Source organism: Lycium barbarum, chromosome 6 (genome assembly GCF_019175385.1).
Source record: "Lycium barbarum isolate Lr01 chromosome 6, ASM1917538v2, whole genome shotgun sequence".
In the NCBI taxonomy this organism is placed as follows: Eukaryota; Viridiplantae; Streptophyta; class Magnoliopsida; order Solanales; family Solanaceae; genus Lycium; species Lycium barbarum.
In genome coordinates, this window is record NC_083342.1 from 122183152 (window position 1) to 122311697 (window position 128546).

Below are 128546 nucleotides of genomic sequence, written 5' to 3' on the forward strand. Positions count from 1 at the left end.
GAGTATGTCGTCTATTGTGACAGTCAAAGTGCAATAGACTTGAGCAAGAATTCCATGTACCATGCAAGGATGAAACACATCGACGTGAGATATCACTGGATTCGGGAAAAGATAGAGGACGGATCTATGCAGGTCAAAAAGATCCCTATATCTGAGAATCCTTCGGATATGCTGACCAAGGTGGTACTAAGAGACAAGTTCGAGCTATGCAAGGAACTTGTCGGGATGCACTCAAACTAGAAGCCTGGTGTTACCTCCTTCCGGTGAATGGGTCCGGATGGGGAGATTGATGAGGTCCACACCCATTCAATTGATGAAGAGGAAAAGTGAAGTCTGGACATGAGTTTGTCTCTAACAAGTTGGCCACTTGAAGACTATGTGATGACATCTTGCACTTGAAGACTATGTCACGACATCTTGCACTTGAAGACTATGTCACGACATCTTGCAATTGAAGACTATGTCACGACATCTTGCACTTGAAGACTATGTCACGACATCTTGCAATTGAAGACTATGTCACGACATCTTGCACTTGAAGACTATGTCACGACATCTTGCAATTGAAGACTATGTCGCGACATTTACAATTGTTTCCTTCATTATGATTGGTTAAGAAGAAGCCAACTTTTCCTATATATAGAAGCCTTCAGGCTTCTCATTCTACACACCAATGAAAAGAGAGAAAGAGTGAGGCATCACAGACAGGGTTAGAAATTGTCTGTGAGAAAAAATAGAGAGTGTGAGCGATATTGTAGTGAGGTGTGAAAATCTTAAAAGAGGGTTATTTCTTTTGAGTGTGTAGTGGTCTTTGGAGAATTTTACTTAGACCTACAAAGTGTAAAATCCTTGCTATAGTGATATCAGTTGCTCCTCTCGGCCCGTGGTTTTTCCCTTTTGGGTTTCCACGTAAAAATCTTGGTGTCATTATCGCTCTTTTTATTCTTGTTGATTAATCGTATCGCGTTGCTACTTTATTATTTTGTTGTTAATACCATGAATATTATTTCTGCGGCGGGTTTATTCCCAACAAAATTGTCGTTTTTAATTTTTGGAAAAGAGATGAGAAAGTCTCTTCCTAACGCAGGGTTTGGACTTTGGAGAAAAGATTTTGGCCAAAAAAGTGGGTCTTCATTAATTTGCAAACACACATGATGTACATATAACACAAAAAGTGTTAAAATTATAGCCAATATTGAAAAAATTGTTAGCTTTAGGGTTAGGACTAAATGCATCTATCTCTCACATATATCAGGGTATATATTGGTCAAGGGTGATATATGAGGCACCGAAATAAAGTTTGGTAATTTCTTCGCACAAAGATAGTGGAACTCACTTAACACAATTATCTTTTTTCATGAAAATTACCAACTGTATAAGAGGGGTCTATTTTCTATTATTATGATTATATATTATGAGGAAGAGAATGTTAGGCATCATTTTTGAATTTTTTGTGGGGTTTAAATATTTTTAAGCATCAATTAAGAAAAGACAAAATGGGGACTTATTAGAAGGCCTTTTTAATTACATCTTTTTCTTTCTTAACAAAAAAAATATCATTGAATGAGGACTCGAACACTGGAAAATACCTTGTTTTTCTGAATTCCAACTTTTCTCAAGTTGTATTTTTTTTCTAACAAAAAAAAAAAAAAACTATAACTACTTTGAGCTTACTGAAAAGTTTAGTTCGCCTACGCTTAAAAATAAATAAAAGAGCTGATGAAATTTTAGTAATCTAGTTGATTGATTATTTTAGTTTCGTCATGTCAATGAACATCGATTAAAAACAACAACAATATATCCCGTGTAATCCCACGAGATTCTTCACCTTATGATCCCTTTCCTATGTATATTTAAGAAAAAGCTGATGGCAAGGAAATGGACTCCATGGCCCAACAATATATTGGATAATCTGTCGAGATGCATTTTGGACTAAATTGATAGTATTCAAACGAAAAAAAAATGGATCCAAATCCAATAACCACTTTGAGTAAGGCTCTAGCCACATCATGTGCCTGCCTTTATTTTTCTTAAAAAGTTTCGTCAATTGTTTGGTATACATGTTTCTCTAATTGATTATAGTTAAATGCATAACAAATTCTTGCAAAATATATAGAAATGCGAGCCGGGCATCTCAAGGAGAGTATATTAGTGATCGGGCCATACTAAACTTAAGCAAGAATCATGGGCAGAACCTCACGTCACATCCCCGTGTTGGGGTGAAAAGTCTTGTTTTGATTTCTATATAGGTAGCTTATCATGTAAGCTAACGTATCTTCATCTCATCTTTTGTAACCTATCACTTACTTTTTCTCTCAAAAAATATACATCCGGGCACGTTGATTATTTTCGAATACATATTTATCTTGCTTGATTTTATCATTTCTTAGGATCGGTTCTTTCAATCTAACTCTTATAATCACGAATATAAACCCGAAAGGAGAGTTTCCGAGATTGGATATGACCCATTTGTCTTTAAACCCTTGAAATAAAAATCTCTAACTGATTATCCGTTTTCACCGGAAAACAAAATGACCATAGATAAACATTATGGAATTGGAAAATGAAATGAGAAAAGTTAATACTTAATGGATTGTAAAAGCTTGGTACCGCAAATCTTCTTGAGAAATAAATTCACTCACTTCCTTAATTATAAGTAGGCGTTTGGACATGCGATTTCATGTCATGAGATGAAATAATCGTTTGGACATGCGATTTCATCTCATAAGATGAAATCCCAAATCATCCAAAAAGGCATGATTTGGGATTTCAAATCATGATTTCAAAATTGTTAAATGTAAAACTTGACTCGTAAGTTTATATTTTGTAAAAAAAGACCCATAAGTTGGTAGTTATTTTTAACAATTACTCCCACCAATCATTTACTAACCTCATTAACTTTTACCGACTGTTATTTATATTCGTACCATGTGGGAGGGTTATATTAAAGAGTGATTACATTATTATTCATGTTAATTTCCTTTTTATTGAACTAAAGTTTGATCAATTGATATTTTATTTTTTTGAAAGGCCTTCTAATATTGTATTAATTTTGTTATGAACTATGACTTGCTCATTTAGTAAGATTGTATAAGAATTGAGAAAGTTTTGATAGTTTTCACCACTTGTAGGATTTTTATGTCTATAAGAAAAAAATAAAACTTAAAAAATTTAAATTGCATATCCAAATATAATTTCATCTCATAATTTCAAATCATGTCCAAACGGATCGTAAGTTTACATTCTTGACTCTCTTTTTTTTTTGGGGGGGTTTGTTAATTGTCATTTGACGTAGGAACTATTTTTCGTACATCTCTACAAATATCCCAAATATTCTACCAATCTCTATCCCACCTGTTGGCCACGTAGTCAGTGGAAGAAAAAAGATGATGTGCTTGGGAATAGCATCCTATGAAAAGGAGGAGACAACGCAAAATTCTGGAAGTTTGGGGAATGTTTTAGACGTTAAGGAAACTTAGCTGGCTTTTTTAGCGGCTCAATTAGCGCAATTAACGATTTTAGAATCAAGAGTCAAGACCACTCATAAAGTTGTCTTTTTTCTAGTTTCTGCTAGACACTTTGACAGTGCTCCATACTGTTAGCATTTTGAAGTTATTTTCCCGCTATAAGTTATCCAAGTCCAATCTTTAAAAAATAATTTTAAGATAGGTTTTCGCGGTAAAGGAGGAAAATAATTACTATGTTAATTTGAGAAGATTTTAATGTCTCTAATCTTTTTTGCTAGTAAAACAAGGGAAGTGAAGGAGATTTGAAGAAGAGAAATTATGTGAAATCGATTAAAGAACATAAGAAGATCGTCTGGCACTTTTTATGTAACTTATACGTTTTCCCCATAATAAAGTTAGCCCCCGTTTGGCCATAAGCATTATTCATTTTATTCCGGATTTTTTTTTTTTACTTTTTTTTGGAATCAGCGTTTGGCCATGAGAATTTCGAATACAACTTGAAGTTGTATTCCGGAATACCAAAAACTCAAAAAAATTATTTTTCAAATTTTTCACTTTTTTACAACTACATTTCACCAAAATCTACAATTTCAAAAATTATGGCCAAACACAACTCCAACTCCAAAATTTCAAAAAAAAAGTGAAATTTTTTTCGGTATCTATGAACAAACTGAGCCTAAGTAAAATTTTAATGTATAATGGCAGTATGGTACACATTTATTTTGAGTACTCTATCAAATAAATGTGTATGGACATACTAGAAAGGAAAAAAAATGAAAGGAAGAAAAAACAGTTGCAAAAAGTAAGGGGAGAAATGGATTTTTGGTCCTTTACAAACTCTTTTAGTTTTATGATCTTTTAACAAAAGATTTTTAATTTTTTCACATAAAAGATCTGAAAAAAACATATAAAAGATTTGAAAAAAAATATTTTCTTTTATTCAAATTGTAAAAGGCCAAGAGATCTTAGTTCCTATTGTTCTTCATTAAAATAAACAACAAGGTGGAACTAGTCAACACGCTTATAAAAATTTAAAATTTATATACACTATACTAGACAGTAATATAGGTAGACTCTAAGTCATTTTTGCTACTTTATGGGAATACATCATAAATAAACTATGTGGTACATTACATATAGTAGCTAGTGTCTGTCACTTACATCCACTTATGTTTTCTCACATTTCTTTCCGAAAAAATACTTTATTTTATAATAATAGTATTTGTATTAATTTATGCACACTTCTACTAATTTAAGAAAGTATCTGCTAATGTTTTCTCACATTTCTTCCCGAAAATACTATTGTCTGAACCCCCAAACAAAAAGGAAAACATAAAGCAATTTCTGGAGATCACACAACAGACACAAAGGAGGAATAGTGTTTGAACTTTGTTCATTAGTTAGAATAAACGAGAATCAGAGTTACTAGTATTATATTTCGAATGGTGAATTGAGTGATCTATTTTGTTTAATTGAATAGTTAATTGATAAATGTAACTTTAGCCTTTGGATTACCTTTTTCTAATAAACTACTATTATCACTTTAGAGGTTCAAAACACACACCGTGTGGCGTAGCTCGAACATAAATTGTTTATAAACACATATTTGTTGTCTGAAAATCAAAGATAAAAAATGGAGTAAGAAATTGCATGCTTCATTTTGAAGAAATTACTAATAAGTTAGAGAGTCGTCACATTTATAAACGCTGCCTGATTTAATGAACTCACTTTAACTCGTCAAATCAATCAAATTAGACCTTGAAAAACTTACACTTGAAGGACTTCTGGTTATAGATTCGTTGAGAAATGGCTTCATCTCATTTGCTTTTCAATGGAAAAACAAAACTCTCTACTTTATTTTCAAATGATTGAGAATTCCGTTTGGAGCTAATTTTTAGAACAACCCAACTCTTCGAAACTTGAGGATAATGTGCACCATTTTTTTTACCTTTCTCCACTTAAATACAACAAATTATATACACATCCAACAACTTATATACAAATAGCAAAAGGTACTAGAGACTAAAACATCTAAGTCTAAATAAAGGGTAAAAAAAGGACCTGCAGTTCACTATTATTATGAGTTCCGTACTAGCTTCACTAAAAAAGTGAAAAAGAGAAAAATTAAAAAAAGTTGAGTACCCCAGGCAGGTAAATTGACAAAATTACCCTCAGCCATAGAGCAGTCCACCAGTCAAAGGCACTCTCCACGTGCTGGGTACAGTCATCATCTTTCTAAAACTAAACTATACTGGCGTCCAATATCCGGTCACCGGCCGACTAACTTCCGGCTATCCCGCTGTAGAAACCTCTCTTAGATAAAGTATCAGAGAGTACATCCACAGAAAACGAAGAAGAAACAGAGAAAGGAGACGAGAGCAACAGATTCAACGGCAGAGATGATAGACCAAACAATAGAATCAACGATGGAGAAAGGCAAGTCAAGGTCCGGCCATGACCACGACCACGACCACTGCCTAGGTGAGAAAGCAAAGCTGATACTATCCCATGGAAAATAGGACGCCGAAACGACACCGTTCTGACCTCTCGGACTACTCCAATACGAAGTAAACAGCCTTGGCCACCTCATAAACGACGTCGGAACTGAGAAACTAACTCTTAGCCACCTGAATGCTGACGTGGACGACGCCATCTCTCTTGACAGATATCTTTATTTTATTTGGCCAAAAGGATTTCTCCTATATATTCTTTGTCACGAGGGGATTCTAGCAAGTCGTAAAGTTTGGGCTTACACATATAGAAAAATTCTCAAACTATTTATTCTGTCTGGTTTGAACGAATAGAGAAATGAAATTTGAATTTAGTTGAATAAGGAGCGTTTGAATATGATTTGAAATAAATTATGATTTCACATACATGCAATTTGAATTTCTTAAGTTAGTATTTTTTTTTTATAGATATAAAAACCTTTATAAGTTGTGAAAATTATCAAAGTATTCTTAATTTTTATACAATCTTACCAAATGAGCAAGTTATAGTTCATAATAAAATTAATACGCTACCAGAATTCTTTTTTTAAAAAATATTTACAACATCAATTGATCAAACTTTAGTTTCATAAAAAAGAAAATTTAACATGAATAGTAATGTAACTACTCTTTAATATAATCCTCCCACATGGTAAACATAAATAAAGGTTAGTAAATGGATGATGAGAGTAATTATTAAAAATATGTACCAACTTATGGTCTTTTTTTACAAAATATAAACTTATGAGTTAAATTTTATATTTAAAATTTTTGAAATCATAGTTTGAAATTCCAAATTGTACATTTCTGAATTATTTGAGATTTCAAACCAAAATTTGAAACCATGAGATTTCAAATCGCATGTGCAAACGCCTACTGAGAATACTTCTAAATAACTTTTGTCCAAATCAGTTCTTACAATTACGGCCCCTAGTTTTAATAGTGTCTGAATAAGAACAAAGTTTAATTATAACCAAACGACAGATTTTTATTTAGAAGGAAAAAATAATGTTGCCTAAAAGATTTTTTCTCGAAACTGCTTCAAACATCCAACTTTCACCAAAAAATTATTTTCCCTAAATTAAACCAAAACAATACCCAAACAATCACTTAAGTATTTGTTATATCTCTTTTTATTATTGGCATTTTCTCACTTCAGAAATTATCTGTCATGTAGAATAAATTTAGTAGTACCCTTTAATTATATTTATCATAGCATTTTATTGCAACCATCTAAAATAAATGCTTGTTTGGCATCGAGTTAGAGTAAGTATTTTGAATTTCAATTATTAAGGCTAAATTGATGGAGTATTGTTTTCGGTGATTATTCTGAATTTCTGATTGTGATGTTGAGATTTAGAGGATACAAATGGTGTAATTTGCAACTCTATCCACAAAAGCCATTTGAGTTGGATAATGACGGGGACAACTTGAGAGAACGTAGCCTTCAATAAAGTTAAACAGAATTACTGTCCGTAATTAGAACCTAAACTAAAACACATGAAACACAAGTCAGTAATGTTGGACCACAACATAATGTCTTTGTTAATAATACAAAATTAAATTTATAACATAAAGTTTGTCACATGCTATATAAGTTTTGCACCATAGAACACACGTTTATGGGTTTCGAAAGGTAATACTGAAAAGTGTAAGAGGGGAAGTGCTAATTCTCTATTTAATTATATTGCACCTTAGAACACACGTTTAGATAAATTTATTGTTTTACAGATCTAATCTTTCTTATTTATATGACTTCTCATGTGTGTGTTGAGCTTTTAACTATAGTAAAAAGAAATACTCCTAAGAGAGTACAGTTAGGGGTCGTTTGGTTGATTATGTGGGGTATTCGATTATATAGTATAACTAATGCCAGCATAAACTTTCGCATCAAATGATTAACATTTGGTTGGTCATATTAGAAAATATATTAGAATTACATTACGTATTGCGGTATATAATAGGCGATATCATACAATACCTGGATTAAGTTATACGGGAATTATTTTATGCGAAATACAATGTGAAACAAATCAAATACGTGTACTAAACAATACTAGAATTATATCATTTAAAATACAGAAAATACACTGAGAGTAAGTAAATTCTTTTATAGCAACTTTTTGTATAATAGCTTCTTCATTATAATATAACAGTTTATTCATTACTAGCTGTGTCCATTTTTACTTGTCTATGTTTGATTTGCCATATTTCAAAGTAATTAATAAAATGATAAGTTTACTATATTACCATTTGAATACATAAATCCAATGTTTTGAGAAATGCAATAAAAATTATTATAGTTAATAAGTTAAATTAGGAACTACTCCTTCAGTCTCAAATTATTTATCGTTTTTTTGTTTTATACGCCCCTTAAGAAATACTCCCTCTGGATCAAAATAGTGTCCACTTAGCCATTTGCACACCCTTAAGAAAATACTAACTTCTAGACAAAAATATGTAATTTGACTAAACTATCCCTAATTAAATAGGCATTGAAATTTGATGACATAACATTTAATAGGGGCAAATCCGGAAAAATAAAGGTTAATTCTTTCTTGATTTGATAAGTGGACACTCTTTTTGATCCGTAGGGAATATTAATTGGGAGATGTTTTTGATTACTTTACCCTTATTTATATCTAAATTATATAGTCTCTCTCCATTTTATGTTTACTCTATTTATGTGTCATCTTCATTAACGATAAAATTCTACCAAGGGCAAAATAGGAAAAAAATAATTGATTTGGCCTTGAACTTATAAAATGACAAATAATTTGAGACAACTATTTTTGATAACCACAATGGATAATTTGATACGGAGAGAGTAAAAAATAAATTATCTCTTGATTATTTCAATCTGAACAAGTAAAAGTAGACATTTATTTTTAGTATACTAACTAAAAATGGACGAGGGGAGTATTAATCACTGTACGATAATATGTGAACAAAACGACCCCTAATATTTCATGGTCCGCCTTACAAGACAGTTGTTTTAGAAGGTTTTCTTTTCTAAACTATTTTAACAAAATGCCATATTATATATATTGCCTTAAAAAGGTCATTATAATTGAGTCCTTAGGGTGAATATGAGTCTTTTCTCAGGAAATTTGTCTTATTAATGCTCGTGAGTCGTGTCCTTCCAATTTTCAGTAATTATACTAACTTCCAAAACAAAAAAAAGTTAGTATTTCACATTCTGTTGAGATATTTCCCATAAACATGTCCATTTGGCATCTCTCTTTTCCCTGCAAGTTCCTTTCTGATTTAATTTCCAATTTGCCTCCAAATTTTCACATTTTCATTCGAAAAAATATCAACACATGTTTTAATAATATTTATGTGATTGCCACATCAAAATCTTTCTTATCTTTCGATGTTTCCACGTTAGTATTTGCAGTTGCATTTTGTCTTATAAAAGAATTTGGGAAAATCTCCAAATATACACATAACATTTGCAGTTGTCTTATATACGTCTTATGACACCATTCATGGGAGCTTCTATTGTTATCTTTCATTTCAAATATATTCTTCTATCAATAGCTTTACACTGTGACAAAATTAGTTAAGTCATGTAGGAATATAAATACTTGAGTATTTTAATTTTAATTGTTCAGAAGTATATTTGAATCTTTTCAATCTTTATATATAAAACAATTTAATAGTTTATGGGTAAACTTGAATCTTTTGTTTATCTACATGGTTCCACTGTGACAAGTATCAAAACCAAGCTGGACAACCATTAGAGGAAGGGACAAATATGGAATCGGAGCATAAATATAAAATAAATCGAATACTTCAGGAATAAATTTACAAATTTAAAAAAACTTCAATATTCACAAGTCAAACATACAACTATATATACAATCTACAATAAATGGACATTATGTCGCTGTATGGGGATGAAGAGTCCTTATTTATAAGACTCAATTTGTTTCCAATTTCAAATTCTTGGCTGTAGATGAAAACTACGTATGTTCAAAGTACATTTTGATATGATTGTTGTTAAGAAGGCAGAATGGGTCATGCTATTTCCTTCCCAAATCAAGGGAGAAGGCTAACTCATACATAATGGGGCGACCTTTAATTGATTGTCCTCCACTTAGCTCCACTCCAATTAAAGATCCAGATGATGATAATGACTTCCACAGTGCATGGACATATATGTCATTTAATTCTGTCGGCAGGAATAGTAAATTAAATCAACTTTGATTTTTTTTTTCAATAATTAAATGATACTATTTTAGCACAGTTAGGATTTAAGCTATTTACTCGAGTGTCTATATACATAATGAATAAATGATATATGTATTCTCACTTTAATTTTTAACTTCTAAGTTAGATTACTTGATTTGATGTGAACACAATGTGAGGATAAATATTTACCTTTTTACTATATGCAATGGCAGTTGATTATAAAAATTTACATAGGATTGCTTTTTAAGTAACCTATTAATAATATTATTTCTTATACTGTCACCAAGTAAAGCTTTAGGTATAATAGTAAGCATAAACTTTAAACGGAGTAATTAGAATGCCGGTGTGGTTAATAATGTCCAATATTCCTTGAAATATAGGTAAAGTAAGAAAAAGTTCTTTGAAACAAAATTCGACTTCCAAACATTTACTTGATTTAGCTATCTAAAATACATAAAACTAAGGACAAAAGAATCATAATCTAAGCCTAGTATATGTGTTCACAAATGGTCTCTAAGTAATTTGAACATTGAAAAGTCAATGGATGCATCGCCGTGTCAATTTTTTTTTTTTTTTTGGTACACATGTGAGTATTGTTTATGCATAACATTTAAATAGCTTCTATGCCAGTTCTTTGTCTTTCCTTTCTTCTTTTTAAAAAATACTAACAACAAACTTTCTACACAACATTTATTATCTTCCCCTTTTATCCGAGCAATTTATTTGAACAATAAATTCTTATGTTCATACTGAACTACCAAAACTTATTCAGGAAGAAAAAGACGTACGATGTTGTGAACTATGTATTATATTAGATTAAATGAGTGATGCGTGCCACGTGCTGTAGACGTTACAATCTACATAATTTAATGATGTATGCATTTTCAATTTCATATTGATATATGTGGACGTCAAGCATTGAAGATATTAAAAGCCTACGTACTCTCCTCCCACCCAACTTCTGGTCTTCCTCCAGCTCAGTTCCATCGTAACAATAAATCTACATCAAATATTTACTAACATAGCTAACTCAATAGTTGCTAATAACCAGAGTGTCATTAGTTAGTTCTGTAATAATTTGTATTTTTTTTTTTGTTTTGTTAAAGTAATGAGTATTGTGGAAATTATTTCAGTTGTCTTCGATTGAGCTTCTATGAAATTTAATTTCTGCTAAACGTGCTAAACGAATATAGATCCCCTTTGAGAGGAACCCCATATGGTGTATTACTTCATATTTTAATGTAAGAGCGTTAGATCATGGCAATTAAAGTCATGTATTAAGGGCACGGCAAGGTTGTGATAGATACTTATATGATTTGTTTGTAGAAATAGACAACATAAAATCGGACAAAACTTACATAAATGGTGAAACCGTGAAAGATAATTGACCAAAAACATCTACGACCAATTTGAGTATATGTCACAGTCTCAATCAATTAACAAACAAATCGAACAAGATTTTTTGGGACAATTTTCTGGTTTATTTCGAATTGAAAGCAAAATTACAATTACAAGAAATAACTGAATTGAAAGACTAATAAATTGATATATGGAGCTTGATCTAATGAGCTTCTATGGTTGGGTTCAGATCTGTAACAAGGAAGAAGAAGAGATTGGATGAGAAGAGAAAAGAAAGGAGGTGAGAAATCAGAATAGAGAGGAGAGAATTTGAAATTACCCGTACTGTTCAATGATGAATGCCCAGACGAGTTTGTTGAGACTTATCTAGCTGTCATGATATGGTCCATTGGTTCTCATTAATTGAGATTCAATCTCGACCGTTGGATTGTGATAGTTATTCCCCGTTTCTCTTCGTGGCTTTGAACCTCTACAACTACACTTCCTTTATTCTATATTTATACTCTAACCAGTGAATGTATCCGCGCTTCGCGCGGTCATAAAAGTAAATATTGTTAAATTATGTTGTATTAGGCTAGTAGATAGTCTCATTATCCTGTCTTATTAGTAGTCGCATTATCGTAGTATAATTTCTTGTGTTCTAATTTATGCTATTATCTGTTATTTCCTGTGCTTTGATTATTCTATGTTATCTGTATCACTTGCGTTACTTCATTTCCATATCGCTTTGAATCTCTTAGCCTTATCTGACCTCTTTTTATGTTTTTTATTGAGCCGAGGGTCTTTCGGAAACAGCCGTCCTATCTTGGTAGGAGTAAGGTCTGCGTACACTCTACCCTCCCCAGACCCCACGTTGTGGGATTTCACTGGGTTGTTATTGTTGTATGTTGTATTAGGAATTTCGGGATAGAGAAAAAACTATTAGTAATTATATATGTAGTTTGGAAACAACATTATTAGGTATTGCAAATAATAATATTTATTACTAATTATATTTAGAGACTTTTGGAATATACTAATGAAAAAGATTACTAATTTTATATAGAAGTAATTGTCGCCTTGTCTTGTTCGAATCCAACCAAGTATTGATTTCATAAATAAAATTAAACAACATAAAAATGTGAGTATCATTACTTATATTTAGATGGACTTTAATAAGAAAAGAAAAAAAAATAGAAGGCTTTGGTCTAAGAAGTGCCACTTCAACTCTCCAGAATGAATAAATTCCATCGTGAAAAACAAATTTAAAAAAATATTTTTACTTTTCCTAAAAGCACAATCACTAAATTTTAGTACATAAAGTAATCTTTTGACATCCAATTTCCATTTCTTACCCTTATTTGTATCTTCAATTTTAAAAGAGAACTTCAATAGGCAAATTGGTTAGCGAGTTTATAATTCAAATTTCTTATTACGATTTTTAATATGGGACTCGTTAATATCATTATTACAACTTTCTTAATTTTCTTTTAGCTTCAGTTGAACTTTTTTGGAGAGCATGATTAGTATCCCCCCCCCCCCCCCCCCCCCCCCTTTTTTTTTTTAAACCTTGGTTAAGCACTCCAAGAAAAAAAAAAACCTTAGGAAGCATATATATTTTTGCCAATTATCAGGCTGATCCCCTTCATCTAGGGATTTCTTAAAATGCAATAATAAACTCAAAATTAGAAAAAATGAACAAAAAGATAATGCAACATATTTTGCTAGCAAATAACTGCAATTTCAATAATGCTAATATAAAATGAAAAAGCATAATCTTGTTCATGTAAGAGACCTGCTTACTACTTCACATGTGGATTCAAAACCTATGCATCTAATTTCTCTATCTCGATTGATAATACTCTGTAATATCAGTAATATAACCTGTAAAGTTGAAATTTTGGTTATGCGACCGATCTTCAATCTTTTGGAACACTTCTAATATATAGTTACACAATAGTTTTTGTTGTAGCGCGGGCGCCTTAGAGCAAAGAGAGTTGATCATCATTTGGTAAAATACCAAACATACGAAAGAATTATTTGGATAAACCCAAATTATTTGTTGATTCTTTATTTCTTGCAACAGCTTTATTTAGCATCAAAGACTTTTATCTTCATCCCAATAAAGTTGGAAAAGAACCCACAAAACTCACTCAAAGAGAAAAAGAAAAATAGAAAGATTAACACAAAAGAGGGATCGAGGAGTCACCCAAATCCAAGAGAGGTAGAGCGTCTGAAATTGTTTATTTTTTTGTCTCTTTGTAGTCCAATTCATCAGCCCGCTTTCATAGGCATTGTTATTATCCATATGTCTTCTTGTTTCGCCTGTGATTAAAGATGAGAATTTTGTGAAGAGGAAGAAGTACACAAGCAATAAAAAACGCTAGAAAAAAAAAAAAACATGTAGATACAACAAAAGATAAGGGAAAAATTATCGACATCCCATTATGAACTATAGATCAACCATTTTATTCATCGTTGACACGTAACTATATGAAGGTTATCTTGATCCAAGCAATTAGTCATGTCTTCGTATGAAAAAATGTTGGGCGAAAAGGACATTTAGTCTACTGGTATTGGTGAAAAGTGAAAACATAGGCATGGAGAAGAAAAGATGAGAAAGAACCTAATAGTATATATTAATCCATTAATCCTCCACTATCACATTATTGACATTGATTAACAGTAAATAAAGCTTCAATATATCATCAGTTATCAGTTCTTATGCATTCTCTTACTAATAGTTATTGATCTTTCATTTCCTAAACGTTTTTTTGCATTTACTTTAGTAATTGAGGAGATTATCTTTGAGAATTATTTAATGATATAAATATAAAATAGTATACATTTACAATTATGACGTAGAGGACTAAATGTGCTCCTCATTTAGTTATGCAATTATCTCTTCCTCATTTAATAATATAATTATTTAGCCACTTTTAGATTTTTAAAAATAATTTAAATAAAAGTATTTGGGAAAAAAGGTAAAAAGATCACAAAAAAGATAAATAGCAATGATGGTCATAGAGAGGTGTCATATCATCTTGTCTATGCCTAGCTTTATTATATATATATATATATATATATATATATATATATATATATATAGATTCTCTAAGACATGACGTACCCTTCCTCTTTAAATAATCCTTGTCCTCAAGGATTAGCATCGAAATCTGGAAACTTGGCCTTGATGAAATCATAATCCTCTCATGTAGCATCTTTAGGAGGTAAATTAGACCAATGAATGAGTACCTTAACAGCAGCAACATTGCCCCTTCTCACAAGTTGTCTTTGTAATATAGCAACTGGTTTCACTAGAAATTGGCCTTCTGCGCCGATCATATGCAGAACTGACTGTACAACTGCTCTAGTGCCAACTTTCTTCTTTAATAATGAAACATGAAAAACAGGATAGACCTTGGAAGCGGGGGGTAACAACAACTTATAAGCAACTGATCCCACTCCATTGAGGACCTGATAAGGCCCATAGTATTTAGAGCTAAGTTTCAAATTTTTTCTGAGGGCAATGGAAGTTTGTCTATAGGGTTAGAGCTTTAAGTATACCATGTCACCAGCTTGAACTCTCTTTCTGTTCTCGTGAGATCAGCATACAATTTCATCCTCTCCTGAGCTTTGAGTAGATTGTCTTTGAGTAGTTGCTGCATTTGTTGCCTTTGCATAAGCACATCAATAGCAGCTGGGAAGGTGGACTCCAAAAAGGGACCCATGGATAGTTGTGGAGGAGCAAAACCATACAATGCTTCAAATAGGCTGCACTTCAAGCTGCTGTGAAAATTAGTGTTGTACCACCATTCTGCATAATGCAACCAATTTTTCCGTTGGTTGGGTTTGTGAATAGCCATACGCCTCAAGTAGTTTTCAATGCATCTGTTCACCCTCTCAGTCTGACCATCAGTCTGAGGGTGATTAGCTAAACTATAGAGTAGTTCAGTCCCATTGAGCTTAAACAATGCCTGCCAAAAATTGCTGAGAAAAATTCTGTCTCTGTCTGAGCCAATGGACTCAGGAGTATCATGTAAGGTGTGAACTCCCTTCCAAAATTTATTAGCTATATCTACAGCAGTGAAGGGATGAGTATATGCCATGAAATGAGCAGCCTTAGTAATTCTGTCCACTATCACAAAAATGACCTCTTTACATTTAGACTTAGGTAATCCTTCAATGAAATCTATGGAGATGTGTCTCAAAGCTTGATCAGGGATGGGAAGTGGTTGCTACAGTCCAGGATATGAGACATTCTCATCTTTACTCTTCTGGAAAATATCACACTCAGCCACTTATTGGATGACCATCTGTTTCATAAGAGGCTAATAAAACAATTGAGCTATCCTCAGATTGCCTGACTCAGGTATGGCATGCATCACAATTTTATTGCCCTTTCTCCCAATTGTAATGCACCTCTTCTCATGATCAAATTTGATTAGATTATATTTCTTCATCCAATCATTGCCCAACACCATATCACATCCTCCCAACTGAATAATCCTCAAGTCTTCCTGAAATAACTTATTTTGCATTTTCTAGCTGAAACCTGCACAACTGACATTGCACATGACATAATTTCTATCAGCAACAGTCACCCTCATGGGTGGACTATAAACTGGCACATAACCAGTTTCTTTCATTGCTTGTTCATCAATGAAACTATGGGTGTTGCCAGAATCTATAAATACTGCTAGACTTTTGTTCTTGCTTTTGCCTATGATTTCAGTTACATGAGGATTCCTGTTTGGATCTCAGGCTGATCCACTACAGCTTCAGGACTGTCATCAGTCTCTCCAACCAAGCAATTAAGTTGCTTATTCTTACATTGATGTCCAGGTGCATACTTCTCCCCACATCTGAAACATAAGTGATTAGCTTTTCTGTACTCATAAATTTCGGGACTTAGTCTATAAGTTTCAGTTCTCTTATATAGCATGGGTGAAACTCTTTGAGCTGCTATCACCCTAGTGTTAGAGTAAGGTTTCGCGGGTGTTTTATCCCTCTAACTTGCAGCTTCAATGACCTTCTCTTGCATTCTAGCTTGTTCTATTGCACTACTCAAGGTGGTTGGTTTTAACAGCTTGACACCAAACTTAATCTCTTACTTGAGAGCACCCACAAAACTAGACAAGAAATGTGCCTTTTTCTAAAACAGGATTTCTGATGAGCATGTGGGCTTTGAGATCCTAAAATTTGCCTAGAAATTTATCTACTGGTCTAGTCTGTTCAGGTTTGTTAAACTCTTCTACAACATCCTCCATTAATTTTTCACCAAACCTATTACACAGTTCCTCTTTAAATTCAGCCCAAGTCATAACTTCCTAATTAAGGTTAAGGAATTGAACCACACCTCAACCAATCATTCAAATAAAGAGCAGCAGCTTCAACCTTAGATTCTTCGGCAGTTCTATACAAGTTGAATTACCTCTCATATTTTCGAAGCCATACCTTAAGTTCCTTACCTTCGAAACCAAGTAGTTCCCACTTAGGAGGTGGAGTTGGGAATCCTGCTTACCTATTTGGTCTTGCATTAGCTGCTGGAATAGGAAGCAACCATCCTCCTCCATTTGGATTTGGTGGTGGTCGTTCTAAGGCAGTCAATCGATTCAAAATTAGTTCTAAGGTTCCTTGAATACCTAACTGTGTTTGCTGTAAGGTTTGTTGCCCAGCATTTAACTCAGCTAGCATCTCATCATGTCTATTAAGCCTTGCGTCCATAGTTTGCACTCTAGTGCCATCCGCCATTGTTAAAGCCACAGGTTGCAGGTTCGTGAGTTCTGATACCAATTGTCACAGTCTCAATCAATTAACAAACAAATCAAACAAGTTTTTTCGGACAATTTTCTAGTTTATTTCAAATTGAAAGCAAAATTGTAATTACAACTAATAACTGAATTGAAAGACTAATAAACTGATATATGGAGCTTGTTCTAACGAGCTTCTATGGTTGGGTTCAGATATGTAACAAGGAAGAAAAGGAGATTGGATGAGAAGAGAAAAGAAAGGAGACAAGAAATCACAATAAAGAGGAGAGAATAGGGAATTGCCTATGTTGTTGAGTTTATAACAAACTTGTCCAGCTGGCATGATCTGGTCCATTGGTTCTCTTTAATTGAGATTCAATCTCCACTGTTGGATTGTGATAGTTATTCCATGTTTCTCTTCGCAGCTTCGAACCTCTATAGCTACACTTCATTTATTGTATATTTATACTATAATTCTCCAAGGCATGATAGTATATGATAATTTTCCTTCTTGTTAGAGTCCATAGGACAATAGTCTGTAAAAGATGGCGTAAAAAAAAAAAAAAAAAAAAAGGCGAAGACGAAGAAGATGATGAATTAGTAAATGTCGGGGTTGACAAGGGGCGTCAAAATGAAACTGGCTAAATCTCTCTCAATCATCTTGGTCAGAACTTGTATGCAAAACTCATTCGAAGTGCTAAAGGATTTGCAACTTTTTTCTCATCTAGAACACCAATAACCAATATTCTGTAATCAAGAAAACAGGTTTTGTTGATTTCCAGACCCATTAAGCTTTGAGTTCGGTTTCAAAACCAAACACCACTCTTAAGTATATACTAACATTCATGCCATCATAGTCTGGTACCACAAATACTGACTATGATCTTAACACTAGATTACGTGGTGGTAAACAGCTAATCTTGGGCAACATTAACCACATACCATGAATTCAACCATAAAAATATCCTGTACTTCACACAAAAAGCCAACCAAAAAGAACACTCCTTTGTAACACGATGTTGAAAGTTCAAATGAAAATTAAGAAAAACAAACTAAACCATTACACTTTCAGACAATTCAAAAAGCCTTTGTGCCAGACCAAAAACCCTGACCCTTGGCAACAAGTAAATCCAATTACATAGTCTAATATTGTGATCCACGAATGAAGAGACCTATAAAACAAAACAGACTCGCTATAATCTTCTAACCAAACTTGAATCCACCTGCAGGAACATTAGGCTGGCTGTTTCCGAATTGGAAACCTTGCTGATTCCCGTCAACACCATCAGGGAGATTTTGCTCTTCATCTTCTTCAGCCCAGTATTTCTCCAAGATCTTTACAGCTTTCTCATAAATCTCGTTGTTGTCGTGAGTTTGGAGATTCTCAATCTTATCCAATCCATCACATTCATCTATCATTTGTGCATACAGATTGACTCCACCATTCACGCCGGCTTCTTTGTCCACCTCGCCCACCTTCAGTATATTCTCGAGCCCCTCCAAGCATACTGTAACGATTCTGGGATCGGGGCAAATTAGGAGATCACATAGTGGCTTAATGCAACCTTGACTTGCCAAGAATCTGCAATAGGATAAACAACAGATCCATTTACAAAAACTGAAATGTTCACCATCTTTCCACAGTTGCACAGTACTTCACAATTGCTCATTCAAAAACCTAAGAGCTATTCCCTTAAAAGGTTTAAAAGCTCTTTCCAGAAGTATTGGAAATCCTCCAGCATGTCAAGATGATAAGTAGACCAGCACTCATTAATTATCAGTTTATGTTTCAAAACCAAGAGCTTTACCTATTTTATCATAAGATAACACTCCAATAGAATGTCTATAAGAGTGTCTGATCATTTATCAAATAAGAAGAAAATCTGCTGTTAGTTTTGCTCAAGCTTCAAGAATAGTTATTTACTAACTACCTCATTAAAAATCATATCGGTTCGGTTACAAGAAGAGTATGACCCGATCATAAGAGATATCAGACAAACAGCAGAATTAAAGGACTCAGAGAGATTATACAGCCAAAGAACAAACCTAATCTGGTCATTGGATCCTCCAGAGGTAGCATTTGAGATAGCCCATGCTGCCTCCTTCTTAATGTCAAATTCTGCATTTTGCAATAGGTGTACCAAGGGAAGAATAATATTCGCCTCAATAACAGCCTGTTTAAAAGAAAATAAACAAGTGCAAGTGCATTAGTAGCAAGAGTAATAAAGGAAAAGAATATTTTGAAATTCCTGAATCAATTCATTTCATCGTTGAAAGGGAAAATGGAAAGCAAAAAAATCGGCAAAAAAGTTGACAAAAAGGAAGCGAGCTTCTCTTGAAATAACTTCGTAGTACAAAAATATCTTCCCATCGCATAACACTCCGGTGGCACTTTTTCATTTCAACAATCATATTCTAATCATGTGCTACATTTTCATTTATCATATCATTCTCTGGAAAGTCAAGCCTAAATATCTACTTGTGTATATTTATGTAGCACAATCCTGTTTAGTCTCACCCAGTTTCACTCTTTTTATGATACCTAAACTTGCAGCGCAGATATTGCTTCTTCTTATCCAAATACCTTATTGTCTAACGTGCTTCTTAGTAGTTTAAGCTTTTTGGTTGATACTCCCACTATACTACGAGACCTCATCCTGTGTACTGTTAGTTAGCTCATTCATATTTAGGATAAACAAAGACAGGTCCACTGCGGATCCTTGGTGTAAAGCCATTATTGCGGAAACTTTTGTTGTATATCCTACGATTATTCTAACGCTTGTAATAGTTCCCTCATACGTATCCTCTCTTTTTTTCACAAGGAAAATTAGTTCCTTTGTACATATCCTTAAATAATAATTACCTTGTCCAAATAATTATTATTTATGCTTATGTTTAGTTTTCTCGCATTACATATATTTTTTTTAACTCTCAAGAAACGCATCATGATCATAATATGCCTATTTACTATAGTTTAAAAACCTTTCTTCTCTTCTCTCTCCTCTCCCCCTCTACCCTCAACGGTAACATTGCCTCTCCCCCCCCCCCCCCCACCCCACCTGCCACCACGTCCGGCGACCAGGTAACTCCGGCGATCAGGTAACGCTGGCCACTTTTCCGGCCAAGTTTACTTTTTCTCCTTCCCTTTTCTTCATCTCCTATTCTTCTTCTCTTCTCCTTTTTTTCCCCTTTTCTCTCCTTTTTTCTTTCCTAGCTGCTGTTGGCGCTGCAAGAACTCAGTCGCGCCATCGCCGGAGAATTTTCCGGCAGCCCCCTCTTTTTCCCTACTGTTTTTTTTTTTTTCTTTTCCTGTTCATTTTTTTTTTCTTTCGCCCCCCTCTTCTCTTCTCCTGTTCCAGCCAGGTATTTGGGAACAGTAATTCAACAGTGAACAGTAACTCGGACGTTGAACAGTGTTTTCCGGCGGCGACCAGGTTCAGTTCAACTGGAGTTGGTACCTCCGGTTGCTATATCCATTATTTGTCCATACATTCGTAGTAACATTTTGCTAACTTTAGACTTTTGAATTTATTAGTTCATACTCTTTCTTGTGGCTTTGCTTAGTGATGGTAGACTAGGGTCATGTTCTCGTTCGGGGACGGGGGCGAGGGTTAGGAGGGGTAAGTGGGTTAAAGGAGCGTCTAGGTTGAGAGTAGGTTCTTGGAACATTGGGGCGTTAACGGGAAAGTCCATAGAGCTAGTTAAGAAGCTAGTTAAGATTCTTAAGAAGAGGAACATTAATATAGCTTGTATCCAAGAGACCAAATGGGTAGGTCCTAAAGCTAAGGAGGTAGACGGGTATAAGCTATGGTTCTCTGGTAGGTCGAAGTATAGAAATGGGGTGGGCATTTTAGTGGATAGTGAATTAAGGGATTATTAGTGCATATGCGCCGCAAGCGGGCTTAGGCGAGGAGGAGAAGAGGCGCTTTTGGGAGGATTTGGACGAGTTAGTGGGAGGCATACCGCCTACTGAGAAGCTATTCGTGGGAGGCGATTTCAATGGACACATCGGGCCTATTTCGGGAGGTTATGATGATGTGCATGGAGGCTTTGGCTTCGGGGACAGAAATGGAGGAGGAGTCTCACTTTTGGATTTTGCAAGAGCTTTTGGGTTGGTGATAGCCAATTCGAGTTTTCCAAAGAAGGAGGAACACTTGGTAACCTTCCGTAGTTCGGTGGCTAAAACTCAGATAGACTTTTTACTCCTTCGGAAGGATGATAAAGGTCTGTGCAAAGATTGTAAGGTCATTCCGAGCGACTATCTTACAACCCGACATAAGCTCTTGGTGATGAATTTAGGGATCAAGAGGACGAGGAAGAAGAGGGTCGTGGACGACCGACCTAGGATCAGATGGGGTAGTTTGACCACGATTAGTGCACTGGAGATGGGAGAGAAATTGAAGGATATGGGGGCCTGGGATAGTAGTGGGGATGCGATCAGTATGTGGGACAAGACGGCTAGTTACATTAGGGTGGTAGCAAGGGAAGTGTTTGGGGTCTCGACACTCCACCCTCCCCAGACCCCACGATGTGGGATTTCACTGGGTTGTTGTTGTTGTTGTCTCAAGAAACGCATCATACGGTGAGCCTATTTGCATCAAAGAGAGCAAGATAAAATAAAGGAAATTGCAATAACTACAAACAGGAGCTCCCTGTGTCCAGGCAAAACCTAGAAAAGAAAGGAAAAAGTGCATGCACATTGAAGCCGTTAACCTGTTTCCCGTGAAAATAACATCAGTATTCAGTAAAAATCAAAACTAAGCTGCAGGTGTACAAGAAAAGCACGCAATGACGGAAAAAATTCACAGAAATACCATATGTTGTAGTAATTAAGGACTCTCTTCTTTCTTCTGTGCCTTTATAACAGTGGTACATTAAATTCATCATAAATAAATGTGTTATATTAAATATTATGCTAATATGTGACCCCCATTAAATCACCACGAGAAGAGGAAAGTGCAATAACAAAACCACCCCAACTCAATGCCCTACAGACCCTCAGAAAAGGTAAGGGACAAACACAGGTGTAAAGCATAGTCTGTAAACTACTTCTGGAAGGTCCTTGAATAAAAATATGGAACTATATTTTAAACAAAACAGAACTACCTGACAGAGCAAAAACTCACGACTATGTCTAGCATCTACAAGACGATAACGCGGAGCTTGAAAGCCAGGGTGGAAACAAGAGAGGATGAGCAAGGCAATAGTTAGCATTATCAGAGTACTTTCTCAATCCCAAAAGATTTTAGGTACTTAGCTTCTGTTCAAACAGCTTAAAAACAGCATTTGATGTAGTATTGCTATGTATAGACCTTATTTCCACTTTAGATAACAAAACAGTAGTTTATGGGATTTAATGAGCCAAAAAAGTGCAAACTACTCCATGTAGAAATATGACCTGGCAGCAGACTAATAAAATCAGAAGCACTTAAGTGGAATGGAGATATACCTGTATTTGGGCTCTGTTTCCAGCAGTGATGTTAGAGATAGTCCAACATGCTTCCTTCTTGATGCTTTTCTTGTGATTTTGAGTTAACAATTGATACAGACATGGCAAGACTTGGTTGTCAATCACATACTGAAATATGAATACCAGTAAGTCATGTGAAAATAGAGCAAAAGTAAGCAAAGAGAAGAACACTTAAATCCATATCCATGTAGCAGCAGAGGTGATATTAGCAGAATTTTCCAATCTTTCTGATTATAAAGATTATATACACAAGTTTATCCTGAAAGACAAAGTGCATAATAAATTTCTTGCGATACGTTACTTAGAACTTTTGTTTTGCTCAATAAACAAATTCGCATGATGTTAAACATGGATAACATAATAACTGCATAACAATTTTCATATCATTTTGATTTTTGATGTGGAGATAGAGTGACCTGAAAGGCAAAGTGCAAAGATAACTTGAACACTATAAAGGTAATACTACAGCATTGATTCGGACAGAGGATGACGTCGCAGTACCTGTGTTTGAGCATCATCACCAGTAACAATATTTCCCGCGGTACGGAGAGCAGGTATGAGAACAGTAGGCGATGGATGACTTCATAGGACGAGGAGGGGAAAAGGCAAGGTTAGCATCAAATCAGCTGGATTTTTATAAAAATTCCAAGTATAAAGTTGGATGTCAAGAGCAATCTCCAACCCCCTAGACGCATAGATGCTGACTAATTTAAAGCAAAACAATGATTGTAGAAATATTTGGAACTTACAGAAGAAGCTCCACTAGTCGTGGACAGACACCTGCCTCGATTACAGCCTGAATCTTATCATTTGGGCCATCAGATAAATAAGAAAGAGCCCAGCAAGCATCTGTCAAGACTTCTTCATCATTCGTGTGGATAAGTTGTTGAAGAACGGGCAATGCAGGTTTGACCTATAACATAAACTGTCAGCCAATTATTTCTGAAATAAATCTTTAACTATCTAGACAGATTCGGAAACAGCACAATAAATAAGACACAAAAATGTGCTCATTAAAAAGGAAGCATAATTTAAGCCCACTTACTGCCTCAAATGGTGTTGGTGGTTTGCCTCGACAAAAGTTAGAAAGAGTCCATGTTGCATTTCTTAGCATTGAAAGCTTTGACTGTTCATTCAACTGAGCTAGCAATGGCATCAACGCACCCTGATTTAGAACAAGATCTCTACAACTTGGGGAATCACCAGCAACATTGCCCAAAGCCCAGACTGCCTGTTTGGTAAATTGGTGTCAAGACAGAATTGTTGTCAGAATTTTTAGAAAGAACCAACAATTATTAAAAACAACTGTTTACTTTGTTAAAGGGACATGCACTTTTTTTAGAATTTGGACACAAAATTCTTTGAAGAAAACACAGGATCACCAACACAAATAGCAGAAGCAAAATCTGGAAAACTTTCAGACCTCCTATACCGCTAGGCTCTCACTTAATATTAAACTCCCCGACAATGGCACTATACAACTCATTAATCCCTTAACAAAGTGCAAAATGCATCCCGCAGTTATCTACTTGGAAATTTAAACTTAGTTAGCCAAATTATTATCTTTTGTTTCACATTTTCATTGCTTTTTCGTCTCTACATCCAATTGCACATCAAGAAAAAAAATGTTATTCCTTTAATTATTTCTACATGATTCTGCTATTTTAAGCAAAATCAAATTTTAACTTATGGAATAATTGTTTTCCTTATCAAGGTTTCTTGACGTATATTGACTTTAATTTAAAGCTCACGAACACTGCATTATGTTTTAGGTTACGTAGCAAATTGCAAAGTCGTTCCTATTCCACATACCGAAGATATTTGTGCAACAGGTGACATAGTTTAAACTCTAACACTCACTAGGAAACTATTGAAATTCACGTCCAACAATCGGGTGCATAAATAAAAATAAATTCAAATAATGAAACAAGATTACCTGTTCACGGACATCATCACTGGCTGAGCTAAGAAGTTGTACAAACATAGGAACAGCTCCATGGTCAATCACAACACGAGTATGTTCTGATGTCCCAGATGCAACATTTGTCAACGCCCAGGCAGCTTCAAACTTCAGACATAGTAAAGATCAAGGCCAATTCAGGATGGTTGCTGCATCTTGAGTAAAGGCAACCTAACAGGAAAAGAAGGAAGAATAGGTAACACTCACTTGAAGCTGAGGTAGGTCATGCCGACCAAGGAATTCTACGAATCGAGGGATAACTCCAGCTTTAATTACCTCATCAATTGGAGGGCTGCGCTCTACAGTAAACAAAACTATAGTCAGCAGAAAATAATTTAAGAAAGCTAGATCCGAAAATGACGGAACAAATGAATACCAATCGACAAAAGCTTCCTAAAATGTGTAGTTGCTTCGATTTGCACTGCGGGATCTTCTGACCATACTCCTTGGACCATAACAGGAATACTTTCCAGCTGTTAGAAAACACAAAAAGATATTAGAAGTGGCCCTTAATTATAGTAAAAGTTTTGGCAAAGGAAAGGATTAGAGTGTCATCTTTAATCTCTCAAATAAACTCCCACTTGTCCTTATTCTAAATGTTTGACAGTTCCATAATAAATAAATAAATCTGTAAACCTTTGCCGTGTTCAAGAATCCACGTCCGTCAAGTATTTTTTTGGAAAATGAAATCCACGTCCGTCAAGCATTCATAGCATGATATGATATTTCCTTCTAAACTAATTCTACCTTCACAGAAGGAGGAAAAGGTTAAACGCTTTAACCTCTTCGCAATAGTACGGAGCGGAGGAACTTACTTATTTCCGTTCTTCTTAATTTCAAGAAGAAAACTTGTTAAATTTTACATTTGTGTTTGTGCTTATGCTAGCATCATTCATATTTTGTTCTCATGTCTTTCTACAATTCCTCAGTTCTGTTTCCTCATTATGCGACTATTACTGAAATTTGAAGCCAAGTTTCTATTGAAATTCATGTCTGTAACGATATTATGTGACTCTATTAATATTATGCTGAAAATTGAAGCTAATATTCTACACTAATTCTTAGTGTTTCTACCATATTGTATGTTCAGATTGTAAGTCCTTGACCTTTCTTAAGTTAAAAACGGTATTTTAAAGCGAAAAGCACCAAAAACGACAAGGTTCACGAGGCTGGAAGCAAAAAGCAAAAAGTATAGTGCACCCTTCTTTGAAGTGACGTGTACAATTCAGAAAAAGTTAAAAAAAAAGACCAAACCGTAAATTTAGTAGTATAATAATCAAATTGCAAATGAAATAATTAATTTCAGCATCCATTGTACAATAGAACACATATTAATCCAACTCCTCAAAGTTGAGATTCAAAGAACCGACTGCCTATAGTTTGGAACTCTTTGCTCGTCATTGTTTGAAAGGTACACTTCTCTGAAGCGCAATAACCTCTCGCTTTGTATCACTTTAAGCAGCGAAGGCATGGCTTTTAACAAAAATGTAATCACTTGGTCAAGTTTAATGAATTTCTGAATATAAAGAGTATCTTAATTCTGTTACAAAAACTTTCACATTTTCTAACCCAGATGACATTTATTTTGAAGAAGCATGCACCTCGTTTGAAGTGTGCGCTTCATTTCTCATCAAAGACAATAATATTATCAAACTGAGTTTTGCTTTTCGGTTTTCATCACACGAGCACGATTATCAAAACATTTCATTCCAGAAAGAATAGGTTACTGATGATATGTTACCAAATGGACACTCTCGTTGCATGGAGCCTCATAAGGTAAGAGTTCCTTTTGGGTCTTGACATAAGTCCAGCTAATTATTTCCCCAGATCAATTATGGTTCATTAAATAATTAAAGATATATAAACCTGATATAAATAATGACAGACACATTAATCCATGATTTCAACTTGTCTTTTTCACACTTGTTAAAAATGCCATATACACAGAAAGATGTGAAAGAAAGGGCTAAAAACAAGAACTCAATTGGACAAACGAAGTTAGCTGACTTAGCTCTAATTATGATTATCTGAGATTACAAAGGACTTACTGAGTAATTTTGTTGATTTGTTTAAAATTGCCGTGGCACGCCATTTGTAAAGTATGGGTTTCCTTTTTAACTCTTTCTAAATTCTAAGTCTTCCCAGTGCTCCATTCCAACCTCACCGCTACTAATTAACCTACTCGGTCAACCACTCCCTCAATTTGATCAGCATATTGAAATTTGGCAAATAGTTTAATATTTCTATAGCTTATCAATTGGTATTTTTCTCAAATTTGAATTGGAATGAAGTTCAAACTTCTTAACATTTTAATATTTAAAATGAGAAATTTTATAGTTACTGCTCCTGCTAGCATAGCTTATTCCAATAGTGGTTTCTTCCCCCTATTTTTGTTGATGATTATTAGCTCTACTTATGATTATCAAGTTTTTCTTATATTGGACCTTATATTTGTGTTGAATGAAATTATGACATAATAAAAGAATCTTAATCAATGATATTGTCTCTAATTCAATTTGTTTTGTTATTCTTTATTTATCGTAGTCAAACGCGCACTGCGGCCACTAATACTAGTTTCTAATAAATCAAGAGATAATTTCATTGATTTCATACTAGGATGGTGCATAACTATGTACAAGCGATCGAGTGTGGTATCCACCATATATCACTGTCCTAATAACCTATACATACAAGCATTCTCTCTTTACACCAAAAAGAATCAAGCTTTTCATTTATATAAATTAGCCAAATTTGTTAAGTATAAGATTATAAGGAGTTCATTTGTTGATCCCACTGGTAATCAATGGCTGCACAGCTTTAAAAAAGTATCGTAACGGAGCAAATCCGTACATTATTCTCTGCAGTGCCAAAAAAGATATAATCAAAGTCCAAATATCTGGCGTTTCTCACTTGTTGCTAAAACATATACAAGCAATTAATCACGATCTCAATAAGAACGCACAAATAAAAGGTAGACTATTAAGTGTAGTCAACTTCAGCAACAACAAAATAAATAAAAAATCAGAGTTCCATTAATTCACCTCGATCAGTAAATTCAAATACCCAATCCGTAAATAGTCGAAAGATAAAAGCAAAAGTACAAACTTTTTGTCCAGTTTCAAAGAAATCGACCAATCAAATCAATAATCAATCACCTATCGCTAATCTCTAAGATAAAAACTTTTAGACACTCCGCGCTATCCACCATATAACAGTCCAAATAACTTATATATATACTAGCATTCTATCTTTACACCAAAAAGAATCAAGTTTTTCATTTATATTAGTAATTAGTCAAATTTGTTAAGTATAAGATTTTAAGAGTTCATTTGTTGATCCCAGTTGTAATCAAGGGCTGCACAGCTTTAAAAAGGTATTGTGATGGAGCAAATCCGCACATAATTCTCTGCCACACCAAAAAAATATATATTCAAAGTCCAAATATTTGGCGTTTCTTGCTTATAGCTAAAATATTTCCAAGCAATTAATCACGATCTCAATAATAACACATAAATTAAAGGTGGACTATTAAGTGGAGTCAACTTCAGCAACAACAGAATAAAAAATCCAGGTTCCATTATATTCAAAATACCCAACCCCTAAATAGCCGAAAAATAAAATAAAAGCAAAAAGACACAAACTTTTTGTCCAATTTCAAAGTAATTGACCAATCAAATCAATAATCAACCACCCATCGCTAATCGCTAAAATCATAACTTTTAGACACTCTGTGGCATCCACCATATAACACTGTCCTAATAACCTATACATACTAGCATTCTCTCTTTGCACCAAAAAGAATCAAGATTTTCATTTATATTAGCAATTAGTCAAATTTGTTAAGTATAAGATTATAAGAAGTTCATTTGTTGATCCCACAGGAATCAAGGGATGCACGGCTTTAAAAAAGTATCATATGGGAGCAAATCCGCACATAATTCTCTGCCGCGCCAAAAAAGATATAATCAAAGTCTAAATATCTAGCGTCTCTTACTTATCGCTAAAATATTTCCAAGCAATTAATCAGGATCTCAATAATAACACATCTAGTAAGTGGATTCAACTTAAGCAACATCAAAATAAAAAAAAAAATCAGAATTCCATTAATTCACCTCAATCAGTAAATTCAAAATACCCAACCCTTAATTAGTCAAAATATAAACACAAAAGTACAAACTTTTTATCCAGAAAGTAATCAACCAATCAAATCAAGAATCACCCCATCACTAAAGATCAAAACTTTACCTACTCGGTGGCATCAATAACAAGATCAGTTAAACATAAAACACAAAAGGGTGTATAAAAATCATTATCAAGACTTCAAAAATTACAAAGAATTATACCCTTTTTTCAATAGCAGCAGGTGTTTGAGCAGCATCAGGTAATTGTTGAGACTGAAGAAGAAGACCTTCTCTACGCTTCTTAAGTAGATTATCCTCACGTTTATTCTTTCTGATCTCAACCAAATTGTCTTCTCTTCTTCTACGGGCTTCATCTGCATCAACCCCAATTTTGTAAGATTTCTTACGAACTTCAGTGCGAGTGTTGGGTCTAAGCGACATTTTGTGAAAATTGAGGGGTGAGATTGAAGAATGTCTCTTCTCTCTCTCACACAAAGTGTAGAAGAAAATTAAGGAAACTGGAGACTGAGATTGAGAGAAGAGGAATTTTTTTTTTGAGGGGTGAGATTTGAAGAATAAAAAAGGAGGAAGGGAAAGTAGGGGGGGGGGGGGGGGGGGGGGGGGGGGGGGCCAGTAGGAATGGGCTGTGAGTTTTCTCACTCTTGTTTTTGCTTTTAAGACACGTTATGGAAAATAATACAAAGGGGTCTTTTTGTTAAAGACTTATGACTCACTAGTTTTCTATTATATTAAAAATCAGGAAAAACAAGAAATTGTGGTTATAGTGAAGGGGAAATGAGGGAAGTAAAATGTGAATAGATTGAAGTGTGTCATACGAATACATTCTGCAAAGCAAAATATTTGTATTTGCATGCATGAATGGTATGTTCGGTTAAGGAGGAAAACAATTTTTAGTTGATGTTTTTTAATTATCTCATGTTTGGTGGGTTAAATTTTTTAAAAAATATTATTTTTCCTTAAAACTGAAAAAAATAGATCCAATGGAAATAGGAAAAACGAGTCTACAAGCAACATTTCATATTAATTGTCTCTTCCCTACCCTCGAACTCACACCACTCTCCACACCCACCCCACGACCCCATTGGCGGGTTGCTTTCTTTTGAAAAGATTTCACCCTTTCCGGCTTCTCCTACATGCTTCAATTGCCGATGCCCTGATTCTGAGTCTTCATCGAGTTATAAGAAAGGGAACCCTTTTAGACAATGGATATAGACCTATCCACCCACCACCCACTACCCCTACCCTCCAACCCACCACCCACCACCCCTTACCCCTTCACCTGACTACCCATCACCCACAACTAGGGCTGGGCGTTCGGTATTCGGTTCGGTAATTGAAAGTATATACCAAATACCGAACTTTCAAACTTCGGTTCAATAATTCGGGAATCGGTAAATCAAATTTCTGTTCGGTACGGTATTCGGTAATACCATTTTTTTGCAGCAAAGTGCATTGGCAACCAAATAAGATCCGCTTAAATAAGACTGCGAAGTGAAGATTGGACATCAAATTGATTTAAGGCTTCAACAGTCCATAAACCAACAATAGCTTCAACATTATTTCTAGCTTTCTTTCCGCAAGATTGGACATCAAATTGATTTAAGGCTGAAACAATATGATCAATGATAAATATTTGACACATAGAAGGTATTGTAGAAGTGAAATGAAATGACAATATACTATGCAGTTTATAAAGAATTCACAGAATATGAAAAGATTGTGAAACGAATGGACTTGAAATGTTTGGGCTGCTGGACTTGAAATGTTTGGGCTGGACTACTGGACCTGAAATGTTTTAGCCCTTTACTCCTTTAGGCTGTACACATATTGGTATTAATTTCGGTATTCGGTATTTACCGAATTACCGAACTGTATAATTATAAATACCGAATACCGAAATCGAAATATTAAATTTTATATTTTAGTACCGAATACCGAAATAGCCGATTCGGTTTGGTAATTCGGTTTTCGGTATTTTATGCCCAGCCCTACCCACAACCCCTCACCCCATCATCCACTAAGAATATTTTTTTTCTATTTTTTATAATTTTTTTATAAAAGTAAAATAAAATATAGTATAAAATAGAAATTTGGGGGTGTGAGGGTTGGTATGAGTTTGGGTAGAGGTGGGGATGCTTGGCAGTAGATATTTTTTGAAAAATGTTTTTCACTAACCAACCGAAAATGAGAAAATAAATTCACTTATTTTTTCAAAAACACATTTTTCATGAAAAACATTTTCCTCAATACCAAACACACCCAAAATATGTTTCAAAAAAAAAAAAAAGAGTTTAGTGAAGATAGCTTTTGGTCTATGGTTATGGGGATATTAGTTATGTTAAAAAGAAAAATTGAATCAACCAATCAAACGAATATTTTATAAGTTATATACGCCGTTTATCAGGGTAAATCCGGAACCAAACATCTCCCAAGATCTGCAAATGCTACAACAAAATAGAGGGGGCTAATTCGCAATAAACCAAAGAAGAAGGACCTTAAGGGGACGATCACGAACCACAAAGGGTTTAAGCAAATCACGAGAAGCGAGACTGAAAGCATCAATGGCGAATCAAGAAAACCAAGAAGAAGATTACGGGGTGTTGTTATACTACAAGTACACTAGTATTCTTGACCTTGAACAACTATTCAACTTCTATGAATCAAACTGCAACTCTCTTTCCCTTTTGGGTCGTGTTCGCCTCTCTCCCAATGGCGTCAACGTCACTGTAACTTCTCTCTTTCCCTCATTTAAATGGAACATGAAAACCCCATTCGATCAAAACTGTGAATTTGTTGCATATCATTTGCATTGCATAAAAGACTTATGCTCCAATTTGTTTGACAGTGTTTAATATCTGGAGAGTTGAACAATTTTTTCTTTGAGCTGAATTTATCAGACATCTCTAAATTTTTAAGTATTGTGAGGTATGGAGTATCTTTTAATCAGTCTGGTTCAATTTGTTTGTCTTACGCAACTCTTTAATTTCTACTTTCCACGTGACATGTTTAAGAGCACGAAATTAAGGGGCATTTTGGTATATTCTACTCATCTTTAATTTTAAGATCACAAGAGTCAAAAGTTTCTTATTTTCTTAAACTCCGTGCCATGTCAAAATCGACAAACAAATTGAAACGAACGTAGTATATAGTTTTTAAAGGAATACATTTTATATCAGTAGGAATCACTGTTCCTATTCGTATTCTCTCATAATTAGATATGATTTCGAACGTCACATTTCTTTTTGAATGGAAGGAGTATTATATAACCGGTAACATCTGTACGTGCACTCATGTGTTTTGCTTAACAAATAGTGTATAACGAAAGTACAAAGTTTTCACATTTCAGTGTTATGAATGTCCTAGTGTGATGATTATGAAATATTAGGTGGTTTTCTGCAGGTCGGGGGCAAGTTATCAGCTTTGGAGGAGCACATTGCTGCAATGAAGTTGAATTCTTTGTTTGAAGGGACAGACTTCAAGCTTGCTTCTTGCCATGAACCATCAAATGATAGGGTTGCCAAGGAATGTGGATTTACCTCCCTCTCCATACGTATAGTTAAGGTTGGATTACTAATTTCCTATTGTTTTCTTTTTTCTGTGTTCATTTTGCAGAAATCTGGTTAGTTGTCTGAGCAGGTCATATTTATGGAAGTTTGTGTTGCATTAGTTGCAAAATAGTAAGTAAATTGAATGAAAACTTGCCCATGTTTTGACTTTTTCTATAAAAAGTAGTGTGGGTGCTACTTTCAGTATGATGGAATCAAAGCGACATGAATGTGTGGGATTTAATTGGAATTTCTTGATCCAAAAAAAAAAAAAAAAATAGTGTGGGCAATCGGCATGATCTTGCTCAGCAATTGGAAATTGGGAGATTTCATGTAAATTGCTATTCACTCTTCCTGACTTGCACCCTCACGGTTGCATTTCACAAATTTAATAACTTAAATGACCATTCAGTGAAGTCCACCTTTCGGTAGAAGTTCCTATCAGACTATGGATATACTACAACGTACAAGCTCCCAAGTCATTTGGAGTATTTTGAAGGTGAACTTGCATTTGTTTCTAATTTAGCAGTTAGAAATTTGAACTATAGGGAAGATTGATGTGCCCAAAAAGAAAATAAATATCTGCAATGAATATGTAAATTGTATGTATTCATCGACCTATTAGTCTTGACACATCTGTTGATTTTTTTCCCAATCCATAAAAGTTGCTAAGGAATATAGGATCACAAGAAGCTATAGCGATCTCCGCCAAAGCCTTAGATGATTCTTCTTTGTGAAGACAACCTATTGGACCAATGTTCCGGAGAAATTGCACGTGGACTTTGCGAGGTATTGAGTTTGAAACACTGGGGAGTATGGCCTGCCCTTCTACCGCAGTCCAACTTAAATATCAGATTTTTGTTCGTGGCAGGATTCGAACACGTGACGTGCACCTAATCCATACATGACGAACTGCATCTTTACCTTTGACCAATGCCCTTTGGGCATACCATTGTAACAATGTAGAAGTAGGCTATTGTAATACTACTCTTTCCTGGTCCTAGCTTTGCTTAAATGCCATCGTGGGTCTTGTTATTCGATTAGCATCTTCTACATACTCATGATATTGCTGATATTTCGAACCAAAAGGAAAAACAATTAGGGTGTGCCTAACATTGGTTTGCTAAAGAAAGCGAAATGCTGCTAGCTTCGGCTATCCATTTAACATGGCAAGCAAAGCTTGGACATGATGGAGTGGACTTCTGTATGGACTATGGAGTGAAATTGACTATAATCAGGATGTTGAACTTGGTCTACTCTAATAAAGAGACAGATAGATTTTGAATAAAAAGCAATTGTGTAAGCATCTACTAATAACAGGAAATGTGTTAGATTTTCTTCTACGAAGAGGAATATGGCTAGTGTTTGTTGAGTAATTGACTTGTGGTGAAGTTTGTTTGTCTTTATCGTTTTCTAGATTGCTTTCTTTCCAAGTGATGCTAACCTCACCTTCTCACTCAGGAATTGGTAACTTTAAGTTCCTGTCCCCTGCCAAGGTCACCTGAAATTTCAAATGCGGGGAAGCATCTCTCTGCAGCTGAATTCCACTCTGTCCTTCACAATGTTGGTTTGTACTCCACCTCTCTGATGAAGCTTAATCCATGCGCCTATAAGTTAACTATGATGGTTCTGATGTTCTCGCATTGAGATTTGTAGGAGGAATCTGCATATTTCTCTAGCAGCTGTTTAATTCTCAGTTTCTTTTATTAGGGAATTCTCAAGACAAACTGATTCCAAGCAGTAATAAAGGAACAGTCCTGATTGATGCAAGGAATTTATATGAGACTAGAATCGGGAAGTTCTATCCTCCAAATGTGGAGACTTTGGATCCAGAAATCCGGCAATACAGTGACCTTCCTTCCTGGATAGATAATAACTCCGAGAAGTTGCGAGGGAACAATGTTCTTATGTAAGTGTTGTTTGACAACATTGTATCATTGTCGGGTGGTTAATAATTCTGATCAACTGCATGGAATATTTCTCTTATGTTCATTCTTGTGATTTTGTGATATTCCATTTTTATTCAATGGTATCTTGTGTATCTACATTGTGAAGAAACTGTATAGGGCTTACTTATGCTCAGTTAAAGCGTTGCTGTTTTCCTGCTTCACTATTTTGTTCCCTTTAAAATTTTCAATCTCCCATTGGCTTTATGTTACATTGCAGGCGATGATTTATTCTAAACTTCGAATCTGTGGCACTTTGCCTGCATGTTATTATACAGTAGTGAAGTAAAACCTTTGTTTCTTTTGTTGATAATATATTAATATGTACAACTTCAACTATGAAGTGTTGGACATAGTGTCTGCTGTCTAGTTGCAACAACTTCCATGCTTCATTCCTCTTGCTATGTATTTTCTTAAACATTGCTTTCTTCTTCTGTTTTCTTGGATATGGCTAAAATGGTACATTACAATCAGTAGGTTTTGGTGCATGGAAAAGTTTCATTAGGAGGAAAAAATGGATGTAATTTCCAACGGATAGTGCAAAATGCATTTAATTCAGAATTAAGATGTAAAATAGCATTATGTTGATTCTTAACTATAAGAATATACTTGCATGCATTGTAATATGTTGGTAATCTAGATAATTTCTTTAGGAATATTAGGATTTGGGAGGAAAAAAATGGACGAGACATCACAGAGGATATTGTGTTAAATGCATGACTCAGACTTAAAGATGTAAAATAGCAGCACATAGACTGTTAATTATCAGATTTAACACTGTATGAATAGCATGCATTCTAGTAGTGATCTACACTCCACTGTTGTCTGACCATCTGGGTTTCTTATCACTCGTTGATGTTTTTCAGGTATTGTACTGGAGGAATTAGATGCGAGATGGCATCAGCCTATATTAGGTCTAAAGGTGATGGCTTTGAAAATGTTTTCCAGGTAAACTTTTATAAGAATCAGATCCTCTTAGTGCACTTGCTTGACATTGTTGGGCCTTTTCTGGCATTGCAAAGTTAAATTAAAATACGATCAATATTTTAATAAGTGCTATTCTGTGGAATTTGGAATGTGAAATCTTATGTCAATGGTTAACTTAATAAAATTTTGTTTTGAAACCATGAAGTTGATCTTTTAAGCTTTGCCTGTTTGCCATGGTAAGACTGAGATTTCATAATGCCTAGATGGCTGTGTTTTGAAATATCCATGTTTTGCTTTCTAAAGAATTTCTTATGGGGAACAATCAGATTCATTTTAAATTCCGTCTTTAAGAAATTCCATTTCAAGATCATCGGTATCTTTGTACTGTGCGTAAATTATGGTTTACGGACTAAATAATGTTGAATATTGACTCAAAGTATTTACTTTCCACAGCTTTATGGTGGGATCCAACGTTATCTGGAGCAATTTCCTGATGGTGGATTTTTCAGAGGAAAGAATTTTGTCTTTGACCACAGGTATGGTCCTGTACTTCCATGCTTCTTAGTAAAGCCCTACTTGAATTCTTGGTTTCACTGATCCAGCATTCTTACTGATGTGATGACAACCTCATCAGTAATCTTTATCCAAAATGTGTGTATCCAGGGGCCGAGCTAGCATGCCTATTACAGGTTTGCCAAAACACAGTAACTTTGATGCGGATTCTGTATTTGTGTTTAAAAATCCACTTAATGTATATAATTTGTTTTTTATCAAGAACCCGTAGCATTCTCTTTTTAAGATCTAGAACCCATAAACTCCAAATCCAGCTCCACGTCTGTGTGTATCTGCACTTATTCTCACAGGAAATAACCACAAAATAACAAATAATGCTGGCTCTCCATTTTGGCACATTAAGCATATGTAGATCTTTAACTCGATTTGAGCTGTGTGTATATATATATATATATATATATATATATATATATTTCCAATGGATGCATATTACCAGATTCTTTTTTACTGTGTCAGTATCCATGCCATAATACTCATTTAGTAATGCTGTGCTGGGTGTTAGTTTACTTCCTTTGTAGAGTATCCATAGGAGGCCTTCTAAATGTTTTGCCCTACATCTTTCTGGTTTTGGCAGGGTTTCAGTTGGAAGCTCAGATTCAAGAATTTTGGGTACTTGTCTTCTCTGTAGTTCTCCTTTTGATGATTACTCGTCACGGAGCCGGTGCACGTACTGTAGGATGCTTGTATTAGTCTGTGATAATTGCAGGGTGAGTATCACTAGGAATATTGATCTTGCAACCCTCTTGATTGCATTAGATTAATTGGGTACCTAAAACTATTTGTTGGCTCAGAAATTCAATGCATTCCTTATCTTGTGAACAAATTTGAGAAAGAACTTTCAATTGTATTTGCTTAGACTCTCGTATGACCACTTCACCAAGTTTGAAGATTTTCAGGGCATGCACACCTAGTAAATATTTTTGGGTTGATTCTCCTAAGTAATTGATGACTAAGGGCCTATCTTCACTTCTACGTTTGTTTGGACTTCCAGCGAACTACCAGATATCTGCCTTTCAGTTAGAAGTACCTGATCTGTGGTGTGGGCTAACTAGTACTGCAGTTACCTCCCCATCCAAGTCTCGTTTAGTTTCATCTGCTTTATACTTTTATTATATGTCCCACAAAGAATGACCTGTTCCTTTAATAGAAATCAATTTAGAAAAAAATCGAATTAATATAATAATATAAAGCTATATTGCTTTATATTATTTGGATTGATGTAACATCTATATACCCTTCTCAAATATTCAAAGTACCAAATTACATCATTAACATAATGGTCTTGTCTCAACCAATCTTGGAAGTCAACTCTGTCTGGTCAATTTGGGACCTAAGGAGTATTTCCTTTTCTATTGTTTTGTCATCTTTTCTTCACCTCTCTCTTCCTTATGTAAATGTTTATCCTGTCTTGCCCTGTCTTGCAGGAGAAGGATTCTTCTTATGTTTGTGAACTGTGCCAGAAAAACAGCCAGTGTATTCAGCCAATTTCAACAACAGAGTTTGACAGCTCAGTGGAAATATCAGAAATCAGGGAGCTTGAAGCTGTCTCTACCTTGGATAGACTAGCACTACCTCCCTTGGTTTCAGGTAATAGTATGGTTCTACTTTCTAGTATTGATTTTTGAGTTGCAGGTTTCTCCTCTTTTTGGTATACCTCTTTTTGACAATCCAAGATGGCCTTGTTAATATCAATGAAACTTTTTACTTGATCAAAAAAAGTATTGACTTTCAAGTTCAGCTTTTCTTGCACTCTTTGAACTTTGATCTAAGAGAGGCCGTGTGACTATAAAAAATAGTAGAGTGGATATCCACCCTATCAATTTTGATTTAAGCAATGCTGTTTGACAATCCAAAAATTCTATAGTAAACCATCTGACATTGTCCTGTTTCCTTTATTCCTCGTGGCTCAGTGTTTGGGATTGTTTCTCGAGTCCCATACTTTGTTGCAAGCATAAACATTTACAGGAAAATTAATTCAGAGATATGCTTTTAAAATACTTCTTTTCTCCTGCTTGGTGTTTCAAGGCACTCTTGACATTATGTTGAGGAATACACTGCAGGACCCAAGACATTACGAAAATTGAGAATTCTCTGCCTCCATGGTTTTCGCCAGAATGCTTCTGGTTTCAAAGGTAGAACTGCATCTTTAGCCAAGAAACTCAAGAGCATTGCTGAGCTTGTTTTTGTGGATGCACCCCATGAATTGTCTTTCATTTATCAAATTCGTCGAAACTGCGATTCTGCATCAGAAATGGAAAATAACCATCCACCAGTGGAGAGTTGCAATAAAAAGTTCTCATGGTTAGTTGCACCTGATCACGAGGGGGAGAACGATTCTGATTGGAAGATAGCTGATGGTCCATTTGATCCTCTTCAGTACCAGAAACAAACTGAAGGTTTCGACAAATCAATTGCATATCTAAAAGCATTATATTCTAAAGCAGGCCCATTTGATGGGATATTGGGTTTTTCACAAGGAGCTGCAATGGCTGCTTTAGTTTGCCTGCATCAACAGAAGCTAAAAGGAGAGATGGAATTCAGATTTGCAATCCTCTGCTCCGGATTTCCTGTCAATATGAACAATTGTCAGCAGGGATCGATCAATGTTCCTTCGCTTCACATATTTGGCAACGACAAGGGTAAAGATAGGCAGATAGAGAACCAAGCTAGTAGACACCTTGCTTCTGTGTTTGAGAATGGCTGCTCTGTTGTTATTGAACATGACTTTGGTCATATAATTCCAACAAGACCTCCATATATAGATCAGATAAAAGATTTCCTCCAGCGTTTTCTGTAAGTTAGCTTTGCCTAAGGTAACTCGGGCTTCTTGATATAGACCATCTTTTGCTGTAAAAGATGGGGGATTTTATGCTTAGCTTGTACCCTATGTTATAATTTGTAAACTATTAATCAGAGTCCCTTTTCCAAAGGTGCGTAATTTTGTTCTCAAGATCACATCATTCATCTACTAAGCAAAGTTGTAGTAGTTTATAAAAATGTTTCTTTTTTGTTAATTTAATGAGATTGGATAATGGGCCTGCCCCTTTATCATTCTCCACTGGAGTGTACCAGACTTTTGTCGGTTCAAAACTTGTGACATGTGCTTAACTCACACATCATGTGTTGCGCTCTTACCATTAGACCAAAGTCTTAGTATACCATTACATTGCCGTCAAGATCATATCGTCCTTTGATTTTTGCATCCTTAACCAAGTTTTTAGTTTGAAAGAAAAAGATTGTTACTTCAAAAATACGTATAGAAGCAACCGCGATTCATAGTAAATAGCTCGAATGCTTTTCTAGAATTTTGTGAAAAATGTATGAAAATTCTTTTCCTTCTTTCTTTCAATGACTTGATATGACAATAATAGTTTATATCTAGAAGTGAAAACTGATTTGTACTAAAATTACGAAGCAAAAGACAGTTAAGTCATATTTAAAACGGAAAAGGTCCAAAAATACCCTTAAACTATTGAAAAAGGCTCATAAATACCCTCCTTCCATCTTTTGGTTTAAAAATACCCTTCCATCCACCTTTTAGGTCTAAATATACCCTTAAGGTTTGTTTTTGGTTCAAATATACCCTTTAAACTAACAGAATATGTTTTTTTATTTTTTTTTATCGGAAAAGGTCCAAAAATACCCTTAATCTATTGAAAAAGGCTCATAAATACCCCCTTCCACCTTTTGGTCTAAAAAAATATGAACGAAATAAGTTTTTTTTTTGGGTTTTTTTTTGCATTTCATGAATAAAAAAACGAAATAGGAAATTATAATTTTTTTTTTGCATTTCGTGTATTAAAAAACAAAATAGGAAATTATATTTTTTTTTTTGCATTTCGTGTATTAAAAAAAAATAGGATAAAAAAAAAATCGTTCATATAAAAACGAAATTGGAATATATATATATATATATATATATATATATATATATATATATATATATATATTTTTATTTCGTTGGTATATATATTTTCCAAGTTCGTTTTTATATGAACGAAATTATTTTTTTTTATCCTATTCGTTTTTTAATACACGAAATGAAAAAAAAAATTATAATTTCCTATTTTGTTTTTTAATACACGAAATGTAAAAAAAAAAATTATAATTTCCTATTTCATTTTTTTATTCATGAAATGCAAAAAAAACCCAAAAAAAAAAAACATATTTCGTTCATATTTTTTTAGACCAAAAAGTGGAAGGAGGGTATTTATGAGCCTTTTTCAATAGATTAAGGGTATTTTTGGACCTTTTCCGAAAAAAAAAAAACAAAAAAACATATTCTGTTAGTTTAAAGGGTATATTTGAGCCAAAAACAAACCTTAAGGGTATATTTAGACCTAAAAGGTGGATGGAAGGGTATTTTTAGACCAAAAGATAGAAGGAGGGTATTTATGAGCCTTTTTCAATAGTTTAAGGGTATTTTTGGACCTTTTCCGTATTTAAAATACCCTCCCCCAAAAGAAAAAGAAAGAAAAGGAAAAAGGGGGTTGTGGATGTGGGGGAACAAATCTGAAATAGCAAAATTATTAGGACGACATACATAATAAGTGGGTGGGTGCTGCAAATATAAGAACTCATAGGGACCTTAAACCCCAAAGGCAGAAAAGTCAAGAAACAAGAACCCCAAGTTCAGTTCTGTACCTAAGACGAACACGAACCAAAGAGTAAAGGCAACAAGCAACAGCATGCAGGTTTTCAGAAGAAACCCACTTAACAGAATCTCCTCAAGATTCCTTAATCAGGTTCGTTATCTTTTCTCTTCCTCTGAACCTTGTCTGTTTCAGTTCCAAAATTAGAGCGAGCTTCTCAATTGTTGTTTATATTTTCATTTATCTTAGCAGTGTAATATATATTGTGGGATATTGCATATGTCTTGAGGTTCACTGCAAGCTTGTTGTATTTCTAAAATGGGGTTGAACATGTGGTCCAATACTGTTCATAAGGACTTATATGAGGGCATTGAATTACTGCAGATATTCAAAACTTTCACCCCATTTTCCTCCTGTTTTGTAATTTCTTTTCCAAGTACGTTAGTTGTGGTGATTGAGTGGAATCTTTCCCATTTCTTAGGTCAAACTATCATTTTTTTTTTAAGTTTAAAGTTGATTTGTGATGTCTAAATTTAGTAAGTCTTTTTTTTCTAATTCAATTTATTTTGGTTTGCTGCTGATATCTTATGAATTGGATATGATAGGTAATCAAAAGCAATGCATATTCTACCAAGAAAATTTATGATGCTGGACAGCCGACTCCTGCCACTCACCCTCAGGTACTTCTACACTGCATATATAGCATTAGTATTTGGTAACATGAAAGTAGGGCTGTACGTAAGAATTGAATAAAATATAAAATCTTGTTTTGGTGGGGTTCTTTTATTGTATGAGATATGCCCGCCTTTCTAGGGAACCCTGTTAGGAATTGTATGTAAAATTTTATGTCATTTCATGCAGTTAATGAAGGAAGGGGATATTACTCCTGGCATTACCAGTGAAGAATATATGCAGAGAAGGAAGAAATTATTGGAGTTTCTTCCGGAAAATAGTTTAGCTATTGTTGCAGCGGCTCCCACAAAAATGATGACTGATGTTGTACCTTACAATTTTAGGCAGGATGCTGACTATTTATACATCACCGGATGCCAACAACCTGGTGGTATCGCAGTTCTAGGGCATGACTGTGGTTTATGCATGTTCATGCCAGAACCAACCCTCCAGGTACTTCAGGAACCATTCACTTGCTTCGTTCTTGTTGACAGAAGCTGTTAATACGTGAAAAGCTTTGTCCTATTTATAGAACAAATTATCTCAATTTAGTGACATTTTCTTTAGTTTCAGCTGTTACTATGGTATTATGGTTAGTATACATTGTAGCAAGTTAAAGATTGCTTCCATTCTAAAAGTTAAAAGTATTCTTAGGATGTTCTTTGGCAAGGAGAAGTGGCTGGAGTTGATGCAGCTCTACAGATATTCAAGGCTGACCTTGCTTACCCTATTAGCAGATTGCCTGAGGTAATTTTTCTAAAGATCATATCTCCAACTGCAAATAAGTTTGAGATTCTTGTTAGAAGAAAATGCCTCTCGCGCTGATAAGTATAACGGCATAGGTAACATCCCTTCTGTTAGTCCTTTCAATAGGACAATAGGGTACTTTATCAAAGGGAATGGAAACCCTATTGTTACCTTTCTGAAACCAAAAAAATTAAGGTAATGGAAACCCTATTTATCTTCTTTCCTCTGGATTATAGTTAGAGTATCGACCTAAGAAAAATGGCTTATAGATTCCTTTTTTTTTGAGAAAGTAACAGTTGTATGTATTTGACTAAATCAGTACATAGGTTGTACTGAAAACCATATTTACATCATAGCAAAAATCAGGAAACTAGTCCATAAAGAAATGGCTCAGAATTGCATCAATAGTCAAAGAGAATCAATAGTCAATAGATTCTCTTTGACTATTGATGCAATTCTGAGAATCACCTCCTTCAAAACACCCTCTTTTTCTCTTCTCTTGCCTGGAAAAGAAATATTTTTCCTCCTTTAATATGTGTAAAAGGTATAGAGGGAACAAAATGGACAGGCATGTCAAAGTGTTCACATATATAGGAGTCAGGCTTGCCTTATTACTATAACTTCATGTTTGATAGGACCTATCACTGGATGTAGCTTTTCCCCATAATATTGGAAATCAAGCAGGCATCATGTTAGGATGCGTTGAGAACAGACACGAATCTAGGATTTCTGGAGCATGGGTTCACCACTAAAAAAAAAAAAAAAAAAAGAAGAAAAAAATGTATTAAGCGGGAATTGATCCCTAGTCCCCTAGGTAAATAACTTAACTTTCAACCAAGTGCACCATTTAGTCTTTTGTAGTATGTGTTCCGGTAGGTAGTATTATACTAATTTTAGAAAACCTATACATAAAATACCTAGTTTTACGGGGAGACCATGTGTTCACGTGCTCCAAAAATAGAGCCTAAAATCGCCCCTGGTTGAAAATATAATATTATGAGCATGAAATTGAAGAGTGAAGGTTAACACTTTGCGCCAATGAAGTGGGCACTATTTTCCAAATGGAACTAGGATGATTTAGGCAGAGGGAATAGTTGTTGGTTGGCTGTATTTAGCTGTCAGGTTAACCGCTTAGACTACATAATGACAGTTAATATTTAAATTGACAACACAGAGTACAGCGAAGGAGATATATATATATATAACTGAGTGTTATTTGTAGAGAACCATATTATGGTGTAGGTTCTCTACTTATTGTATACCACATGCATATGAGAGCTTAAATCCAGAAAAATCGATAAATTCTTACCTTATAAAAAAGACCAGGAAATGAAGATGTGATGCCCGTATCATCATTATCTCTATGTCGGCAAGGAAAGTCTGTCAACTATTTCCTTCTAAGCTGTCTTTCCTGTACATGGCTTCAGTGTAGTGACTTTATTTCACTTGCTCCATGTTACAATTTCTCTGTTCTCTAATTTTTGCGGGACTTGTCAGATGCTCTCCAGGATGATAGAAAGTTCTTCCACTGTGTTCCATAATGTGAAGACGAGGATTTCATCTTACATGGAATTAGAGGCCTACAAAAAAGCAGTCAACAATTGCAAAGTGAAAGATTTCTCTGTTTACACTCATGAAGCCCGATTGGTGAAGTCTCCTGCAGAGCTTAAATTGATGAGAGATTCTGCATCAATGGCCTGTCAGGTAATGGTAATTCTTTCATTTTTGTCAGGTTTTTGGGTGAGAGTGGTAGTTCTTTCTCACGGAGGTTCATTTTCTGATTGGACACGGAAAAGTAGTCTCTGAGTGTACAGCTGACTTTACTTTTGTATGTATTTGTCTTCTTTTGAAGTTGATACTCTTCACACAGTTAACAGGTGACTAAGGTATTGAGATATGACCGAGCTTTTTTCAAAATTATAAAAAGCATTGTTTGCATATCAGCTGATAGCATCATAACTGAAATGTTTGTCATTTTGTTGTATGACAAATTTTCTTTAAAGGTAAAATAGGTGTTTGCATTTCCCTTTATTTCCTCTTCTTTCATGTCAAGGGTGGTGTCTTCAGGTTGAAGATACTACATTCCGAAGATCCAGAAGCTATTCACAAAAGGAAAAAGGGTACAGATAAAAGGATAGATCACCAGTCTAAAATAAGACGGTTCTTGATATTCCAAAAAATTGGAGTCTGTACTTGCTTATTTGCATCAACATATTTTTTCTCTAATTGTGAAGGAACTGTTCTTGCATGTACAATCCTTTCTTTGATAATGTGCTTCTGTGTTAAGTGGGTCAGAAGCTCTAGACATGCTGAAAGAAAAGATGTGTGTATACTACCCATTCGTCTAATTTCTCAATCATGATTTGCATGTTTACTTATGAGAGACTGGTCTGGAAAATGTTTCTTCCTATTCCTGAAATTTGTATGCAGTTGTCTAGCCATATAGTTGGGAGTTATATGGGAGTGTAGATATTTTCCTTTCACTAGTTCAGTCCTTATTTATACTGTATAAAAGATAAGTTTTTGTTTCTTGATGTTCTAATGTATATGTTTTTGGTAGGCGCTTATCCAGACCATGTTATACTCAAAGTTGTTTCCTGATGAAGGGATGCTGTCAGCCAAATTCGAATATGAATGCAGAGTTAGAGGTGCCCAAAGAATGGCGTAAGTTTTTTCTTGTATTATCTTTGGAATTTTGTATGTGGAGAGGGGAGCGACTCGCAATTTTTAAGTATTTTAATCAAACATGGGCTGCAGCAGAGTGAATCAAAATGCCTTTAAAGCCTCATGTCTAAACCTGCAATTGATTTTCTTTTTCCTATGTTCTCTGAGTTTCTGATAGTTTCATTGTTTTTTCCTGACTGTTTTCCTTTTTGGTCATACTTCTGGCGGAGATCATTTCAAGGATTATTCATTTTTCTTTTCTTGTTCCACAGGTTTAACCCTGTCGTTGGTGGCGGACCTAATGGCAGTGTCATTCATTATTCTCGTAATGACCAGAAAGTAAGTTTAGTATCTTCAAGCGCAGTTAGATTTGAATATCAAGCATATTAAATACTAGTATCTAATTTGTTGTTTTAACAGATTGAAGATGGGGACTTTGTTGTTTTAACAGATTGAAGATGGTAACCTTGTCTTGATGGATGTTGGATGCGAGCTCCACGGCTATGTCAGTGATTTTACTCGTACTTGGCCACCCTTTGGCAAATTTTCTCCTGTTCATGTAAGTATAAAATCCACGATTATCTTCAGTTTTTTCCCCTTGCAAACTTAGACTGTTGACATCTCCAAATGTTTTCAAGATTATGGTTATCAAGTACTTTACTACTAGGGCAATATATGATAGTCCCTGGTAAAGTGAAAAATTGAATGCGACTCTCTACTTGTTAACTTCTTTCATCAAATTTCGTAGTCAATGGAAAAAAATCACAGCTTAAACCATAACAGACACGTTCCAGATATTTTTAACCGTTCTATTATTTTTACTAGTTAAGCTCTCTAACCCTCGAGTTATCTTGCTGATAAATATTAAGAGCTTCTGATAATGGTTCTTTAACTGGCTTCATGTTTTACTAACAATTATAACCAACCTTTTTTTTTTTTCTCATTGTGGAGAGATGTCCATGAATTTTCGAAAGATTTTCTTTTCATCCGTTTCACACTATGTGAAGATGCTGAAATTGTTTAGATCAAGGGTAGTAATGAAGAGGAGCTTATGCAGGTAAATCTATAAATGGCTCTGCGTACCACCCATTGCTTCAATCCTGAGCTCTGAGTTTAGTGAAGTCCACCCAGAATAACTAGGTATATCTTCTCAGTCTGGATCCTGAGATTCTGCTTTCTATATGTAGTAGATGTATCCATGGACCCCTTTTCACTCTTAGCGCCGGTACTAACCTAGCACCCCGCAAGCAAACTTCTTACCTGGTCTGAATGTCCAGCTAGAGTGTTTTGCTTAAGTGTAGGCTTGCTCCAAATTTGTAACATCTATGTCTATCACCAATTCTGAAGTGTGAAGCACCATTACTCTAGGAGAGAAAAAATCTGTCCAGGTTGTGTTCCTCTCATGAGAATTTGTCCATCATATGTCCATTGACAGCCAGTGAATTTTGGGCACTTAGGATGCAATGTTTGGGCGCCAAGACTTATCCACCTTGATTCAAATATGTTGGAACCCTTGCTGCACATTGAAGGCTTTCAAAAGCTAGATATTGATTTCCAGCACTTCGATTGGTGGTATCAATTCTGAATCTAAATTCCAGATCCTAAATGGCCTTGCTGATCTGGATGTGAAGAATGAGAATGATAATAAAATTCATCTTATTGAAAAACAAAATCTTGATTTTACTTCTTCGCTACAGATTGGTCACTACCCAGTGTAATCCCACAATAGTGGGGTCTGGGGAGGGTAAGATGTACGCAGCCTTACCCCTACCTGGGTAGGGAGGCTGTTTCCGATTGACCCTCGGCAACCCTCCTCCTTTATCCGGGCTTGGGACCGGCAATGTGAGCGAGCTCACACAGGTTATGTTTGAGAAATAAACTCTTCCCTTGATACGGTTTTCGATTGCTAGTTTTCTGTAATATAATCTCTATACACATTTGTTGTTTCTGGAACTTGGTGATAAGCTCCAAGACTTGATCTGTTCCTTTCAGGAGGAACTTTATGATCTTATTTTGGAGACAAACAAGGAATGCGTGGAGATGTGCAGACCTGGCACAAGCATCCGAGAAATACACCACTACTCGGTACTATTTTAGTTAATCCATCTCGTAATTTCTTTTGGTTTATAATCCTGGGGTAGGTGGGACCAGGAATTTAATTTATCCTCTTTTCTTGCCTTTCAACTTTCACAGTCTTAGACCCAGTTATATTGCCAAGTTACATTGGTATTCCAGTCTCAGTATTTTGGGTACAGTTTTTGAGACCATAATTTTTTTCGTGTTTTGCATAATTGTCTAGTTACACTGACTTCCACCTCCTGTTGCGAATAGCAATGAAGCTTCGAGGTTTTCATTTGCATGAGCTGAGGGAAATGAGGCTTGATGATATTTTCGAAGTTATGGGCAAAGATTTAATTCCTTTTAAGACTTTGAGTTTAGTGATGTTGGGGAGAGACAGATGCCTTTTGGTTGCCTCTCACTTGATCTGAAAATAGTATTTGTTCGCCCATTTCTTCATATATGATGAACGGTAATGCTATGGTAAAGATAAGCCTGTGCTTAGAGGTGTCTAATTAATGTAGTGTGCTTTGTTAACTGATTCTCTATGAAGGGTAGCATTACTTGGATAATGCAAATAATGGTTTAACTTTATCACAGAAGGGTCATTCTTTGCGTTTGTTGTTAGGGAAGCTGTTATAGGTCTTATTACTGTTCAAGATATGGGGGTATATGATATACATTCTGTAGTGAGTAATTGCCCCATACCAGCATACTCCTTTCTTTAGATACTTTAAGGAGTGCCAAGGTCTCATTCTTGTTTTTCTTTTATGATGTGGGATAGGTAGAAAAGCTGCGAAGAGGATACAAGGAGATTGGGATACTAAAAAATGATCGGCGTGGGAGATATGAAATGTTAAATCCTACGAATATAGGTTATTCCTTTTACCCCTTACTCTTCCGCTGCAGATATAAGACAATGCATGTGCAATAGAAACAGAAACTTGCTCCCTTTTAATTGGCCTCTCAATTGCTATTCCTATTGTGTTATTTGCTGAAAAGATAAATGATTTCTTGTTCCACTGCAAGTCTGCGACCATCTCTGAGTGAATTTGGTTTGTCAATATATTTCCAGGTCACTTTCTAGGAATGGACGTTCATGATTCTTCTACAATTGGATATGATCGACCTCTGAAACCTGGTGTAGTAAGTTTCCTCCCTTACTGATGATTGCTTTGATTTCTGAAAATAATTAGGGAACCGCAAGGTGTGCTGAAGAAATTGGTTGTCATTCTTTTGAAATCCTCCTCGCAATGAGCATCAGTGACTTGTTCATTCGAAAACAAATGAGATTTGCTATAATGCATCATTCTCTTTCAGCAATTCACGATGAGTTTTTCCCCAACGAATAGTTCAAACATTCTCTCCTTGCTTCTTGACTGAATTAAAATATAAACCAAGTAACCATGCTTATGCTTTTAGAGCCATATGGTCAAATTTCCCTTTTCCTTCCCTTTCTCAGTTTTATAGAAATGCCAAGGATTAAAATAGAAAATTGCTTGATGATAAGTATGCATATTTTCTTTACTGATTTTGTCATATGATCCTCTTTGGTCCTATTGCGTCTAATTTCATCACAGATAAAGTGAATTTCAGAAATGAAGTTGGTAGAAGGTTGTTTACGTCAGGGTAGGATGCATTTGCATAATAATGATTTTTGAAATCTCTGACGGTCTAATTAAGCAGAAAGATCAAAATATCTTTTGCTTTTCTCTCTAGGTTTGTTTTCTTTCTTGTATATCTTGTCAGTCTGAGTTGCAGGGAATGTTTATTTCTGCGAAACATGTAATGTTATATGCAATTGCAGTAAAAAAGATTTAGTAGCTCGTCCATCTTGATTTCATGTTGGTAGTACAAACTGTTCTTATATTTCATGTCATTTCATGACAAGTACCTCACTCCTGTGAAAGGTACTTAAGTCCAACACACTTGCTTCCATGTAGGAAAAAATAGTAGTTATCCCATTGTTTTCCTTTTCCCTCATTCATCGAATCATAGTAAAGTGTAATATGCTCCCAACCTGTCTGATATGACGAGAAAAACATACACAATATATATCATGCTATGTGCAAAACTACTGAATGTAACTGTAATGATAAACTAATTGGTGTAGGTGGTAGATTTAAGTTACGGAAAAGGGTCAAATATACCCCTCGTTATACTTTGGGTTCAAATATACCCCTACCGTTATACTTTGGGCACAAATATACCCCTCCACCGTTAAAATTGACCAAGGTGGAGCCCAATCCCACATGGCATTAATATTATAATGCCACCTCACTAACCAAACCTAATTTTAACACCCCCCCCCCCCCCCCCCCCCCAAAAAAAAAAAAACCAAAAGAAAACCCCCCATATCAATTTCACCATTAGCTGGTCAGTCTGTTAAATTCTCTGATGTTTCCATTCTGCATTGCCTCAAAATTCTATAAGCAAGAAAAAAAGTTACTCTGACTCCCTGTTTAGGCAAAGCACAGATTGTATCATCCCATTATTGAAAGTTGATTGTGCTGTTGTTTGATGAGTCTTTGGTTGATCATTTATTTTGCTGCAAAAAGCAGGCACAAAAATAAGATACGGTTCTGAATAACAAGAATAGGAACTAGTAATGACATCCTAGTTCCAGCTGTTTGACGCCACATATGCAATCAGAGTTCGGGCAGATTTCAATCAATAAGTCATATGAGAAAGAGTAGGCCTACAACATATAGCTTAAATTGCTTAAAAACTTATTAATGCACTGTAAGAATTCATTTTTGTTAATATGGTACAATGCCTTGTTCATCTGATGCTACATGGCTACATAATTAATAATTGGAGGGAGGGTTTCAGGTACCATCTGTTAAAATAGAAGAAGCAATCCAATTATAGTTTTCTTTTAGGACAAATACTGATCCACGCATCAGCGGTTCGAAAGACTTCTGTAATGGTTAAATTGATGTGGAGAGGGGGTGGGGTGGGGTTTAAATTTGGGCTTGGTTAGTGATGTGGCACGCCACATGGTATTTATTTTATTAAATATTAATGTCATGTTGAATTGGGCTCCACCTTAGTCAACTTTAACGGTAGAGGGGTATATTTGTACCGAAAGTATAACTGTAGGGGTATATTTGGGCCCAAAGTATAACGAGGGGTATATTTGGGCCTTTTCCGTTTAAGTTATTTATGCTTTAACTGAGGTCTATATTGCCAGTGATATCTGCATCTATGCAGGTGTTTTTAGTCCAATTGTGAAACATGCTTTACACTTTTCTAAAAAATGATGACGGAGACGCATATACCTCAGAATGATCAGATGAAATTAGACAAAGCTAATAGTCTTGGATGAAATAGCCTGGTCATTATTTAGACATTTGTTGTAAGCTCGTGCTCCATCTGGTGGTTTCTACATTTAACCTTGATGAAGCGGTGATTGATAAGAGGAATTCCTGGCCACAAAAAAAGACGAGTCCTTTTGATGTTAGCTTCTAATTACTTGTGATTTCTGCAAGAGCCAATCATTGACTTTTATATGTAGGTCATCACAATTGAACCAGGAGTATACATCCCTTCGTGCTTTGATTGTCCAGAAAGGTATACTTGTTACTTCATCAAACTAATGTTCCTTTTGACATGCATTCAGATTACTGTATCTTTGATCATCCTCGAGCTCCTTAGAGATTCTCGTTTTATTAAACTGGTTCTATCTGCCAAATTATGTTCTGATGGATGGACGAAGAGTTGCTCTTTTATGTACAAAAGATAGAGAGAACCGTATAACAATGTCTTTTCTAGGTTGGTCCTCAAAAGAAATATTCCATATAGAAATGGCACTTTCAGGTTGTCCCATTCAAGGGGAAGTGGTTGCTTTTGTCATAAATATTGGGGAGAAAGGATAATTGCTCAGTTGAACTAAGTAGCTGTCAAATCTACATTTCTATTGTCTGGCGATTCATCTGTAGTTAAGGAGCTACATTATTCTCTTACCCCCATTAAGGAAAAAAAGGCGCACTTGTTTCTTTAGAATTCTTTATTTTATACTTACTTCTATATGCTTAATCTCATCGTCTATAATCACTTCTGTCATTCAGGTTCCGAGGCATTGGGATTAGGATTGAAGATGAAGTCCTTATTACAGAATCAGGTTATGAGGTATGTTTACAGAAATCGCTCAATTGGTTTTAGTACCAGTCCATATTACTTCTGACCCTATGATCATGTCCGAAACTTATTAGCACTCAACTACCTAATTAAGTTGGTTTTATAGCATTGCAAGCAGAGGTCAGATACTCAAATGAATCTTTAGCCATAGGTCTGACCATTATGCCAATTTTCTACCTCACTGGATACAGGTACTTACTGCTTCCATACCAAAGGAAACTAAACACCTTGAGTCCTTGTTGAACAACTTTGGCAGTGGAAGGGGAACAGAAACTAGAGCTGCTCTCAGTTAGTTTTGAAATCTCCGAGCTTCGACACCATCAATCAAATAACAGCTCCGGAATCCGAGCTTCTATATCGTAGGCTGTCTACATCACACCCCTTGGGGTGCGGCCCTTCCCCGAACCCTACTAACACAGGATGCTTTGTGGACCGGACTGCCGTTTTAATCTGAGCGATTATCATGCTTGTCTTCTTCAGAACTTTATGTGCGCTCCTTATTCTTTTCAGAGCCTCTACTCTAATAGCTAGAACGTGTTGAAATTTGATGTTTTTAGTGTTGAATAATAATTTATGTTATTAGTTATGATTTTCTAATGAGAACAGTTGCATTGAATTATACTCCTAGAGAGTAAGTAGCATAAGTTGAAGGGTCATTTGGAAGCATTTCTTTGTCATACAGTTGTCGTTTTGTAGTCCAATATTTTCAAAATATTACTAACCAAGGGCTTTTGTAGTCCTCACAAAAATTTCCAAATTAATGTTGAATTTTTCAATTAATTACTTTTAGGTCCAATTTTTTTTTTTTTTTAAAAAGTCAAATTTACTTCTTTTTTTAAAAATAAAATAAAATTATTACATAGAGGTAGGGGAAGGGGAAATGTGGGAGGGATTACAACATGTGATTAAAACCCTCACCAATAATGTGAAAGTTCAAGTAGTCAACCAACTGAGCTACTAGATCCCTACGTCAACTTTGTTTTTGTTCTTATAGTCTACTTTTTAAAAGCCATCGAACACCTACCTTATTTCTTCTTTCACTTTCTTCTATTGATCTTATATATTACCCTAAAAAATAATCATTTCTTCGTTAGATATTCGTGCTTCTTGTCGCTCTCTCGTTTTTTCTTTTTCATTTGTTGCTTATTATCCTCCAAAAAAAATATATGTAAAAAAATATATAGGTTAACCCTTTCCAACTACTCGACTACATATGGATGGTTGCTAGGAGCCTAGGAGTAATGGTTACTCCTTCCAACTGCATTTTTAATTCTGCATTTAATGTATACAACCCCCGACATTTTAATATTCAATTTTTAGCACACCCTTCCATCCAATTCCCATATTGTAGGACCATTCTCTTTCAATGCTCTGATCACCTTTTTCGAATCTTTGGTGGACTACCAAGTTAATTGCCTTCACACAATTTGGGAAAAAAGATAAAGAAGTACTCCCTCCGGATAAAAAAAAAATTCACTTAGCTATTTGCATACCCCTTAAGAAACTATTCACTCCAAAAAAACTATATGTAAATTAACTAAACTACCCCAAATTAAATAGGCATTAAAATTTGATTACATAACACTTAATAGGGATAAATCTGAAAAGATAAGGTTAATAGTTTCTTGGTTTAATAAGTGAACACTTTTTTTGACCCAAGAAAAAAAATCTAAGTGGACACTTTTTTTTTTACCGGAGGGAGTATTTGTTAAACTGTAGTACTCAATAATTAAACACACATTTTCAGATTCTAAACTCTGACGTGTCATTTTATCTATCAAAATAAAATATTAATTATTACTCTAATTGTTTTTTCTACGTATGTGCTTATTAAAATTGTATTTCATAAAAAGATCGGGACAAAAATACGCTTTGTATATATAGATATATATACTGGCATATATAAAGATAAGTGTTTAATTAGATGATTATTAAATTAATTATCGATTATTTTACCTAAATAATTTTCTCATACTGTACATACACTGGGTTTGTTTGAACGTCAAAATTGTTTCTAGTCGTCCCTTAATAGAATTGAGCCTTTCAGTTGGACGGTGGTTGAATAGTCGTGTAAAATTAACAACCATTGGTGTATTATATGCACAAGTTCATACATTTTTCATGTTTAATGAGAGTACCAAGTTTTTGATGTACTCTTAACAAATTGAAAAAATTTCACACCAAATAAAAAGTCTTGTTTAATCTTGATCATAATGGCATTTGAGAAATTTGACCCAAACCCAAGGGTCAACTCTCATATTCCCATCTATATATTAGAAGCCCTTTTACCGATCCATCTCATGCTAAACTTTCTCAATTCTCCTGTAGGATTCTTTGTAAAGTGTTAATAACTAGTAACTGATATGTTCAAGGAGATAAAACTGGAGTTGTAACTAATTTGGACAAATATAGGCTTTCTCAAGTGTGGTGCAAAAATCTTGAAAGATAGGTAATTAATATTGGACCGGAGGTAGTAGTATTTCAGAGTCCGGCGCCAAAATGGCTTGTTTGTGAAGTTAATAGACAAAAATAGGATGTGTTTTTTTTTAATACCAAAATGGGTATTTCGTTGGTTATCCAACGAAATACCTACACTCAATACTGTTCTGGTTCGGATTGTTGCATTTCGCTATACTTGTAGCGAAATGTAACAAATAATTTTTTTTTTGCATTTCGTTTGTATTCCAACGAAATAGGATTTTTTTTTTCATATATTTCGTTTATAAAAAAACGAACTATGAATTTTTTTTTTATTTCGTTCATATAAAAACGAAATAGGAAAATATAATTTTTTTTTTTGTATTTCGTTGGTATATGGACGAAATAGGATAAAATTTTTTTTGTATTTTGTTTATAAAAAAATGAAATAATTTTTTTTTATTTCGTTTATATAAAAACGAAATAGGAAAATATAATTTTTTTTTTTGTATTTCGTTGGTATATGAACGAAATAGGATTTTTTTTTTTTTTTGTATTTCGTTTATATAAAACCGAAATAGGATTTTTTTTTTTTTTTTTTGCATTTCTTTTATATTCCAACGAAATAGGATTTTTTTTTTTTATTTCGTTCATATACCCTTTTTCTGCTCTCCACTTTTACCCTAAATTATTTTACCTTATCCTCTTCATTCTCCATTCTCCGTTCTTCCTCTACCTCCATTCTTCCTCTTCTTCCGTTCTTCATTCTTTTCTTCTTTTTCTACTAATCCTATTACAAAGATTCCTCAACTTTTGCTCCATAATCTTCTTCAAATTGAGGTAGTTTATTAATTTTATAAGTTTTTACATATATTTTTTTATTTAGTCATTATAAATTAGTTCACATTTATTTTTTTGATTTATTTATATCTTATACTTAGTGTAGTAGACTATAATAAAGAAAACAAAAGTTACAAGTTTAATTAATCAATAGTTGGTAATTTCAGTCGTTGCTTCAATTAAAAAAACTTTAAAAATGTTAGTAGATTTTATTGGTCAACAAACTACAATTAAAATACTAAAAAGATCGTCGAAGCTACTGATTAAAAAGGTATAAATTTATATTATAAAATGTTCTTTTAGTTAGTCATTTTCATAGAACAACAGTTAAAAAAAAGATGAAGAAATTGTGAGGAAAGTAAGATTGTTAAATATAGCATAAAGATATTTGTATCATTTGTTGGGTCATTTTCTATGTTCAAATTGTGACTAGTCATTGGAGTTTATTTTCTGTTGATAAGCATTAAGAATTTTTACTTTTCAAATTAAAAGTATAAGATCAAGAAACTGTGAGGAAGTTGGACTTGGTTTTGAAGCTAATAGATAATTTTTTTTTTTAATACCAAAATGGGTATTTCGTTGGATAACTAACGAAATACTGTTCCGATCCGGTAAAAAAAAATATTAACTTTCCTTGCATCCCCTCTCCAGTCATATGGTTTGTTTTAAATAGAAAAGAAGTAGTTATATGTAAGATGAATACTACTATGACAATTAATTATGAGCTTAACCAAAAGTTTAATTACATTTCGTTGACCACATAGGGAACTGCAATTATTTTTTTATAGTTGTACTCTTATTATTTTTTTTTCTTTTCTCACGTGATAATATATCTTATAGTTTGACCTTTGTTGACTTTCCTATTGAATATATAGTAAATAATTGTGTAATGTGTTGTAAATTATTCTAACAGCAGTGGCTTGGTGTTGCAATGTTATAGTTATGGATCGCCTCAAAGTCACTGTACATCCAGGTCTAGAAAACTATGATTTATTAATACTCCAGCAACAGCATCGATCTCAGGCTATGTGGGATGGAAAATTGACTGGACAGAACGCGTGTTTAACTATACGTCGTGCGAATCATGAATTCTGGAATCACGTGAGGCAATACCCTTTACATAATCGCATCCTTAATTACTTTGAGAGGTGTGGATTTAGGGGAGTTTTAGCAGTAGGTAATGTGCAGTATGATGAAGGAATCATCACTGTACTTATTGAAAGATGGCGTCCAGAGACGCATACATTTCATATGCGGACTGGCGAATGTGCCATCACACTGCAGGATGTCGAGGTGTTATATGACATTCCCGTGGATGGCCACCCATTGGTGCAGAGAAATGTTAAAAATATAACTAAATCAACGTGGCGGGAATTGATGTACGACCTTACTGGTTGGTTGCCCGGAGAAGAAGCAATTATAGGTAATAGCTTGTTGGTAATAACACAATTATCTAATCATTTGGAAACCTTGATTGCCAAGAATGATATTATTGATGAACACACTAATGAGGCTGAGGTGCAAAAGAGGGTCAGGTTGTACCTGCTTTGGTTGATTGGTGGCACTATGTTCCCTGATAATACTGGTTCAAAGCTTAGTTTACACTTTTTGCTTGACATAATTCCTCATGCCGCTTGCAAATAACCTTCCAAAATGTACCTTTGGCTTGATCTGTTTTAAATTGTTTTTTGTGGGCTATATTATAGAGTCTCACTGCACCTTTCATTTGCTTCTTGCTGTGAAATAACATACCTATTTGCATGTACAAGAAAAAATATCAACTCCTAATTACACCAATTAAAATCACAGAATTCAAAAATAATATATTATTAAAAAAATTAGTCGCACCAAACTAACCTGATTTGATAACTTTAGGATTACTGGAATTCCAAAGTGCAGCCCGAACAGACCCGTTATCTCTCATGTATGCAAAATCTTCCGGTTCTACTTCTTCTGTATTATCCAAATATGGGATCAAATTTGAATGATAATTAACACTAACATTACTGGGGGCCGCAACATCTTCATCAGAATCGTCACCGTCGGTAGACGATTGATCACCGTCCGTCCCTTCATGATCTAATGGACTATCGCTATCCGACTCATTTATTATATCATTAGCTAAATCGTTATTGCTCACAATTTGTGTGAGTTGAGTCAATGTGGGGTTATCTTCAAAATCGTTATGCCTATAAATAAGAAAAATTCATAGAATTTACAAGTCAAACACAATTATACAATCCATGAATAAAGTGAATAAAATATGATTATATTTACGTATCACTGTCCAATTCACTTGGACCAAGATATGAAGCGTGTCGTACATTACAATTCAAATTATGCAACTGCGTAGTAGCATTACTTGGTCCACCCGTCTCACGATTCTATCCACTCCAATCAAAGTTATGATAGTGCGTTGAAGCCATACGACCATACTGTGTACCATAATTAGTTGTATCATTTGACTAACTACCAAATGCTACAATTGTTTGTTGTTGAACTACACCCCTTGAAAAACCAATATTCAAACTTGGGAGATAGGTAGTACCTCCAAAATCGAACTCATTGTCGGTCGGTACTTCGACCTCGGTAGAGCGTTGAACTGTAGCATACATGTCAAGCGCCGCTATGCATATGTGATTTTTAAAAATCTCAGGACAACGAAGAAGTGACGATAAAGATTCATCGTCTGTAATTGGCATCTCACCATAAATTGGTGAACCATCGGCTGTAAATGAACTTGGACATCGTCCGGTTATAACCACCGATGGTTCAGGATCATTTTCGAACATTTTACTCCTTAAGACGTATTGCAGACGATCATATTTTAGGGAAATTGGAAACCTTTGCCCTATTTCAGGACCACGGCTGTATCTAACCGAACCTGCTTCATACACAACTTCACCACCCCAAAATAAATACACTTTAACATGAGTTTCCGTCATCTTTTATGAAATATATGAGAGAAAAAATAAAAGTTGAAGGATATGAAACAGATAAGAGAAAAACAATAAATGAAAGATATGAGATGGATAAAAGAAAATTGAAAGACGAAGGATATACCATAGGTAAAGATAGGACAATATTTATAAATGGAGAAAAGTAAAAAAATTCGCAAATTAAGTCACCAAATGTAAAAGATATTATTTTGACAGCTATTCAATGCTCGTCTGAAACTGATTGAACCAACAGAAATGAACAAAAAAAAAAAAAATTAAAACCATAGCGATATGGAGAGCAGAAAAACAGTAAAAAAAAAGGGTTTTTCGTTATATACGTTGTGAAATGGAACAAAACATTTCGTTGGTATATAAACGGGAAAAAAATATTTTCCTATTTCGTTTTTATATAAATGAAATACAAAAAAAAAAAATATTTATCCTATTTCATTGGTATATGAATGAAATACAAAAAAAAAAATATTTATCCTATTTCGTTTTTATATAAACGAAATAAAAAAAATATTTTCCTATTTCGTTTTTATATAAACGAAATACAAAAAAAATATTATCCTATTTCGTTCATATACCAACGAAATACAAAAAAAATATATATATTTTCCTATTTCGTTTTTTTATAAACGAAATACAAAAAAAAAATTATCCTATTTCGTTCATATACCAACGAAATACAAAAAATAATAATTATATTTTCCTATTTCGTTTTTATATGAACGAAATTAAAAAAATATTTTCATATTTCATTTTTTTATAAACGAAATACAAAAAAAAAAAAACCTTATTTCGTTGGAATACAAACGAAATGCAAAAATAAATAAAAAATTATTTGTTACATTTCGCTACAAGTGTAGCGAAATGCAACAATCTGGACCGGAACAGTGTTGATTGTGGGTATTTCGTTGGATAACCAACGAAATACCCATTTTGGTATAAAAAAACGTATCCGTCTCTCCTGGGCCCCTCTTGCATGCCGTGTAAATTAAAGACCACCGCTTAATTTATCTTTTGTATGCTTTGTTAAAATAGCAAAAACGTGCTTGTTATATAGTATTTCTTTTCTAGGATAAGTGTTTGAAGGTTGATTTATTCTTTAAAGTGGTTTTAATTGAATTATAAGGTTGGAAACTATTTGTATACGCTAAAAATCGGATTTATGCTAGACCGGTGAGACCGGGAATCGAGGAAGAAAGAAACAAGCACGAGCATGAAGACTTTCTTTCGGACCGGAGGTATTGCACTAGAAGTGGTTGATCAGAAGAAAGCGGAGGAAATCGTTTGGTCCGGTTTCTCCATGGCCGAGTTGATCGTGGCCGTTAGTCCGGTTTCTCCATGGCCGAGTTGATCGTGGCCATTAGTCCGGGTGATCAGTTACAATATTTCCACGCGTCAAGACCGTTCTGCCACATTGTACTGCCAATTGTACGGGTGTCAGACTGTACGACCCAACCTTATCCTTTTAGGGTTTTCTTTATTCTAAAGGGGCTTTATGTTGTGGCAAGGCTCATAAGGCAAAACTATAAATAGGAGGCATTTCCCTACTTTTAAGGGTTAGCTTTTCAAGATCAAGAACATTGTAATAGAAAATATATTGAAGCTCTCTCTCTCTTTTAGTCCGGATCTGTGGAGTATTATTGTTTAGCTTCATTCTTCTAATATCACTATACTTAATCATCCATAGAAACATATGCGACGCATGTATTCAAGTTATTAACGCATACATTCATATCTACAAACCATTGTACACGAATCCATATATATATATATATATATATATATTCCCTCAAAAATCAACAAAGATTAAAGTTTGCCCACATATCCTATACCTCACTTACAAATTCAATTGATTACCTAATTTCGGAATAAACAGTATTTCATATCAATGACATTATAATATCTATGTTACTGTGTACTACTACTATAATAGTTAGAGAACATAAGATGAAGGAAAATGTAAAAGAGGAAACCATATGTTAAACCAAAACCTCAAACAACTTTGTAGTATAAAACAATTTCGTGAACTTAACATTTTTTTCCCAAAAGTACAAGAGGAGAGGTGTAAAAAATTATTAGCACTTCGCTGGTAGGCCTACTTAGATTAGGGTTCCAAACCTCATTGCTTATACCACCCTCTAGTGTGTAATCTACATTCTTTTAGTTAGAATTCGGTCGTATGAGAATCATTGATTCTCTTTGCTGTTAATTTCTAATCCATTTTCTTCAGCTAGTGCCCAGTAAATGCATATCCAGTAAATGCATACATGTGTCTTTATATAAATTCCTAATATTTAATCATGATTAACTGATAGTACTTTCTCCGTCTCAAATCATTTGTCATGTTTCTCTTTTACATATCCCTTGAAAACACATTAATTAGGAGTTTTTATAAAATAAAATAAAAAATTACCCTTATTTATGTCTTAAAATATAATCCCTCTTTATTGAATATTTATTTTATTTATGTGTCATAGTTAATGTATTTATAGTCTTCAAGAACAGTTACTACGAAGGATAAAATGAAAAAAATAATTAATTTTATCTTGAACCTCTAAAATAATAAATAATTAAATAACTATTTTTAGAAATCATAACAAATAATTTGAGGCCAAGGGAGTATACATCTTCACTTCACTTTAATCACTTTAACTGTATTAAATTAATATGATTTGATATAACTATTGAGTATGAGAAAGTATTTATGGGGTTCGCTAGCTTGGAGGGTGCAGATGTTTTGATTTGGTTCTTGGTGTGAATGTGGTGGTTGGCATTGATTGGTCTGATAAGATTAGGCATTGTCTTAATAATTTGCTGCTTCTGAGGAAACGATGGGCTAGAAAAATAATTTGGGATTCTTCCAGCCGAAATATAGGTTAACCCTTTCCAACTACTCAGACTACATATGGATGGTTGCTAGGAGCCTAGGAGTAATGGTTACTCCTTCCAACTGCATTTTTAATTCTGCATTAAATGTATACAACCCCCGACATTTTAATATTCAATTTTTAGCACACCCTTCCATCCAATTCCCATATTGTAGGACCATTCTCTTTCAATGCTCTGATCACCTTTTTCGAATCTTTGGTGGACTACCAAGTTAATTGCCTTCACACAATTTGGGAAAAAAGATAAAGAAGTACTCCCTCCGGATAAAAAAAAGAGTCCACTTAGCTATTTGCATACCCCTTAAGAAATTATTACTTCAAAAAAAATATATGTAAATTGATTAAACTACCCCAAATTAAATAGGCATTAAAATTTGATTACATAACACTTAATAGGGATAAATCTGAAAAGATAAGGTTAATAGTTTCTTGGTTTAATAAGTGAACACTTTTTTTGACCCAAGAAAAAAAATCTAAGTGGACACTTTTTTTTGATCGGAGGGAGTATTTGTTAAACTGTAGTACTCAATAATTAAACACACATTTTCAGATTCTAAACTCTGACGTGTCATTTTATCTATCAAAATAAAATATTAATTATTACTCTAATTGTTTTTTCTACGTATGTGCTTATTAAAATTGTATTTCATAAAAAGATCGGGACAAAAATACGCTTTGTATATATAGATATATATACTGGTATATATAAAGATAAGTGTTTAATTAGATGATTATTAAATTAATTATCGATTATTTTACCTAAATAATTTTCTGATACTGTACATATACTGGGATTGTTTAAACGCCAAAATTGTTTCTAGTCGTCCCTTAATAGAATTGAGCCTTTCAGTTGGGCGGTGGTTGAATAGTCGTGTAAAATTAACAACCATTGGTGTATTATATGCACAAGTTCATACATTTTTCATGTTTAATGAGAGTACCAAGTTTTTGATGTACTCTTAACAAATTGAAAAAATTTCACACCAAATAAAAAGTCTTGTTTAATCTTGATCATAATGGCATTTGAGAGATTTGACCCAAACCCAAGGGTCAACTCTCATATTCCCATCTATATATTAGAAGCCCTTTTACCGATCCATCTCATTCCACAACATTTCTTTCATTACAAATATTGTAAGCCAAAAATCCAAGTTTAATTTTCCAGTGCAAAAAAAATGTCTCTAGTGACAGATGAGATCAGGGCCAGTGCAACTGAATTCTACACTGGAAATGATATCTGCCAAGAGAAATCCAAGTTCTTGTTAACTGAAATGGGCCTCCCTAATGGCCTACTCCCTTTGCAAGACATGCTAGAATGTGGCTATGTCAAGGACACAGGCTTTGTTTGGCTCAAATCCAAGAAAAAAACTGAGCACAAGTTTGAGAAAATTGGGAGATTCGTCCAATATGCAACTGAAGTCACAGCCTATGTTGAGCTCCACAAGATCAAGAAACTTACTGGGGTCAAAGCCAAAGAGCTACTAATTTGGCTCACACTTACTGAAATTTGTGTTGATGATCGACCAACTGGGAAAATCCATTTCAAGACTCCAACTGGACTTTCTAGGACTTTCCCTGTATCAGCTTTTGAACTCGATGAGCCCAAAAAAGAAGTCCAAGAAGAGGTCAAAGAAGAAGTCAAAGAAAAGAGTGCTGCTGTTGCTGCAGGGGAAGTGAAAGAGGTGTAAGAATAATGCTTGGCCTAATATAATTATTCTAATCTTTGCTTATTATTGAGGAAAAAAAAGTTTTATTTTGATCAAAAAAGTTGTTGTACTACTTAAGTTGAGGATGATGATCATCTATCCATCTTGATGTACTCATCAAGTGGCTAATTATATCATCTCTTCCTTGAATTTAGTGACATTATTAATAAACTTAATTAAATCAAGCGTTTATTTTCGGGAGTCTTGGTCATATTTCCTTATCATGATGCTTATTTGGGAATCTCTTAATTTATGCTTAATTTCAACTTTATGTATTTTGTTGATTACTATGACCTTCCCAGTTTGTCGTGTTTATGTAGTATGAATGAATTTCTCAAATGATCATTCAACTTGATGAATTTATCCAAGTCACTTTTCTTTGTTCTGTATCAATAAAGTCACTTAACTAGATCAGTTGTTTCTCTAAAAATCAATCACGCCGGAAAGTCAAAAGTAACCACCGAAAAACTACCTTGTTTAATAACTTGTTGCCATTGAGATTGAAACTAGCTTGTAAGACTCGGAAATGAAGGGAAGTAAAGCTGATGAAAAGAGCCTGAGAGGTCTGCATCTGAAAGATTGATCTCAGAAATTGTTCTACCAATATTGCAGAAAATAGCTGTCCGATTACACAAAGTCTCTCAGATTGGAAATAGACCATGAATTCAAGAAAGAACACTACTAAAGAAATCACTAGTTTTCTACTGAAAAATGTTCGGTGGCTATTTCTCACTGAATGTCGGTGGCAAAAAATCTAAATAGTAGTGTTTTCACATGAAAAAATAAAAAAAATTATTTCTCAACTTTTCAATATGAACGTGTTTTCTCACCATACGTTTTTCCATTGATATTGTTCGATGGGAATGAGGTGAAAAAATTATATTTTATAGTATAAATTTACCATTGATGTTGACAGGAAAAACCTAGCTCTGTTTCTAGTAGTGGCACTAGAAGATAAGTTAATCTTCCATTGGACAAGAGCTTCAGCTTCAATTGTTATTGATGATGTGGTCCGCAATTATAATTATGAAAATTACACCCCATGTCAATTAGGGTAGCAATGCTATCAAAATTGACTCATTTTTTAAAATCTTACAAAAAATGCCCCACTCCCCCCTCCTCCTCCTCCCCTCTCTGCACTCACTCTCACCTTCATCGCCGTCACTGCCCCACCGATCTAACTCCGGTGAAGCAAGCCATCTCCGGCCAAACAACGTCCAACGATCTGACTGGATTTGCTTTTTAATGCCGTCACCGATTTAACTCCGGCGAAGCAAGCCATCTCCGATCAGATCTATATTGTTACAGATCTGATCAGATTCTTTTTTTTAACGTCGTCACCAGTGACTTTTTGTTTTTGTTTAAATGTTAATTGTATTGTTACAGATCTGACCAGATTCGCGTTTTTCCGGCGACCTCCATGAACACCGGCGAGTGCCCTTTTGGTGTATGTGGTGGTATATGGGTGTATATGGTGGTATATTGGTGTATATGGTGTTTATGTATATAGGTGTATAAATATGGTGGTTGGTGTTGCTCCAGCGTGATCTCCGGCGATGACTGGTCGCAGGTGTATATGGGTTAGTTATAATATTGTATATGGGTGTATATGGGTATATGGGTTATAATATTGTATAAAATTGTATATGGGTGTATATGGATGTATGGGTGTGCATATGGGTTATAATATTGTACTCTAATAGGGGTCGTTTGGTTTAAGGTATAAGCTGGGTTATCCCAGCACTAATTTTTATACCATGTTTGGTATAAGGTATAAATTAGTGCTGGGATAAATTTATACCTTGTACCAAACATGGTATAAAAATTAGTGTTGGGATAACCCAGCTTATACCTTCTTAACCCACTTATACTGGGATTATTTTATACCATCTTTTATATGGTATAAAATAATCCCAATAGATGGGATAATATAATCCCGGGACTAATGAGTCCTTAAACCAAACGACCCCTATGGGTGCATATGGGTATATGGGTTATGATATTGTAATGTATATGGGTTAAAGCTTTGGAACGTAAGTTTTGGGCTATTTTTTTCCAATGGAAGTGACCAAATTGTATATTTATGAAATTTCCCCATTATTATATAAGAATGTGAAAAAAAGGAAGGGGGAAATTTCAAAAATATAAAATTTGCACACTTACATTGCAAAAAAATAGCCCAAAACTTACATTGTAAAGTTTTAGTCCAAAAACACTTTTATATAGAGTTATACACTTATATACAAAAGACAGGTACATTATATATATAAGCGTTTGAAGGTGCATAATGTGTATGTATACACACTAAAATATATAATGATACACGAAAATACGAACGTATACACAATTATACAAATATTGTATAATGTGTAGATATATATACTAGAAAATATAATTATACAATATTATACACGAAAATACGAACGTATTCACAATTATACAAATATTGTATAATGTGTAGGTATATACACTACTATACAATTTTATACATGAAAATACGCGCGTATACACAATGATTCAAAAATCTGGTTTATATTATTATACACATGATATACAACATTACAAAACTCAGATTTTTTTCACAACAATGTTTAAAAACCCAATATACAACATGAGTCAATTTTGGTATCATTGTTACCCTAATTAACATGGGGGTGTAATTATTCCAAAAAGAAATACCACATGCAGAATGTAAAGTACGCTACTATGAGAAGTCATGTCTACTAGTAATAGAATTATTTATGTTAATAAAGTACGTAAGAAGAGTAAATTTTCCTTTGGTTTTATAAAGAGTAAGTTATTAATAACAGTTTTTCGGTTGCTGTATTTAAGTTTTTGCCGTGATTCAGGGCGGATCTAGAGTGTTGCCTGCGAGTTCACGCGAATCAGTAACTTATGTATTAAAATATTCACCAAATATCTATAAATATTTGAATGTGAACTCAATTATTATTGTATATTAACTTAAAGTTGATAAAGGAACCTATAAACTTTAACTCTTGAATCCGCTTCGTAATTGACTTTTAGAAAACAATTGAATAGTTAAGTGACATTATTGATACAAAAAAAAAAAAAATTACTAGATAAATCTATCGAATTGAATGACCATTTGAGAAATTTTAATTTAGGTACTCATTCACTATGCTGTCATTTAGGGCTCTACTTATTAAACTTTCCCTTATTTTATACTAGTACTAGTAGGGAACTAATCCGCGCTTCACGCGGTCATAAATACATCAATATTTTACTAATTATAATATAGATAGAAAAGGTGGAACTGGTTTTTATAAATGGACTATATTGTAAAGGTAATATGTATTTCTTAATCAATCATCTACGGTCAGACCATTCTATAAAAGTTTCGGTTGTTCTGATTTTTTTGACTTTTATAACAATATTTGCCCTTTAAATATTATTTGGCTGTTATAGGAAAAAATTATCCAAAAATTATTTTCTTTTCATTTCTTAAAGTCATAAGAAGATACAAAAATTATTTAAATTTAAAATCTCAAATATATGCATAGTTCACTAATTAATAATTAAAAATAGTTCAAAACTGAAATTTTGAAAAAATAATATAAATCATACACTTTAATAGTACTATAAATTTACTCCTATACAAGAAACGAAAAAAAAGTAAGAAACACTGTAGAAGATAATAACTTTTTTTTTTTTAAATGTAAGTACTGTACTAATAAAAATCTCAAATACATGCATACTTCACTAATTAATAATTAAAAATAGTTCAAAACTGAAATTTTGAAAAAATAATAGTAATCATACACTTTATATTAAACAGAAAAGTGGTGTATAGTAGAGTGCTATAAATTTACTCCTATTTAAGAAATGAAAAAACAATAAGAAAGAACTGTAGAAGATAAAAAAAATGTAAGTACTGTACTAATAAAAACTTCTAAGAATACAGCTTCAACCACTATTTCCTCGTAACTCACCCAGCACTATATTGAAATAAGGAAATAGAGTACAAATCACTACATTTTTTTCTAGAAAGATAAAAAAGAGATATTATATATCCTGTCATAGTCCAAAAATAGGAATGGTGCAGCAACAAAGAGCACCATTTTCTCGATCATCTCTTCCTTGTTCATAATTTTTCAATACACCAAAACAACATATAGTCAATGGACCAACTATGTAATATAAAATCTCGAAATACTAATTTAGAAAATTCAAGTATATCATTACCGTAACAACAACTAAAAGTAGGACATAATTAACAGAAAAGATCATATATGTCTAATTAATTATGATGTACGATCGAAGAAACCAAGCATATTTAATTGAATTATTGTAGTTCTCGGGCTCTTTTTGATCCTCATCCCAAACCTATCAAATCTTTTGAGGTCCTCTATGTTTGACGCAAGGAATCATAAAGACTTTGGGTCGTTTGGTATGACAGATGGAATAAGCAAGGATATCTCATGAAAATTTATCCTACCTTATATATGGGATAGTACTTTTACCATTTTAGTACAAATGGTGGGATAAAATAATCCCGGGACCAAGTTAATACTTATTATCAAACAGGGAATAAACAATCTCACATATTATTCCTGAATTATTATCCTTATCCCACCAACTAAACGGTACAACGTATGGATGCCAACCACAATCAGATAGAGCAATCTTGAATTCGTAATAGCACAAAACACACCTGAAAATGAAGAATATTATTCCCCTACATCGCCGGAAGATAAAATTAACATTGAGCTACTCTATCTTACTCTATGTTATTCATGATTTAATTGGAAGAGAAGGATCCTGCTGGCAACCTTCTTTTTCTAAACTTACATAATGGATGAACCTCAATAACCAAAATGGAAGAATGCTTCTGTGTTTTGTTGACTAAGAAAAGGAAAAGGTTACAAACTTTATTAGGGAAGGCTAATGCAAACAAACAATTGCCACTGACTTTATTATGGAAAAAAAACAGCCAGGGATATTAGTAGACATACTGTGGCTTTTAAATACAATAATTGAGCAAAATATGGAGAAAGGAAAATTTACAATGAGAAAGCAAAGGGACGTGCATGAGGGTTATTAAAGAGCTTTTAAGATCTAATCAATATGAAATAAACTATTCAACATTGAATGGATAAAATGAGTGAATTAGAAGAAAAACAGGGGAAAATAGAGAAAAGGCCAAAAAAAAGGAGAAAAAAGATAAATAGGAATGAAGGTGATAGAGAGGTGTCACATCACCTTATCTATGCCTAGTTTTATGTTACATATAGATTAATTAAAGGTAGCTATGATGGTGCTGAATTGTTGTAAAACTTATTTCTTATGCAAATGGAGTAGTACAAAAGTAAATATTACACACTGTTGCAATAGGGTGCTGACCACCGTATCGCTGCCTCAAAACTGAGCAAGTCTTTCTTTTCTTTATATTGGAATCTAAAAACAAAAAGGTTGTAAAAGTTTACCCTAGTTTTTGAATAAATAACTACACTAATAGTGTAAAAATCGTCCACACTCCGCACTATGAGTGTATATAATTCAAATCCTAAAAGAAATCAGAGCGAGCCCTGATTTAGTAGGGCGTTGGTATGGTCTTGTATCACTTTCCAAGCTATGTCAACATGCCTATAATCTGTAAGAGAAGCACCAATGGCAAATCGAATAATATAAGTGCCTCCAACAACTCCATGAGTCAAATAGAGTTGACTAGATGAATTAATAGACTCCACCAACTTAGTGTTAAACTTGTTCACTTCTTCCTCATGATCAAATTTGGTTGAAATTACTGATGGGGAAATCCTAAAACACACCATAGCAAATTTTCTAGGCACAAAGATTTCAAACCTTGTGTCCATAGCTATAAGCCCTTCAAAATGCTTAGCCATGTTCACATGACTTCTTATCAAGTTTCTGAGATTAGTTACCCCATAACTTCTCAAAACTAACCATAGCTTCAATGCTCTAAATCTCCTGCTCAATGCAATTTGCCAGTCCTTATAATCAATCACTTGATTTAACTCTGTGGCCTTGTTTCTTAAGCACTCAGGATTAGTCGATAAAGCTTTTGTAAGTGCACTTGGATCCTTAACCCAAAGGCAGCAACAATCCAACGTGGAAAAGAACCATTTGTGTGCATTGAGACTGAAAGAATTTGCATTTTCAACACCATCAAGAAAGCGCTGAAACTCAGGGCAAATACAAGCACTTCCTGCATAGGCTGCATCCACATGTACCCAAATGCCAAATTCCTTAGCAATTTCACAGAGAGCACGCAATGGATCAACAGAAGTTGTTGAAGTTGTCCCAATGGTCACGCACAAGAATAAGGGAACCTTCCCTTCTTTAATGTCATTCAAGATTGCTAAACGTAGCGATTTTGGGTACAAGGTAAACTCATCAACCTTTGTTGTTGGGATAACTCGAAAATTCTCGGGGTCTATCCCAGCTATGTGGGCAGCTTTCTTGAGAGAAAAATGTGTCTGATCAGATGCATAAACCACCAATTTGCCAAAATTCTCTCTACCAAATTTCCTCAGCATTTGGTCTCTAGCTGCCACTATAGTGCACAACATGGCTTCACAAGTTGTACCTTGTAGTACACCTCCGCCGCCACCGGAGAATAGGAAATGATTGGGAAGATTTAGCATTTTCCCAAACCAATCCATCACAATGCTCTCAAGTTCAGTGGCAGCAGGGGATGATATCCAATTGAACCCTACAACATTAAATCCAACGCTTAACATTTCACCTAGGAATCCAGCAGTACTTCCCGAAGAAGGAAAATAAGCAAAAAAATTAGGACTTTGCCAATGAGTTATCCCTGGAATAATATCCCTTTTGACATCTTGAAGAATTTTTTCGAGTGGCTCGGGGTCACTAGGGGCAGAATTTGGTACAAGTTTTTGGAGATAGCCTGGATTGACTTGGCTACAAACTGGATATTGTTCAATGTTTTGGTAGTAATCAGCAAGGAAATTCACAATCCTGTGACCTTGCCTTCTAAATTCTTCAGGATCCAAAGGGTTTATGTTGTTGAAAATTTGGTCATCAAGTTCATGGTTGATGTTGAGGGTACCCATTTTTTCAATTTGTGTGTGTTGTCCTGCCAGAAAAAGTAATGGTTGGTTTTATAGACATAAAGAACTAAATTATTTTGCCATAAATGTTCTAGCAGCTTGAGATTATTTTTGCGGGCTATAGTTGGCCATGTATCTAACTCTTGAAGAAGTTGGTTTTAAGTATGTGCCAACGGAGCCCGCAGTTTAATGGTCACCCACTAACTAATTAGTTCACTTTCTAAGTTCTAATTATGATGTGTTTGAATGTTCAGCTTTCAATTTCTCTCGAGGATATGTAATAACCCCATCGAGATGCAAATCTTTTTGAGTTGTGTGGAATCAATAATCCTAAATTGTTATACTGTAACAAAGATGATTACCTTTGAGGATCAATAATAAAGAAGTGCCTGTCGATCGGTACTAGTTGTGACTTGTGACAGATATAACCAATGACATTAATTTAAACTACGGGTTCTATCTCTTCTCCAACTTATTCGGCTTGCAGGGAAATTAATAAATGGGGCCGAATTTTGAGATGACGGATCAAGTTAACATATTTATTACAGAAGAAAAATAAATTAATAATCGTAATAAAAAAAATACTTCTAAGAATTTTCATTCAATATAAATATTGCTGGGGAACTCTTAGAGAGTCGATGAGTCGAGAACGCACAATTTCTGCTGCCCTGAAAAAGTTGAGTTTGGTAAGAAATTTTTAAAAAAATAGTGCACGGGATTCCAATAGTGTGGAATAGAAAAAAAGAAAGATAGATTACGTTTGACAAGAACAGAAAAAAAAAAAAAAAAAAAAGGGTCAAATATACACCTATACTTTTATAAATTAGCTATTTTGATCCTCCGTTACAAGTTGGAGCCAAATCTACCCCTCCCCTTACAAGTTAGGGCCAAATATAATCCTATCGTTAGCAAAGTTTCAAAAATACTCTCATTTCTAACATATTCCCACATAGCAAGCCTAGTCATTAGAATTGGGTGACATGGACGCCACATGACATTTAACTTATTATATTTGGTGTCTACTTGGAATTTTTTTAATAAAAAATCTAGAAAAAATGGCTTTTATTAAAATTCTGAAACTTTTTTGATTTTATAAAACCCGTTTTAAAAAAATATATTGTCAAAAATTGGATTTTTTTTGAAAAACTGTAAAGTATTTTTTTTTTTTAAAAGTGACCTAAATATCTTTTTTTTTTTTTAAATCTGGATTAATTTTAAAAAAAATTGAAAAAACTGATTTAAAAAAAATCATTTTCAGATTTTTTAATTAAAAAATCCAATTTTCTAGATTTTTTTTTAAGAACTGGGTTTTATAAAGTCAAAAAAAAAATCATATTTTTAATAAAAGCCATTTTTTCCATATTTATTTATTTTTAAAAAAATAATTTTTCAGATTGTTTCTAAAAAGTTTGTCACATAGGCATTAGGCACCACATATAATAAATTAAATGTCATGTGGCGTCCATGTCACCTAATTCTAATGACTAGGCTTGCTTATGTGGGAATATATATTAGAAATGAGGGGTATTTTTGAAACTTTACTAATGTTAGGGGTATATCTGGCTCCAACTTGTAACGGGAGGGGTAGATTTGACCCCAACTTGTAATGGAGGGTAAAAGTTGTCAATTTATAGAAATAGAGGGGTATTTTTAACCCTTTTCCCCAAAAAAATGGTTTAGACTCAAGTAGATGTCCTGATTAAATATTCATCACGTAACAATTATTAATTTGTACGTAACTCATTAAGACATGAGCAATGATCAGTATGTGAAGAAATAAAGTTGATTTTTGGGAAAATACATAACCCCCCCCCCCCCCCCCCCCCAAACGTATAGCCAGATTAATTATGACGCACCCAACCTTTGCGGGCGACCTATTACCCCACAGTCTTAATTTTTCAGTATCTTAGTACCATTTTCGACTGACATGGCAAAAAAAATAAATTATGGCGAGTGAATTGAAAAAAATGAAATGTTGCAACTCAGATGCTTAAAATTGAGAAAGAAGACATTGAAGACACCTTCCATTCCTCTCTTCCACATTTCAATTGTTAAATGCAATTTATTTTTCTCTTTCTTCTTCTTTCTCCTTTTTCTCTTTCTTCTTCTTTCTCCTCAACCACCAACACCGCCGCCATACCGCCGCCGCCACATCGCCGCCTCCTCCTCCGCAGCAGCAGCAGCAACAACAAGAGGTACAAAAAATATTAAAAATGGGTTGAAGAAAATGGTTAAAAATATTTTGGTGTTTGATTTGCCTTCAAATGAATGTGTATGTTAATAGAGGAAGAAAATTGGTTGAATGTGTGTGTGTTAATGGAGGAAGAAAATGAGTTTTAATGGAGGAAGAAAATGGGTTGAATGTTTCTTGAAAATAAGCTCTTTATAATTGATGATTAAATTGAATGTGTATGTTAATGGAGGAAGAGAATGGGTTGAATGTTTGTGTGTTAATGGAGGAAGAAAATGGGTTGAAAAAAATGGGTTGAATGTGTGTTGTTAATAGAGGAAGAAAATGGGTTAAATGTGTGTGTGTGTGTTAATGGAGGAAAAAAATGGGTTGAATGTGTGTGTCCTTGTCACGACCCAATTTCGCGAGTCGTGGTGGCACCTACACTATCCCTCCGAGTAGGCGAACCACATTACTAATAACAAGTTAAATAAGCGAAAAATTAATTTAAGAATAAGTTATCAAGTCTTAAATACTTATCATAACTAGAAATGTCACGACAACCCCAAAAATCTGGTCAAAGGGTACAAGAGCGCTAACATATTACCGAATAGAAGTCTGAAAATGCCAGAAGGCTACATATTGTCTGTAGAATACAAAAACAGAATAAATAGAGGAGGTCCTTCAGGGGCCACGGATGACCAAGTAGCTCACCCTGAATGACTGAAAGATGTCACCCTCGCGTATCAGCCACGGGGTGTAGAACTGGAACCTGGATCGTACTCTGCACTCAACAATAGTGCAGCAAGAGTAGTATCAGTACAACACTTGTACCGGTAAGCATCACAGGCCGACAATGATTAGATAACGCATGAAGAAGTCGAAACCAACAAGTAGCACATAGAGCAAACAGGTATGGTCACGTATCATATACAAGTAAGGTGTAAAGGAATCATGAAATCAACCAAGACAGATATAATTCACCAAATGATCAGTCAAGTATATGAGTGGATGAATGCAATACAATACAATAGTCACCTCTCTCACTCCACTCTCGTACACACATGCTAAGGGCAGTGCCTCAAAGCCATGACCCATGGGGGACCCGCGAAGTCCATGTACCACTCGTGCTCTCCGGCAGAAACCTCGGAGGCTTTCAATCACTCTCAATCTCCGGCAAAGACCTCGGAGTCCCTCTGTCACTCTCAATCTCCGGCAAAAACCTCGGAGTCTCTCAATCACTTAACTCACCATCATCCCAAGAATAATATGAAAGGTATGTCATGCATGATATTAGTCTCAATAATAATACTAATAGACAATCAACAAATACAAGTCATATTAATGTTACCATTCCTTTTCATATGATGAGTGAGCTAGTATGTGACAGAGATACAAACAGGTGATAATCAGAGAAAATAACACATATGGCGACAAACCCACATAACAGCTGACAGAGCCAACCTAATTGGAATCCACCTCCACTTCATGCCCGAAGGCCTATATGCTATCCCCGTCACTTTCTACAACTACATGCGATTCTCTAATCAGAGTCTAACTAAAGTAGACTGTAACCTACCTCAATGTCGAGCGGGTGCCACAAACAATCAAACTAATGTCTTCCCTTTGCATAGAGCCTCTGAACGATCAAAATCTATAAAATATGCGATCTACGTTAGAATACGAATCTAATGACACCCATATTGCTATATTTCGAAGCCCAAAAACGCACCCCAAAAGTGGCCTTGGGCCCACAAGGGCAAGATTGGAATTTTATTTGAAAAATAATTTCGCCCATTATCTAAGGATTATATATTATTAAAATTGGTCAATTTCATCCATAAATATACTATTCAATCATTAATTCTCCTTTCTTAGGAATAAGACTCGAAACCTTTAATTACTCCAATATCTTTAACTTCGGACAAAATCTGACTTTTCGTAATTCAAATACCATGATTCCGAAGGTATTCATATTATTCACTACCAAAATATTCAATTACATATACCTTATGTATTTAAAATTAAAGCGGCAAACTAATAACACAAAGACAAAATTCAAAAATGGAAGTGAAATAATGAAGCCGAGGACCTTCAGCAAAAGAATACGAACAGAATTAAACATAAGACTTAGTATGTAAGGATTTAAATATTGGCAAGACAAACATAAATGACACTTTCTAAAGCAAAAGCAAATCTGAAAATTCCCTACAAAAGCATACAAAAACGTGTGAAGTAATCATTTCATTTTTTTTTAAAGATGACAATGAGGAAAAGAGAACAAGACAAAACTTGTTAATTCTCTGTACCCTCATTCTCAATTCTATAAAAACCAGAAGCTTTTAATAAGTAGCCACTTGTATTATTTTATTTTTATAATCACTTGTATCATCATACCTATTTATAGCACAGGTGAGGACATCATTATGACATCCACTAACTTTCACCTAATTTTAATACCAAAAAACGTGAGATTGGTCTAACTGAAATCAAATTGCATCCCATGTGCACAAAATGGAATTCTAACGTACATATATATCATCCAAGAAATACAACATCAATACTCAGTTATATTTCACACGATATTAAACAATTGGAATATATAATATGAACTAAACCCAAGTAAAAGAAATGGACCTTTAATTATATTTTAACTTCATTTTCATATTTCTAACAACTACCTTGATCATTAATTTATTAAATCCTTATCAATTCTTAGTGTACAAACATTTTTAAATAAACCACTAAATCATTTAATGGTTGGGAAGAAAAAGTGACCATCATTACAGATGTGATGATTTTCTCTAAGTTCATGTATGGTTCACTTGGGCTCTATAATAGTTATTGTCTTCTAACATATCCTTATCAAGCTAAATAAAGAACCAATTTTTATAATGACTAAATCATGGGCCACTTTTCAAAGCTTGTAGAAAGCTGGAAATTGCTACGGTGTATTCAAGAAAAGCAAGAAAATGTGAGTCATAGATTGCCATAACTACCATACTAAACTAAACTTCCTGCAACATATTCTCTTGTAGGAGTGTATAAAACTAATTGTACCATACCTGATTGCCTTTGTATTTTGTGGAAATAAAATAAAGCTTCACTGCTCCTTCAACATTAATTGACAAAGCTCCTTCTGTTCGTCCTTTTTCTCCCCTCTAGGTTAGAAATAAGTGAATAATTTTTCCTTCTATTTTTTCCTCTTTATTTCGTAATATATCTTGCACAGAACAATATTTTTCCTTCTACTTTTTTCCTCCTTTTGGAATATAACGTGCACAACACAAGGTTATGATGACTAAATGCACAAAACAAGGGATGCATAAAACAAGGAATGGTGGGCTAGCCTACTTTATTATTATTTTTTTATTTCAAATGCCACTCATTCCTGGCATCATAATGAAAGTGGCCTTCTTTATTTATTTTTCCTTTTACATATCAAATGTCTTCCTAAGACATCAATTGCCCTTTCACCGGATGAAATATATCATTAGTCCTCAGATTACTTCGCTCTATTCATCATCTCATATAAACTATAACATGTATTCAAATCATATAAATAAACATAATATAGTCCCATACCCTTTTCATAGTTTTAAAGTGCTAAACGACCAAACGGGTCGTTACAGTCCTAATGGAGGAAGAAAATGAATTGATGGATTTCTTGAAATGAAGAAGAAGAAGAGTTTAGTGATGAAGAAGACAAAATTAATGGTTTAATAGTTAATTAGAGGTTAATTAGTGTAAATGTAATTAATAAAAGAAAAATCAAATGAAAAAAAAAGGAAAAGTGGCAGTGACGTGGTAGTGACGTGTCAGTGACGTGGCAGCAGCGTGGCACCAATGTGGCGGAGAGTGTGCAATACTCTCCACTGTGCAACTGGGCTTCAATTTTTTTTTGCCACGTCAGTCAGAAAATAGTACCAAAATACTGAAAAATTAAGACTGGGGGGGGGGGGGGGGGGGTAATAGGTCGCCCGCAAAGGTTGGGTGCGTCATAATTAATTTGGCTATACGTTGGGGGGGGGGGTTTATGTATTTTCCCTTGATTTTTTGGAGGTACAAAAAATCCTAGATATTTAGTAAGGAATCTAGAATAGTCTAGTGTAAGATCTTGGATAATTATCCTAAAGAAAAATCTAGATATTCTAGAGTAGTGGTAGAAGATAAAGTTTACTAGATTTTTCTTGTAGCTGTAGCTAGAATAATTTCTAGAGCCACCCTACACAAGTATAAATAGGGATGGCCTTAGTCATTTGTAACCAACTCAAGTTAACCCATACAAAACTCAATTGTAACTCAATTCAAGCCAATTCAAGAGAGTCTTCTTCTATTACAAAGTTCTCCTTTCCAAAGCTTCCTCTTCTTTAGTTGAATCTTCCGATCTCAGTTAACGATCTTGGGCTAGCAGAAGGTCTCCGCGATTTACTTTTTCTTCTGCTATATTTATCTACATGGTATCAGAGCCATAACCATACGTTGGCTGCTGGGTTTTGTTTCAAGATCGGGTTAGTGGTAGATTCAACTGATTTCTCTAAATGGATTTGAGCGGTAGTGTTAATGGACTGGGGATGGAGTTGTTGAATCAGTCCAATTACAAGGTATGGAAGACATGTATAGAGTCATACCTTGTGGGCGAGGATTTGTGGGATGTTGTTAATGGGAGTGACACAAATCCTCCTATTGACGCAATTCCCCGCCCGATAAGACTGATCGGACCGGAAAATAGCAGTGCATACAAGAATGGGAAGCAAATTAATGCGAAGGCGGAGTTCATCCTGAAGAGGTCCATCTCTCACAACTTGTTTGATCATATTATAAGGTGCAAATCAGCTCATGAGATATCGAGGACCCTTGATCGTTTGTTCAACAAGAAGGATGAAGCCCGGCTATAAATACTGGAGAATGAATTGGCGAACACCACTCAAGGTAATCTTTCTATTGCCGAGTACTTTTTGAGGATTAAGAACTTATGTTCAGAAATGTCTTTATTAAATCCGGACGAAGCTATCTCCGAAGCACGAATGAGAAGAACTATCTTTCGTGGTTTGAAGTCAGAATATATTCCTTTTGTTACATCAATTCAAGGATGGGCTCAACAACCATCCTTGGAGGAGTTTGAGAATTCGTTGTCATCACAGGAGCTATTATCCAAACAGATGGCTGGTGTATCGATCAAAGAAGGGGAAGGAAATGCTCTTGCAGCTAACCGAAGGAATCTTAAAGTAAGGCAAAAGCAAAGTGGCTCAAGAGAGATGGCGTATTCTCAATTCCAAGAGGGTTCAAGCTCTCCAAGACAGAAGGAGAAGTCTTCTAATTATGGTAAGAAGACTATTAAATGTTATCGATGTGGTAAAATAGGACACATAAAAAGATATTGCCGAACAAAAGAGAGCAACATGGCTCAAGTTGTTGAGAAAACTGCTGAAGAAGAAGAGGACTAGATAAGGTGCTTCGTAGCTGAGGCTCGAGTAGTAGATGCCCTGGCTTCCTTCAATTTCGAAAGAAACTGGATCATGGATTCAAGGGATAATACGGTCCATCACGTGGAGAAGGAAGGCATTAGTGTCATCAACAAAAAGCAAGAAGATTCCAAAGACGTTCAGACTAGTGACGTGGTAGCTGCTATCGAGGAAATCAACGAAGCAGATCCTGAAACTAGTAATAAAAGTCTGGACGTGGAGGATGTTGAAGTAGATCCTGAGCATGAAGTTTCTGAAACTATATATGACAATGGTGACCATTCCGGAGAAAGTATTGAGGGAGTCGTAGTGGAAATTGAAGTCTCTGGTCAATCATTTGTCGTATCAAAGTCAATCACTAAGTCAGATCAAATACTGAAAGCAGATGGAAAAGCCGGCGATCAAATAAATGAAGAGGTTGACCTTGAAGGCTCAATTTCATATGGAGATACAAGCAGTATGATTTTTGAAAGCTCTGAAGTTGCCAAACAATTTATTGAGGAGCTGGAAAGGGAATGTATTGGTGGATCCTATGTTGGTGTTGAGTCTTCGAAGGGTATCCATGGTCAGATCATCATCGACTCAGATGGTTCTCCAGATAACACAATTGTCAAAGAGCTAAGAGAAAGAGGGAGTCTGGAAACTCAATAACGTAAAACTCAGCATGGAGATGATTCACGTGGTTCGCAAAGGCCAAAAAGAAATATTGTTAAGATAGCTCGCTATAACAATGAAAAATTTACCGGTACGTATTCATGCTTCTTTGCGGGCCCAATTAATGGCAGAAAACCTTCGTCATTTGAAGAAGCAAGAGGAGACAGGAAAGTATGTCTGAGATCTTCACCAAGGCACACCTAAAAGCTTCGTCTGAGTTCTTCTGCAACAAGCTCGGGGTAGTTTCCAAAAAATCGCTTTAAGGTGGAGTGTGAAGAAATAAAGTTAATTTTTTGGAGGTACAAAAAATCCCAGATATTTAGTAAGGAATCTAGAATAGTCTAGTGTAGGATCTTGGATAATTATCTTAAAGAAAAATCTAGATATTCTAGAGTAGTTGTAGAAGATAAAGTTTACTAGATTTTTCTTGTAGATGTAGCTAGAATAATTTCTAGAACCATCCCTACACAAGTATAAATAGGGATGGCCTTAGTCATTTGTAACCAACCCAAGTTAACCCATACAACCCCAATTGTAAGCTAATACTACCAATACAAGCCAAATCAAGTAAACTTTTCCTTTCCATAGCTTCCTCTTCTTTAGTTGAATCTTCTGATCTTAGTTAACGATCTTGGGCTAGCAGAAGGTCTTCCCGATTTACCTTTCTTCTGCTATATTTCTCTACAGGAGCATTTCTACGGCTATGGCTCTAATACCATTTACAACATCCCACAAATCCTCTCCCACAAGGTATGACTCCATACATGTCTTTCATACCTTGTAATTGGACTGATTCAAAAACTCCATCCCCAGTCCATTAACACAGCCGCTCAAATCCATTTAGAGAAACCAGTTGAATCTCCCACAAACCCGATCTTGAAATAAAATCCAGAAGCCAACTTGTGGCTATGGCTCTGAATTTTTGGTCTAGTTCCAAAAATTCACTTTAAGGGGGAGTGTGAAATCATAAAGTAGATTTTTTGGAACTACAAAAAATCCTAGATATTTAGTAATGATTCTAGAATAGCCTAGTATAGTATCTTGGATAATTATCTTATAGAAATATCTAGATGCTCTAGAGTATTACTAGAAGATAAAGGTTGCTAGAATTTTCTTGTAGATATATCTAGAAGAGTATCTAGAATCATCCATAGACAACTATAAATATGGATGATCTTATACATTTCTAATCAACCCCAATTGTAAGCTAATACTACCAATACAAGCCAATTCAAGTAAACTTTTCCTTTCCATAGCTTCCTCTTCTTTAGTTGAATCTTCTGATCTTAGTTAACGATCTTGGGCTAGCAGAAGGTCTTCTCGATTTACCTTTCTTCTGCTATATTTCTCTACATGGTATCCGAGCCATAGCCACAGGTTGGCTTCTAGATTTTGTTTCAAGATCGGGTTAGTGGTAGATTCAACTGGTTTCTCTAAATGGATTTAAGCGGCCGTGTTAATGGATTGGGGATGAAGTTGTTGAATCAGTCTAATTACAAGGTATGGAAGACATATATGGAGTCATACCTTGTGGGAGAGGATTTGTGGGATGTTGTTAATGGTAGTTACACAAGTCCTCCTACTGACGGACCGAAAAATAGCAGCGCATACAAGAAGTGGAAGCAGATTAATGTAAAGGCGGAGTTCATCCTGAAGAGGTCCATCTCTCACAACTTGTTTGATCATATTATAAGGTGCAAATCAGCTCATGAAATTTGGAGGACCCTTGATCGTTTGTTCAATAAGAAGGATGAAGCGCGGCTACAGATCTTGGAGAATGAATTGGCTAACACCATTCAAGGTAATCTTTCTATTGCCGAATATTTTTTGAAGATTAAGAGCTTATGTTCAGAGATCTCATTATTAAATCCAGATGAGGCTATCTCTGAAGCACGAATGAGAAGAATGATCATTTGTGGTTTGAAGAAAGAATATATTTATTTTGTTACATCAATTCAAGGATGGGCTCAACAACCATCCTTGGACGAGTTTGAGAATTTGTTGTCATCACAGGAGCTACTAGCCAAACAGATGGCTAGTGTATGTTTTAAAGAAGGGGAAGGAAATGCTCTTGTAGCTGACAAGAGGACCTTCAAAGGAAAAACATTCACAGATACGCCACCCTCCCGATTTCAAAGTGTTTCCAGCTCACCAGAAAAAGAGGGAGAGTCTACTAATAACTATAAGAAGACTCTGAAGTGTTACAGGTGTGATAAAATAGGACACATAAAAAGATATTGCCGAACAAAAGAGAGCAACATGGCTCAAGTTGAGAAAGCTGCTAAAGAAGAAGAGGACTGGGGAAGGTGCTTCGTAGCTGAGGCTCGAGTAGTGGATGCCCTGGCTTCCTTCAATTTCGAAAGAGACGGGATCATGGATTCAGGAGATAATGCAGTCCATCATGTGGAGAAAGAACACATTGGTGTCATTAACAAAATAAAAGAAGATTCTGAAGATGTTCATACTGGTGACGTGGTAGCTGCCATCGAGGAAGTCAACGAAGTAGATCCTGAAATTGGTAATAAAAGTCTGGTCGTGGAGGATGTTGAAATAGATCCTGAGCATGAAGTTTCGGAAACTATATATGACAATGGTGACCATTCTGGAGAAAGCATTGAGGGAGTTGTAGTGAAAGTTGAAGTCTCTGGTCAATCTTCTGCCATATCAGAGTCAATCACCAGCTCAGATCAAATACTGGAAGCAGATGGAGAAGCTGACGGTCAAATAAATGAAGAGGTTGACCTTGAAGGCTCAATTTCATATGGAGAGACAGATAATATGGTTCTCGGATGCTCTGAAGCTGACAAACAGTTCATTGAGAAGCTGAAAAGGGAATCTGGTGGTGGATCCTACGGTAGTGAGTCTTCGCAGGAAATTAATGGTCAGATCGTCACCGACTCAGGTGCTTCTTCAAATAACACAATTGTTAAGAAGCTAAGAGAAAAGGGGAGTCTGGAAACTCAAGAATGTGAAACTCAGCATGAAGATGATTCACGTGGTTCGCAAAGGCCAAAAAGAAATATTGTCAAGTCTGGCCGTAACAGAGATGAAAATTTTATCAAGACGTATTCATGTTTCTTTGGAGGCCCAATTATTAGCGGAAAATCATCATCATTTGAAGAAGGAAGAAGTGTTGAGAAAATATTGTTGAGATCTTTACCATGGCACGCTCAAAAGCTTCGCATGAGTTCTTCCACAACAAGTTCAGGGTAGCTTCCAAAAAATTACTTTAAGGGGGAGTGAAATATTAAAGTTAATTTTTTGGAAGAATAATATCATAGATATTTAGAAAAATATCTAGAATGGTCTAGTGTAGCATCTTGAATAATTATCTTATAGAAATATCTAGATGGCTTCTGGATTTTATTTCAAGATACCATTTAGCAGAAGAAAAAGTTGATTTTTCTTGTTGGAAAATACCAACACGTACACTTTTTTGTTTGTACTTTATCAATCTGCCACGTTTCTTGTTGTCCCAGAATTCAGCAACTTCCTGAATTGGACTACTCTTGGTTGTTGAGAAGTAATGTCAACTGCGTGATAGTTCAATTTGACTTAATTTTCGGGATGCAACGTTTAGCTAATTTGGGCTAAGCTCTCGTAATTAATCAAGATTTCATGATCAAAGTTGTTAGCTGGTGAGATGTAATATATTGGTAGCCTGTCATTTTTCAATCGATATGCATTATTAGCAAGTAATTTTCTTGGTTATAATTGTTCTATTGACTCCTGAGTTCACATCTTCAAAGAGAGAAATTTAAACATGATATTACATACGAAAGAAAAACGTCATACTCATTTTCAGTAATAATCTCAATGGCTATATATAGGGGTGTCAAATGGGCGGGTTGGACTGAAGTTGGAGATTTTTTTTGTGCGGATTGCCCTTCATTTGGGGTGGTCTTTAATTTTTTTCCTTCAAATTGGTGGTCTTTAAGTTTTGCCCCTCGTCTAACACCCTGAGGTTGTGGGTTCAAACCCCAGCTCAGTAAAAAAAAAAAAAAAATTGCAATTTCTGCCTGAGGTAGAATTTTGCAAATCTGCCATGCAAGTTCTGCCTATTTGGGCCTTAAGGCAGAATTTGCATGGGCACAGGCAGAATTTCTGCCCATGCAAATTCTGCCTGTGCCAAATAAATTTTGCCTGAAGGATAAAATTTAAAGACCACCATTTTGAGGGGTAAAAATTAAAGACCACTCCCAACGAAGGGTAATCCTGCAAATTGCCCGTTGGAGATCACTTTAAAATGAGTTATGTTGGGTTGGGCTAAAATCAGCCCAATATGAAAATATCTTGAGCCCAACCCATAAAATTTTGGGCGGGTCATCACCTTTTGGGCCAAATTTAACACCCCTAGCTATATATCAAGCTCAAGTCACGTTATACTCATTTTTAGTAATAATCTCAATGGCTATATATCAAGCTCAAGTCAACCAGCTTTCGAGAAAGATACTACTTAGAGCCCGTTTGGATTGGCTTATAAGTTGCTGAAAACAGCTTATGAGCCCGTTTGGATTGGCTTATAAGTTGTTTTCAGCTTTTTTGAGTGTTTGGCTGGCCAGCTTAAAGTCATTTTGTGCTTAAAATAAGCTCAAAAAAATAATTGGGCCCATTTGACTTAGCTTATCTAAAGCAGCTTATAAGCTGAAAATAACTTATAAGCAAAAAAAAAATAAGTTAGATTATCCCAACTTATTTTTTTTAGCTTATAAGCTGTTTGCAGCTTATAGGCATAAGCCCATCCAAACAGGCTCTATAAGCTGTTTTCAGCTTTTTTGAATGTTTGGCTGGCCAGCTTATAAGCCATTTTGTGCTTAAAATAAGCCCAAAAAAATAAGTTGACCTGTTTGGCTGGGCTTTTTCTAAGCAGCTCATAAGCTGAAAACAGCTTATAAGCCAAAAAAAAATAAGTTGGCCTACCCCAACTTATTTTTTTTTTGGCTTATAAGTATTTTGAGCTTATAAGCTGCTTAAAAAAAGCTCATCCAAACAGGCTCTTAGTTTAAATACTTGGTTTCAAATTGTACTCCGATCCCTTCTATTTTAAAAATTAGTCATTTTTCAAATTTACCCTTATTGTTTCAATAAGTTAAGTATTAATTAAGTGAGATATTTCATGCTAGATAAAAAGTAATTTAGATAAATGTTCTTATGATTAAAACTATTAAATATCTTCGTTAAGGAGTGTAAAAACTTAAAAGACACATAACTTGACCGGAAATAGGGCAAAAACATAGAGTTCGGAGCCAAAAAATCAAAAGAGATTGTGGAATTTGGGATAAACCAAAGGGATTTATCGCATACCCCTCTACGACTTGCAGCAACTTTAACGACCCACACCAAACGACGTTTGATCTGTGGGCCCCTTTTCTTTTCTTCTAAATTATCTTTATAACTCGTGGTTCACTCCACGAGTCTTTTTGGATTGGTATACTCCTTGATACGGTTCTTTTTTTAAGAAATTAATTAATAACTCGTGGAGACCAACACGAGTTACAACTTAATTATAACTCGTGTCTTCTTCATTCTTTTGCTCTTTACTTTCTCGATTTTCTTTTTTTTTTATTTAAAATAGAAAGAATCTTCCCCGTATTTCATATGTGGAAACATATAATCTACTCTAGTTGTTAGAAATTTCAAATAGTTTCAAAAAAGAAAGTAGATATTGTGTTTTAAATATACATGTATCTATTTTAATAGTTTATAAGTCGTGTACAAGGCTACGAGTTGCAAATATGTTCCTCAATTTTGCGACTGAGACCAAATATACTCTTCGCCAAAAAATATACTCCTGTCGTTACACAAATGACGCAAATATATCTTTTTCACTGACGGAAATTTTAAAAAAAATTCATTTAGATTGTTTTTAAATTAAACAAATGTGACGTGGCTTTAAAAAATTAGTCTACCCATTTTTTAAATGAACATGACAGTTTTTCGAAAACGTCCCGTCTAAATATTTTATAAAAAAATGTAAGTCTGTCCTAGTACACGACTTATTAAATATGTTTTTTAAAACGAGAAAAGATGCAAACATATCCCTCGTTAAAAAAGTGATGTATCTATACCCCTGCCGTTTAACAAATGTGAAAATATACCCCTTGCGCTGATGAATTTTTAAAAAATAAATCATTTAGCTTATCTTTTAATTAAAAAAATGTCACGTAGCTTTAGAAAAATAAGTCTACCCATATTGTTTGAGTGGAATTACTGTTATACCCCATTTAAACGGGTTAAAATAGAGTACAACATATTGGAGATTCCTAAATTGCTTTGTTTTAAGGAGTCGCCACCTAATTAATTTTAAAGGTGAATTAGGACACCTAAATATTAACTAAGGCAAAGTTAAAACTAAACCTCCATTAATAGTCTACTTAATCAGTGTGATTCTAGGTAAGGGTTCTATATTATCCTAAAGGGAAAGGATTAGGCATCCTTTAGAATCCGTTAACTACGATTATCCGACCAAACTTAGATTAATTAATTAATGCTAAATAAGATGCTTTAAATTTTAAGGAAAAGGGTCAAGAAATGTTACTAAGGTTTTTAAGAAAAATGTAAAAATGTTGCTTAAAATAAGATTTAGAGAAAATATAATAATTTACATAAAAGAAGATTTTAAATGCTATTTAAAATAAGATTTATAAATATTGTTAAGTCAATGAAAGTATAATGCTACCATTAAACATAATACTTCTAGAAAATAATTTGCACAAGAGAAGATTTTAAACGCTAAATAAAACTTAAAAAAATGTCGCTAAAGCCTTGAATGCTATTGAAACTGAGACTTGCAGAAAATATAATAACTTGCCTATAAATAATAACTTTTAGCAAATGTGAACTTTAGATAAAATTTATATTGTATCAATATGATGATGTAGAAATGCCTAGACTTATTTTCTTTAAAATGTGATGAAAAGGGGCATGAGTTTCCTTCTCTTTTTTATTACTTCTATTTAACTATATTCAGCCAAAAATATGTATAATCGGATCAATCTAAAAATGCTTATAAAATATTCTCGGATTAATATTTACATATTAGTGATGTTTTGAGATTTTAAGATAGTAAAGTAAAACATGATTCCTTTGACTCAAAATATGTAGTCATGCCATTTTGAAAATCAATTATTCTAAGAAAGATAAATATTATAGGCATTATAGATAATTTTAACGTAAAATAAAGAGAATGAAACTTACGAAATTAATTGGTCTTCCTTAAATTAACTACCTTTTACTAAAACTAAGTTCCATACTAATCCCCTTATAATTCATCTAAGCTATGTGAAAACAACAATAAGATAAAGTGTCAACAACATAAGATTAAATGCAATAAGATAAATAGAGGCGCAAGAAATGTAAATAAATGGACTCAGCCCCATTTTGGGCTGCTGTGATCGTGCATGCTATTGGGCTTAGCCCAGAAATCCTCTTTTAATATCTGCTGTGGACTGTTTCTGCTATTGGGCCTCAGCCCAGAATTTTATTTTTCTTTCTGTTTTGCTGCGGACAGGGCTGGACAGAGGGATGAGTGACGTTTCGTTGGGCCTTGGCCCAACACCAAATGCGGGAAATGATGAGTCTCTCGGACTCGTACGCGAAGGTCATGCATAAAAATGGAAGAAAAGGATTAGTATGCAATCAATAAACGAGGCTAAACACATATAATGTAAATAAAAACAGACCAGTGGAGTATGTATATCATATGTATATTTGAGTATATTCCATGTATACACATTCATACAGATACTTAGGAGGTTAATATCGGAAAGCTTTTGCCCCCATCTTCCCGATGTTGCACAAGTTCCAAGGGATTTCACGAATCCCAGGCATGACTAACATCGGGGAGGGTTCAAGCTTAATCCATAATGACCCACTAATCTCCCTATAAATGTATTTACCAAGACATACTAGTCATATACATACGTATACATAACCAAACACAACATGCTTGCAATGCGAGAATCGTAAAGATTGAGCAAATAAAAAACATAGCAAACTCAACAGTTCTGATCTTATACTCCTAAATCTTTCATGGGGCGATTTAAGGATAAGGAAACAGCAATCCAATACTCCATGGAATATTTGCTAAATATAGCAATCCATTAACAACTAAATAACTCTTTAACTCAAACAGGGGGACTGCCTATAGTTAACGTATTAGCAACTTCCAAACAAATCAATAAAGAAACTTCAATGAATGCAGCAGTCCAAAATCCGGAATAGTGTCAAGTGACGGACTTCACGCTTAGGATAAGACTGTACCCAATTTAGCTTTAAAATGAAAAAAAATGAAGCCTCTTTCATCTTCACAAAAACAGATTTTCAACCTGGCGATACTAATTCTAATTCCAATCAACATAATGCATCATTTTGAGCACATCATCTAACATGTTATGGGATATTCCAACAAAACGCAAACTACGCAGGACATACGCATCTTGGGATCAAAATATGACATTTCCAGTATTCATTAACTAATTCAAATCACAGGCCCATAGTTTATACAGAATTATTTAAGTCAAGGTCGGTTGTTCTGTAAGATTTAAATGTCTAGAATATAACAAACAACGATCAATCAATCTGATTCAAGAAACGCATCAGCACAAGACATATAACATACATGAATGAAAAAAAAAAAAAACATGTTATCATTTTCAACTCAACTGTCCAAACTTATGCAAGGCAGTTTCAAATTAACAAACTGAATTAATGCATGATAAACTTGACTGGATCAGTTGACCCAATCACAAATTCACACACAGCAGTGGTATTTGACAAGGAGATTCATATTTGCAAATGGACATACTTAACAGACACAGAGATGGGATGCCAGGTTCAAATGCAGGGGATCAGCTCATCATACCATATTTAGTGTGGTTCATACATATACACCAAATTCTCACATTAACAGACTCCACATCCAAGCTCGAAACAGATTTATCATACTAACACGGGGTCATGCTACAGTTTAATATATCATGTATCATTACTAGTTGACATAATCGTCATCGTATGAACCCATATGAACACATAAATGCAAATAAAACTGAAATTAAACTAGACCAAACTGAGACCTAGACATAGAGGCACTATTAACCGCTAAGCTGAAAACTAAGCCGAATGAAGACGTAAACATATAGATATCATTAACTACTTAATCGAAACACCACAAATTCCTTAGCTAGTACCACTCGGGTCCGAAACAGTGAAAAGGGAAAAATGTGTAGTATTTTGAATCGATATTGTGATTGCTAAAAAAAAAAGAAAACTAATATTTTAGAGGGATTTTTAGACAGCTTAAAAGAACTCTTCTTTTTTAGGGGGGAAGCTAAATATCTTATATTTTAGGGAGTTTTTGCAGCTCCAAAAAAACCTCCCTCGAACCAGTGGTAGCTAGGGTTTCATAAAATGGGCGGGATTTTAGAGCATCAAGTTTGAATCTTGAATCCAAAGAAAATGTCCGTTTGAAAATTTGGACGAACTTGTAGGCATTTCACGTGATTTGGTCAGACTTTGCTCAAAGGGACCGATTTATTTGCGGCTTGAAGCGAAAATGGGAAAGCCCTCCCTTTCAAACGACAGAACCACGCAGGTGAGCAGAAGAGAAAGACAAGTTTAGTGAAAAAATGGGACAGGCAAATCTGTCCGTGCCAAAATGGGGAGGAAGAGAATGGAGGAGAAAGGAGGCGTCTGATGCGTTTTGCTATTAGGTTTTGGGGATGAATAAGAAAAAGGAGCGGGTCGGGTCGGGTCTTTAAGCGGGTATTGGGCTGGGTTGTTTTGGGCTAGTTATTATTTCGGGTGTTAGTGGGCTGGTTTTATGAATTGGTCCGAAAATAGTATGAGTTCATTGGGCTCGGCTTTGGGTTAGATGAATTAAAAACTATCTCTGTGGCTTTTAAAAAAATAAGTCTATCCATTCTTTAAATGAACTAGACCCGACCCACTAGGAAAAAAAAAATACCACATGGCTTTAGAAAAGGGCAACTTACACAAATGACTACACTTTGGGTTTTTTTTAAGGCATATCTATATTTTTGCTAATTACATTTCATAGCTACAGTAACGTGTATTCAAATTCGACTGTATTCCACTTCGGTTGTATTTCGTTGTATTCAATTCGTTATATTCAATTTGGTTGTATTCATTCGCAACAAATTTTACACTGTATTCAACTTATTGTATTTAAATTTAGTTGTATTCAAACAACATAAATGCAAAAAAAATACAGGGATATTCAGCTGTATTCCAAAATTCACTGTATTCATTTGTGTACAAAAAATCTCCTTCGAAATACAAGCGAAAAATACATAAAGAAACACTCTATTTTACACTAATTAAATAATGAATACACTGAAATATACTCAGATCTGAGATACCAGAATTATTGCTACGTTGATGGATTATAATACTCCTAATTCTTTACAAATGTAATTCTTTACAAATGGCTGCTGGTTCAAGACCTTTCCTCGCTCTTCTCTGCCTTAATTTGGTCTTTCGCAATTGCTTTTTCCAATTGTTTCATCACCCTTATTCTCTACAAATACTCCGTCGGAGAAGATGACCAGCAGTGGCTGGCCGACGGAGAAGAGAGAGTTGAGGGAGGAGAGAGAAGGGGTTGAAGGAAAAGATTGATACAATGGAATAAGAGGAGATGAGTTTTAAATTAGTTACCTTGTGTAATTGAAATACAACATTTAGCTCCCACATGTAATTAAACTAAAGTGTAGTTACTAAATATATATATATATCTTTATATGTTCTCTACACTATGTAAAATTCCCTTAAAAAAAATAAGTCTACTAAAAAAATGGGTAGATTTATTTTTTTAAAGCCACGTGACATTTTTTAATTAAAAACAAGCTAATTAATTTTTTAAAAAGTTTTTGTCAGTGAAAATGATATATTTGCGTCATTTGTGTAACGACAGGAGTATATATATGCACCATTTTTTACGAGGAGTATATATGCTGTCAACCGCAAAGTTGAAAGGTATATTTTCACCTTTTCCCTTAAAAGAATAATTGCAACTTGTAGGCTTGTACACTACTTATAAGCTAATAAAATAGATACTTGTATATTTAAAACACAATATTTACTTTCTTTTTTAAACTATTTGAAATTTCTAACAACTAGAGTAGAGTACATGTTTTCACATATTAAATACGGGGAAGATTCTTTCTTTTTAAAATAAAAATAAAAAATAAAAAATAGAGAGAGTAAAGAGTAAAAGAACGAAGAAGACATGAATTATAATTAAATTGTAACTCGCGTTGGTCTCCACGAGTTATCAGTTAATTTCTAAAAAAGAATTGTAGCAAGCAGTATACCAATCCAAAAAAAAAATGTTGTAACTCGTGTAGTGGTCCACGAGTTATAAAGAAAATTTAGAAGAAAAAACGGGAGCCACAGATCAAATATCGTTTGGTGTGGGTCGTTAAAGTTGCTACAAGTCATAAAGGGGTATGCGATAAACCCTTTTTGGTTTATCCCAAATTCCACAACCTCCTTTAATTTTTGGCTCCAAAACAGTGCCTTTAGGCTCCGGACTCCAAAAACATACATCCAATTCCTTTAGTTATTTGTTAGCTTCATACTCCCTCTGTTTCAATTTATATGAACTCATTTGACTAGGCACGACATTTAAGAAAGAGGGAAAGACTTTTGAAACTTGTGATTCAAAATAAGCCTTGAAAATTTATGTGGCTGTAAATCATTCATAAAGTAAATTTGTTTCCAAATTAGGAAAGAGGTAATTCATTTTGACACGGACTAAAAAGAAAATAGGTTCAAACAAATTGAAACAGAGGGAATATATGTTTAAGAAAATAAAAACGGCACGTATGCAAAATAATTTTTAACAGATAAATTGATAATTTATTTTTCTCTTATCTTTTAAAACTAATACACAACTATCTTGCGTGCAGGGACATAGATAAATGAAGTCCAGTCTTGCTACTCAACACTTCGCACGAGGGAAAAAAACCTTACTCACACCGAATGTTTACATCTACTTATTGAATTAGGGTAAACATCGATATTTTTTTCTTCACTAAGCATTCAACTCCATCAACAGGCTGACATATATAGGGTAGTATAATCTCCTTGGCGCAGGCTCATACCTACGATAAGTGCACGATTCATAAGATTATTTTGATGATAAACTTACATGATAGTACTGAAAATGTCAATAATACTACCATCCCACAAAGATTAGAAGATTCAGGAAATTAAGAACAAAAGAATAAAAGAATTACAAAATTTCTGTAACTGGCGGAAAGTGCATGAAGATAGTTCTTTAATGATTAAAGTTGACAACAACTAAAGTTATGCATAGGCTTGGCTTACACTACACACACAATTGAAATTTAACACAACAATATTGAGACATGGAAAGACCTTAGGTTTCTCTCGAGGAGTAATACAGAGTTCATTTTCATATTCTTGAAGGCCTATATTTTAAATCCAAGAAGGAACATCCCATATATGTAATACAAATTACTATTTTCATGGAAGGCATTCATTGATTGGGTTGAGGCTCCCAACAAGTTACAATCCTAAACAAACCGCAGAATCTGTCAAACCTACAGACAAAAATAAATGAGAGATTAGATATGGCTAAACTAGAAAACATATATAATAAAGAGCTGTCAATGCGAACAGTCTACACATCAAACACTAAATTAGCTCAAAAGTTGCACAAACATTGTAAAAAAATGCATGTAGTAAAGACACATTGTGACAGACTCGGATAAAAGTAAAAGAACCAACCTTACTAGGCTTACGAACCAAGACTTGAGGAAGCTATTGAAACAATGAAATGAAGTATGAAACGTGGTTAGTCTCTCTACAGTTTGAAGAGAAAATTAGAATTTCACACTAAGAAAACTGTTGGAATCAACAATAGCGGAAGACCAATTTTTAGCCCATAAGAAATAAAGCACTAGGAATATACTATTGCCACCAAAATGAGAATTTCCCTACTTCTCAGACAGGAAGACAGTATGTACCTAACGTACATTTCTATCACACCACAAACAGCACAACTTCAGTACAACATGAATGATGAACAAACGATTAAGACAAAAGCATATACCATTCAGAAGCTACATTACAAATCCTGATTGCAGATCTCCCAACGTTGCAATTTCTCGAAGATCACAACTTCAATGCCTGGACAAATCAAGTATGTCAATATTGGTCAATTGAATGTAAGATACACAACTAAGATGTATGTTGATAGCTTTAAAATAATGATGTTAGCTAAGGAGTTCATACGTGCAGCAAAGTGTTAGTCCAGTTCACATACAAGTACCAAACATCTCTTAGAAAATGTGAGTCATGGTATTGTGCCATACCAAATTTCTACAAACTCTCATGATATTGAAGTGTATTACAAAAACTCCTAAGGCTAGCAACTATCAGCTAGAGCAAGGAGAAGTAACCAAATGTGAATGAACGAGCACCATACTGAACAGGAGCTATGCAGTCTATGACAGCTAGCTCTGGATCCTGTTGGAGTCTCTTTAGCATCACATATAGTGTGCTGATCCAGAAATTGGTGCAAAAGCATCTAGGATTGTACTAAGATAATGAATTCCCTTCAAATAACAAAATGTATGATTCACAACAATGACGGAGTTCATATTGGGTTTCATTCTATTTGGTTACAGAGGAAAGAACCAAAAGTTTCTCAGCCTAATTGCTGAAATCTTGCTAGATAGTCACTAGCAAGCACTATCCTTAAGCAGGAAGAGTTTGCCTATGCACTTTGCCTTTATATCAATTCCGGGGGTGAGACTGAAACTAAACACTACTTAGACTATTTGAGAGAAGGATGGTCATGTCTGGGTCAAGGGGATGGGTGGCCTGAACCCTGTTCCTCCAGTTAGAGCTATGTACCTTCTGTTGTTTGTCCCTCCACACACATTACAGTAGCACAGTGTTTAGCCAAGCTGGGGTTCAGAAGGTCTATGAGTACACAGAGGAATCAAACAGAACCTGCAAACTACTTTCCAGTTTATTAGCAAGTATGTCACGTAACAATACAGGAATCACTATAGAAGATCTTTTCCCAGGACAGAAATGCATGCTCTTCCATGCCAAAAAAATAAATCTAATTCATGAATTTTTGAATTCAGTCATTCAGAAAACTACCTGGGAAGCTCTGACCCATTTGCCGTTAATCCAGTCCAGATGCAGCCTTATATCAGCATGCTTAAACTCCAACTCCTCGTTGTTCCCCTTAAAGTAAACCTTGTATCTCTGACCTTTAAGTACTTTAGAAATCACACCCACCCACCAGCCATCATTGTGTTGAGCATCAACTTCTTCGAGGACTTTGAAGCTTTTAAAAGGTCCAATATCAGGTGGAGGTGGTCGTACATGCAAACGATCAGTTTCTTCTTGCAAAAAATCTGTATCATCATTGTTTCTTAGGTTGTGATACTCAATCAGGTAGTTACCATTATCTAAAAGCTTAACAACAGTTGCAGCAAACCAAGCACCCTCAAAACCTTCTTCATCACTGCTGACCTCGACTAATGATCCTACACTAAAATTTTCTGCAGCTTCGTTGTTGGGTCTAATTTCAGTAGGTACAAGTTTCTGTATTTCATGCCGAAGCCAAAATAAGTGGGAGAGAAAAGAAACAAATCAAAAAGTGAAACACATAAACAGAATTGAGAGAAAGTCTAAAACTTGAAAAATGCAATGCCCTATTTAAATAACTGCTTCGTTATGTGTTATCTCATACAGACATGTATAATCATGAAAAGAAATGGAAAATATAGATATATCTCAGATGAACTTAAGAAGTGCCAGATTTGCTCATCAGTTAAATGTAATAATAGAAACATGCTTCCAACTCCCATTTTGTTCCTGGGTATGTGTGTTTAGGTGCATCCATGCCGCAGCTAGATTGGTCACAAGAGATGATTGAAGCTTGGCTTAGAATAATTATTTCATCAATGACAATGCTATTTATATCTCCTATATTCTTGCATAGTCATCTCTTACTACTTGTTTTCAATAGTATTCCACCTGATTGGTCAAGAGGATTTGAGTAATGATGCAGAATCTCTGTCAGACACACTTGAATCCATGTTGATTTGATGTGAAGCTGGATCTTTTTGTAAATAATCAAGCATAATTACCCTTTTCTCAACAAGTATTCCACCTGATTGGTCAAGAGGATTTGAGTAATGATGCAGAATCTCTGTCAGACACACTTGAATCCATGTTGATTTGATGTGAAGCTGGATCTTTTTGTAAATAATCAAGCACAATTCGGGCTGCTTTTATTATACTTAACCTTTTCTCAACAAGAAAAAAGATTATGCTCAATTGGGAAGGCTTTCTTTTTCAGGAGTTATCTCCACTCTATCTAGTGGAGGAAAGAACCTATGTCACACAGACACAAGTGTATGTATGTATTCATACAACATGTACAGGTGTACAAATAGTGACAGCGGATTCATTTAACTTAACGAGTTTTGGTACAATTAAAGGATTTAATGAATTATCCATCCCTATAACTTACCTATTTGAGACGGGTACATCAAGACGAATGAGGAGTTCTAATGTAGGATGCTATATATTGGAAAAGGTTTCCATATTAGGGGATGAACTATGAAGGTCAATATTCTTTTTAGAAACAAAAAAAATGGAGAAAGTAGATAGTAAGCTTATCATAAGCAATATTGGACTGTTGACTACATAACCTAAACTTCTTTCAAGTTTGCAGCATGAGTTTGCTTAGCTGGGTTGAGAAAGGTGAGAAACCAGCAAGTAGACTTCTTTGAGCTTCCAAGTTTCCCTTGATCAGCTGAAAATAAGAACACCCTATTCCAAGAAGTGTACACTGATTCTACAATATGCTGTTCAATGCTCCTATATCTACAAAGTTCCAATGCATATTCACATGTCCTCCCCCTCAAGCCCTCAAATCAACTATCCCAAGAAATGCAACATATTTAAAATGTATGTGCTACAATAGATCAAAGACAAAAAAATGACAATCGATCAGTCAAATATGCCTCAATCTTAGACATAGTTGTGGCTAACTATATAAATATTATGAATAATGCTCTATTCAGGCAATTTTCATTTCAATACTAAATAATTTGTCTTTATTGAAAACTAGAAATTCTCGAAAACTAGAAGTTCTCGAAATCTCATACTTATCCCTACACTGATACACGAGTCTCTAGCCAAAGTAAAGGGATTCCTAACAAGCACAAGACTTAGTGTAAGTGTAACAAGAAAAAATATGCTTTAATCAACAGTATTATAATGATTCTGACTCAACGCTATATTATTATCCTTTAATACCACAACTTGTATTACCCATCTTTCTATCCTTTTTGATTAAACTTAGTCTTGGGTAAATATAATCCTTTTCAAGGTAATTACTGATTTTGTTGACTTCCCCGCTAACAAGCCTATGTTCCAACTATATATCTGAAACCAACTCTCTAGGACTAACTTCTTCACCATCATCCGCCCAATAAGATGCAGGTATCCTCCCCCTGTAGCACAATATCTAGGAACAGATGTTATGGGACTACTTTTATACCCACACCAGATCATGTTTGGGGACCCTGGAAGATTTCTTTCTTTTGGTAATTGAGGCTGCAAATTTACAATCTTGAATAACCAATAAGCTATTCGCAAAAACATAACCATCTAGAAAGAGTACTTTCTAGTCTAATTTTCTCAGCTTCATGCGAGTTAAATGAAGAGCTAAAACACATTGGTAACACCATGGTATGCAGTGGCGGAGCCAGGATTTCCGCCGAGGGGGTTCAAAATATAAAAAAGCAAACATACGAAGAAGCCTAAGGGGGTTCAACATCTACTATATATACATAAAAAATAATTTTAACCTTGTAAAAACAGTGTTTTTTTCCGCCGAGGAGGTTCAAATGAACACCCTCGGCTCTATGTGGCTCCGCCACTGATGGTATGTGATAAAAATCCTAAAGATCCATCCGTTCTTTCTAAAGACCTTTCTGTTATGATTTTTATAGAGAGAGATGCAAGCAGCAAGGTAGAAAATATGAATGAAAATCTGTCTCATATAAATTTTATCAATTATAAGCCTTTATATGAGCACATAAACAAAGTAGTAGACTCCTCCTCCAACACCTAAAGTATTAGACTTTTTTTTTTTTTTTGATGAAGTAAAGTATTAGACTCTTACTAAAACTAAGAAACGGAATATTATACTAAATCAACTATTAGCGTCCTTTAACTAAACAACTAATTATTCTAGAAAACCAGTAACAGATGCAAACATCAACACCTTCCGAATGGGATTTAGGAGATCCAAAAGAAAAGAAAGAAGCCAGATAATGTTTCATATTAACTCCATAACATCCTTCAAACATGACTTTGCAAGTTCTCTAACACAATTTCTTGATCAATTAGGAAAAAGGAATAATGTCCTGGAAGATTTCTTTCTTTTGGTAATTGAAACTGCAAATTCACATTCTTTAGATATCCAATAAGCTATTCACAAGAACATAACCATCAGGAAGGAGTATTTTCTAGTCTAATTTTCTCAGCTTCATACAAGGTAAATGGAGAGCTAAAACACATCGACAACCCTATGGTATGTGATAAAAATCCTATTAAATCAACTATTAGACTACTCCTATAACTAAACAACTAATTATTCTAGAAATCCAGTAACAGATGCAAGATCCAACGCCTTAGGAAACCCAAAAGAAAAGTAACAAGACAGATAATGTTTCATATTAACTCCAAAACATCCTTCGAGAATGACTTCCCAAGTTCTCCAACACATTCTCTTGATCAATTAGCAAGTTTTCTCTATGAGTCATAGCACCAGTCATAAGAACCACATTTCTTGGAATTAGACGCTAGCGAGGTGCTTTCCACGTAAAAATACTGTGTTGTTACTTTATAGTTCTTTATTATTCACCAGCTCATCAAGACACAAGAATATCGGAGAGGAAAAAGGAACATACCTCCTTATCTTCATTTTCTTGGCCTTCTCCTACTTCGTTAAACGGTGGGGTCCACTCGCCATTAGCCCACTCCCGATGTATCCGCATCTGTGACTCATCAAATTCAAGCTGATCTCTTGTTCCTCTAAAGAACACAGAATACCTCCCATTACCCAACACTTCCATAACCACACCTTCCCACCAGCCATCATTGTAATTAGCATCCACTTCTTCACTAACCTTAAACTTCCTTTTCTTTTCAGGTGGTGGTCGTGGTCGTAGTTGAATTAAACTCATCGTTTCTTTCAATGGTTTTTTCCCTCTTTTATCAGCCATTAGTGTTTTGTACTCAACCAAGACACGTAGCTTGTTGTTGTTGTTACTTTCGTCGTCATCGTTGTTGTTTCTTCTTTGTTTCTTGAGAATGGGGCGTATGACTCTTCCTTCATACCACGCCCCTCGAAAGCCTTCTTCGTCACTGCTGATTTCAATTTCTGTGCCATTTGTGAAGTAAGTGTTGAGTAACTCCGTTTCATCTTGGTCTTTTACCATGATTCTTGAATTTGAAAAGATTGTTTGGCGGTTATGAGATTTGAATGAGTATATCTTTGTTGGATTTTGGCGGAGAGAAGATAGGAATTTGGTGAATTATTCACAAAGAGGGGGCTCTACTTGTTGGAAATTGCGGAAAGTATTTTTTTTTTTGGGCTTTGGGGTTTTGGGGTTTTTCAAGACTCGCTAGGAAGAAGAACGAAGGAGGCTTTTTGAGGTAGGGGTTTTGTAGGAGTTGGGTCTAATTCCTTGATAACTTGACCCACCCGTATTTATTTACAACAACAACATATCTGGTGTAATTTTATAGGTGGGAGTCTGGAGAGGGTGGAGTCTATGGTGACTTTATCTCTATTGGGAAGTAGAGAGATTCTTTTCGATACACCCTCGGCTCAAAGATCCACCCGTATTTATTTACAACAACAATACACTTGATGTAATTTCATAGGTGGAGTCTGAAGAGGGTGGAGTGTATGTAGACCTATCGCTGTCTTGGAAGGTAGAGATGTTGTTTCTAATAGACTCTCTACTCAAAGATCCACCCGTATTTATTTGTTTGAAATTGTTGGGGGTGAATTTCTAAGATTTCACCATTATTAAAGAGATGAAGAAGATGAAATGAACTTGGATTTGGAGTCAATTGAAATTCATTTACATTGATTTTGAACAAAAATCATAGCTTCAGACGAATGAGGCATTGTTATCTTTTTAATTGATTCAGTCATAAAACGTGAAGTACTAAAAGAACTGAGTACGAACAAGTGATTTCTAATTATTTTGATTAACTCGAATAGGTGAGTTATTTACTATTAGGGCCATGAGATTAGGGCCACGAGGTCCAATGATTAAGTATCACATATTTTATTAAAGCCCTACATGTGTTATTTCATAATTCCGTTAAAAGGAGAGGTATTTTTAACCCCAAAATTAATGTTAACTGAAATTGGGTCTAATAAGTAGGAGGGGTAATTTTAGGGAAAATTATGATGGTTGTCTCTAGACCCATCTAGTTTGCCATTTTTGGCCAACTACACTCAACTTACCCGCTTTGGCCCAATTTGGCTACAGTTACAGTAATTTACATCCAACGTTTACAAACAATAAGCTTCCAAAAGTAGGAGGGGCATTTTTAATCCATAAATTTATGTTAAAATAATTATCTTTTTCTCTTTTACCCCTCCTAGGAGCTCCCTCTCCCCAAGAGCTCCCTCTTTTTGCTCCCTTGATAACTCGAATTTACAATCTTTAATGTGGAGGTGGAGGGTGTTTACTTACAATCACGTTAAGGACAATTATCGTCCAATAGTAAAAGGAGCAACCCCTCTTGTCACGTTAAGGACAAATTTGAACCATTTTCAATACGGATTTTCGACCCTTTTCCGATTTCTAAATTATTGGAATCTCAATTTTAAAGTAATTGGCTACCCCCTCCGTTCCATAATAAGTGGTGTTATTAGGCTTTTCATTTTGTTGCAAAATAAGTGGTGCTTTAGGATTTTAAGAAGAAATTGATCTTATTCTTCCAAAATTATCCTTATTTACAAAATCACGAACCATTAATCAACTTTTCTTTTCTAAGCATTTAATTAGGGATAAGTTAGTAAAAACACTCCTAATTTTCTAGGAGTGAACACTTTCTTTAGGGGTATGCATAAGCAAAAAAATCACTTATTATGAAACGGATGAAGTATTATTTTAGGTAGCATTTGTTTCATTTTTTATTTTATTTTTTTGGTTGAAAGTAGTAGTATTTGTTTCACACATGAGAGAAATTGAGGGTGACTAAAATATCCTACCAAAAAATGATGCAAGTGAATGCAATTTAAATTTCTATAGGCCCCCGAGAAATTTCACAATAACAATAACAAAACAAGAAAGGCGCGAAAACCAAACTGGAAAAAACCCAAACCCAAATCTCCGATCATCGGACCCAATGCTCCGGCGATATCTCCGGTCACCTCCTCCCTAAATTTTTTAACAATCCCTAGCTCATTTCATTACTTTTTATAAACAAGGACATAACTATATGAATTTGACAAAAGCATGTGCCTGTTCACCCTTCAAGTCAAATCTTGTTCAAAACCCCACCTCAAAAGCAACCATAAACCTCTCAATCTTGGAGTTTCTTCTACTAAAATGTCAAAATTACAAACATTTTGGGCAAATTCTTACACAAATGATCTCCACTGGTTTCATCAAAGATACATATGCTGCAAGTAGGATTCTCAAGTTTTCCACTGACTCACTTTTGGTTCATGTTAATTACTCTCATAAAATCTTTGATTACATTGAACACCCAAATGCATTTATTTGTAATACTATGATGAGAGCTTATTTACAGCGAAATCAGCCTAAAAATACGATCTTTTTGTACAAATCAATGTTGAAAAATAATGTATGTATTGATAATTATACGTTTCCGCTTTTGGTTCAAGCTAGCACAGTTAGATTGTCTGTAACGGAGGGAAAAGAGTTTCATAATCATGTTATTAAAATGGGATTTGGGTTGGATGTTTATGTAAAGAACACTTTGATTAACATGTATGCTGTTTGTGAAAACATGGTTGATGCAAGAAAGGTGTTTGATGGAAGTCCTGTTTTGGATTCGGTTTCGTGGAATTCGATATTGGCAGGATATGTTCAGGTTGGTAATGTTGAAGAAGCAAAAGTGATTTTCGATAAGATGCCTAGGAAGAATGTAATTGCATCCAATTCTATGATTGTATTGTTGGGTAGGTCTGGTAGGATGAGTGAGGCTTGTCAATTATTCGATGAAATGATGGAGAAAGATGTGGTTTCTTGGACTGCTTTAATTTCTTGCTATGAGCAACATGGGATGTACACACAGGCCCTGGATTTATTTATGCAAATGTGTGCGAATGGCATTTCTATAGATGAGGTTGTTGCGGTAAGTGTGCTGTCTGCATGTGCACACTTGATGGTTGTTCAGACTGGGGAATCAGTGCATGGATTGGTAATAAGAGTTGGTTTTGAATCTTATGTTAACCTTCAAAATGCTTTAATCCATATGTACTCTACCTGTGGAGATGTAATGGCTGCACAAAGATTGTTTGATACGAGTAGTCATCTAGACCAGATATCTTGGAACTCAATGATCTCTGGCTACTTGAAATGTGGCTCTGTGGATAAGGCTAGAAAATTATTCGATTCCATGCCCGAGAAGGATGTTGTGTCATGGACTACAGTGATTTCTGGTTATGCACAACATGATCATTTCTCGGAGACTTTGGCACTATTTCAGGAGATGCTGCATGAGGAAAATAAGCCTGACGAAACTACTTTGGTTAGTGTTCTTTCGGCTTGCACCCACTTGTCTGCCCTTGATCAAGGAAAATGGATTCACGCTTACATACGAAAGAATGGGCTCAAAGTGAATATCATTCTTGGTACAACTCTTGTTGACATGTACATGAAATGTGGATGTGTGGAGAATGCATTGGAAGTCTTCAATGGAATGGAAGAAAAAGGGGTTTCTACTTGGAATGCTTTAATTCTTGGATTGGCCATGAATGGACAGGTGGAAAGATCACTAGACATGTTTCAGGAGATGAAGGAATGTGGTGTAACCCCTAATGAGGTTACTTTTGTTGCAGTTCTTGGTGCCTGTCGACATATGGGCCTAGTAGATGAGGGGCGCTCCTACTTTGATGCTATGACCAGATATTACAATGTTGAACCTAATATCAAGCACTATGGGTGCATGGTTGATCTACTTGCGCGTGCAGGGTTGCTCAAAGAAGCTGAGACGCTTATTGACAGTATGCCTATAGCTCCTGATGTTGCCACTTGGGGTGCTCTTCTTGGAGCTTGCAGAAAACATGGTAGTAGTGAAATGGGAGAGAGGGTTGGAAGGAAGCTCCTTGAACTTCAGCCAGATCATGATGGATTTCATGTGTTACTGTCCAATATATATGCTTCAAGAGGTAATTGGGATAGTGTTCTGGATATTAGAGGAGCAATGACACGGCAGGGTGTCGTTAAAGTTCCTGGCTGCAGTATGATTGAAGCAAATGGTGCTGCTCATGAGTTCTTGGCAGGAGACAAGTCTCATCCCCAGATAAATGAAATTGAAGAAATGCTGGCTGAAATGGAAAAGCGGTTGAAAGTAATGGGCTATGCTCCAGGCACAGATGAGGTTTTACTTGATATTGATGAGGAAGAAAAAGAATGTACCCTGTTTAGACATAGTGAAAAGCTTGCAATTGCTTATGGGCTCATTTCCATTGCTCCTCCAACTCCTATAAGAATAATCAAGAACTTACGAATATGTAGTGATTGTCATACAGCAGCAAAACTAATATCAAAAGCGTTTAATCGGGAAATAGTGGTCAGAGATAGGCACCGGTTTCATCATTTTAAGAATGGCTCTTGTTCCTGCATGGAATTTTGGTAGCTAATACTCTGTTGTTGGCCTGTAAAGAACTATTATCAAGGTTGTTCAACTTTAATGCCTCAATCTTCCTTGCAACATTAACTGGCTAGTGGTCATCATTCATGTATAAACCCTGCACAGGCTCCAACAAGGCTATCATCTCCATTATGGCCAAACCTGCATGCTAATTCAATCTTCATTTTGTTGAACCTGACCTTGGATATGGATAGTAAGGCAAGGGCTCTGATGCTTACACTGCTTTTTGGCTCTAAAGCTCTTTTGGTCTTTCACCCCTCGTGTTCTTATTTTCTGCCGGATCTCCACATATTTCAGATTGTACCATATGATAATCTTAATTAGATTTTGAACTGTAACATAAAAGGAACTCATAATCAAAATTGAAATTTTTGGCCACTCACTCTACCAGGTATTTGCATATTGTTGCTATGTTGTAGTCACAATTGCAGTGCAATACTACATCACACTGCAGGGACTGGAATAAGTCGTATGTATCTAATAGTGCACTTGAAGGGGCCGCCACCTAAAGTGCAGTGGAAGCTTGTCTTTATAAGCAGCTTCTTTACGTATTTAATCAAAGTATTTACCCCATTCTTGAAGCTTTATTGAAGCAGAACAGGTGAATAAGATTTAGCATACTGCTGTTATAATGGGTTTAAACCTTTGCAACATTTAATATAGACATGCCTATTTCAATTTGGGTACTCAAAGTTAGCTTCACTTACCAGCACTTGTTCACAGAAGAAATAGGACTTCTTTGGAGTAGTCTGTTTTATATAACAATGCAAGTTGGTTACTTTAAGTTCTTGAACCAGAAGAAACTACCCTGCATTCAAGTCATATAGTTCTTTTGGCACAATTTTTGGTGCTACTCAGCTAACCATGTAGTTTGTCACTTGTCAGTAATCGAAGAAGAATTGACCTGTTTCATTGTTTGTTTTCCTGGTTTCTTTACAGTTGATGGACAAAATGAATTATAGATCTGATTTCCTTACTGAATTGGAGAGACAACCAGAGGCTGTTCATTTTCAGCATACGGAACTAGGGTGACATCTCTATGTTATTTTTGCAATACATCGAAGAATTTCTGTAGTAGTTAATGTACAAGTTTATACATATAGGGCGGAAGCAAATGGGTTGGGGCTATCAGTGGAATTATGCGGCCAAATGTACCAGCAATACTCTTGTAAAACTGCCATGCAACATGATATTCTTATTTCTCAGAATCACTTTTTTCTCTCTAGATAGAGAATGTTATAAAGCAGCAAGAAGGTTTCATGATCTTAAGCTTGTATTGATGACATTTTGCTCCCTTTGTAGTTGTATGATGTATATTATCAACTAGGAGAACGAACTTGAAATTGTACATCTCTACCCAAGGGGGACAAGACTCAAAACTTGAACACTAGCATAGTATCATATGTTCTGTTTTGTTGTTTCACCGCAGCCTATGATTTTCGTGAATGTCACTTATGTGCCCACCTATCTAGGTGTTGACTGGTGCATGTCGTGAATGATGTTACACTTTTTCCCAAGACAATGGACTATTGCAATTGACTGGTTCAGAAACATAGCCATTCAACAATACCCTCCAGACCACTACGGACCCAATCTTAACCACCGATGTACAAGTAGAATGTGTTTCACCTCCTAAAGAATGGTTATTTTAGTATATGGAACTGAGACTTAGCAATACCACTTCAGCAATTTTCTTCCCAGAATGGCAAAGACAGCAGATGCAGATGCGAATCTGCTCTTAAGAAATACAAGTTCAAGAAGATCATAGAGTTATTCAATCTTCCCATAATAACAATGTCCCCTCGCCGGATCTTCCAAGAGCATTTTAGAACTTAGAAAATTCACTATACTCCAAGTTCAGAGTAATCAAGAGCTTGATTTCCATGAACTTCACATGTAGTTATGTACTGCATCATGGCAAAGAATGACTTTACTTGGTTAGGTAACCTACTAGGTCCAGTATCAACTATTGAACAACAGTGATTGCTTATCCTCCCTCAACTTTCTTTAACAGATCTCTTTTTGTATAGAATGCAATGTGGCTTCTGAAGCAAATGAATCTATCTTCTTTTGCATCGAATTGAATTCAACTGCACCAAAAGAATAAATGAATTATACCAACATAGACAACAGCAAGTCACTTTGACCCTCATTGCTGTTACTTTTCAAGTTCCATCTTCTAAGTCATGTATAAAGAAGTCCAAATCAGGAATATATAGTGCGTCTCTCATATGTTCAACCAGCATTTTTACAGCTTCATCAACACAATCCATATGTGAACCCATCTTATCTCCAGCAACAAAACTATAATTCTGATTCTTTATCTCCACCGAACTTCTCCCAGCCTCTTTCTTGGTAGTCATCCTTCTCATCAACTTCCTCATTTTTGCAGAGTCACCCCATTTACCATCAGCTGCATAGATATTTGACAAAACTACATAGGTTGCTGCAATTTTTGGTTTCAAAGCCAACACCTTTCTTATAGCCAGCTTGCCCAAATCTGGATGATTGTGTGCTTTACATGCTCCTAGGAATGCTCCCCAAACAGATTCATCAGGATCAAATGGCATACTCTCTATCAACTTAAAAGCCTCCTCAACTCGTCCAGCACGTCCAAGCAAATCTACTAAGCTCCCAAATATCTCCAGATCTGGAGCTATGTTGTAATCACCAACCATTGAGATAAAATACCTTAACCCTTTGTCCACAAACCCAGCATGGCTACATGCATTTAAAACTGCCACAAATGCTATCCTATCTGGCCTGACTTTAAATTTAACCATCTCTTCAAAAAAGTCAACAGCTTCATTTCCATATCCATGGCTTCCATAACCAATCATCATTGAGGTCCACGAAACCAGATTTTTCTTGGGCATTTCATCAAAAATTCTACGTGCACTTGCAATATTGCCAGACTTTGCGTACATGTCTATTAGGGAATTGTCCAACTCCAAGTTCCCTCCGAGGCCTCTCTTTATGATTCTTCCATGAATCTGCTCTCCACAACTCAAAATTGCCAAATTGGCCACAGCTGCTATAATGCTGGAAAATGTGAAGCAATTAGGGCTGAGACCTTCTGACTCCATACTCGAGTATGTGCTGATAGATTCATATGGATCAGATTTCTCATATCCAGCAATCAAAGTGTTCCACGTGATTGAATCCCTTTGAATCATATCATCGAAGCATTGCTTTGCATCATTTAAGCTGCTACACCTACAATACATATCTAAAATAGAATTCATTACGGGTAGATTAAAATCCAACCCATGTTTGACTATTGCAGCATGAAGTTGCTTCCCATATGTACATGAATGGACCGAGGCACAGGCTCTAACCGCAATTGAAAAGGTAAATGGGTTTGATTCACCCTCTTCCTGTCCATCCAAAAACACACAAAAAAACATGATAAGTTAGAATAAAATAGCCATTCAATTGCGTCGACAACTTATTTTTATTGCAGCAACTAGGTAAGGCTTTCACCAGGTCCAAGCACTGATTTACATGTTTATGAGTATCACTTTTTTGAATTTTAAGAGGTAGCTTTCAAATTAAACTACAAGAAATACCAGCCCAATACATTTTCAAGTCATAAAGGACTTGCTGCAAGTATCACTTCATTCTTTAGAGTAAATGATAAGAGTCTAGCAACAGATGACACTAAATTTTGTACGCGTTAACAGGCCTTCTGCCCGAAAATATCTAAATACGTACCAATAACATTCTTCTGAAAACATTAAGCGCCATATAGCCATAACCACGATGAGTATATCCTGCGATTAAAGTAGTCCAAGACACATCATTTTTCCCTCTTATCTCATGAAAAACCGCATACGCTTCATCCATATCAACGCAACACGTCGCATAAACATCCAAGAGAGCATTGGAAACATAAAGACTCCCACTCATGCCTTGCTTAAGTACCAAACCATGAACTAAAGCTCCACGAGACGAAGAGTTTATCCCTTTACAAGCCTTCAATATACAAGATAATGTGAACTCATTGGGGCTCACATTTGTACACCTCATCATCTCACAGAAAACTACCCAAGCACGTCCATGAAGATTGCATGAAGTGTAACCAGAAATCATGGTTGTCCAAGCAACAACATCTCTTTCAGGCATTTCATCGAACAGTGTACGTGCTTCTCTGATTAGACCCCTTTCGAAGTAGGATTTGAGGAGACCAGTGGCTAATATTGAAGGGGGTTTTGGTAAAAATGGTGGGTTTGAATTGGGTGGGTTGATTGCAGCACAAAGGAGAGAGTTTCTAATTGTTTGAGGAATTTGAGTATAATGAGTTTGGGATACTAGTTTTCTTGCATTCATTGCTTAAATATAGTTTTAGAAATATAAACTTAGGATTAACATGAATGGGTTTAACGAATGTGCGTTGATTACAGAAAGTACAAGTCTTTGATTCATTATGTATAGCAGTATAAATGTACAAAGATGTGTCTCATTTGTCCAGTCGCAACTGGTATTGTCTCTCCTCTAGGTCCAGTATGCCCGGACTTGGTGTTGATGTTACTTTATTCTGAATTTTAGCTCTTTTTTTAGGAGTAAGATTTTGCTTATTTTTTTCTTTTTTAGGTTTGGGAAACAACTTTTCTCAAAATGAAGATTGAAAAAACACCTCTTAATTATAAAGTCAACAATCAAAATGAACAATAAGATGTTTGAATACATTTAAGGCGGAATACACCAACACCCTCTTAAACTTGCACTAAATTTTACAATATGTGCCGATTGAGCATATGGAGTATGGACATGTGAAAAAGTATTAAACACTTCCAACTAATATTTTGAACAAACTTTTGTGCGTGATTGAATATTTGCACACACGCAAAAATATTCATAATTAGACATTTGCAACTAAAAGTTTAAAAAAACGTCTACACGCTATCTCAAGCATTATTACGTAAACAAATTAATCACATAAAATATACCACATCCTTTAATATACATTCCAACTATAATACTCTCTTATTGGCTGTCGACGTTAATGTTAAAGGGGGTTCCTCCATTGATTCAAGAATTAAAGGAGCTATTTTTGTTTTCAAACTCAAAAGGTTAAAGGGGTAAATGAATTTTTTTCTAATTTTTACCAATATAATTAAAGTGACAATAAAGATCAAAACTGGAAAAGTTTGAAGCAAAAATAAAGCCTAGTCGTGTCACCCTTTTGTCCTGGTGACAGGTCGTGCCGAAGGTTTATTGGTTTAAATATATGAATTTGCATACGAATAATTGGTGATTTACAAGAACAAACAAACAATAACTGAGCTAATATAAAGACTAAAGGAACCAGCATATACAGATTAAGAACAAAGTGACCACAAGTATCATTCATAGAGAAACATAAAAACTCTCCTATTGCATCTTACGCAAACTTTAAGAAACAAATACAAACATGCCAATCATCATAGTATAATATGTATATACAGATTAATTCCTGTAGATACCTGTTATGAAGGTACCAAAATTACGTGGTTTCATTTCCTAATTTGATGAACTAATACAACTGACTGGCTTACAAAACAATGGTAATTCCATAATGCTATGTGAGAAAATATTCTCCTTTTGTTTAAGTCTTGAGGTTGAAAAACCCTCCAGACATACCCTTATCCTAACTATTTTCTGTACATGTAAAATGTGTTAAACCTCTGAAAGAATGATGGTTAAAACTCATACAAGAATCTGAGATTTGGCCGCACCGCGTGAGCACTTTTTCCTTCCAGATTTCTTAAGAGCACAGACACAAATCTCAAGAAGATCATAGTCTTCTTCCCAGAATAACAATGAAGCCTGCTCTGGATTTTCCAACAGCATTTTAGATGTCAGAAAACCAGCTACAGTCCATGTTTGGTACAGCCGGGCTTGCTTTCCTGTAAATTTGCCATACCTTGTATCATAATATTCAGGCCACTGATCCACCCGAAGCTTTTTCTCAGCTAAATCGACTGCCTTCTTAGCAAGATCAATCCTATTCATCTTGATGCATGCCAGGGTGAACTGAATGGACATAAAGAGCAACATCATAAAACAGTACAGCCGGGGCAAGCTAGCGATGTTTGTTACAATAGCTTTCGGCTAACATTACTTTATCATCTTAAACATCAATGCAGAAACCAACAAACTGATCAAAAATAGGGAGCAGACAGTAAGAGGTGAAAGTTGATGTGTACGGTTATGGAATTCTGTACAAGTTTCCACATCCATTTATAAAGAATCATTATAGATTTTCAGTCATTTTAAATTCAGCTGCTACATCATCTTAAATTAATCAAAAGGAGGGAAAGAGAACTTTTAATTTGGTTCTTTCTTTTCGTTCAAGAAATTTAAGTTGCTTCTTCAGTCTGCCAAATCGGTACGTAACAAGGAGAAATGGAGAATTTTGGGCTTTTCATATAAATCTGTGGTTAAATTTACGATGACAAAACTAAGATCACTGTTCCAATTTCCTATTTATCCAGGACAATTGCAATTGTAATGAAAAGATAAAAACATTTATAAGCATACTGGATTACTGCTCAGCCCCCTAGCACTCCAAAGACAATAAAAATACAGGCAGAGAGATAAAATAATTGCATTGTAGTCACAGTATCTAAGGGAAAGCAGTCAAATGGAACTTGAGTTAAAAACATAAAATCATTTCAACTTCTGATCGCAGAAAGAAAGAGAGATCATTAAGGAAGAGAAAATCATCAACCAACCACGAGAAGAGAATGTGACCTTACCTGCCAGAGAAGAGTTGGCCAAGAACCCCCATTATGATATGACCAAGGTCTGCAACAGTCAAATTGGAAAACTTAGTAACTTGATACCTTATATGCCCAAAAATAACACACACACACATAAATATATGTATAGCGAGAGAGAGAGAGAGAGCTCACGTGTTCTTAGGGTCGCTACCAGTGATTATACGCCACTCTTCATTTTCCAGAGCTGGGTAACATATCTTAAGGGGCATAAGACCCACAAGATCGTCCCACTTAGCTTCGACCAGATTCAGGATTGATTCATTCTGTTTTGGGGTACCCAAAGATGACACAATAGACCACAGATTTCCAAGAGTGAAGAATCTAAAGTCCATGTGGGCAGGCTGTAAATTGCCAATAAGATAACCACCTTCCTCAGGAATCCAGTCCATCAACCAATGAGGGATTTGTTCAGGGTAGATGTTAAACTTGTTAGTGGCTTCAGTGGAATACTCCTCTGTCTTATATCGGTATATTTCATTGATCTTCTTCATATCAACCCAATAATATTCTCTAATGTGAAATGACAAAGCACTAAGTCTGTTGTTTATGGCATTCACCAAATTCTTGGATCCTTCATCCATAGAAAGCATCTCACGGGAGCATCTAAGTGCTGAGTAAAATAACGCCTGCAACATCAAACATGTCAAGCCAGAAAAGATCAAAAATAGAATCATAGAAGGATAACAATGATAGCATTTCAGATCACTCCCTGAGAATGTGCAACGCAGATATATAGAATAAATTATTAACATAGAATAAAAATATTAAGCGTATGCCATCCTCTCCTAAAGTGTAATTAAGGAAGGATCAAGTTCCAAAGATCCCTCCAAAAGTTCATAGAGTTCATCTATCACCAAATTCTGATTCACTGTGATATCCTATCATAAGCGGCTTCTATCATAAAAGTATATACCAATGTCAGCATACCATGTCATGTCAAGCGAAGACTCACAAGATGAACTTGAAATGTGTATTAAACTCAAAAAATGGAACCGGCTATGCCACTTGCAACATTCAAAGAATAATTTCAAAGAAAAACTGGCAATATCAACTTACTTGAATCTCAAGCGGATGTCCATGAATACCCATCCTTCTATCTATCATGCAGGAACCATCAGTGACTAGCAAAGACGGAAACATATCAAACCCATCAGATAGACACAAGTTTATTATCAGCTTTATGCCAGTCTGCACATCCACTCTTTCTTGTAATCCATAGTCACCGGTGATCTTCCCATAAGCTCTCAACAAGATAATCCACCACAAGCCTGAAAAAGTCACAATTTTAGATTTTTCAGTATCCATTTGATGGATGGAACTTTAACAAACTTTTGTGAAGATTCCTTTCTTGACCAATTTTCTTTTCTTACATTCTTCTGATATTATTGAGTCATTTATTTACTATAAACGTGAAATACTTCCTTTTCACTAGTGATAAACACTTACGGCAAATAGAATCATTTAACCTAGATACTCTCTTCTTACATTTTTTAGAAAGGTAAGTATGAATACTCTCTTCTTACATTCAGCAGCCAATTTTCTATTTTGATCCAGTCCATATTTGCATCCACTATGCACTTTGTAAAGGTGTACATTTGTAACAGTATGTTGCACCAAAAGGGAAAGTTCTAACATATTTTGTACAGTAAGTGAAAATCTGAGAAATTCAACAGATTAAAAAGTAACTAATAGTTCCCGTTCTATCATTAGTTAATAAACAATATGTTTGAATTCTCCCCTAAATAACCAGCCATTAAGGGAACGAAGGAAATGAAAAGTACCACTTACCCGAGTCAACAGGTGCTACACGGCCAATAGCTGACTCCCCAAAATCTGGGTCCAGAACTTCTTCATATTTGTTATCATCGAGAGGCACTGTTCTAACTTTAAAACTTGCAGGCATCAATCCTTGCCCTGGACTGTAACAGTCCACAGTTTTCTCCCAACTCTATAGTTACAGAAACCAACAGCAGTCAACTCTTTTACTCAAACACAGAGAAAGTGAGAAAGAACAAAATGAATCCAACCAAAAAAAAAAAAAAAGTTTCTCCCAATAATTGGTTTTTGACTAAATCTGAAGATGCATCAACAGAAGATCTCAACTTACGACATATGTATAACAGCAACCTAAGAAACTGTTTTCTTTGGAGGCCAAAAAGGACCTGTCTCTAAAAACACAAGAAAATTACCATCTCATGCTGATGCTACCAGATGAAGGAATATCTTCGACTCGAATTTTACAACATAATCACGAGACTCCTTTTTAAAAGATCAATTCTCCACCAAATAAGGAGTCAAAGAAAAATATCAGAAAAACAAATCCTATTTAGTCCCGATCTCACACTTACCTTGTATATTGGAAATAACCTAAAAAGTTCAGCCAGCCTCCCAACCCCTTTCTCCAAAAAACAGAAAGCATTATAATTTCTAAGTATAATAAATATCACTGGTGCACATGAGACCTTTCTTGTGTGTTTAAAGCTATCACAACAGCATATCCAATTGGTAATCTGTTTTTTTCCAAATGAAGTCATTTGCAAAATGTTTCAATCACATTCCAATTATAATACCACAAGCAATAAATTACCAAAGCAAAAGATATAATAGGAAATAACATAAAAGCAAACATTACCTGCAGTTGCAGGGTATGAAGCAGAAAATTCCTAACAATGTCTTTCTCCCCCTTGAGTAAAAAAGCAAGTCCAGATGGAATAAAATCCCTAATAAAAACTTGATCATAATTCAAGGGCAACTTATCATTAGGATCATTAGCAGCAAGTGTCCCTATAGGACTCCCACAATATGTAACTACAGCATTCTCCAACAACTTCCAAGCATCCTTTACCGCTTGCGATTCCTCTTTAACACTCTCAACTTTCTCATCATTATTCACATTTTTATGACCATGTTCATCTAAATCAACCTTTTCCACAACCAATGGTTGCTTCACATTATTCAAACCACCTTGAACATAAATTCTCTCAAAATTCTTATCATTAACACGTGTTTTTTCAACAGAAGTTGAATAATTCTTCCTAAAATCAGATGCAACACTAGCAATTACATGGAAACCTCTCTTTTTTAAGGCCCCACCAATAGGATTAATAATAATACCATTATTACAATGACTTGAGAAAACCCTAGATTGACCCCAAGATGAAATTGGCCCTAATAGGGTCCGATTAATACGTGGGTAGCTATAAAAATCACATTTTTGCTTGAAATTCAAACGAAAATTCGATGAATTTGTGTGGAATGACTTATGGGTCTTCTTAAATTGAAGACCCGAAAAAGAATTGCTCCTACATGGGAGTAAAATTCTACAACAAGGTGTCATGGTTATCAAATTGATTGATTTCATATGAAATTTTTTATCCAAAATTTGGCAAATGAAATGTTTGTAAAAAAGTAGTTAGAATGTTTGTTGTTGATGATGTAATAATGGATTGTGTAATGAATAGATTCTTGTGATGAATGATATTTGTTGGATCTGCAAACATATAGGGCAAGAGAGAATTTTGGGATAAGATAAAAAGAGAAAAGCAATTATTTGTGTAAAGTTTGAAGATCTTTGGAAAGTGGAAATGGCTAATCTCTGATGAACAGCGCTATTTATAGACGCCTGCCTTGTGATGGAAGAAATTCAATTTTCTTTGCTTCTTTTTTGACCGCTAGAAATATGACTTTGGAAAAACCACCAATTAAAACAATGTGAAGAATAAAAAAAACATGTATTTCCCTTCGATGAGAAAAACATTATTTAATGAAATGCAATGTAAATACGTAATGTTCTTTTCTTCTTCTTCTTCTTCTTTTTTTTTTTTTCCATTTTTGCATGCATTGGTTAGTTGTAAAAGACAAACTACTTCCTCCATTTCAAATTATTTATCGTGGTTACTAGATTGTATTAAATTACTTATCGTTGTAGAAGTTCAACGCATAATTAATTATTTTTCTTCATTTTATCTTAGCAAAATTTTGTCATTAATGGAGATGACATATAAGTAGAGTAAATATTTAATGTTGAGAGATTATAACGTAGATATAAATAAAGATAAAGTAGATTAAATATCAATCCTAATTAATATTTCTGAAGGGACTGTCTAAAATAAAAAAGTGATAGACAATTAGAGATGAATGGAGCATTTCTCTTTCGAAGAGAAAAATGTTATTTAATGAAATGCAATGCAAATAAGTTTATAAGTAGTTTTCTTTTTTTCATTTTTGCGTGCATTAGTTAGTTGTAAAAGACAAAACTAACGATTTCATTTCGTGGTGCATTTATGAAACAGAGAATAACATAACAAGGTGAGAACATTAATTTCATTCTATTAATGTAAATAAGTTTAGTTTATAAGTAGCTAAATTATTAGATAGTTAGCTTTGAACACTTTTACAGTTTACTTTCAAATAAATATATATGCTAGTATTATTTAGTTATAGCGGTTCGTTTTATTGAGGTAGGTTGGTCAAATGCCAGTCACAAGCCCTAATTTGAATCGTGACGGATATCTTGAACCACTTGGCTAAGACCATACATTCATTTCTACTTTCAAAATTACTGTATAATGTATGCACATATAAGAGAACAATTAAGAACTAACAAAGCATTGACAGCCCCATCAATTGGGGGAGGGGGGGGGGGGGTAGGGAAAGAAAAGCATGGCAGACCTACTTTCGGAATTCATACTTTGGCAGAATTAGCAAGAACTTACAGGTTACAACCAACAAATTAACCAACTCAACTTTCTTGACACAAAACCATTACTTATTTTATTTATCGGAAGAAAAGAAGTAAAGCGTACAACTTGGAGAACGACTGTGATTAAAAGAAGTTTAATTTCTTGTTTTACACTGTTAGGCAAAGTTAATTCATATTTACAAAGCATTGACAACCCCATCAATTAAGGGAAACCGGGAAAGAAAAAAAGACATGGTAGGCCTGATTTCCCAAATTTATATTTACTTGATAGAACTAGACAGAACGTCAGAACCTATATTACTTTATTAATTTCTCCAGAATTAGTTTATACTTATGGAAATTCTATACTTTACAGCTAACAAATTAACCAACTCGAATCTATTGCTATAAAACCGTCATTTCATCCGAAAAAGAGAAGTAAAACGTTCAATTTAGAGAGACTATGCTTAAAAGAAAATGCTCACGACAAAATATCAAATCAAACCAAACCATAAAGATTAATTTCTTGTGTTATCTGTTTAGCAAAGTTAATTCACCTCTCTCGTGATAATGCAAATGAAAACAACATATACTATTTCTCTATTCCACTTAGAACTCAATATAAGTGCTATGGACTATTGCTGCCCCCACCCCCCGCGCGCACACACACCATACCAAAAATAAAGGAGAAAAAATAAAGTGAGGAAAAAGGGAAAGGATCAAAGTTCAAAGGAGAATAAAAAGGGGCTTTTAACTTATTTGGCTACTCGGCCGATTATCACAACCGCTAGCTAAATATGCTTTAATTATGTGTGTGTATATATATATATATAGCAAACCGTCAATTTTGGAAAGCAAGTTGACAAATTTGTACAACTTCTCACAATTTGCAGGAGCGTAGTTGGATATTTAAGATAAGAACGGGTGACCTGTAAATAAGTAATTTTCAATCCACTTCTTTTTTAAATGGAAAAATAAATTCTCCAACCAAATAAAATCTCACCACGTGTGCAACAACTGTACCATTAAAATTATAATGGGGTCAAATGTGTGGAAAATGTGGCGCCTCCAAGACATGACTTGTACGCCAAAAGCAATGTAGGGAATAATCAACTTCAACAAAAATAGACTAGTGCTAACCAACAATTTTTAGTGGGCGTTTGACCATAAAAATTACACTTTTTTAAAAAAAAAAAAAAAACTTTTTTTACTTTTAGCGTTTGGCCATAAAAATTATTCATTTTTTTTCGAAGTTATATTCCGGAATACTAAAAACAAAACAAAAAATTATTTTTCAATTTTTTTTCACTTTTTTACATTACATTTCACCAAAAACTACAATTTCAAAAATTATAGCCAAACACAACTCCAACTTCAAAAATTCTAAAAAAAAGTGAAAAAGTTTTTGATATTTATGGCCAAACGGGCCCTTAGAATTGTTATCCACAATTACCACAAAGGCAATACTATGGCCCAGATAGGAATTCAATTCATGTCCACTCATAATTTGCAACAATGAAAAAAATGTGTGAAAAGAAGGATGAGTTTTTGCTAAATGATACATTGCACTTTTTGAAGTAAATCCATTTGTATTGGCAAATAGCTATCTAGCTTTCATTTGCCGACCATAAGTTGCTGCTTTTTGGTTCTCTTTTCGCACTTTTTCTTCTCATGTCACACCATAGTAATGACAGATTGACCTTTTCCGGTGCAACTTGGATAAGGAGAAAACAAAGTTTGGATTCATGTATTTGAATTGTGAGACAAATGGGCAATTTGGGTTAAATTTGAGCAGCTCAAGTGGTCCAAATATGAAGGTCAAGATAGGCTAAAATATTTGGGAGGGTCATTAACCCACCCAAATTTGAACGGATCTGGCGGATCGTACTTTCATAGACTAATTTTATCATCCCTGGTGTATATTTTGGAAATTTTGATATAAACAATTTTATCCTGGCCACTGGCCAAGAATCAGGCAGAAAATAGCTGTCCTTAAAAGGAATTTCCAGAGACAACTACTCTATCTTATCGTCAATTGGACATAAATTTCTCTAAATGATGGGTCATCCAGCTGAAATTATAAACAATTGCTCTACAAATTACCCTTCAAAGACATTTGATTAAATTAGAAAGAGACAAACAAGATAAATATGGTCCCAGCGAAATCTGTCAGCGTGTAATAAGATTTTGGTACACTCTCAAAATAGCTAAAAGTGTAGCTGACACAGCAAAAGAGTTCAATATCCAAAGAATTGATGTTAACTTTGAATCACTTGTCCTCTGAAATCTAGACAAGCTTCCAACAAATCTTGCTAGCTCCAATATTATTACATTATCAAGTTGGGAAGCGAAGGGGAAACCAAATGATTCCAACTTGACTTTTCTACAGGTACAAATTTAGGCCAAAGAAAATAATGCGGATATTGAACACAAGCAAGGCCAAAAATCCATGTTGCATAATCTGGTTTATAGAGCATATGAATCGTTGATCAATCCAAAGCATGTTTCATTTAATGAATTTGGTGTGACAATTATACAGAAAAATCTCTTTCTGAAATAGTACGATATTTCTTTAAATTGGATAAAAAACCATGTAAGAGTAAGATTCTAATACTGGTATCTATCATACAGAAAACTGTTTTAACAACCTGGTCTCAAGCAACACCAAAACTGTGAAATTCAAGATCAAGAAACCATAATATTTATGACCTGACTTCATATTCCCCAGCCCTGGTTAGAGCTCGAAACCCTTTATAAGGCCGCGTAGGTAGATTCTTGAAATCAAGTCTTTCTATTTTCAAACCTGAGAGTGCAACACCCATAATTTTGAATCCCACAAGAAATGTAGGGAATACATGAAGCCGCTCTAAACCTGTTTCCAACACTAATGTTCCAGTCATTGAAGGAGTTTTGTCTTTCGGCATCCGACCAATGGACCAAGTGCAGGTCTGCACCAATAAATCAACATGTCAGGACTCAACCTGAAAACTTTGTCACATAATTCCAAAATGGAATCAGACTGATTTTTTTTTCTTTTTCAAAAGACTAAGTTTGGCATGACACATCCATTAAGAAAAGGCACAAAGGATAAGCAACTCTGTAAAAGAGAGGAAGTACCAAGTACCTTGTTGGAAAGGATGTTTACTGTTCCATAATTTGATGTAAGATCCGCAGATAAAACGCGACGAGGGAGTTGAAATTGCACGCTTATATCATCAATTGGCTTCCCAGGATCATTGCGTATCCCAACTAACAAGCTAATACGACATGTCCCTGAGTCTGAAGTAATTTGTGGCTTTACATATACTGGGGTACTCTTCAACTTCTTTATTCTGCATGGCATAGTTTAGAGGGGAGGAAAGAAGTTTAGACAAGATAAAAGCAGCAAACAAGTGAACTCTTTAATGCACTCCTTCAGTGAAAACTGACATGCTATGGATTTACGGTTTGGCATTTCCTGTTTTTCATATTTGTTGGATGCACCTTGTACTTTCAAAATCTACTCATAACCCCATAAAAGACGGACTCACTGCGACTACTTGTTGTGGACATATCTTATTAGATGACAGTTATCGAAAAAGACATGTGTTTCCTTCTATGCATAGAGTGCATTTATGAACAGTTCAGCTTTCGTTATGCATTTATTGACTGTTCAACTTTCGATATTGGAGGGAGCACGTTCAGCAGCCCGGAATTTGGCCGGAGTTTCAATATTGACCCAAATATTTCCATTTCCTCAGAAAAGGTAAATTTTTTCCTGGGTTTCACCTTCCTTACCAAGAAAAGAAGGGATTAGCTTTTTGGGTTTCAATACCAGAGGGAATAAACAGTAGATAACTGTATGATGTACAAGTACACTAACTGTGAGCAGAAGATTTGAATATTCTTTACATAAAGTCAAAACCACCAAATTTTGATCTGGAGTGAAGCCAACTGCAATAGTTAACACCACAAACCTGTAGCTCATGAGCTTAAATTGTCCATCAGGAGGAACAAAAGACAGAATTTGGTTTGATTCCCACGGTCGTAGCCGAACACAAGGATGGAATCTCACATCGTTCAAGATGGAAGTATTTGCAAATGAAAGGGTAAGATCAGGAAGACCAGAAAGATGTGAATTCACTTGAACTTCGCCACAGACCTCACATTTCACCAGAACCCCGTCTCTGAGAAGCATAAAACAAATAGAATGAGAAGTTTTTAGGTCAAGGCTATTCCTGTAAAACCCTAGTTCAAGCAGTGTTATCAAAAGCGAAAAGCGCAAAAAAGCTCTACGGTCAGCAGGGGCTTTAAGCGCAAAGCGCAAATAAAGCGCGGGCTTTAATGAAAAAAGGCGCAATGGTGCACAAAAATTCAAATCTATGTATGTTTAGTCCAAGAATAATAATAATGAGCATGAATAACAAATATATGGACAAAGGAATTGTAAAAACATTATGATAAAGTGAAATATGAATTATCTAGTGTCGCCCCTTCAAGAGAGACTCATTGGCAAGGTAAAGTATGTCTTAGAGCCTTGATGATGACACTGAAGCGCACATAAAGAGAGGCGAAGCGCTCAACATGTTTTGAGCCTCGCTTCAGGGCTTAAGCGCGCCTTTGACAACACTGAGTTCAAGCATATAAAACCAAATAAGCAGATGATGATATGGAATTCAATGGTCAAGCGTATTCAAACTATGAACCCCGGATGTAGAAAAGCAATCCATTATTCGGCAATATAGCTTCATGAGTGAAGAATGAAATAGAATCAATTTGATTACAGCAAAGAGAAGAATATGGCATGACCTTACTGTCCTGCAAATATCACAGAACATACAAGAAAAGGAATTCCTTTTCCTTTCAACGAAACACATGCAAGGAAATAAATTCATTTTCCTTTATTTTGCTTTACTGCAGTCTTCTCAAGAAGTTCAATTTTGTAGCAACTTTCTTGACAATCCAGAGAAGTCTTGGAGTAAAATTCTTCCTACAAATATTAGGGGTTCATTTTTATAATCTAACAGATTGAAAGAAAGACATTTGGTCGTCAAACAGTAAAAAGAATGACACTTTATATACTTTGATAACACACACACGCACACACACATACATGTACGTGAGTATGTAAACTATAATGCACTTCAATTCTCAAGGATGCTGCCAAATTCCCTTGAAGAAGGGCTTTGCACTGGTGTACAAAAGCATGCTTGCTGTGCAGGAACTGCATCTCTTTGTATGTGCCAAGAAGCAGATCGTAACTTTAAGGTTCCTACTGACTCCATATCAAAATAGTTTTCTCTATGCATAATGGAGACAAACCAAGATTACATTCCAACAGGAACCTAAAAGCAATCACAACGTAATGGAGCATGCATTGTGATTCTTAAACCATATCATTAAGATGAAGTAGTCCGGTAATATCCCTTTTCATTACAGCTATACAATTCAACTTGTTCTGTCAGTAGAAGACATAACAAGTAATGGTTAACCTCCTTATGGGATGAGTAATGATTATAACTTTTTGATGGACCCGAAAGGGAGCATATGGAAACAAGGTACCCTTTATTGAAATGGAAAAAAAACAAGGTAGCTTATGATATTTGTTATTATCTCCTATTTTATGTGGCACCATTTGTGCATTTCAAAAGGTAATTTCACAGAAATATTATATTCACCCTAGTAAAATAGAATACTAAACTAATTAAAAAATTACGTTGATAGAAAAAACATGACATCAAAGTTAAATTTGATAGGTTAGATGAATTTGAACTCTTGAAAATGGTATAATATAATATAATATAATAATAGAAAAGCGGTATATTTTGAGATATTCCCAAATAGAAAGAATGTCATATAAGTTGAAATAGAGGAAGGAATTCATAGGTAACATATAAAGTACAAAGCATACCTTCAAAAATTCAAGCCATCCTTTTAAGATCTCATTGTTTAAATGAAACAGGTTCTTGAAATCTTAAACTCTAGATGTTCTTTTATGAAATCTTAACCTCTAGGTTATATCCTTTATTGCTTCAAAGTAGTATATCATTATGTTTACCCTTCACCTCTTGTGATAACATAGGTGACGTCTTGTCAAACTAGAAAAATTGATGATAAATATAAAATTTGAAGATATTATTAGGTAAATTCTCACAATATTGAGAAATAAGGAGCTGTAAATGGAGGTTTAAGTAATAGTAAGACATAGACCTATTTATAGTTGCATCCATTTCTTCAACTAAATCGACATAAACTTCATTGCTTGTATGCTTCAGGTCCGTTTTTCTCCAAGGAACACAAGATCCTGTTGCACCTGGAAGTGTGCTGCTCATGTTGGAAGTGCTACCAGTGACAACACTCATTACTTTGCTTACGATGTTTGGAGGAGCTATCATCTCCCTTAGTATATTTGGTTCTGTAGTAAGAGGGAAACCATTGTCTATCATCTCATCCAAAAGCTGCACATCAAACAAATGTAAGGCCATCGTCAATTTGAAGTCCATCAGAATCAAATTTTATTAACTGAAAGAAAACGATTTTGAGAACGTTTCTAGAACAATTTGGGAATTATATAATATTCTTTAAGCATATTATTCACAAAATAATATTTAAGATACCTAAGAAATTATATGGTAACATTGATTAAGAAAAAGCTATGCAATACATTTGTATCTACGCATCAAGTAAAGGTTTACACATGACCACCGTATAAGAAATTTTTTATTAGTTCACTTCCATATACTAGTATGATATGTTGCTAATTTTTTAGAATTTTATTTTATATCTTGTTGATTAAATATGTCATCGGTTTTATAAAGGTGTCAATCAAAAACATTGAAAAACAAGGTTTGTTTCAGTAGTTTCCAAGGAAAAGTTGCAACAGTTTCTTAAAAATGCCATAATTTTGAAACTACGATCAAATTTGTTGGTTTGTGGAATGATTCTGGAGGATCAGTGGAAACATTAAACCACTTAAATCACATATAATTTAGATTCATCTCAAACAAAAACAAATGGGTAAAACAAAAGAATGTAACAAGCACATAGAAAGAAAAGACAAAATCACTAGGTGATTTCTTCCTATCTGCCTAAGTCCTAGTGGGTAGGGCTACCGGTACTTGTGTTGATGCGAAGTAGCAGGTACCTGGTGGAATAATTGAGTTGTGCAAGCTGGATCGACACTGTTTCCCCAAAAAAAAAAAAAAAAAAACAAGAACAAATGGGGAAAAAAAAAAAGATAATGCAACAAGCAACATAAAAAGGAGATACTTTCTCTCCCTCTCTTCTCTTATCAATCCATTGCACTTTGGCTTCACCATCGATCCTCTTTGAAAGTGTAATGAACCATGGTTTCCAGCTTTTTAAGCAAGAAGACAGTGGGAGATCTAATACCGGTATACCATAGGATACACATTAAAGATCCTTAGACATAATAGCCCTCCTTACAGGAACAAGGGATATGGACAAGACCATATGCACCTTAAGTGTTCTGTAAAGGTATGCATGTTTTACATGTTTTTTTTTCTTTTGCTAAGTATGACACAAATAGGTGATTTGGGAAGAGTGTCTCGACAGTGCAGCTTTAGAGTGATGGGGAAACTATGGCATGAGCCATTATGGTGCTAGATTGCTAGTAAATGAAGAGTTGAATGCTGTAGAACCAGAGAGGAGAAGGGAGAGCAATGAAGACAAGTTTATAGGAATTGTCAGAGGAGATCTTCAGCCATGGTAGAATTTTCAGATCTCATAGAAGACTTGGAGCTTATTGATTTACACCTGGAAGGGGGTACTTACACCTGGTTCAGAGGTGATACTCCCACCACAGCCTCTAGAATAGACAGGATCTTATTCTCATCTGATTGGAATGATCATTTCAGTAAGATGAAGCAAGCAACTCTTCAAAGGCTGACCTCTGACCATGTTCCTATTGCTCTCTTTTGTGGAGCTTGGGAACACAAAAAATCATATTTCAAGTTCGAAAATTGGTGGCTAAATACTGAAGGTTTTGTTGATAGAATCGGTGCTTAGTGGAATTCTTTTGTGTTCTATGGGAGGCCGGATTACATTTTAGCATGCAAACTGAAAGCTCTCAAAGGCAAGCTAAAAGAATGGAGCAGAAATGAACAAGGGAACCTGAACATTCAAAGGTCTAAATTGCTAAGTCAAATGGCAAGTTTGGACTCGTTACTGGATACCAGAGCATTGAAAGAAGAGGAATCAATCAGGAAGGCAGCAATAGTTATGGAGTATGAGGAACTTCTCAAAAATGAGGAAATTGCATGGAGACAAAGATCCAGGACCCTATGGTTGAAAGAAGGGGACAACAATACAAAGTTCTTTCACAATTCAGCCAATGCTCATAAGAGAAACAATTATATTGACCATCTGGAAGTGCAAGGGGAAACCATTGTGGAGCCTGAAAGAGTTAAGGAGGAGATCATACTATATTACAAGAAGCTCTACACTGAGACAGAGAACTGGAGGCCTGCTGGGAATCTGATTAACTGTCCCTCAATAACAGAATCAGAAAAGAACAATTTACAAGCCAGATTTGAGGAACAAGAAGTGTATAATTGCTTGAAAAAGTGTGCTGCTGATAAAGCTCCTGGCCCTGATGGATACACCATGGGATTCTTTATCAAATGTTGGGAAATCCTGAAACAAGACATCATGGAGGCTTTTCACAATTTTCATGACCAAGACATGTTTGAGAAGAGCTTCAATGCTACTCATATTGCATTAATTCCCAAGAAGACAGGGGCAAAGGAACTGAAAGATTTCAGACCTATAAGCTTGATAGGTAGTTTCTATAAGCTTTTGTCTAAGGTACTCACTGAGAGGTTGAAAGGGGTGGTGGATAAGCTTATAGATTCTCAACAGATGGCTTTCATCAGAGGAAGACAAATCATGGATGCTGTATTGATTGCTAATGAAGCAGTAGATTCAAGAATATCACAAAATAAGCTTGGCATTTTGTGTAAAGTTGGCTATTGAGAAAGCATACGATCATATTATTGGGAGTTTCTACTTAGAATCCTGGCAAATGGGTTTTGGGGAGAAATAGATCAAATGGATCAGGTTCTGTATATCTACTGTGAAATTCTCTGTCCTAGTTAATGGAGCCCCTGAAGGCTTCTTTGATGCTCAAAGAGGAATTAGACAAGAGGATCCCCTATCCCCGTTTCTATTCATTCTAGCTATGGAGGGTTTAAATAACATGATCAAGACGGCAAAAGTAAATGGATGGATCACAGGTTTTGAGGTTTCCACAAACAATGAGAGGAGTTTGGAGGTGACTCATCTCCAATATGCGGATGACACTCTGATTTTTTGTGATGCAACTGAGGAACAGCTAAAATATCTGAGAGTAATTCTGGTACTCTTTGAAGGCATCTCAGGGCTTCACATCAACTGGGGGAAAAGCCATATATATCCCATCAATTCAGTCCCTAATATAGAGCTTCTGGCCACAATCTTGGGAGGTGAAGTAGGTTCTTTACCCACTGTCTATCTTGGGATGCCACTGGGTGCTAAATCAAGGTCAAAGAACATTTGGGATGCAGTTCTGGAAAAGTGTGAGAAGAAGTTGTCAAGATGGAAAGCACAATATTTGTCTTTGGGAGGCAGGCTCACTCTGATCAATGCAATTCTTGATGCTCTTCCAACATATATGTTATCCTTATTTCCTATCCCCTCAAGTGTAGTCCAAAGACTGGACAAGCTCAGAAGGTCCTTCTTCTGGTAAGGAAACAAGGAAAAGAAAAGTTATCATTTGGTTAAGTGGAAAGTTCTGATCAGCAGTAAAAAACAAGGTGGTCTTGGTATCAAAATTTTGAAGAATCAAAGTAAGGCTTTAAAATTGAAGTGGTTGTGGAGGTATGCTCAAGACTCACAATCTTTACGGGGAAAAGTGATCAAATTGAAGTATGGGGAGCTCGATTTTTGGGCTACTAAGGAGGTAAATAAACCATATGGTGTAACTGTCTGGAGATCGATCAGAGCATGGTGGCCATTCTTAAAGAGCCACTCTGTTATCAGAGTATATAATGGCAACAAAACAATTTTCTGGAAGGATAGGTGGTTGGGAAACAGAAGTTTGGAGGAGCTATTTCCTGATATGTTTGCTCTGGCACAACATCAGAACAAAACAGTGGCTGAAATGTGGTCACCTCAAGGCTGGGAGTTGATCTTAAGAAGAATGTTGAATGACTGGGAAATACCTAGACTAGTTGAGCTTTATAAACATTTGGAGTCTTTTCAAGGGCTGAAGGATGGGGTGGACTGTTTGTGGTGGACTGAGCATAACAAGGGGCACTACAAAGTGAGTTCAGGCTATAAGATCATGAACATGACTGAGCCACAAAACTCTAACTGGCCATGGAGACAAATCTGGAAAGTTAAGATACCTCTTAAGGTTGCATGCTTTACATGGTTGCTAGCCAAAGAAGCTGTTTTGACACATGAAAACCTGAGAAAGAGAAGGATTATATTAGTTTCAAATTGTTGCTTATGTGGGGAAGCAGCCGGACAGTAGGGCATCTGTTTTTGCATTGCAGAATTACTGATCAGCTATGGAAGATTTTTATCAATCTCAGAGGCATATCTTGGACAATGCCTAGCAAGATTGTTGACACTCTTTCTAGCTGGGAGGATGCTGGGATTAGGGCCAGGAATAGAAGCTACTGGAGGATCATTCCAGCTTGCATATGGTGGACAATCTGGAAAGAAAGGAACTCCAGATGTTTTGAGGATAGAAGTAGCACTCTACAGAAGATCAAGCAAGACTGTATGTTGCTATTTTGTTTTTGATGTACAAAGAATCCCTCTGTAGATGCAGAATCAATCTTAGAAGTTCTTGACTCATGTTAGGATTTTACTTTCTTAGCTTCTTAGTTTTCTTTTTTCTTTTGTAAAGGGGTTTTCAGTACTACCTAAGTACTGGTCTATAATACAAAGTTGTTACCTGTTCAAAAAAGAAAAAGACAAGTTTATACTTTATAATGGGAAGTGTTTGTTGTCTTAATGGCATAGGCAGAAAGCAGTTCACAGGGCTAAAGCAATAACGTGTTAAATATTTTTCATATCATATAAAGGAAGAGAGAGAGAGAGAGAGAGACGAAAAGAGAATATGCTCAGTATTGAACTGTGATTTATCAAAATAGAATACATATACATTCATCAATGGAACTCTGAAAGTCGAATTGGATGAACTGGCATACTGTTTTTACTTTTCAGCTAATTGACTTCGAGTTTTCACAGTAGCCAGCGCAGAAATGTGTTTGACTTTCAGAGGGAGGGTTGGGAAAAAAAGTGGGGGGAGAGAGAGAGAGGGGGGGGAGCACAATTCTAACGACTATGTGAAATCCATCAATGAAATGAAACGGGACTCTAATGTTTTATCTTCTCTTAATTGGCTGGTTTGAGGAAGAAAATGTCAAAAGCTACTGATAGCAACTTAAGAAGGATCAAGTCAGGAAATCAAGCTCTACATTAGCATTGTTCTCTGGACTGGTGTAATCAAGAGATATTCTTTTTTGATCAGGGTAATCAAGAGATATTCTTTGAAGTCTTAAAGGACCAGCAGATACTTCAAGCTTCAGTAAATGGAATGTCTCACATCAGGTCGGGGTTTTGGAAAGAAAAAAAAAACCAATGTTTTGCAGTGTTCGGCTTGTTAGCAGTGACCTAGTGTGTTTGGCCTAAAAAGATGAGAGAGCATTTTAGGATCTTTACCAACCAGAAATTGGCAGGATGGTTTTTCTTTTTTCGTTTTTTGGCTCTCCTAGAATCAAGAGTAGAACTGGCTACTTTGTGCATCATAAATTTCATGGTAACAGCCTCTACAGTTGCACTAATCTGGTAACTTTGGCCAAAAGCCAACAAGTTCTCGGGTGGTTAAAACTAAAAGTAACACAAAAACAGTACAGGACTGTGTCAATAGTATAAGTTAACAGCCAACATTTAATTGCAATCTGGAAAAATGTGAATAAACACTTAGTAAGAAAAGAATTGACAAGAAAAAAGAAAGAAAAAGAAAAGAGAACTGAGAAATTCAACCAAATCACTCTATAGAATCTGAAGGTACATTGGTGTAGAACTGTTTAGCACAGCTTGCTTAACGACTTCTTAGTTTGACGGTTTTAGAAAAACGTCAACTTAACCAGGTTTGCGTCATCCTAAGCTTCCTAACAAAAATATCTTTTGCAGCTAAAAATTCCACCAAAAAACCAAAAAAAAAAAAGAGCTTCAAGATGTCAAATACCTGATATACAATTATAAAATTGTCCTTTATCAAATCTTCATTCAACCCTCCAAGATATTCTGACAGGACATCAGCTACTCTGCACAGGAACTAGAAATTAAATAGTCAAATGATCAATAAAAGCCATTATTTGCAGAGATGATCGCAGTTTTAAAGTTAATAAGCAAACTATAGTAGCCTCCCTATGTTCACCCAACAGTAGTTGGAACTAGAACTTCGCCGCATCAATTCAATGAATCAGTTAGCAGTAAAAATTTAACTGCCGGGTACAAGAACTTCCAATGGTATGACCGAACTCTTACAGATCTAATCATTTAACCTAGAAGAGATACCCACAATGCCTAGAAAACTTGGCAGAGGAACAGAAGGAATAACTTATCACAGCAAAATCTTAGAAAACAATAATCTCTCTAATGCCAGATTTTATCAAATACAAAGGGCACACCCAGTGACAGCAATTTAAAGCTTGTAATAAACTCTGTACTACGACAAACACGTCTGACCTACATCTAATAATTGCGGATGGAAAGGCTCTATACTTTATTTTGATTGCCTTTTGATAACCAATTACTAAAATATACTAGTTTCTATTAGCTTGAGAGTCACACGCTAAGAGGGCCCTTCTCTTTTGATAACTGAAAAATCCCTGTGAGTTAGCTGGTCCAATCCCAGATAGCACACAGGTCAAATCAGGAGGGAGTATCTGCCATGCTACTCTACTTCCACTTAAACACCATGCTCCTATTCAGTCGCAAGGTTCAAACTCATGACATGCACACTAACATCCGCGTTGCATCCTTATCACTAAACCAAAGCCCTAGCGGCCAAAAGGCCGGTTTTTTTTAACTTAAATCCCTTCAATATCCTCCAGACATACTAATCAAACTGAAATTCTTCAGATACACATTGAAAGCAGTTTAAGTGTCGTGGTATGCTAGGATGTTCAAGTTTCTAATTGATAAGAATTATAAGTGGCATCCCAACCAACATGCTATCTGTTACACCTACGATCGGGACATACAAACCTTCTTAACATATTCTGGTCAGGTGTTTGTAGTTTGAACACAATTCCATTAAACCCATATTATCTCATAAACTTATTCAAGAATAGATAAATCTAGCAGCAACAACAGAATAACCAAGCAAGAGGTGAAACCAACAAGTGAATTACCTCAATTGCCATTAAAGGTGGCATTTCCACTTGGGTGCAAGCCAAGAAAGTAACTCCTTCACGATTAACTTGGAAAAGGTAATGGGTTGGTGAAGCAATTACTGGTATATGCTGTAACAAGCAGACATAACAAAAGCTTCAAACTTGGGCAACCAAAAATGCAAATGCTATGTAAACTCAAGATCAAGAATCTTGTTTTTCCCAATATCATGAGTTATATAGCAATTTTTTAATTATAACATTCAAACAGTTACTGTTATGTCCCTACCTTGAAGGAATCACCTTGAGCAATTGACTGATCCCAAAACCAAGAACATATTGACCTATCAACCCAATGTCCAGTAAGCTGTTTTTCTAGCATTACCTCCCTACAGTTAGTTACACAGATCTTTAGTAACAAACTTAAAAATCAAATACCCAGTGATTCAATCCAAATAAATACAAAATTCACTGCAAAAAAAAATCCCTCTTTTTAAGTCTTGATAAGAAGATGAATATCAGTTTGACTTCAAATTTGTTGACAATTGGGCCAAAAAAAAAAAAAAAAAGATAGAAAGAAGGGAAGGGATACCCGGAATCGGAGAGAAGAAAAATGCATTGCAACATGTCACTCTCTTTGCTCTGAAATTGGTAAAGAAATTTCAGGGTATATACATACAGGTAAAATAAGTACGGAAAAGGTCCAAAAATACCCTTAAATTATTGAAAAAGGCTCATAAATACCCTCCTTCCATCTTTTGGTCTAAAAATACCCTTCCATCCACCTTTTAGGTCTAAAAATACCCTTAAGGTTTGTTTTTGGCTCAAATATACCCTTTAAACTAACAAAATATGTTTTTTTGTTTTTTTTTTTTCGAAAAAGGTCCAAAAATACCCTTAATCTATTGAAAAAGGCTCATAAATACCCTCCTTCCACCTTTTGGTCTAAAAAAATATGAACGAAATAAGTTTTTTTTTTTGGGTTTTTTTTGCATTTCATGAATAAAAAAACGAAATAGGAAATTATAATTTTTTTTTTGCATTTCGTGTATTAAAAAAAAATAGGATAAAAAAAAAATTCGTTCATATAAAAACGAAATTGGAAAATATATATATATATATATATATATATATATATATATATATATATATATATATATATATATTTTTTTTTTTATTTCGTTGGTATATATATTTTCCAAGTTCGTTTTTATATGAACGAAATTAATTTTTTTTATCCTATTCGTTTTTTAATACACGAAATGAAAAAAAAAATTATAATTTCCTATTTTGTTTTTTAATACACGAAATGTAAAAAAAAAATTATAATTTCCTATTTCATTTTTTTATTCATGAAATGCAAAAAAAACCCAAAAAAAAAAACATATTTCGTTCATATTTTTTTAGACCAAAAGGTGGAAGGAGGGTATTTATGAGCCTTTTTCAATAGATTAAGGGTATTTTTGGACCTTTTCCGAAAAAAAAAACAAAAAAACATATTCTGTTAGTTTAAAGGGTATATTTGAGCCAAAAACAAACCTTAAGGGTATTTTTAGACCTAAAAGGTGGATGGAAGGGTATTTTTAGACCAAAAGATGGAAGGAGGGTATTTATGAGCCTTTTTCAATAGTTTAAGGGTATTTTTGGACCTTTTCCGAAAAAAGTATAATGAAAAAGAAGAATTTGCCCCCGTGCCTTTCTAAAAGAATTGGAAGTTAATAAGGATTTTTCTTTTTTCTCATTGACGTACAATTTATTACTTTCATACTTTGGCATAATTTACAAAGATATACATTCAACTAGTCCAATTTTTTTAAACTTAGAAGGTCAAAGATGTCCCTTGTTGTTATCAATTAGATCCAATTGCCCTTAAATACTTGATTTTCAACATATTTGTGTATAAAGTTCTTTTATACCCCTTTTTTAAAGGAATTATAATACGTGCAGTTTTAATTAAATAGATGACAATTATTTATTGATCTACGTGACCCCAATCATAAATAACCCGACTCATCCGTGTTTACCCAAAATAATTGGAAACCATTTGCATACAATGACAATGGGACCGACTTCACCAGGCTATAAAGTTTCGAATTTAACAGCCAACGAACTTCAAATAAAAACAACTCAAAAATTATTACTAATCTATATAACAACTAAAGAGTTTAGCAAAATTTAATGATTATAATTCGAATTTCTAGAAATGATGTTTTAAAAGAAAAAATGCCTCAAAATCAGGGATTCGAAGACATCTAATTAGTACTCGCAATAAATTTCAAGTTTAAAGCTCAACTCAAATGATCATTCAACAACAACTATTAATATAAATAGGACTAATAATGATTTCTCAGCCTAAACAAATATTAAAAAAAAGTTCGTACTTAGTTTCTTCGATGCTTCATGTTTTGTTACTAAATGAATTCAAAAGACAATAATTTTTTCTTTAGCAGAGGCTACGGATTTTGGTTCAAAATAGGTGCATAACAAATAGATTTGGATGGGTTAGATGTTTATGGGTTAAGTCTAATATTCATGTGAGCCAATAAATTAATATCACACATGTAATTAAACTCCCACTTATGTCATCTTATAATTCTATTAAAAGGGATATCATTTCAACCATAAAGGACAATGGGAGTTCAATAGGTGGGAAAGAACTAACTTAACATGAAAATTAACATTAAGAACAACTGAGGTCCAATAGGTGAAAGAATGACGTATAAATTTATTTTTAATATATTGGGGACATTTGTGACCTCTTTCCGTGTTTTAAATTACGCTCCTCAATTGTTAAAGTACATTACTCATGGTCACTCAACTATTCAAAATTATTTAGTAAAGTTACTTTTTTTTTTTGTAACAGAAAGATTACTTAACTATGTTTATTATTTTACTTAGAAGGTCACTCCACCAGTCAAATACCCAATTTTACTTTCTTATTAATATATATTATGAACTTAATTATAGAACAAATAAATCTAATTTATAAAGTAAAAAGTGAAAGATAATTTTCAATCATGGTGTAATAATAAAACGGTTGATTAACAGGTTGATGTAGTTAGAAGCAAACATTGAGATCTAATTATTAAAACGGAAAAGGGCCACATATACCCTTGTACTATCGAAAAAGGATCAAATATACCCCTCGTTATACTTTGGGTTTAAATATATCCTGCTCTTATACTTTCGGTTCAATATACCCCTCCTTCATTATATTTGTCCAAGTTGCAGACCAGATTTGATATGACACTGACACTCGGTGAGGTGGACACCACGTGTCATGCTAACTCACTGCTCCAACCCATTCGCCGTCAATGGAAGATTCAAATTTCACCAATTTGTTCTCTGTTAAGAAAGCTACTGATAGCAGCCTATCTCTGGATGATAATTGGTCATTCAAGATGAATTTCTCCGAGCGATAGTCTCCTGGGTTAACAAAGCTGGAGGATTCGATCATGGAAGAATTTGTAACCGGAGTTTCTTGCTGAGGATTAAGAATTGAGCTTATCTGGGTGTAAAGGAGCACAAAAACTGTTTCCTCGAGCGGAGGAGATTTTCCATAGCAGCGCAACCATGAGCCTGGCGGCAATCGAAGAGTTGAAGATGCTTCAGCGGAACTCCCCAAGCAGCGCTTTGAAGTCCGTCATCAGACCCCCGGAAGGAAGAGAGGGCTAAATGGGTTGGGATGGTAAATACGCATGTCACGTGGTGGTGTCCACCTCACCGAATTGTCATGCCACATTAAATTTAGTGTCTAACTTGGACAAGTATAACGAAGCAGGAGTATATTTGAATTCAAAATATAATGCGGGGTATATTTATGCCTTTTACACCAAACTCAACGAGCTATTCACGACTTCTAGTTCCTGACAACGGAACTTTAAAAGCCAAGTAGGAAATAGATAACGATAGAAATAAAATACGAAA

At 34.9% G+C, this 128546-nt stretch overlaps 10 protein-coding genes and 2 long non-coding RNA genes across 16 annotated transcripts; 4 read left to right on the forward strand and 8 right to left on the reverse strand.

Annotated features, from left to right (window-relative positions):
* Positions 1–18164: 18164 nt before the first annotated feature.
* LOC132598462 (importin subunit alpha-4) lies at positions 18165–29388 on the reverse strand. The gene is made up of 10 exons (XM_060311332.1): positions 29018–29388; positions 25051–25147; positions 24882–24973; positions 24651–24782; positions 23760–23945; positions 23464–23627; positions 23216–23294; positions 22694–22822; positions 19291–19418; positions 18165–18826 (listed from the first exon to the last, which is right to left on the reverse strand). The coding sequence occupies exons 1-10, from the start codon at positions 29234–29236 to the stop codon at positions 18448–18450; spliced, it is 1605 nt and encodes a 534-aa protein (XP_060167315.1). The 5' UTR covers positions 29237–29388; the 3' UTR covers positions 18165–18447.
* A 1806-nt stretch (positions 29389–31194) lies between these two features.
* LOC132598463 (rhodanese-like domain-containing protein 6) lies at positions 31195–38821 on the forward strand. Its single transcript, XM_060311334.1, has 9 exons — positions 31195–31542; positions 32216–32377; positions 33823–33928; positions 34072–34270; positions 35174–35255; positions 35688–35770; positions 36382–36514; positions 37232–37394; positions 37868–38821. Exons 1-9 carry the CDS (start codon positions 31378–31380, stop codon positions 38602–38604), a joined length of 1830 nt encoding a protein of 609 aa, XP_060167317.1. The 5' UTR covers positions 31195–31377; the 3' UTR covers positions 38605–38821.
* A 1516-nt stretch (positions 38822–40337) lies between these two features.
* Positions 40338–51357, forward strand: LOC132598470 (intermediate cleaving peptidase 55, mitochondrial). Its single transcript, XM_060311344.1, has 14 exons — positions 40338–40552; positions 41005–41079; positions 41261–41524; positions 41726–41818; positions 43316–43522; positions 44379–44482; positions 44755–44821; positions 44934–45041; positions 46475–46567; positions 47325–47415; positions 47616–47686; positions 50058–50113; positions 50611–50671; positions 50872–51357. The coding sequence occupies exons 1-14, from the start codon at positions 40496–40498 to the stop codon at positions 50971–50973; spliced, it is 1449 nt and encodes a 482-aa protein (XP_060167327.1). The 5' UTR covers positions 40338–40495; the 3' UTR covers positions 50974–51357.
* Positions 48634–50368, reverse strand: LOC132598473 (uncharacterized). Its single transcript, XR_009566580.1, has 2 exons — positions 49822–50368; positions 48634–49088 (listed from the first exon to the last, which is right to left on the reverse strand). It is a non-coding gene; the product is annotated as an uncharacterized LOC132598473 (long non-coding RNA).
* A 9513-nt stretch (positions 51358–60870) lies between the features above and the next one.
* Positions 60871–61675, forward strand: LOC132598464 (uncharacterized). The gene has a single exon (XM_060311335.1). The coding sequence runs from the start codon at positions 60953–60955 to the stop codon at positions 61463–61465; it is 513 nt and encodes a 170-aa protein (XP_060167318.1). The 5' UTR covers positions 60871–60952; the 3' UTR covers positions 61466–61675.
* A 5094-nt stretch (positions 61676–66769) lies between these two features.
* On the reverse strand, positions 66770–68819 carry LOC132598465 (phenylacetaldehyde synthase-like). Its single transcript, XM_060311336.1, has one exon. The coding sequence runs from the start codon at positions 68542–68544 to the stop codon at positions 67021–67023; it is 1524 nt and encodes a 507-aa protein (XP_060167319.1). The 5' UTR covers positions 68545–68819; the 3' UTR covers positions 66770–67020.
* A 2063-nt stretch (positions 68820–70882) lies between these two features.
* Positions 70883–74239, reverse strand: LOC132600100 (uncharacterized). The gene is made up of 3 exons (XR_009567121.1): positions 73777–74239; positions 72291–72365; positions 70883–71495 (listed from the first exon to the last, which is right to left on the reverse strand). It is a non-coding gene; the product is annotated as an uncharacterized LOC132600100 (long non-coding RNA).
* A 14860-nt stretch (positions 74240–89099) lies between these two features.
* Positions 89100–95585, reverse strand: LOC132598466 (protein AGENET DOMAIN (AGD)-CONTAINING P1). Of its 4 annotated transcripts, XM_060311338.1 has the most exons (6): positions 94824–95585; positions 90988–91437; positions 90733–90831; positions 89927–90003; positions 89602–89634; positions 89100–89414 (listed from the first exon to the last, which is right to left on the reverse strand). In XM_060311338.1, the coding sequence occupies exons 1-3, from the start codon at positions 95352–95354 to the stop codon at positions 90802–90804; spliced, it is 1011 nt and encodes a 336-aa protein (XP_060167321.1). In that variant the 5' UTR covers positions 95355–95585; the 3' UTR covers positions 89100–89414; positions 89602–89634; positions 89927–90003; positions 90733–90801. The 4 variants fall into 4 exon arrangements, with proteins under 4 accessions (XP_060167321.1, XP_060167320.1, XP_060167323.1 ...); XM_060311337.1 differs by lacking the exon at positions 89602–89634; XM_060311340.1 differs by lacking the exon at positions 90733–90831 and having other exon boundaries at positions 94824–95582.
* Positions 95586–97135: 1550 nt separating this feature from the next.
* LOC132598467 (pentatricopeptide repeat-containing protein At3g62890-like) lies at positions 97136–101052 on the forward strand. Its single transcript, XM_060311341.1, has 2 exons — positions 97136–99808; positions 100723–101052. Exon 1 carries the CDS (start codon positions 97381–97383, stop codon positions 99766–99768), a length of 2388 nt encoding a protein of 795 aa, XP_060167324.1. The 5' UTR covers positions 97136–97380; the 3' UTR covers positions 99769–99808; positions 100723–101052.
* Positions 101053–101145: 93 nt separating this feature from the next.
* Positions 101146–105037, reverse strand: LOC132598469 (putative pentatricopeptide repeat-containing protein At1g56570). Its single transcript, XM_060311343.1, has 2 exons — positions 103498–105037; positions 101146–103160 (listed from the first exon to the last, which is right to left on the reverse strand). Exons 1-2 carry the CDS (start codon positions 104110–104112, stop codon positions 101949–101951), a joined length of 1827 nt encoding a protein of 608 aa, XP_060167326.1. The 5' UTR covers positions 104113–105037; the 3' UTR covers positions 101146–101948.
* Positions 105038–105176: 139 nt separating this feature from the next.
* LOC132598468 (alkaline/neutral invertase A, mitochondrial-like) lies at positions 105177–110383 on the reverse strand. Its single transcript, XM_060311342.1, has 6 exons — positions 109180–110383; positions 108336–108495; positions 107604–107815; positions 106680–107173; positions 106524–106572; positions 105177–105798 (listed from the first exon to the last, which is right to left on the reverse strand). Exons 1-6 carry the CDS (start codon positions 109906–109908, stop codon positions 105472–105474), a joined length of 1971 nt encoding a protein of 656 aa, XP_060167325.1. The 5' UTR covers positions 109909–110383; the 3' UTR covers positions 105177–105471.
* Positions 110384–113680: 3297 nt separating this feature from the next.
* LOC132598471 (AP-3 complex subunit mu) lies at positions 113681–126315 on the reverse strand. Of its 2 annotated transcripts, none has more exons than XM_060311345.1 (9): positions 126281–126310; positions 125212–125307; positions 124909–125008; positions 124641–124751; positions 123470–123559; positions 117418–117665; positions 115185–115394; positions 114353–114560; positions 113681–114176 (listed from the first exon to the last, which is right to left on the reverse strand). In XM_060311345.1, exons 2-9 carry the CDS (start codon positions 125244–125246, stop codon positions 113931–113933), a joined length of 1248 nt encoding a protein of 415 aa, XP_060167328.1. In that variant the 5' UTR covers positions 125247–125307; positions 126281–126310; the 3' UTR covers positions 113681–113930. The 2 variants fall into 2 exon arrangements, with proteins under 2 accessions (XP_060167328.1, XP_060167329.1); XM_060311346.1 differs by having other exon boundaries at positions 114071–114209; positions 126281–126315.
* Between the last annotated feature and the right edge of the window lie 2231 nt (positions 126316–128546).

Bases quoted from the DNA above. Each gene is read 5' to 3' on its own strand.
- LOC132598462 (XM_060311332.1), bottom strand. From the start codon at position 29,236: ATGTCGCTTAGACCCAACACTCGCACTGAAGTTCGTAAGAAATCTTAC. The intron at 23,946-24,650 runs GTAATCTTGTTT...TTTACCAAACAG, and splicing joins GTGATGATGTCCGTGAACAG to GCAGTCTGGGCTTTGGGCAA. The intron at 19,419-22,693 runs GTATATCTCCAT...TCTTTTAAACAG, and splicing joins GAAACAGAGCCCAAATACAG to GCTGTTATTGAGGCGAATAT.
- LOC132598463 (XM_060311334.1), top strand. From the start codon at position 31,378: ATGGCGAATCAAGAAAACCAAGAAGAAGATTACGGGGTGTTGTTATAC. The intron at 35,256-35,687 runs GTAAACTTTTAT...TACTTTCCACAG, and splicing joins GCTTTGAAAATGTTTTCCAG to CTTTATGGTGGGATCCAACG. The intron at 37,395-37,867 runs GTAATAGTATGG...AATACACTGCAG, and splicing joins ACTACCTCCCTTGGTTTCAG to GACCCAAGACATTACGAAAA.
- LOC132598470 (XM_060311344.1), top strand. From the start codon at position 40,496: ATGCAGGTTTTCAGAAGAAACCCACTTAACAGAATCTCCTCAAGATTC. The intron at 40,553-41,004 runs GTTCGTTATCTT...TGGATATGATAG, and splicing joins CCTCAAGATTCCTTAATCAG to GTAATCAAAAGCAATGCATA. The intron at 46,568-47,324 runs GTACTATTTTAG...GATGTGGGATAG, and splicing joins GAGAAATACACCACTACTCG to GTAGAAAAGCTGCGAAGAGG.
- LOC132598464 (XM_060311335.1), top strand. From the start codon at position 60,953: ATGTCTCTAGTGACAGATGAGATCAGGGCCAGTGCAACTGAATTCTAC.
- LOC132598465 (XM_060311336.1), bottom strand. From the start codon at position 68,544: ATGGGTACCCTCAACATCAACCATGAACTTGATGACCAAATTTTCAAC.
- LOC132598466 (XM_060311337.1), bottom strand. From the start codon at position 95,354: ATGGTAAAAGACCAAGATGAAACGGAGTTACTCAACACTTACTTCACA. The intron at 91,438-94,823 runs GTATGTTCCTTT...CATGAAATACAG, and splicing joins AAGAAAATGAAGATAAGGAG to AAACTTGTACCTACTGAAAT. The intron at 90,832-90,987 runs GTAGTTTTCTGA...AGTAGTTTGCAG, and splicing joins AATGGGTCAGAGCTTCCCAG to GTTCTGTTTGATTCCTCTGT.
- LOC132598467 (XM_060311341.1), top strand. From the start codon at position 97,381: ATGAATTTGACAAAAGCATGTGCCTGTTCACCCTTCAAGTCAAATCTT.
- LOC132598469 (XM_060311343.1), bottom strand. From the start codon at position 104,112: ATGAATGCAAGAAAACTAGTATCCCAAACTCATTATACTCAAATTCCT. The intron at 103,161-103,497 runs GTACGTATTTAG...TTGGATGGACAG, and splicing joins TTTTCAGAAGAATGTTATTG to GAAGAGGGTGAATCAAACCC.
- LOC132598468 (XM_060311342.1), bottom strand. From the start codon at position 109,908: ATGAAATCAATCAATTTGATAACCATGACACCTTGTTGTAGAATTTTA. The intron at 107,174-107,603 runs GTAAGTTGATAT...TTGATGTTGCAG, and splicing joins GACATCCGCTTGAGATTCAA to GCGTTATTTTACTCAGCACT. The intron at 106,573-106,679 runs GTGAGCTCTCTC...TGACTGTTGCAG, and splicing joins GGTAGCGACCCTAAGAACAC to ACCTTGGTCATATCATAATG.
- LOC132598471 (XM_060311345.1), bottom strand. From the start codon at position 125,246: ATGTTGCAATGCATTTTTCTTCTCTCCGATTCCGG. The intron at 125,009-125,211 runs GTATCCCTTCCC...AACTAACTGTAG, and splicing joins TTTCTTCTCTCCGATTCCGG to GGAGGTAATGCTAGAAAAAC. The intron at 114,561-115,184 runs GTTTGTGGTGTT...TATGCCATGCAG, and splicing joins TTTAAGCTCATGAGCTACAG to AATAAAGAAGTTGAAGAGTA.